This window comes from Limanda limanda, chromosome 14 (assembly GCF_963576545.1).
Source record: "Limanda limanda chromosome 14, fLimLim1.1, whole genome shotgun sequence".
In the NCBI taxonomy this organism is placed as follows: domain Eukaryota; kingdom Metazoa; phylum Chordata; class Actinopteri; order Pleuronectiformes; family Pleuronectidae; genus Limanda; species Limanda limanda.
Window position 1 is genome coordinate 24,544,136 of NC_083649.1, and position 121,896 is coordinate 24,666,031.

General features: G+C 42.4%; 2 protein-coding genes across 2 annotated transcripts; one reads left to right on the forward strand and one right to left on the reverse strand.

Annotated features, from left to right (window-relative positions):
* Positions 1–21,686: 21,686 nt before the first annotated feature.
* Positions 21,687–92,134, forward strand: robo3 (roundabout, axon guidance receptor, homolog 3 (Drosophila); the record flags this gene model as incomplete). Its single annotated transcript, XM_061085360.1, has 26 exons — positions 21,687–22,017; positions 45,647–45,804; positions 47,858–47,978; positions 49,591–49,729; positions 50,744–50,871; positions 61,324–61,448; positions 63,237–63,408; positions 67,318–67,523; positions 75,218–75,299; positions 76,233–76,401; positions 79,327–79,493; positions 79,605–79,726; positions 79,869–80,085; positions 80,586–80,710; positions 81,229–81,412; positions 82,239–82,487; positions 82,717–82,756; positions 82,936–83,075; positions 83,294–83,575; positions 84,580–84,727; positions 85,182–85,400; positions 86,219–86,418; positions 86,641–86,742; positions 87,536–87,703; positions 88,474–88,616; positions 91,284–92,134. Coding segments are annotated over 26 exons (4,149 nt in total), but the record flags the coding sequence as incomplete, so codon positions are not given.
* A 12,059-nt stretch (positions 92,135–104,193) lies between these two features.
* On the reverse strand, positions 104,194–120,601 carry robo4 (roundabout, axon guidance receptor, homolog 4 (Drosophila)). The gene is made up of 19 exons (XM_061085793.1): positions 120,383–120,601; positions 118,193–118,519; positions 117,207–117,364; positions 115,474–115,594; positions 115,173–115,311; positions 114,819–114,946; positions 114,361–114,476; positions 114,044–114,275; positions 113,813–113,934; positions 113,513–113,684; positions 113,209–113,400; positions 113,077–113,119; positions 112,535–112,647; positions 111,533–111,859; positions 111,221–111,325; positions 110,918–111,065; positions 108,184–108,411; positions 107,706–108,055; positions 104,194–105,175 (listed from the first exon to the last, which is right to left on the reverse strand). The coding sequence occupies exons 1-19, from the start codon at positions 120,429–120,431 to the stop codon at positions 104,988–104,990; spliced, it is 3,258 nt and encodes a 1,085-aa protein (XP_060941776.1). The 5' UTR covers positions 120,432–120,601; the 3' UTR covers positions 104,194–104,987.
* Positions 120,602–121,896: the final 1,295 nt, after the last annotated feature.

Consider the following 121,896-nt stretch of genomic DNA (forward strand, 5'->3'; position numbering starts at 1 on the left):
TACACAAACCCCAGCATCATGTGCTTATTAAGTCTTCATTGGAGACTCCTCCTCTTTCCTTTGCTTCAGATGACCCTCAGGCCTCATCCAGCCTGACAGTAGCCCTGTGTGAAACCACACAGCCCTCTCATTCATTTGAATGGAGCCAGTCTGTTGACACAAGTTAAACATGAACACATGTTGTTTTATGTGTGACAGACAAATCTATTGTTTTTGTAGTGATGGCAGCTTCCATCATAAGGGAAATAAATACGGTAAATGATTGTGTACAATCTTCTTCCACATATACAGTGACGATTTTTAAAAGCAAAGTGCTCTGACAGCTCCGTACCAATAGAAACGCATTCAGGACATCATCTCGCAGACTCAACAGACAGCCAAGTCATAAAAAGCTAAATTATGGCTAGTCATCCGAAATAACATTCTTTTTATCACCACTTGCAGTCTTCTGTTATTGCCGTTGTTCCATTATTGGCAACAAACTCAGCTGCTGTCTTCAGAGAGACAACCACAGAGCTTATGGCGTGCATGCCAAACCTAATCCCCACTCATTACAAAATACAATCAGTATATGAAACCGGTTGAATGTGTAAACCCCAATAGATAGACAAGAGGTTAATGTCGCCTTTGACACCCCAATCTGCCCCCCTCATCATGATGTGTGGTGGCAAACAGACGGGGACGCCCCGGCTCACTCTGTCTTCATACACCCATATCAATTTGTATACGTATGTGTGTGTGTGTGTGTGTGTGTGTGTGTGTATGTGTGTGTGTGTGAGGGGGAGCGTAGGGCACGTCTCGCTTCGCAGCCTCAAAATGAATAGGGGGGGCCCCTCATTATGGAGAAACAGGAAAGACAAAGAGGTCTTGGTGAAGACGGAGGAGCTAGAGAGGCGGATTCTGATATAATGAGATGAGAAGAGAGAGAGTGAAGGAGACCAGGAGAAATGAGATGATAAATGTGAGAGCCTCGTTGCTATTTCCCCGGCACCTGTTCTGTGGGACTGGATCCAGCTGAGGGGGGCCTACAAGAGAAACAGGAAATTAGTAGCCCCTAATAGCAGTCATGCTTTACCTTCTCCTTGCTATTTCTTTTTTTTCCCCCTCTTTTTCTCTCGCCATCCCTCAGGGAGGTTGGGTAACAGCCAATCTCATTGAAAGGCAGATCAATAAAGAGATATATTGTCACCTCAGAGCGCCACCCTCTTAATCAATTAATCTATAATAGAATCCATTCACGGGAGCGTCTTAAAGGGCCCGTCCTCCTATTACCAGCAGTGGGTCAGAAAAGGAGCAGTCACATAGGGGCTTCATTACTAGTAAAGAAGGATAATAGTGGAATAGGCTCCAATGCCTGGGTATATAGATACAGGTGATATGCATTTAACGGCATTTCAAGCAATTCAACTTATATTTTCACCAAGAAGCACTGGTCCTAATGAGTTATTATCCATGCTCTGCTGCATCATCAGATAAGGACATGCATTAGGCTGCATGTGGCTCTTAGACCATTCAGGGTCCTTCCTGTGCAGTGTGATGCTACAGATGCTTTGGAAAGATTCAGACCCCTTCGCTTTTTCCAGACTTTATTATGTTGTAGGTTTAATTGTAAATGGATAAAACCAGAAAGGTTCTCATGAGAAGTCCTGAGCTAAGGCGAGACATAAGATGTGTCTCAATTCAGGGGCTGCATTCTTCAGAGGCTGCATTTGAAAACCAGTTGTGTCACACCAGCCCGATAGGCTGTCCCCTTTCCAAAGCTCTTTTCGACAAATGTCTTCTTCCATCCCAGAGAATTGAAGGCTCGAAAGGGTGGCTCATTCCCCGCACAACTTATTCCAAGATTCAGTGGGCTTCAGTGACGAAGCATTTCTTAAAGAAGTAATGGTGCTGGCAAGCAACGACACTTAACACTCAATTCCCTAAATTCCCCTCAGGATCAATAAAGTGTCTATATATCTATCTAGCTAAAACATTATTTTCGTTTCAAAGTCAAAGTTACCTGAGACTGAAGCTGTTCATCTCTCAGCTTCACTGACGCTTCACATCCAGTCTGACAAAGCTTGAGAGGATCTACCAGATCAAATGAGATGAACTGCTCAAATCCATGTGTATAGAGTTCACAGAGACTTAACAAGGAAGACCTGCAGCTACCACTGCTGCTATAAGAGCTTCTACACTGCCTCAAGGGTCAAAACCCTTTTTAACTGATATAATCAAATATATAGATTTGTAATAAATTTGCAAAGATAAAAAAAACAAAAACATCTTTTCACTTTGTCAGTGTAGCTGCTTTCAGAAATGCACTGTGCACGGTTCCTCTGTATTTCGCCGGAGGAGGTGCATGTGTGAACGCAAATGTGATGGTTAGATGCTCCCTGTAGTTTGTACGGACTTTCTCCACCTGGCCCCCTATAAAGTCAGCATTAATCCGGGACAAGTCGGAGTGTGAACACATCGAGGGGCTCAATGCGAGTGTTGGGGTTAATGGCTCTTCTAATACACGACAGACACAAACATATTAAAAACTAAAAGAAAAATGCGGCGTAATACAAGAGTAAGACACCGCCGAAAATCTCAAGAGAGATTGTGGTGATAAAAGGTGTCAGGGCGCCGTAAACATGATCACATGATCTTCATCCTGAGTTAATACGTCACTTCCTGTCTCCGTCTGCTGCAGCCAGCTGCTCCACCCCTCCCCGGAATAATGGATTTGTTGCTGTTTGTCTGTGCAGAGAACCTCCCACTGTTTTATGCATGTGTGAAAGACAGACTACCGGCTAACCCTTGAACCAATTCTCCGGATTTTACCTGTAGGTCATGTCTGAAAACAACTTATGAGTCAATGACTACAGTGATAAAATGATAAAATGATAATTTCTTCCATTTAGAAGTAAATCTACAACACAATAATTTACATAAAATGTGAAGGGCTCTGAATGCCCTCTATTACAGTGCCTATAGTCATTCAATGCTCATCAGGCAAGTGACTCAGGAGCGAACAAGTAAATTCACAGAAAGCTTATCTTCGACATCAACATCTGCGACTTGTGTCCAACTTTATCAGCTGAAGTTGCAAGCATGCAAAATTACCTCTTGAATACTCCCAACGATAACAGAACTGCCATCGATGTTGTTTCACCAGGAATAATGGTGATTCATACCCAGGAAGGAAATGTTTCTGTTAAAGGATGTTGACCATTTCTTTATGGGCAGAACTCAATATAATTCCTCATGGTGGTGGATGGACAAAGCATCTTGTTCTTCTTTCTCCAGTGAACAAGACAACCTTTGTTTTTTTGGATCTATTTCACTGCCATGTAGCGATCCACATTCCCACTTTACACCATATATTTACAGCTAAGGGCGCTTGTCTGATTTATGTTAAAGGTTCCTCAGCAGTGCCTTCTTATAGCTAAAAGCAACATTGCTTGTTTCACGAAATTCAATTAAGAAAACACTCCTGATGCTTTTTATTTTTAACCCAGGATCACTTTATAATATTCAAGAGTTTTTAGTATGTTGGCCTTGGGTTATATGTATATGTATATGCAGAGACACCACATGGGTGCATAGCATACAAAATGAAAAGCTGAAAATGTGTTCAAAACAAATCAAAGCAATAAGTTTGAGTTTCTAGCTTTTGGTCCATGTGCTGAACGATCAGTGTTACGTCCTTCGGGAGAGAATCACCACCCATCTATTACAAAATTAGTCATTCTTAAACCACAAAGAAATAACATAAAAAAAAAATAAACTATGTGCTTATTTCTTTCTCTTAATGATCACCTCAAAGGTCATGTAATACTCAGACTAAAGAGGTGAGTCACCAGACAGAGCAAGATTTTCTGTAAAACGATGAGTCAAGTCGCAGAATGGCTGCTTACAAATTGACTATGCAGCAATATATAATTGGCTCATCTTAGGTAATAATGTTGATGTTTCTCAGTTTCTTTTTATTATATTTGGAGCTGCAATGCAAAGTGAGATGTGTGTGATGAGTCCAAATGTCATTCTGGGCTGCTCACTTTGTCTCCATAACAAGTGAACTTCGATGTCCGAGCCAACAGTGAAATCTTGGCTTTCCTCTTTCGTTTTTATGAAGCAATGTACTTAAGTCTAAGCAGTGTGGACGAATGAGACTGCTTGTAGTGGCAGCACAGCCTCAGCCAAATGAAATAAAGGTTCAGAGGTCAGGTATACATCGTAGTGGCAATTCACTTTAAGTCATTCATTTATTTATGATCTGAAACCCAGTTTCCTACTGCATTATGCAAAGAACACAACTGTGTACTGAAAACGATGATGCATATGTCTTTTTCTTTGTTCATTTTATAACAGTGTTAACAGAATACATGGTTAAAATATCCAATGGGTTTCTCAGGAAAAACATGTTCTCCTCCTGTTCCTGTTTTCACGAAAAAGGGTAATCCTCTGATGTTTTAGAAAAGCCAAATTTGACCTTGCATTTATAAATTCCAGCATTTTACTTCAAACAATCAGATGATTCCTGGGCTGAGGAAATGAAAACTCAGTGACCAGCCAAACCTTTCCGATTAATTAAAGTCTATCGATCATCTACGTTGCCTTTACATAACACTGCCAGGAAGGCTGACTCTGAAGGTCTTTATAATACATTCAAATGAACTGCAAAAATCACCCCATAAAAACAGGCCTTTGTGTGTGGAGAGGGCGTAATTCTATGATCTATGGCTCAGCTGCAAGTGTGCTGCACAGCAGCAAACCACACTCACGAGCTGTGCTTGTAATTCAGCACCTAATGTGGATAATTAGTCTAAATTCATGGAGTGCTTGATTCCTCTGACAGCTACGCCAAATGTTTGACGAAGGCACCGAAGTAGCGGCATCAGTCACAGACAAGCGGAAATGCATTTAGTGGAGGGCCTCATCATGTTTTATTCAATCACAGAGCGATGCTCAATTAATCAGTTTCTGCAATTAAATTAAACATGTACATGCATAAAACATGAAAGAAATATCAGGGGTGTTTAAGTGCTGCTCGGTTCTCAGAGCTCCTGTCACCCAAAGAGATGGGTTTTATTCTCAGGCCTCTGCAGCTGGCTCTGACTTTAGTGATGTGGAATTATTTCTTTTTCCTCCTTTACTGACAACAGAGTGTGACAGAATTTGTTAGGTTCCACCTTAGTATGCGCTGCTTGATGCAATCCCACCATCCAATGCATTTCTATAAATGTCAAGAGCTGTGTGTTTTCGAGGTCTGTCTGACCCTTAATATTTATTCAGCTCAACAGCGCTCTACCCAATCATTCCTTATTGCTTCATTGCAGAACTGTGGCTCTTGGTGTGTCAAGTCTCATTGGCTGCAGTTTGCCATATCTCCCGGCACATGTAATATTGCTTTTCGCTTTCCATCAAGTGCAGGCAGGGCCGGCGCTCAGATAAATAGTGACATTTTGCAGTGGTGTGTGAGGTTTGTTTGTGTGTCTTAGGGCCTGAGTCACTTCCATTGCCTGATTTGTATACATAGCACCACCGTCGGCACGATCAAAGGTCTTTCACATGTAAGACAAATTTGCATTTGGATTTCTACTCCTGCCAACATAATTTATGCCTCTGTGGTTAGATAACAGCTCTGAGATACATGTTGACATATCCCACATATCACATAGTGTGATTTCAGTAAAAAAGGTTATGTCTAATAGATTTAATCCAAGTAGAATCCAAAGGATTATAAAGGGCCCTGGAAGCCTTCACATATCACCCACACCTCCGGGGAACCTTGCTATGGTGCAAAGAAGGAGAATGTGTTATGTTGTGACAGTATGAAAATATTCATATTCACATTCTAAATGGTTCATGAACACCAGATGCTTATCTGTTATAACTTCTGATGAGGCGATGATTTTAATTATTTATCCTGTTAGAAGTTACAGCCTTTACATTGTTAATACTGTGGTGCAGATAAACAATTAATGTTGAAAAGCTTAAAGAATCCTCATGTTGGACATTTTTTTGGTGTGTATAAATATCTGCCTGTTTTCTCCATCCTGACCATATGGATTTCAAAATATACATCAAGACTCAGTATGAATCAGTATCTTAAGTCTGACTTTAAAGTAAGTGGACGATTAAATCACCACAGTGCTGTTGAAACGTTTTTACGCTCCTGTGAAGTACAGGATCATGTTTAATGCAACACTGGCTGTACTGGCCCTTTAATACTGCGCTGCTGGGATGGTGAAGGCAGGCAGTTTTAATACTGCGCAAACCGGAAGTCTGATGAGAGCATCTTCACATTACGACTACAGTAGCCAAGCCATTCAGCATAGCGTCGGCTACATCTACCAAAAACATTTTTAAAACAGCAAAAACAGTTAAAGCAAACTGCTTCACAGTCACTTCGATGATTAAATCTATACAACTGTTTAAGAATGGCAGACTTTAAATTACAGCTGAATTGACAACGATAAATAGACCCTTAATGCAGGATTATAAAATAACAATAAGTGGATATATGCAACAAAAAAGCGACATTGTTGGTTTGCTAACTTTTCATGTGATATAGAATAATGACTAACTTAGCCAATATTTTCCGAATATTCTCTGGCATCAGGGGACCACATAATTGAAAGAAGGGAAGGGACCCATAAGGATTTAGCAGTAAAAAAAACAAACAGGGTCTCCTGTCTTACAATAATCAATTGATAACCATCGTGCTGGTTAATACTTCTGCTACTTGTATGAGTAAAAAGTCAATGTGCTGTGAGAGTGACTCAGAAAAGACACATTTGTCTGTGTTGTTCACTTCATTAATTTGCGTGGTCACACAATCAATGGAAAACGCAGCAGCACGTTGGTTCCGTACACTTTTATTTTGAAATTGTCCCCGGATGATGCTCATGCTACAGCGTTGGCTTGACCTCAGCGTGTGGAGGCTCCGGGACCGTGTTGTTTAGCGCCGGGGCTGTGGTGAAGTGTAGGTGGGCAGAGGAGCAGAGGAGCAGCGGAGCATCGGAGCAGAGGAGCGCAGCCTGGAGCCTGGAGCCGCTCTGTTCCGGACCTGAGTGAACTTCTCCTCCCTGACATGACTTCTTGTGCTCCCGGACTAACTCACCGCGGGAGGACAACCCGCTGAGAGCACTTTCTCTCCTCTTATCAAACTGATGCGGGCAGCGGGAGAGCCCGGGACGCGCTGACCGGCCACCGCCTGCCACTCACGGCCGCCTCTCCCCTCATCACCCGCGGGGAGCGCTTCACGGATCTGCCGCGGGACCTGGACGTGAGGCTGCGGGACAAGAAGCAGGAAAGTGGGATGTGTGAACTTCTGGTGTGGGCTGAGATGCTGCCTGTGGAGTTTGATGCTGTTTGTGGAGCCTCCATCCCATAGACCGCGGATCTGTGCGGGAGGGGGACAGCCTGTCTCACTGACTGAGCTTTAGGTTGTGAACGCTGACCTCGGGTCGGAGGAGACACCTCAGTGGATGATGGAGTACCGCCCGGCGCTGCTGCTCTTATTTGCTCTCACAAGTTTGGCTCATGGTAAGTTGAAGCTGGCTGGTTGTTGTGGGTCGTGTTTGCACAGATGGATCCTCCGTGGTTCACCCCAGTGGCTCCTGAACCAGGTCCCACAGGCTGTAAACTGGTTTCCACTCACTACGTTCCTCACATAACGTGATTTATACCATGCCATCATGTTTATATATTTGAATGGATGTTTTGGAGGAAACACATGTGTGTAGTGGTGCATTTATGATCAGTGTAATCCTCCTGGATGATGTCATTTAAATGGCCACTTAAGCCAGAAGCCCATGTGCAGCAGTCACTGTGGGTCCTGCCCGAGGGACTGAGGATTCACACCAGCATCTGCCCCCCACAGAAATGTAACTGGTAATTCTACCTCCTCATTTATCTCTATTACTGGGCCCATTAGGGGAAGACGTACCCTCGGCACAATGTAAATGTGAGATAGAAACAGCACGATCCACTCACTTCCTCACTCACTGAAGCAGTGGGCTAAAGTAAAGTGAGCTGGGAGTTAAACAGCGATGTTACAAAATGTAGGATTTCTTCTTACTGTACTTTCTTTGGAGGAAAGCCTCGACCAGATGCTGCACGTTAAACTTCTATCCCCATCTGATTGCACTCTTGGGTTGTATTGTGCAGAGTGTGGGTCCATAGCTGCTCTGAACAGATAGAGAATGAATGTGAATGAAGGTGCTGGATGAAGATGGATTCTGCAGCACAAAGCTCAGTTTCCTTGGGTTGAGCCTCCACCAAAAATCCCCAGACACTCGTCCAACGCTGCAAATTGGCCTTTGTTTTTCCGCTGCTGTTTTAATGACTCTGTACTCCAATCATTTGCATACAGTGCCTTTTAATTCTAGTTACACTGGACTACGGGGAGGCACATCACAGAGTAGAGCAGGAGTCTCACTTGTGGACTGAGTCAGCTCTGGGATGATGAAAACCTGTTTAAATGAGACTGGAAGCTGCATCCTCGCGTCCTCCATCAATCACACACATGTCACTGCTAAACTGCTGCCAGCAGGACACAGGCTCTGGGTCAGCATGCCAATGTCCTTGTGCTCTATGCACACAAACAGCCCGACTATGACGTACAAAAGTCTTTTTTATCTTCAGTGCAAGTGGGATGTTATAGTGAGTGACAGCCTGGTGTCGTCGGGCCCGGCCCTGCTGCTGAGGCTCTCTTTTACAAGGCTGTAAACATTGGCTATGAACCTGAAGCATATGAACTCAGCATCTGTGCAAGGGCTCCTTCAGTGACTCCAGACGCTCCTCTGGGACGACAAAGGCTGGATTAAAGCTACTTATTTTTCACTTTAGAAAAACACACGGTGACGGCGAACAAAAAAGCCGACACCGTTTATACCCAGCAGACTTTTTTATGAGTTTGAATTTACATTTGTGGAGAGTATTTGTGTCACCCTCTGACAGATTCAGAGTTGGAACACACATGGTAAAATAAGCCTTGTACGGTGAGATGAACTGAAGAAGGATCTGCACACCTCTCGCTTCTCTCTCACATGTGAGGGCCCCTTCGTGTGGAGACAGGCTCGTGTTTCAGCGTCCTGTTTGGCTCCAGTGTTCTTGTCAGTCATCTCTGTCACCATCAGTCAACACAGCGGTCCGCGGCAGCAACAGTCTGCAGGGCCATGTGTTCACCATGCTCTTTTTTTTTAAAGTGACTGGAAGGCAGGCCTATGGAAGCAGCCACCTTGGTGTGTCATGAAAGTCCCAAGACAGACCAGTTACCAGATCAAATAGCCGGCAGCAAACCGTGATAACCACACTGTCATCGCTGTGAGCACACAACTCCACTTCCTTCAGGGGTGGGGGGGACATGGCTGAAATGGCACAGACGTGTCATTGTTCAAATCCCTTTCTTTTTGGTCACTGGCGGTTGTGAGTTTTCACATGAGGCGTTTAAGACGCGCTGTAATCCGCAGTGGAGGCTGGGAGGCTTTTAATGGATTGGTCAAGGACAGTTTGACAGGAGTTATAGCTGCTGCTTCGATTGAATCGGAGACATTTCAGTAAATACATAGTCTCGACAAATTTTACTTTTTATCCTAGAAAACGAAGAATCAGCCAGTTAAAGGGTCAGTTCACACCCTCACGCCTCCAAAAAACAAACCAAAAATAAAGACAACAGACTAAATCAATGTGACCCAACACAATGGAGCAGCCATTCTTTCCAGGAACACAGTGTACCTGTTACTCTGGATATTCAACAGGACGGTTGGCAGCTTTAATGGCGACTGTCTCAGGCACGTCCTGTAACAACAGTCGACAGGAAGTTGTCTGAAATTGGGCTGCAACTCATGTTTATTTTCACTTTAGATTCATCCGTCCGTTATTTTCCATGATTATAGCGACTACTCATATTCTCTATAAAGCGAAGTGAAAGAATCTTGACTAAAATTTGTTCCCAGAGCCGAGACGTCTTCAGATGTCTTGTTTTATAAGACTTATCCAAACAATCCATAGACAATCAGCTTGTCTGTGTATTAACCTTCATGTTGTAGAGGCTCGAATTGACATATCTCTGAAGTTAAATATCTGCTGATTGATTTCAGATTTTAATTTAGGTGGTGACAATAATCGGGAGACACATTTGTCAGAAATTAGACATATGAAACCAGTATTTGTTTTTTATAATTTCGGTGGATTGTCCATTAGATTTTTTAATTTTTTTATGATGTACTTCCATTTTGGAAAAACTAGCATATTGCAGTGAGAGTGATATTATGCATATTTTTAACTGGATCAATCCAGATCTAGTTTGCTGTTCATCTCAGTCTTAGTCATGACCACATTGTTGATGTGACCGGCTTGTATCAGTGTAACTGTGGATTACTCATAACAAGGCAACGTACAGTAGCTGAGGAGGGTTCTGCTATTGGCTTATTGACAACATGCCTCCTTTTTCCTACAGAGAGAAACAGAAGACAGAGAAAGCTTTGTCGCCATTTTTGGAAACAGACACACGCACACACCCTCTTCCTCCCCCACCTGCCTGCCCATCTGTTCTTAACAGATCAATTAGACTGTCAATAGCTCAGCAAGCTCCGGTATGATACATGGAAACGAGCTATAGCTCCTGAAAATCATTATGATACCCCAAATTAAGCAGATGGAACAATAACACTGTGGCAGGCAGGGCAAAGATCTAAACATCCTCTTCCTGTCATCACGGAATCGTCAGTGTTAATCATGAGCTTAAATTGCTGTTTGAAGTTGTCTATTTCCTGTGCTTTTTTTCACTCCTCCACACAGCTGCTGGTCTACTAAATTTAGAAATATGTTATCAGAAAGTGTGGGAGTTGAGTCGAAATCCTCTATGCTTGTCACTGAACTGCCACTCATGAATACCCGAGATAACAGAATTTCACAGCCCCGCATATTCATGATTAACAGGCTATATGAGCATGTGAGTGTGGTAATGGAGGAAAGAAAAACAAACAAACAAAAAACATGCCCCATATTTTGCCCTTTCACAATGTAACCACTGGGTGTTTTCACAGTGTACAGCTCCATCTGCAAACCACTTCCTCCCTTAATGGCAATACTTAATATGCCTGCACATTCCGACCGCTGAGGGCCAAAATAAACACACGCTGGGGCACCAGAGGCCTCTATCGGGCATCAAAGCAGACGGACTAAACTGAGCAGGATCTCTACTTAGCAGCGAGCGCTGACAGGACAAGTCAGCTAGCCCCTCTCCTTAAAGGTCTCAAGTGCGACCGCCGGAGGGGCCCGACACAATACTGCCCGAGCCCCCCACCTCAGGCTGCCGACAGATGGATGGCCCCCAACATTCGTTCCAGTGGGTATTAGGAGGGCTGACCTCTCCACTGCTGGTCTTAATATTGAAATAAGCGTTGGATGAGGCGAGTCACGGGCCGCTGCCACCTGATTATAATGAGATCTCAGTCCGAGCACAGTTGCACTGTGGAGACAATATTTGTACTGCATGATAATTTGTGATGCTACAGTTTCCGACTGGACAGTGCGGGTTGTCAAGGGGATGCTTTGCTTCCCTCTCCAAATTTAGGAACTGATTAAGTTCTCTGATTAAGGCAAGATTAAATAGATGAAAAATAGTGAATCCTAAAATTTACACTCTGTTTCACAATGACCTATCAAACATTGTCTGCAATCATCTGCCCAACTTCGTCGCCAGAGAGGCATTTTCCATCCCTGCATCCTCTCTGCCCACAAAAATGGGACACATCCTTCAAAGGGGCACTTTGTCTATTCACAGTATGAGTGGGTAAGAGAGGGATGTGGTTTAAATGTGTCGTGAGAGTGTGTGTGTGTGTGTGTGTGTGTGTGTGTGTGTGTGTGTGTGTGTGTGTGTGTGTGTGTGTGTGTGTGTGTGTGTGTGTGTGTGTGTGTGTGTGTGTGTGTGTGTGTGTGTGTGTGTGTGTGTGTGTGTGTGTGTGTGTGTGTGTGTGTGTGTGTGTGTGTGTGTGTGATGACATGGATAATATCCAGGAAGAGAGCTAACCCACACACACCATTCGCATGGTATAACATTATATATTCAGTGTATATGTTGATGTATGTGTTATTCCAGGCGGATGATTTTAAGCTGTATAATTCATAATGGCTAAATGTTTCAGCTCAACTGGACTAAAATACATCAGCAGATTCATAGCCGTCATTAAATAGTAAAACTCTCCAGATGTTTAACCAGATGGTTTTCTACACAGGTGTTGTTGTACAGTGTAAACACAATCTATAAGTCATCCTGCTCGTACTAAACATCCGAAGTGGGTTGCACAGCTACTTCAGGTACAGTAGGATCAACGTGCACTTTTCTCTTTAATAAGAGTCACCTAGTTATTCGCAGAGTGCACAGTTGCAACTGACTGTACACAAACATCCTGATGATTTAGTGGCAGGGTTTCTGCATTGTTTTCACACAGCGGCGTCTCCTCGGTGCACATGGTTCTCATCAACTTTCACTGGGGTGACAGTCGCTCGCATCTTCATGTTTACTCAGTTTTTATGATCCACAGACTTTTCCTGCGGTTGCAGTTTGAGGCAACAACAATACTCGGCTGCACAGTCCCATGGTCGCCATCCTTTCCTGTCTGCGGGTTGAATATATATATATATATTTATTTATTTGTGAGAGCCTGGCGCTTGAAAGCACAGTGTGAGAAGGAGCCAACTGAAAATGGATAATTTCCGTCACCGGCATATCAAGGTGACGCTGCAGTGTGGGGGTGGGGGTGGTTGGGGGATGGTGCTGACAGCCTCTGTGGACGATTTAATGGCTGGCATCAGAGCTGACAGGGGCTTTTTGAGAAGTGACAGGCGCTGGGTACCTGTTATTTTGTGACACGAGTGTTGATACACAAAAAGTGACTTGGGGATAGGAGGCAGTTTGAGCGTCTCTTCGGCCTATTAGTTGTCTGTAGCGGCTCAGTTTGATGACTGACAGCTCGGCACAATGCCCTAAAGGAACATGCTTATTAAACAAATGTGACCCGGGTGACAAGACAGAGTGCCACAGCGACACTGACGAGTGCAGCTCGCAAGAAGAAATCTGAAGTGTTCCTTTCATTTAGAGGAGTGATAGATCGCTGGATGATTGGAGACAATACTGATTCCAGATATTGATCTGATACGGACTGGCATAGCTGGACTGGATGACAATAAGCTTGATACATTAAATACAGTTCTGTGTTATTTTATGTTTACATCTGTGTGCATTTAGTCCGTCAGTGTTCTTCTACTCTGATGTTCATCTACTTCTCACAGTGCTGTTTTGACAGTTCTTTTTCCAATACAAGTACACGTCTGAGTGTGTCATATCTAATCACAGCACATTCTGATTCTGATTCTGATTCGTGTCATGGGATCACAATCTTGTCTTCATGCTTTGCCAGCAGTGTATCGTCATGAAAAAGGATCAATGAAACTTTATATTATTTAGTACAAGAACACTGCTGAATCACTCAGAATCATTCAGACCCTTCATCACACTGTTCATCACTGAAAATGGGGTCGCCTCGTCGATTATTTATCTTAAACTTCAAATCAGATGAAGTTTCAAACCACTATTTTCTTTGTAATCTCACCCGTACCCCTCTTCCCCTCTTTCCACAAAGTTCTGTATTCAGTAGCTCAGGAAGTCCCTGTCTCGAGCCTTTCCTCCCTCGGTGTGACATGTGATCTATGTGGTCAGACGGATGAAAGCAGATAGCTTTCCTGGCCTGTTTGTGTGTGTTTATAAGCGCGCACAGATCTAATAGGAGCTAATCTTGAAATATGGTGCTCTAGGACAGGAAATCGGTGGCATTTCCGCTCAGCTGTGATAGGAGGCCTTCCTCAGCCGGTGGCGTGCCTGTCCTGGAGCCCCTCGTGGGTATCCGCCCTCACATGAGTGGGAGAGCCAGTAGACTGCTGTGCTTTCAGCTGTGAACCCTCATGCACTGGTGATTAGTGATAAGAAATGATACAGCCATTAACATTTGTGACAAATCGTGATTAAAATAGACCCTTTTGTTTGTCTTGTGTTTGAGGAAAAATCGACTCTTATTTCCCTGCCTCCAGCATTTTCTCCTCTATTTCTTCTTGTCTCCTCTTGCTCTCATCACTTGCAGCAAAATCAAATGAAAAGTGAGTCTAGTCGCCACATATCACAGTTGCTGCTCTCTTGTTGTTACAAAGCCTATCCAAATCCCCCCCTTGGTGGAGTCGGTGGAGAAAATCGATGATTGTTACTGGCAGGTTACTGGAACTCAAACAGACAACTCTTGGCAGGATTTGTGACAACTCTGAGAATGTTAGGTCAGTTGTATATTGGTCCTCTCTGAGCTGCATACAACTTTCTCTGAATCTTTATGAGACTAGTTAAGTCGAACCATCCTCCACATTATCGATGTTGATCCTCAGAAACTTAAGGAAAAGTACATATCAAAGGCAAAGTTAAACAGTAGAAATCTCCATGTAAAGGGATGATCTGCCCCCTAAGACTTGTTTCTCTGCTTGGAACTAAATCAAAGCCTAATCAACTCTCATGTCTCTCAGCCATGTTTAACCATGAGGAACACTTTGTTTAAAAATTGGTCTTTAAGGCTCAGCTGTCTGTTCCTGTTGGACCAGAAAAGGCACCACTGTTTGCTTTCTATTTACAGTAAGCTGCTTCTGCCTTGTCAACGTGCCCAAACATCCAGCCAAAACTCATTTTGGCTGTTTCTCCGGTGCAAGAGGCCGTGCTCAGAGGGAGTGTGAAACAGAGTTGTTAGTCGGAAGGGCATTTTTCTTTTGGTGCTGCCTCGGGAGTTTGGATCTTTTCGCTCCCAATTTCCATGATCCCCACTTCTCAAAGGAGAGAGCAGAAAGAAGCAGCTGCAGCGGCTGCTCATGAAGCTGTTCACTGACACGAAGCAGACATGATAAAAACACCCAATTTCCTTTTTCAAAGTTCACCCTGCCCATTTAGATGCTTAGCAGCAGCATCAGCTCAATTAAGGAGGTTGTCTCTTTATGGCTGCCACTTTGAATTCTCATGCAAGTGCGTCATGTTGTTGTCCCCACAGGGTCAAAAAGTAGGAGGCTCCAGAGAAAGCATTCGAGCCTGCCTCCCTCACCGCTGCCAATTTAACTTTGAATGCACATTAGCAAATCAATTCCTGTGGCTTTGGTGAAAATCGAGAGAGGGTGGAGGAGGAGGAGGCAGCAAAGCTGTAAAACAACAAGTTCTATAAGAGGGGAGCCAGCCCACGAAAAGGAATTGCAGATGAGGGAGGAATAGGAATAGGAGAGTTGTTGAATTTTCTTTGATCGTCATCTTCCGTCCCCCCTCCCCCTCTCTCGCTCCTCTGTTTCTTCTTTAAGATTATAAATCTCCCTCGGTTCAACAGTGGCAGGTACTTTTATTGTGTCTGCGCTGGAACTTTGGCTTAAAAGAGGTTTTTCTGAGCCATTAACGGCTATGCCTTTTTAAGTAGAGCTGGGCGGGGAGAGCGTTTATCTTGGGCACAGTATGAGGGTTAGCTCAGCTTAGCCGAGGATGGTTTAATCTTTTCCCTACAACTCACCACAGAGTGATAAGGAGTACAGGCTTTTGATAAATTGCAGCATTCTGATTTATTTTCAAGTCCTCCACGCTGAAAAGAAAGACATTTCTCACTCTGTCTGCGTGGAAGAGTTGATGGGGCTGAGGTGCCAACCGTGTTTTATGTCCTTTTCCCTGCAGGGCTGTAGTGAAGTGAAAATTCTGATCCTATGTGTGATGACACATAAACCCTCTGAGACCTGGAACTGTTGGCACAGGGATGGGTAGCATGCTGGACCTTCAGCAGCAGGGCGGGTCAGGTTTAAAGGCGTGAGGATTTGTGTCGACCTCAAGACTGAGACTCGTATTATAAATATCAGACAAATGGCTTTCAAACTCTTAGTGTAATCTGAGCATTGTGCACATCTGTGTCTGTGAAATGCATTCTAGCAAAGGTGAAGGTTGAAGTGCATATTTGCATCCAGAGCTGTAGAAATGCAGAAAAAGGTTTAACAGCCTGTCATCCTAAGCAAACAGCTTGTCAAGTAAAATTCTGTTGAAATGAACTTTTCCGTGCTCTCTATCAGATCATCAGGATCAAAACATGCACTCAGTATATCCTTCTCTCTCCTCACCTTCCAACCTTTTCATTTATTGCTTCTTTTTTCTTCAGTTGTTCAGTTTTTTTTAGTGATTAACTGTCAAGTGTGTCTGCAGCAGCAGCATCACAAGGACATCTCCAATCACACGCTCAAAAAACCAGTTGACAGTCACTTATTTGACCCATGACTTTCTTGGGGATTATTTTTGGAAACTGGAGAGGAACTATTTCATGTCAGTACGATTTGCGAAATCATCACATCGTCAGTCAAAGTAACTTTTCGTGTGCTCGGAATATCAATCTCTATTTCATGGCTTTCAGTTACTTAAATGTTGAATTCAAGTTGTCTTCCACTCCACAACTACAGACGTCACTTTGCTTTGTGTCTCAACTGTTGTCAACAGTCGGACCCCCACATGCACATAAATCATAGACCCCATTATTGTAGCATCTCAGTGCAAGTCAGGAGAGCTGGAGCGATGTGACGTGTGTGAGTTACTGGCTGTTGTTCTGATGGTTTTGCCTTTTCAGGGAGGATGTAAATCTGCTTAGGGATGAAAGCCCACTTGTGTCGGTGTTGAAATAGGGCTGGGGGGTTGGCGGCGACAGCTTGGAATCCACTGTAGATCTTTGGCAGTTGTCCTCTGTACTTGTTTTATATTAGCAGTGCACACTGAGCCACTTGTTCTTGTAGTGGATGAGAAAAAGTTCTGCCTCAGCACTTTGCCACCCTCCATTACAGAAAGGACATTGCAGCAGGAGTTTGCGCTCCCTGTGGCTGCTTTGTTCCAATTTTTCACATTCGTCTTTGTGCACTTTTACCTCATGCACTATTTCTCTGTCACACTCTCGGGCTTTATTCTCTCCTCCTCCCATTTTCCTAGTTGAGACCACTTTGAAGTTTTCTGACAGTAATTCACGGTGTATATGCATATGTCTTGGTGTTATATGTAAACTAAATAGAGAGCGCCCCATGCAAGTCTTTGATTTTGAGTTTGTCGGTTTGAACTCACCAGGTAAGCTGGGAAAGTTCACGCAGAGTTGAATTGATTAAAATAAACAGTTTTCTCTGCTGGAATAATCACTCTTGTAATTGCATTACAATTTTCTATGAATGGATGTATTGTACAACTTTCAATGTAAAGCAAGGACCCATTGTTTGCTGGTTTGGCAGAATGTAATTAGCACAGGGTTATGGAGGCGACATCTAAAGGGCACTTTCTTAATGTTTACACTTGGGTTGAGTTTTTGTGCCCCAAAATCTGGCCCTACTTCTGTTTGACAGTTGTTTTTTAATCTAAACGTACAGAAACTGAGAAGTTTGTAAATGATGATGGCCACACTCCTTTCCTGGTTGGTTCTAATGCCTAGACTACCTTCAGCGTGTTGAAAGCATTGCCAACACTGTCATTTCCATCTTTTCATGGGTCCAAGAAAAGAAATCCCTGCCTTTTATTTCACCTTTGCTGTTCCTCATTCATTGCATTTTCTGCAACTAAGCAACCACCAGGAGACAATCCGCTTCCCGTTTACTCCGGCATGCGCCTGACCAGTGTATGTGAATGCTCGAGTGATTTGCGTTTTCAGGTGTTAGTATGGACATATTAGTGTGGATGTAGCCTATGGGATCTTTAGTTAATCTGAAGTAACCATAAACCTAGTAAAGCATGAAGACTGAAATTTAATTCCATTGTGACCATCCAGTGTAAGTGTAAGTGTAGTAAAGTAGTTAATTATGTGCGCGGTAGTAGCAGTCTGTACAGTTTCTCCCTTTGGTGTTAATATGGAATGAAATGTAGCTGGAAAAGCTGAAGCATGATACTCGTCCAATTTTCCAATTAAATTTGTTCATGGATCCCTCACCTCTTGTGTAAATTACCATTGACAAAAATTGACAACTGGGTTCTCAAAGGCAAAAGCTAAAATTATTTTTGCACTGCTGTTGATGACTGACGGCAGTCAGATCTACAAGGTAAATCCCTGACAAAAATCCCTCAAGTGCATGCCAATTTAGATATTAATTTGTCTCTTCTGCACACAACGTTCTTGTCAAACAGATTTCGGCTCTCACACCACGACTCCCACAGCCTCCCTATGGTTTCATTAGCTCACATGTAGCTTTGAGAGTTCCTGCCATCCTGCTGTAGTATACCATGGGCAGGAACTAATAGGTCCTTAGAGGGTCCAGGCATTCCTATTAGACACCTTTCTCAAGACAACCAGTCGTGCTCTGCTGTCTCCAGCTGATAACCCAATTTGAGTTTGTCTTTTTCCACCCTCGCCCCTTATCTTTCGCCAACCTCTAGGCTTACTTTGAGCAGTGTCTTCTAATCATAAGCTGCTTTTAGACATGTACTGAACACCGCAGTTCCTCCATATTTTCTCTGGAGGGGGTGCATGTGTGAACGCAAATATCCGAGTGAGACACTCCACAGTTTCTGCTCAATATCTTCACCTGGCCCCCTAGTATAAAGTCTGTAGACATCCAGGAGAATCTGATGTGTGAACACAGTGGGGGACCCCTGATTGCCAGTTGGGGGGGGGGGGGGTTGATGATGCAGTCACAGCAGAGATGTCAAGAGAGTTTGTGGTGATAAGAGCCGACACCAGCATCTTTATTTTGTCAAGAAAATAATGTGATCTCCACCGCGGAGTTGTTATGTCATTTCCTGCCTCTGTCTGCTGCACCCGGCGGCTCCACCTCTCACCACCTGAACATTGCTGAGGAGTTGTTGCTGTTGTGAATGCCACTGTGCAGTCCTTCTGTTGTGAATGTGTGAAAGCTGTACCTCTCTGTGACATCACAGGTCAAGGTGACAAAGCACTCCTGTGGACAGTTGCCTCAAGATCATTTCACCAAGTCTAAATTGGATGGTGGGGGTATCATCTTTAAGAGCTGGTGTTCAGCGGTTTTCACTTTGACGTTCTCCTCATGATATTTAGCTCAGTCTCACACAGTGGCCTCTTTCCTCACTTAAAAGCCTTCGCTTTACATTTCCACATGGCTTGTCCCAACCAGCACCGACTGTAAAATGTATGAGTCAGCTCTTAAAGGCTCTGTCCTGCTGAGCTCTCACCACAGACACCCCCCACCCACCCTCAAAAACCTCAAGCCAGACACACTCAGCACAGCCATGATACATATGCAGCCTTGAAGCTAATAGATGAATGGTCTCTATCTGCAGCTCAGAGGCCTTGAGGGAGGAGAGGCACTTTACAAGACAGTTTTGTGTTTTTGTGGCAGACGAGATCAATTATGTGGAAATACTGTTTTTTAATGAATTAATGTTGAAGCGTCTAAAGTATTTTAAAAGCACAGTTATTTCATATTTAAATTTTGTGTTATATGTAATGCAAATTTGTTTGTCAAAAGCACATCGCAACACACACCGAAGTTCATATTTTTTTAAATATATTTGAAGGTTTGAATTTTTGATACTGCAACCTATACATCCAGGACATTATAGTGCACTTGTTAGGTTTAGGGAAGAAAGAGAAAAAGGAAATGGCAGTAATGTGTTTTTGGCTTTAAAGGAGGTGAAACATAACCTTACAGCGTAGCTCTGGTTACATTCTGAGGTGCTATCAGTGTTTGAAAGTAGATGTCTGACAGCAGCCCATGCAGTCGCTATTTGACTCTAACTAGACGTAGCTTCAAAGCCTCAATACCATTTCCTCCCACTCTATTTCTGTGTTATTGCATTGAAAGCAGGACCATCACACTGCTCTTCATTCACGTCAGTAAATAAATCACTTCTTAATCTTCCAAAAACTTGCAGAGGCTTTGTCACTTTGAAGAGAGGACATTTTGACAGCTCTCTTTATCAGGTATTATCAGAAACTCTGAATTCCTTCTCATTCATGAACCATTACGACCCTTTCTCCTAAAGGTACCTGACACTGTATGGTAACAATATAGATATATATATATACACTCTGCAGACATTTCAATCTAAACAAAGCATTTTAGCCTTTAGCTAAACAATGAGTCACTTTACAAGAGCAGCAGCTTATGGGTTACAAAACCAAAGTGATGCTGATTTCCATGTAAAGCTGAAGCTACAGAAACTCCTTAACGCTGAACAAAAAAATTCATGGTTTCTGTCCTGTGTAGAGCCCAAGCGCTCCAACCACGCTCCTGCTGTGACTGTTCTGAAACACAAAGTTGCATAATACAGCCCTGTGTGAGATGGGTATACTGTGACAGTGAAACGTGGTTTTAGTTTAAAAACAGCAAAGCTTACTGGCTGAGTGGGAAGGCAAGACAAATCAGAAATACACTGCTGCCAAGTCATTAAAGCTGCAACAGTCGTTAATAGAACAAAACTAACAATCGCTGTTGAAACGCACCTCCTGTCGTCATTCTTTCATTTGCTCTCCAGGGGGGATTTTCACTTGTGCCTTGTGGTGCTTGAGTTTGTGTTATTGCTTTTCATACATAATTGTGCTCCCAACATGCTGTCATTCAAATTGATGGGGGTGGAGTAAAGATAGAGGGGCAAGAAAGCAATTTCAAAGCTTGGAAAAAAGAAAAAAAAACCTGTGGGAATTACCGACCCTCTATCTCTTGCTACTTCTTTCTCTACGTTTAATTGTGATGCCTAATGTCTGCAAAATACATAAACACTTACCAGAATCCCAACGCATTTGCACCTTGCAGAGCTATTCAAACTGTTCCATCCAAGAGAAAGCACATTTCCCTATGTTTTTACAATCTACAATCGTGTCACCCATATAGAAACAGGATGTATTTGAGTTGTTTGCTCATGTTTGATATCTGAATATTTCAGTTGTTCAGTCAACCTACTTTCCCATGAATTCTGATTAGAACAGTTCTACCACATTTCCTTCTCTCATGCTTCGCCTCCAATGCCGCAGAATTTGGTTTTGGTTTGATAAATGCAGAATTTAGAGCATGTAATTTCACACGTCCTCTTGATTTATACTTTGGATGTAACTGTTGAGCAATTACATTACATGCTCATTTCACGCAGCCGTGTTGTTAGTGATAAAGCTGTGTGTTTTTCTGCAGCCGTTTATAAGCACAGCTCAGGAGGTTTGGAGAGAGGGCAACTGGGGGTGTTTTTATAAGTTGTGCCGCCCACTTGCCTCTTGTGTGCAGAGGCCAGAATGTAAAAAAAGACTGAGGATTTGAATGTTCAGTGTTTATTATAGTCCTTCCCACAGTAGTGCTACCACTCTCTTTACATTCTGAGCCTTTGAGCAGTCTAAATTTATCTTGTCGTCACAGTTGAAAATCCAGTTTTAATAAAAAAAGGCCTAAAATTAATTTGTTTTCACTATTTAGAATTAACGATTGAGAAGTTATTGTGCTTTTTTAAAGTACTTTTAACAACTCTTCCATTTGCAGTCTATTGATTAAACTTTAAAACACCAAATGGTGTAGTTTGCTGTAATTATAACCCAAATTTCAGCCCTTTTGTTGCCAGTTAACCCTCAGATTCAGAACTCATGTAATTACCATTATATTAAAACAAAAATCCTGACATCCTGCCCTTTGATTAACAAAATCCTAACCCTTTACCTTTCTATGCTGTGGTCTTTTCTTCAGGATCCAGACCCCGGTTGGAGGATGCTCCTCCTCGGATTGTAGAACACCCGTCCGATCTCATCGTGTCGAAGGGCGAGCCGGCCACCCTCAACTGTAAGGCCGAAGGGCGGCCAGCTCCTGTGGTGGAATGGTACAAAGACGGTGAACGTGTTGAAACGGACAGAGAAGACCCTCGGTCCCACCGGATGCTCCTACCCAGTGGTTCCCTCTTTTTCCTGCGAATTGTGCACGGGAGGCGAAGCAAGCCTGACGAAGGAGTCTACGTGTGTGTGGCACGCAACCACCTGGGCGAGGCAGTCAGTCGCAATGCATCGCTGGAGGTGGCAAGTAAGTGACTTAGTGTGTGTGTGTGTGTGTGTGTGTGTGTGTGTGTGTGTGTGTGTGTCTGTGTGTGTGTGTGTGTGTGTGTCTGTGTGTGTGTGTGTTTCAATATTACTGAACCAAATGGAATTGTGTCCTGTACTAATATGGGGCAGCTAAATAGGAAATGGAGTGTGAGGGACAGATGATGTGACAGTACAATGATCCTGAAGACAAACGTACCAATAATTGCTATTTTCATGATAAAATGAACATATATATTGCAAATAACATTAGAGTGGATTTCACACTTTGTACCAGTTGTAGATAATGTATATCACACACAGAGAAAACAACATGGTGTGTGCTGCTATACAATAAGTCTGCATAAGAAAAGATAGTGGGGAATGCCAGTGCTTGTCCAGATATCAGGTGTCAAACATCATGTTATGTTTTATGTGGTTCCAATAATAAGAAGTGGATTAAATCTCAGATAGAGCTCACACGTAATGATGTTAGCCACACTATAAAAGCAGAGTGCAGAGGCAGCTTCAAAGGACTCTCTGGTCTCTTATCATCCCCATCACTCGGCTGAGTTAACATAAGACACCACCCCTGACCTTGGTGTCAGATCTCCTGGCAGCTTGCACCCTGAGGCCCACCCCCCCTCCAACCCTCCCACCCCCCCATCATGCTTCCCAGCCTCCAACATCACATCCTATCTTCTCCTGCTCTAGAGAGCCCGGCCTCTGTCGGGTTGTGATCTGTTCTCGGCGACCATGCTTGTTAATGTAGATAGATGACGGCTAGCGCCAGCGGAAAAGAGATAGCAGCTGTCGCCCCTGGACAGGATAGCTACGAAACTTTCTAGCAGGGAAGGGAGGAAGGGCCGCTGTTGGTTTGCACCCTCTCGCTAGAAGATGTTAGTTCCTTAAAATACAAAAAACTCATATGTTTTCAGCCATCACCCGAGTTTTTCTTTCTTTCTTTGTAGCAGAGCTGCTTGCGATTGGTGGCACCAATGACATGTGGTCAATTCAATCTTTGCTTTTAGTTTAGGTCATTACCTTTAGTGTAAGAGGATCACAAGAAATTGCAAGCTTGTTTTGACAGCAGTAGCAGATTTTTTATAGAAGCGTTTTCATGAATACAAATGTAGTTTTGAAATTTTTGTTATGTCACATGGTGAGAAGATAATGTGACTCAGTGCTCCAGTTCACTTAAGAGTTATTTATATAATGGACGAAAGCACTGGAAGTATATGTATTGATGATGTATTATATTGATATTGGCAGCCATGTCAGTAAACTTAAATACTAAACAGATAATGAAGTTTGCTTGGGTACTAATGAAGACATAAATGAGTCTTGGCATCATGCTGCCAGAAGCTTTTACAGAAACACCGGTGAAGATTAAACATGTTTTCTTTTTTTTCCTTCACTCTGAACTCTGCTAATATCGGCCACCTTTTAAAGGGAAAGCCGTTCCAGCACGTTTTTCATTGCATTAACACGAACCAGCTGAATGCACTAAAACCACCTCCACTCCCCGTAGAAATTGGTGAAACTCTAGACTCCTGTCAAACACTTCACGGCCGGGCATCATATTTTCCTAACTTAATAATCAGACAGAAATTCTTTTGACTGTCTCCACAGAGCAAAAAAACAGCCCACGAACCATTCGCTATCCTCTGCTAACAGCTTGGATCTGCGTGTGCAGTGTGTCCATCACCTTCCCTAAAAGCTTTTTTCTTGCAGCATGAAGAATTGCTTTCACCTGGTTCTCGCTCTGTTTAGTTATCAGCGTCAGAAGCTGCAGGGTGTTTGTGATAGAAGCTGTATATGGAAACCAGGTGAAAGAATAGTTGTAGGTGTTGAGAATCACTTGTCACAGAGATGCTCAAGAAAAAGTGTTAACGAATAGAGCCAGCGTTTTCTCACCCTCCCATTGATGTTTTTGCCTGGTGTTTCTTTGCAGTGTGCTTCTCTTGAGCTCCCCCTGTGAGTTTCAAAGAAGCTGCGTTTGCTTGTCTTGATTCATGACAGGAGAATCGTGCTCCACCTGTACTTATGTAATTAGCATAGATGTGGTATTTCTGGCAGTGTGCTGAAGATGACTAGGCAGTCTGATCCCTCTTGTGGGCATAAATTGACAGAATCTCAGACACGGCTCTGTGAGGTTGCACAGGGTTGTGTTTGCAGTCTAAAAGCCTCTGTGTGTTTTCTTGTGTCTCTCTTGTCTGTCAGTCTGCCAGGTCATCAGTCCATCAATGTTTGTGTTTGTCCGGCTTTCTCTTGCTTTCTCTCGCCCTTCGGGAGGTGACATTCTCAGCAACTGTCTGCAGAAAGACACAGGCACAGGGACACAACTGTCTGTGCAGCGTTTGCTCTCACAGATAAGAATCCCTCATCCACAGTGGTGAAGGGGAAACTATAAGTGTGTGTCTCGTTTGTGCGTCTGCCTCCACACAAAACGGCAAACACCGTTTTGGAGTATTGCCTTATGGAGAGAGAGTATGGGAGAAAGAGAGAGGTTATAGAGAACAAACAGTGGCCTGTGCCAAACCGGAGCCAGTGCCAGCTTCTGCAAGTCCACAGCACGGCACCAACGGGACCGGAGGTTAGGCCATGGGCAACACAAACCCGCCTGGTGCTGCCAGGGGGCTCAGTGTGGAACCAGAGAAAGCGCAAGATGGCTTTTTGTGGCACGATGTCATTTTGCTCCCCAGCCTCTGACTTGGAAGCACTGGGGGCAAATTGAGAGGGAGCTGCATTGTGTGTTGGTGTGTATATTTGGCATCAGGGCTGGAGCCAGCACAGTGAGAAGGGTGGTGGGTCCAGGAGATTTAACCCGTCACAGTCCATCTGGGGGAGGCTGAGAAGCATGGTGAAGTCCACTGAGTGTGAAGGTAAAGGGCAGATTTGTGGCGCGCTGACAAACATACCTGACCCGAGAGGTTTTCCAGGAGAGGGCCAAGAGAAAAAGCACAGATATTTGTAAAGTAGAGATACTGTCCCACTACAGATGGCTTGTCTTGACATTTTCTGAGCAGCATTTGATCAATGAGTCGGTCAAATAAACGGAACACTAGACACTTCGTAGCTGAGTTTGAACATGGTTAAGAATTTAATCTTTAAAGTGGTTCTCCAGCCAAAATGCATCTTTTAAACATAAAAAACTCTGTGCAGGCTTAAAACACAGCTGTGAAATGTTTGTGATTCCTCACTGACAGAGAACATCTATGCAAGTAGGTTTGAAATCAGTCCGTTGCGGTATATTCCACTGTTTCTAAAAAAAGGTATTTCACACAACTCCTGCTTAATATTCTTGGGCTTCCCTTTGGCATTGCTTGCGACATCAGTGCAATAGAATCTGTTCCTTGTACGTAAAATAGTTTTGTCAATGGGGAAAGTTTGACCTGTTGATGATGCTAGATAAAGATTCAAGACAAGTTGGATTAGGATCATGGGGATCATCTAGGTTTTCACAAAAATTCATGCTGGACAAATCACCATCACTATCCCTGGACCTCTGCCACTAGTACATCGGAGAATGAGTCCTGACAAAAAGATGTGTCAATTTAAGGAACATTTGAGATAACCCAAACTGTTTTTTCAAACCGAGTCCTGAGCATTGTTTGAAAACAACCTCCTCAAACCTGAGGGTTTTCTGACAAAATACTAAAACCTTTATTTCTCAATCACTAAAGCAAATGGAAACATGAACTAAATGGTTTTAGGGCATACCACTTTGGCTTAATATTATACTCATTGCTTTTTCTTTGGGAACTCCACATTATTACAAAATGGCCCATTTCCCAACATTTCCAGTTCTGTTCAATATTTGTATTGTTTACATTAAATGCCAAAGATTTTAACTCGCAGGTATTTTGTAATTTCATGGTGAGAAATAACGTTTTTTTTATCATCGGGTCAGTATTTACCTCTGGTTTGCCGTGACACTGGCTCTACTCTCCGAAATCCTCCTCCCTCCTCCCTCCAGCCCAAACACATCTCTCCCACTAAGCCCTTGCCCAGCAGGCACATTGAAGTCTGTCTCTGAATCTATTAAATCGTTGTCATTGAAGTTTCGTTCGAGTAACTTCAAGTACTCTGCTTCTGTCGCTCCCCTCAGCCAAGTCTGCTGCCATTGTCTGAACTGATAATTTGAAACCTTTTTTGGTGGATGAAGACCGTAATAATGATAATAATAGTAAGAAAAAAACATCCCTTAGTGAATTTTGACTTCCCAACATGAATTTCAGCAAATTAAAATGCATTTAATCAGTCACATGTATTAAAAACAACATGAGACATAATGTGTAAACTTGCATCCACCTATTAAGGGAGGAGCACAGAGACATAGCCCCCGGTCCTAAAGTGACCTACGCATATTTCATCTGGTCTAAATATTTACCCCTTAAGCCAATTCTGATCCCGCAATCCAGGTTTCCTATCCTATTCCAAGATTGATTTAAATAACATTTATAGGCTTATTAAGATATTCAAATATCCACTTGTTGTATTGACTGTTTATCGGTGTTAGTACAATAATTCTTAATCATTTTAGTGTGTCCATTTTCAGTCAGCAACTCAATAACTCATTAGGAAACGTTCTGCTTAGTAACCTCAGCAACAGTTTTCACTTATTAACGTCACATTGACAGTGATGAATGGATTTTTGATTCATGAACTGACTATCAGGCTTCGGTAGGTGTTTCACCTCAGATATCATAGCTGGCAGGTTAAATGTTTTAATAAGCATTACACAGAATACTTTGCATTGTAATAAAGATGAAAGTGAAACAGGTGGAGCATCTTATTGCATTAAGTTGGTGAGCTGTTAAAAATCAAATCCTCATCTTAGTGTAAGGTAAAATTTGAATAGATAATAAATTGACCTTCATGAGTTATTTACATAAATAAGATTTAAGTGTAGCTGCTGTCCAGCAATAAGGCATTAAAAATTCCTTTCTCTCTGCTTTGTCAGTCCGTACCTGCCTTTACTTTAAAGATCCATCACTGTACTGAACATTTCCACAGATAATTCGTATTTTTCTGCCCAATCCTATCTGATTTCACGCATTCAAAAAAACCTTTGATCCTAAAAATGTGGCCTCCCGAGTTTTTTTGCTGCGAGCAGAGACCGATTCATGTCAGATGCATAAAGGTCAGTCAAGCACAATAGACCTAACGGGCCAGACACCCCTGGGTGGGGATTTGGAATTCAGAGGGACTTGCCCAAGCTCCTGGCAGCTTTTCCTTTGAGTGTTTTATACCTCTGACGTTTTTATTATGCCTACTATGTTTCCTCCGCTTGGCTTTATGGGCCATGAATATTCATGCCAACAGGGGAGGGGATAGAGGTGCTTTTTCTAAGGTGCTGGGGGCGGAGTCGGATTGCAAATAAAACTGACTGGGGGTAACCTCTAAGGGTTTTATGTCCCCTTCCAAAACCAACCCCCGCAACCTCTTTTAAGGTTGTTTAGAGGTCAAGCCTTCAAGGTTCCAGATAGCAGCTGCCTCGTGGAATCTGGGGAATGAACAGGTGAAGATGTGACGAAAACCCTGTCTTCCTCTGTCTTTGTGAAAATTTGCTCGAGTGAGTGTGTGTTGGTTATTTTTGTAATTGGAGTCTGGACCAACTTTCTAACCAGGGTTAGTCCCGGACACAGTGTGGGAGAAACAGCTGAAACGCACTGTCACTACTAGTTGGATCCTCCTTTCTCTTTCACACACACACACACACACACACACACACACACACACACACACACACACACACACACACACACACACACACACACACACACACGCTCACATACACACCTGTCATGCTGTGTATTTTTTTTATTTTTATCAATGAGACCCCTGTGCAGTAAAAATGGATTTCAGGGTTTATGGAATTGGACATGTGGAAGGGATTTTGTGGGGTTAGGAAAGAGTTATGATCGGAGAGAAGCAGAGGAGTGCGGGTTGGGTAGCTCTGATAAAGGACATAAAGTGACCCCCCCACCTCATCCCCCCCACTCAATCCTACTCGCTCCTCTCCGCCACTCTCCTGCTGCCGTCCGTTCTCTCCACAAGCTGCCCTCTGTCCCCTGTTATTAACCCCAGTGGTCTGCAGCCATATGGGTTGTGATTGGAGCTCTGCGGTGAATGCTGTCAGACACAGCGGAGTGCATTCACAGTACATCCATGCAGCATAGATAAGTATCTGCAGGGTATGGAGCTCAGCGCCCTTGATCTGCCACCAGTCTCTGCTTACACCTCTTAACAACATATCTCGCTGCAGAATATGTCAGTGTTGCTCTTTCCACACTTTTAATTTTGTCAGAGTTGTCCTAATGCCATACATAGGTTTTAAAACGGAGGGAAAATGTCTCTTAATGGTTTAAAGTTTAAATGAATCTGTTGGCAGCCTTGTGCTCTCCAGGCTAAAAGGACATTCTGTGCATTGTAAACACAAACTGCTCCCGTGTTGAACCTGTTCTGAATGAGCTGTTAACAGCGGGTGTTATCTGCTAACTGATTCTGAACATTTTTAAGCCTACTTTGAATAAGCTGATATAATCTGTTAAGATGTAATGAGACAGCTGATTTTATCTGGTTTGTCTTTCGGCCTATTAAGGATAAGATGTTTTTAAGAGCTTGTCAGTCATTCGTTGGAGTAAAGAGAGGCTGTTGACCCGTCCTGGTGGATATTGAATTGTCAGGGTTCCTCTTTCTAATTGCTCTATTGTCAGTCGATTATAGACGGCATCAATGAGCAGTCTCCACATCGTTATTTCTATTTGCCGACCCAAGGATAGCTGGATAATCCTTCATTAAAAAGTTTCTTTGTGTAAGGTTTTCTTCCATTTGTTCAGTATAGTCTTTAAAATCAGGAATGACATTGCTGACAGGCTGATTATCCTTATTATTGTAGATATGAATCTGTGAGTGATGTATGAGTACATGTCGACTTCACATTCGGCCTGCTCTGTATCGTCCTACACATCCGCAGGAGCATGACAAGCTATTCCACCAGCTGTCGGCAGCACTTTTTCCATTCAGCTCTATTTATCAAGACAACTGCTGTCAAATCTTATTTTCCAATTATCTCCCACTCATCTCTGTCCAAATCTGCCTTTTTTAACTAGTTATGATATTAAATTACATTACATTACATTACATTACATTACATTACTTACATGTCATTTGGCTGACACTTTTATCCAGACCGACTTACAAGTAGTGCATTCAACATCTATGAGGGGCCATTTTTAGCGGAACCTTTGACCTTCTGGTTGTAGGATGAACACTCTACCCCTCAGCCACAGCCAGGGGTAGAGCGAGATACAGTATGTTCATTATAATCTTTCGAGCAATATTTCCTGAAGTCCTTTACATTCGTGAATGATCGCACTTTGCAACACACAAAATAACACTGGTAAAATAATAACTTATATTGAGTAGATTTGAACAATACTTTCTTGACTCTCCCATGAACATCTGACAGTGTAACAGCATGTGGCTGCATTTAATAATCTTTGCTCCAACCGACGTCTATAGACAGCTCACTTTCTGAGTCAGCTGACTGAGTTACTGTAGCGAGTCAATTCTTGTCCTAGTCTCAGGATTCAATTAAACTTCCTTGCAGACATGAACATAGACAGAGTAGACCAATTCTTTTTAATCTCTGTGGCAGCAGAACAGCCTTCAGAAACTCCTGCAGGTCCAACTGGACACATTTTGACTTTTAATGCTGATACACTCGAAAAGACTCGGGAGATGGGAAAAACACTCTCTAGCCTAGCAATGCAATAAGGCTACAAATAACCCATAATGCAACAGTGTGCAAAAACGCTACACTGGATCTTGTTTCAAGAAGAAAATATCTGTTGTAATGAACAAAGACGTAATGTCTGGTCCTCGTCTTAATAAGGTCGGGAAAACCCTGGTCATATCCGCATGCTGACCTTGAATCAGTGTCTCTGCATTCAGCACACTGATCCAACAGAGAGTGGTACAGCTTCACCAGCAGCTCCCTACTGAACCCTTCAGCAGTGACATTTTCAGGGGCTTGATGATAACAAGCCCTCCTCTCTGTGTTTGTGTTGTACACGTCCATCTATCTGAGCGAGCTCCGAGGTAAATTCATGCTTCACTAATGGGATTGCAGGTCCCGGCCTCGTGGAGGACAGCGCCGGTGGCCATTCTGATCTTAAAAGAGAGGGGATCAGATGGCCGCCTGGCCGGAGTGAGGCCACAAGTCTGCTGCTAAGCCCCCTCTGTATGATCCGACCGTCTGCCGGTCATTGAGCCAGACCCCACCAGCCAAACCCCCCTCCAGAGGATAGCCATGAATTAATTAGGCCATAGTAAAGGCGAGTATGACTGGTGAGCAGCGCGTGTGTGCCTGTGTGTTGCTGTGTGTCATAAAGGGTTTGTGGAACAAAAGCAGAAGGAGGGGATGAGGTTGGAGGGGGGTTGCAGAGGCTGACAACAGGTGGTGTGAGGATGAGCTTTAACCCCCCCGACACAGTGGCCAGGGGGGCTACGGAGAACAATAAAGGTCCCTTGCTCAAACTGTTGTGTCTAATCACACCCCATTATCTCCATGAGCCGCTCATCACAGGCACTGCCTCACGAACCAGACGCTCTGCTAAATGACCTTCATAGTTTGCTGCTTCCTTTTATGTTTCCCATGTACTATATTTGTAAATATATGTTTCTGTTTATATAAATTTGTACATCCAGTATGCCTGCCGCGAGTATGCGTATGAGTCATATCCGAGGTGGGAAAAAAGAGTTCATGTGGTCCGTTTTGGAATCATGTTATTTTTCAGGTGCCTCCTTTCCACACAAATAAGGGAGAGATTCAGAATTCATCACTGCACAACATGTCAAAAGCTTACACTCACCACAATAAGTCAGATTTAATAACATTGTAAGTAAATGGTCAGTATTTATATAACTCTTTTCAAGTCTTGGTGACCACTTTACAGCACAGTTTCACACGTTCATAGAGTGCATCTATGTGCTGCACTTCTCTATCATACTCACACAAAATGTTCAGTATCTTGCCCAAGGACATTGGCTTGTGGAATAGGGGACACTGGGATCGAACCACAGACATTCTGGATAGTGGACAATCTGCTCTTCCTCCTGAGCCATAACCACAGTGAATTACATTTTTGCTCATTTTATTTTAGGAAAAAGAAGAGAATCCAAATGTATTGTTGACTTTAGTGTTTCATGGATAGTTAGAATTTAAAAAAACCTGAATGTATTACATGAATGTCTTTTAACTGTCTTGATTAAGAATGCAATTAATTGAGATATATTAGTCGAGGTCCTACAGGATGCAAATGACCCCCTCTAAGGGCTCATTGAGGCCAGCAATAGCCCCCTGGTAAACTTACACATGGGTCGTGTGTGGCTCCAGGGCAGAGATTAAGGGGAAAAATGTGAGCATGGAAGTCCAGCTGGAAGCCTTATCAGCCACAGTAACACTGAACAGCAGTTTTCCTTCTTCAAGGCAGAGTTAAAACTGCAAAGTTATTACATCATCAGTGATAATATGCTCCTTTGTCTTTGTTTGACAGGTAAACAGTGAAATTGCTATGAGGTTCTCCACCGTTAATTTGCATTGCTGTATTTACTTTATTGTTGCACCCGACAAGGACAAATGTTAAACCAGGGTAACCTTTTCCTAGACTGCTATGCATGACTGTGACAGAGTCCTCTGCAAAAGCACCCCTGCTGCACCAATGCATCAGCCTCATGGAAATGAATGAGAAGCCAGTGTTTTTGATGTAGTGCTAATGTTGGTCTGAATGTGCCTGCAGGGGGCATGTGGGTAGAATCATGATAACACACAGTGGGTACTGACTCAGAAGAGAAAGTAGAACAAAAGACAACTATAATGAGATGCAACAGGGAAATAGAAAGAACATAGCACTGAAAACAGATACAACCCTGGTGCCAGTGGCAGAGAGCCGGGCACAGGCAGCATAAACACGCAGAATGGGTAACTCGAAACAAATCAAACAAATCCAGCAATTTCAAATAACACAAGAAGCAGAATGCATCTAGAGAGTTTCAGGCAGCATTTATGGCCGACGTTAAACACAAGAGGACAACATGATCAATACACGGTTCAAACGGAGCAATCGAACACAATCAGAGTGTGATTACAGAGTGGATCAAATGGGAGGACATTAAAGCAATAGAGGGAGAAGTATCTAGTTGCCAGGCTTGCTACTAAGCAGGAAAATCAGTGAACAAGTGAACAATTTGAAATAAAGTGGAGTCAAACCACCAGATGGAGGCTTACATCAAAATGATGTGCACACAGTTTGTGGTTATTTTTTGGCCGGCATGATATAATTACTGGATAATACATATTGCGGAGATCAGTCTCATTGTGGTCTTTTATGAGCTCATCCTGTTTATTGGCTGCAAGACATTGGACTGTGGCAACTGGACAAGTCATTCATTTCATTAATCACTGGACAACTTTATTTAGTTGACAATCCAGTGTCATTATTATGTGCCAGCTTATTGTGGTAATTGGAAAACTTTGTTGAGATTCAGACAACAAATTCCAATTGGTGGGAAACTTATTTTAAAATAGTGTGTAGCCCATTCTAGAATTTGCCAGCTCATTTATTGGAGTTATTAGATAACTAATTCTAGGAACCGGAAAAATCCTGAAGTAATTGGATTCTTCTCTCTGCTGCATCCCTCAAGCTAAATCTTAGTGGTGCGGTTCAATTTGATGCAGAATGAGGTGTCTGTCAAGAGAGAATTTAGGCAAAGAATTCTACTCTGATGCTGCAAGCATTTGGTGGAAAATTAATATTGGAGTGGATACAAATATGAGTCTACTTCAAATCCCAATGCACATTTTGTTTACTGACACAATTCCCTCTCTGCACATGCTGTAAATATTGGGTTTATTTTGTGCCCTTGTGTGTTGCTGCTGTCATATCAACATCTTCCTGAGAACACAATTAACTGCAGAGATTGCTTGATCTTTAATCTTAACTCTTTTGAATGGTCGGTTTTGTTTTTCTGACTTCTGTCAGACTCTCGCCTCTCTAATTCCCTCACTGCTCAAAGCAGAGAGAGACTCTTTCCAAGGTAGTTTTTATTATAAAATTAACCCTGGCAACTGTTTATTAACAAAAGCATTCCCCTTTCAGTATTTAGTATGGCTGAAGTAATCCCCGCTGCCAGCTGTGCGTGGTAAAAAGGCATTTCAGGGGGATTTAGGCATATTTGACCTGTCTGCGAATGGTAAATACGAGGGCGACCAGCAGTGGGAAAATGCTTATTGATTTCTACTCGTGTGTATTTGCACAAGATTCATTTCTTCTTGAGAGGCATAAGAAAAAGGTCAGCGAATGGGGGCTTAAGTCATTCGAGTGGAGCTAAATGGATTTCTGCTTCAAGATCCATCTGTTTTTGGAGTTTGTTGACAGGGTGGAAAATTGGAACTGTTGCTCTTCCCTCCCCCAGTCACACCACCTCTTCCCCCAGCCCCTTTCAAGTGCATGGGGTATGAACAGGCGTGGCACACTAACCGCGCAACAAAGTGGCATCTTCTCCAGCTAAGTGAGCACATTAGCTTCTGTTGCACAGGTGGGGTCTCAGCCATAAGTTGTGTTCATGGACAGAGACAGCTGACAGCAGGTCCGCTGACACAGTGTGACTGGCCAGCGTCCAGCATGAAAACGCTGATGTGAGACAGACGACTCACCTCCTTCACCTCCCAGGCACCGCTGTGAGCCAGGGAAAGTGGACAGTTTCAGAATCAGCAAGCCATCAGTGAGACCAGACACATGCAAAGAGTGACAGGGATATGTGTGTAGTACGCGTGTTCACACAACAAGACACGCTGCTGGGAAAACTGACAGGACTTACAAGATGGTGAGACAGCGTAGAAAAAAAAGCCACTGTCAGGGTTCTTCTGCTCCTGCTGAATATTTTGGCTCGTTGCCACACATCTCCCAGCAAAAATGTCAGGTGGATATGTTTCGCAAATGCTAGAGCAAGCTTTTAAGAACACTGACTGCACATTCTACTTCATACTTTGTGATTCCAGCCCCAAAATAGCACTGTCAGAGGCTGTGTTGTGTAGGTGTGTTGCTACTGGACAGGTATATGGGAATTGATTAAATGTGATCCATGAAGTATAGCCTTGTCACACAGACTCTGTAATTTTTCTCCATAAATGTTGCATGTGCAAATTAAATACCACCTCATGATGTGTCAATTATGTTTCACAGTGACTGCAAAACATTCTCCCCCTAAGATTTAAAGGGTGTAAATTTAACGTTTATTAATAGAATCACAAATGTATAAAACCCTTGGAGACGTGTTGTGCAGAGGTCTCAAGTGATTCATCCCTACATCTCAAATCTGTTTTGGTGACACTCATTTCTCTTCCATCTTGATTACTGCGAAACATAATGTTATGAAGTATTGTGATACTAAAATTAACTTGACTTTTTGTCATATTTCAAACCTGGTTCAACCACCATGTATTTTATTATTCCAGTGCAGTGTTCTCACTGAACTGAGCAGGCCACACTCCTGTGACCCAGCGCTATTGTTGGTCTGACCACAGGCCAAACCACAGTAGTAAAACTTAACTTGAATTACTCATTGTCCGAGCCGAATTCTTGAAAAAGTGCGTGTTGCCACCGCTCCACTGCAGTGGTCAATAATTAATAGGTTGTGTGTGACTGTGACGTTTTGGGTGGGGGAACCCATTGTCTATAGGCAGCTCCGTTCACCCCATTCCCCTTGAGGTCGAGTTAAAGGGTGTTTGTAGTTTTCCAGATGGATGAACTACAGTAGTCTTGATTGGGCTGGTGGGTCAGCAAAGGGCAGTCTGGGGTTTGGGGGGGGGGCGGGGTTTCAGTTGCCTTACAATGGGCTTCTCAGCAATTCCCTGTGACCCTCTTACCATGCTTCTATAGGCTGCACGACATCAGCCATTACTAGATTAAAGTAATCCTCTTTTCAGGGCCAGACAATTGCTTTATTAGCTGACCACACACATGAGCTTCGACCACCTCTGTAATGGTATTGTTGTGGGGGGCCCTAAGGGTCGTACGGGGGGGGGGGGGGGGGGGGGCTGTCGTTCGTGAAGTGTGGGCAGGGAGGGGTGGAGTGTTGTTGTTTTCGGCAGCTCTCCTTAGCGATGCCGTGCATACATTACTTCTAGTTTAACCCCCACACACAGGACGTGTTAGTCTGTGCACTATAGAAGAGGGTTCTTCCTTTTCATGGTGCAACTCACCCAATTGCATACCTCATATTTCATATCACATTTTTGTGCACATATTGCTTGAATTAAAATCGGATTATGTGTTTTTACGATTGGGCATGTTTGCACCATCCCCTACAACCACCAACACCACCAGCTCCCATCTCTTTTCCTCATCCCCCCCCCCCCCCCGTAGTATGCGGTCCAGATTATTTTTTCTCTGAAACTCTCCACTGGCTTGTTTTTGCCAAACAACTCCCATCAAAATGTTGTTTCATCTCCTCGTTTCCTCAGTTTCTACAGGCATGGCACATTTCCAGCTGAAGGAAGAAACATTTGCTTTAAAATCTACTCCAAACAGATTCATCTTTTGTAAAAAAAAAAAAAAAAAGGGACATTAGCTATTTTTGAAAGCCTGTCAATCAGGCGTGAATAGCTTCACCTGATAGTTTATTCAGCTTTGTGAGGAGCGGTGGGCAGCCACTCAAGCTGAAGTAAGTATTGTCAAACAGTAGTTGAATATTTCATGAATAGCCTGGGTAATTTGAAGAGACATGGCATGTGTCTATCTTTGTCATTTACATCCTAGTGTCCATGATGGACGCATGCATTCGCTTTTGGGACATATTTGCGGTGCCTCAGGGTGCATCTCTGCACGCTCTCTAAAGCACATATGCCACTTCCAATTAAAGAGACGTTCCAAGATGAGCCAATAAAGATGGAGCTTCATTAAGCCATGCACCGTCACTGTCCTCCATCCAACATATCTCTCCTCAGAGGTCATGAACCTGCACTCTTCATCATCCGTTCGCACTCACAGAGGAATAATTCTTAAATATGGCTTTTTGATAATGTGATATTATTGATCCATGCCAGCAAATTGTGTCTTCCTGCTCCTCACTGCAGGAGGTCAGAAGTCAGGGTGAGCCATATGACAGCACCCTGGAGTAGGAAACAAATCACTGACTTGCCCAAGGACACTTCGGCAGAGTAGATGATTCTGGGTTGTCTGAGTGAGGGATGTCTCTCGTTCCACCAGTCTTTCATGTGGAATTCGTACCCTTTCTGAGACAGAATTTCTAGAAGCCGACATTGTTACTTTAAATCCTAGGGAATTACAGAGTCCATACTCTGCTGAGTTTGGTCCGCAGGTTGTCTGGGGAGTCATGTGTGTGTGTCCCATCAGGGTTTGCAGAGATTAAAGGCATAGATGAGAAATTGGCAGAAAAACACATGTACCCGCACACACTCACACACACGGGACCAACGCGGCATGCCAGCGAAGGTTTGCGGTGGATTAACCTCAAGGTTGCTGGGTGGGTGAGCACAGCCGGAGCAGCAGCACAAGCTCACAATTGGGATGGGAACCTGCTGCTGAGACACACGTAGGTGAGCACTCCTCCTGCCAGGAGATTGGAAGGATTTGCACTGAAATGAGGAGAAGTTGGTCAGAGAGTGTGTGTATTGATGTACCGGCATGTCTGTGTTAACAGCAGACTGGCTTCATGTGTGTGTCTCTGCACAAACTTAGAGCATTTTCTGTAGTGCCAGGTTAATGAGAGGGGTAGGTGGCTCTGACATGAGATTAATATCTCCACCCCCCCTTGACTTGAAATATGGTGATTTCAATGAAATGGCCTTGGCATGCCTCAGGCCCGTTCTGCTCTGTTTGAGTGAGTGTTTGTATGTGTGTGATTGTGCGACTGTGCGTGCATGTGTGATGGCAAAATGATGGGGTGGCAAATACGGTGGGTGATGGGGGTGGGGGATCTAGCGGGAGGGATGGATGGTTAGACAAGGCCTTTAATAGACCTGTGCACTACAGAGGAGTTTTAGTGTCAACAAACAAAGGAGATATGCACAAAGCACAGTTTGAGGCTCATTTCTCAAAAAAATCATGGATATATCATTGATCATTAATCTCTTACTGGTAATGCTCCATTTTGAATTGAATTTTGAATCAATTTCTTTATCCTTCTCGTAATTGGACTACCATGTTGAACCTGTTAAAACTACAATCCCTTACGATAAGTGAAATACAATGACTATACGTTTGAGTGCAGTAGAAAGCTTTACGGAATTTTCCTGCTCTCATTGTTTTTGTACAACCAGAAGTGAAATACTTCCAGCATGAGAACACCTAGAGTGCAGCCCATCATCAATTGGAATTCCATTTTTATTGGACAATTCTTCAGGGTCTGAAATGCATTACATATAACATGCAGCCTATGCAGGCAGTAATGTGCCTTAAAGCTGGCAGGATTTATGCTTGGTGCAAGGGGTTAACATGACTACCATCATATACCTGTGGTGGATGATTTGATTTGCAGTTCAGTGTAGGATTTCACAAGCACCCCTGCAAAACTAGATGGATGTTTTGTACATAATCCAGCCACATGTTGCATTAAATTACTGCATATTCCCACATAAACATTCTTCCATCCACTTTATGATACTGGCAATAGTAGAAAGGCTTCATTGCTAGAAAGCTAAGATTCATTGTGGTAGTGGCGATCGTGTCGACTATAGGGTTTGCACTGATGACTTTGCTAGAGCTGTTATTGAAAAATTTCCACAACTATCGCAAGACTACCAATCAGGGTTACTGCAGTTAGCATGTGGTATGAAGAAGATGTGCACGATAGCTACAGAGTAGCCATTTGTGTTGCTGTAACCCCTTAAAGCAAAGCAATGAATCTGGCTTTAGAGTTGCAGGTCAGGGTTGAAATGAGACATGTAAGATAGCTGTGTTGATGTTTAACATTCAAATTTAGATATGGTTTCCTGGATAGGATACTGCAGGAGCAGATTTACAATTCAATTTGATGTTTAGTGGAAGAGACTGACAATTTTGAAATTCTATCAGTAAATACACAGTTACTCTTAGAGGAGGTACTTACTTTATAATAAGAAACGTTTTTGCAGCTATAAGCGCCCATACGGCAACTGAAAGTCTCTTATAACTATACCCTGTCTCTCCCTGGTTAAGTGCAATCACTGTTTGTAGCATATAATTGTTGCAAAATCTTGTTATTGTAATAGTTACATAATTTGTACCACATGCATGGTGTGGCATGTAAAGCCTGAACTGGCTGCAAAACATAATCTTGTTGTCACATGATTGCAGCTCCATGCTAAGAAGGTGCCTGCAAGTTGGCCCGATTATCCTTAACCCCTACCCCCTCAGTGTGTTTATTGGCCATGTGCGGCACTGTAACCCCCCCCCCCCCAAAAAAATCTCACACACACACACAGGCACACACACACATACACAGAACAATCCCTCCCTGTGATCACCACCCTTCTTTCCCTGGTGTCTGTGTGGCTGATAATGAGTGCCTCCTGTGCCGTCCCACCGCTGCATGTGGGGCCCACGGTCATATTGGCTGCAGACAGCACCGCTGCCAAGTATTACACCCCCTCACCCACCCACCTGCTCCTCATCCACCCCATCTACCCCCCCCTTCCAACATGTCTGGGTGTGACAAGACACTGTGGCGGGCCCAGGCATTTATGAGCGCTTAAGCGGTGAAACATTGCACCTTGACAGATAACCTCATTTATTTTCTCTGCATCACTTGGGAGGCGGGGCCGGGTTTGATCAGGGCTTTTTTTAATATTTTATCACTTAATTCAATTTGGGCAGGATTTTACATGTAGCGGGGCTGATAACACATTTGAAAGCATCGTAAACAGTATCAAAGAAGGACTTGAATAATGAATCGAATGTAATTGTCTTGGGTTTGCCGGATGGTTATGTTATAAGAGGTTTATCTATGCTGATAACAGGCTTATATTCAGCTTGTATTGCATCACAGTGACTTGTGGGTTTCATTCCAGTCTTATCTGAGCCCAGTGGCTAATAATTGGTTTTCCTGTGGTTTGCTGTGAGAAATACCAATGCTTTCACATCATTTTAATTTGAGCTGCAGAGATTTTCTGTCAACTGCTGGCCAAGATCAATGTTGCAAACACTCCAGTGATCTGTCAGACATGTCATTTTAATGCCTGATCTCCACACGAATCACACAGATCGAGAGATATATTTATATATATTTTTATCAGCCTCCACCTCAATCTGTAGGGGATTTATTTTGCAGTTATGCACAAAGAAGTACATTTTAATGCTCTTGTCTTTATGGCTCGAGGGACCATCAGCCCAGGTTTGGTAGTAGCACTGGTGTGAGGGCTGTATGTAAGAGTGCTGGGGATTGGGTGGGGTGTGGGCAGCTGTTGTGGCTGCTAAATGGAGTCAGCTGATGGTGCAAAACAGCAGCGGTGGTGGCCTAAGTGGCTAGGCCAGCTGACACGCTAAGGGACAAAAGAAAATAGAGGGAGGAAATTTGTGAGGAAAAATGCATCAGACATTGATTAACAGGTTTGTGGGTGTGCTTGCGTGTGTGTGTGATTGTGTTCCTGAAGGTTGGTCCCTTAGACCAAGAAGGTGACCCCTCTGGACTCATGGAAGCAGTAATTGAAATGCCCTGTCGCTGTAATTCCCATTCATTTAGCTTTAGATCCAGCTCAGTTGTCCATGTAGCATTCACTGAAGGGCACAAAGACTTTCAGATTACAGATATAAGAAAAAAATAGAACTGCAACAAACCATGTCAGTTTTAAGAGGAAAACGGACATTTCAGATCAGCTGTCAAAATGATTAATAAAGACTGTGTGGGTGTGTTGGTGTGTTCTGATGCACTGCAGGGGTTAGCAGTCTCCAGTCAGTCTGTATATTGGACTGAGCCGGTCATATTGGATGTAGGCAATGTTGTTCTGTATTTGCTGTTGCAGCTGCTGTGCAGCGTATCTGTGCGAATGCCTGTGTTTGTACTGGATGGGGTTGGGGGGGAATGGCTGCTTAGTGGCAGCATGGACATCTGTCTCCAACCGTGACACACACACACACACACACACACACACACACACACACACACACACACACACACACACACACACACACACACACACACACACACCAATATCCTGTGTGGGCCGTTTCATCATGGTGTAATGGTTGATAGGGATCTGAGGGGGTCCACTCTGGATAATGAGAGTGGCTGTTGGAAGATGGCTTCTGATGGGGGCCCCTGTTGAGCCGAAGGGCCTAGACAGATATTGCCTTGGGGAACTGGATACACTTATATAGAGAAGACATGTATATGTGTGTGTCTTATTGCGCTTGATAAAGGGATAAGGGGAAAGAGCAAAAACATCAGTGTGTTTATGAGTGTGTGTTCACAGCAGAGCAGATTGCTATGCCGGGACAAGTTGTAAGCTGAGGGATTGACAGATGACCATCTCAATCCCCCACAACAGAGCTTGAACTCTGTGACGCCTTTCTTGATTCCCCTCCCTCTTTTCAAGGGACGATCTGTCACTCTCTTTCTGCAGTGAATATTTATTCTTGGGAGAAATGAGACACAGGCACACACATACACACACACACACACACACACACACACACACACACACACACACACACACACACACACACACACACACACACACTCACACACACACACATACACACACATACACACAAACATACACAGTTCTGCATTGCTATCCTTGTATGGACATTGCACTGACTTTCATTCATTGCTGACAACCTAACTCCAACCCCAGCATTTATCTTAAGCATAACCAGTTGATGTTTTAATCTAACCTCAGTTCAACACCATGCCCCTAACCTTAACCAAGACCTCAAATGACTTTGCCTCATCGTGTAATCCAAAAAAGGTCCCAAAGAGGTTAAAATAAAAGCACACACACACCTTGCATATTAACAACAGCGATAAAGCCATTTAATTAAAAGTGAGCTTGAGCTCGCCCCAAAGGTGTTTTTTTATGTGCAATTAAATGCTCAAATGATGCCCTGATATACAACAGAGCCCATATACTTTCCACATGTGGTAAATCACAGAGTTTACACTCCCATTTGTTATGGACGTTCTCTGAAAGGAGAACTCAGGCAGCAGCTGATGTCTTATGCAGAACGTTTTAATGTAGACTTGATGCATGACCAGAAGGTGAAACAATATACAAACACTAACAGAGTAATGTGAGCAACTGTCATCCCCAAGTCTTCAGATGTCTTCCACAGCATCCCCATATATCTCCCTCTACTTGTGTCAACCATTCTAACAGCACATCCGTAAATGGCTAGAAGTGCTGTCACTCTCTTTGTAACATGTGTGTTCACATCCTATTGGATAGTTAAGTCTAAAGTATGCATTCCAAAATCACATTGTGTCCTTGAGTCTAGCCACTGGTAAAATACGCAAAAGAGCTGAAGTTGGGGAGAGTTGAAGCTGGTGCCTCTCTATGCTGGTGCATCTGGATTTGATAAGAAAGTCGTTACGCGTAGACGCTACAATGTACTGGTGGTTGGCCCTTTATCTATAACCTGACCTTGGTACTGCTTAGAGAGAGAAGGAAGTATCTGTGGAATTAGACAGGCGCTATTCTCCTGTAAAGATATCAATTGTAATATAAAATATACATAATATAAAGTGGTATATACAGTAATGTGTGAGGATGGTCAAAAATAATAAATCATCTTCTAATTTTTGTGACATTTCTGTACATCTACACACATAATGGGCAGCACTTTTTCTTTGAGGGGCAATTCAGGATTCAGTATCTTGCCCAAGGGCACTTTGGCATGCAGTTGCCCTACCTTCTGTTAATGGAGGTATGACTCTACCAACACCTCCTCACCTCTGCTGCGGCTGTGTCTCAGCTTGATGCACTTGAAATCTCCCCCATCATTCAAATATAGCCTTTGTAACACGTTTGAATCTAATTATAGAAACATGACACAAATAACCTATATTTCAAATTGAATATACATTTGAATAATTATTGCAAGATGATACAAAACATTTCTCATGCCTTATTGTAGATTGATACATATATATCATCTTACTATTTGTGTAAATCAGAGCAGGTGAAACATTTGTATTACAGTTTGCAGGCTTTCAGATCCAATCTATAGAAATCTATTCAGTTGTGTGTGTAGATGTGTGTCTGTCCTCTTATTAAAGCTTGCCGTTCAGGCCCAGTAGTGGGGATTATTCTGGCTTTGTTGAAGGGGTTTAAAGGAAGGGTCAAAGTGCACCCACTTAATATGGGCCCCAAAGGGCCTCATGGATAATTGCCAGTGCCTAATAAACTTTGAGACCCACTTTTCGTTCAGATTTGATGAGTTTGACGGGTAGAAAAGGGAAAGACCGCAGGCCCCTGGAGCCATGATCTCAGAATGGTGTGTGACAGGTCATCACGGCGGCCCTTTAACCCTGCTGCATGGTAATTCAGACCTGGGGTGCAGCAAACTGTCCTATTTCCATCTTCTCTGCATGACGGGACAGGTTCCTGAACAATTTGGTCAGGGTTTTCAAATCTGCTGCGAATAGTGATTGAGGAAAATGTCGGCAGCAGGTACCGATAAGGTCAGGGGTGTGGTTAAGAGGTGCATATCCTTTCAGGAGTGGATGGGCCAATGGGATTTGGAATGCCCCAAATGCTCGGTGGCTAAATAATTGGCCACCAGGATATGAGTCTGACTGCACCCATAAGCGGTAATTTCATCCCTCTAAGAGACACAGATAAAAAAGACAGTGACACAATGATTCAGGAGCCGACAATGAATCGTGTACACCTGCATTTTATCAAGGCAGAGCCAAGAACTGGCTCTGTTAGCTAATGCGGAAATGAAAAATATCCTTTTCGTTCCTTAAACACTGATGTGCCCGTCTCCCATGACCTTGATTACCAACAAAACAGGCAGATTTATCTCCTCACACACACACACCCCTTACTATCATTCAGGAAGGACGCAACGCTATCTTGACAAGAAGAGAAATTAGCCTTTGTGGCGTACAGCCTGACACATAGATACAATGCATTTTCCACACAAGGCCAGGTATTTGAGATAAAGAAATGTCCTTAGAAGTCTTGGGTGTAAGTGAGTTCATATGGATGGATGTACGGATAGATATATAGATGGTGATAGTAATGTTAATATCCTGGGGCATTGTTGGTCTGCCAGTGCTGTCATTAGGGGAGGTGTGCTATTAATCAGATGAGGCGGTGACCCTCCCCTGCTGGCCTGTGACATTATAGTGACATTGGTGCTGTGTCTTCACTGACACGACCACACACGCACACATCCTCGTGTATAAAGACACACATGCCTACATAACACACAGACACACACATATGTTCTGTACATGTTCCACAATCTATCAGTATTGATAAATTGTGACAACAGCCTGGAGCAAATAATTATCGCAAACAGTATCATGTGCAACTCTCTTTACATGGACATAAAACCATGTGGATGGGCTTAGGTAAAAAAATGTTGGGCCACTGGATTTACTGGAAGATCTGTTCCAGCAAAAGTTTTATACTTTCATATTCAAGTGTAATAACATACATCCTCCGTGGGCTTATTTAGCTCTCAACTCTTAATGTATCCAGTGAGTAGACTTAGGAGTTTTTCTGACCTAGCTTGGAAAACTTTCCTGGATTCAATGAAATCTCAGGGCAGATATAACCAGAACACAAGTTTATACAACTCAAGACTCCTTTTCAATGGAAAGCACATTGAATAAAATGTATGACTAATCGTAAATCAGCATTTACATAGAACTGCAGGCATGTTGTGTTGTCTTATTTAGTGCTGTGAACATTTAATTTCAAAGTGTGTCTTTTAAAGTACCAAAATGTCACCTTTACAATATGAAGGCACCCTTAATAAATGTTAAAGGAATCACCTTATAAATGGAACATAATCTCGAAACTGCAGGCTACTTTGTCATATTTGCCAAATTAAACTTCTTATTTAAGTGATTTGATAGAGTCCTTTTTTGAGATGTACTCAATGTATAAAAACCACAACAACCCTGAGAGCGGCTGAATTGCAAAAATCTGAGTACTTACATAATATATTAATACACCAGCTTGGTATTGAATGTAAATCCTGCTCCTGTTAATACATTTTATGTCACCCTGAAAGGTGAGAAATTATGACAAAGGCATTTGGTCAAATTACAAGATGAGTAGTTATTAAATTGTTATTTAATCTGTCAGTTGAGTTGTCTGTGTGATGTTCCACTTTACTTGATAAGCTTTAACTGACATGACTTGCAATTTAAAGTTGAGCTAACAGATTTCTCTCCACTCACCTTCATGACAGTCTCAACAGCCCTGCAGAAAACTGTATTATCAGGAGAGAAATGAGGCAGGGCATGAGTTGAATGTCCTAATATTTATACGACTGACTGACATCAACTAGATCACCATAATGCATGCAAGTCAGCCATGCTATCCTCAAGCATCAGTTAATCATCCACCAATTCCTTGATGTCCAGATCTCACATCTGCCCATAGCTTCAAAGATTGCTTTGTGGAATATTTCAGGGTAGAAATTGGATACCCCAAGTGCTATTTGGAGGTTGTGAAGAGAAAGTTGTGAGGATATGCTTTTCAGATCAGTCAGGGTGGGTTTTGTGGGGACGCTCAGGCCAGATAGGAATGCCACATGAACCTTCCCATTGGTTTATCCATTCCAAAAATCCCAAGAGTGGCTCAGACCAGACTTCTCGCCTGCAGGCCTGAATTCATTTCCCTTCTTCTTGGTAGACTGCTGTTGTCAGAGCATCATTCTAGTCTACAGAACCATCCACCACACCTGTAATCTGAGAGGTCACAGAGCTCTGGAGACTTGAGATAGAAAAATCCCAATGCCTTCAGGTAACAGGCACAGAGGTATTAATATGGAAGCAACAGAGGAGGGGGACTCTAATCTCTAATGTTTTATGAATAGACACCAAGAGAGAAGAGAGAGATATTTCCTGGAATTGGTATTCCGAGGGGCGTCTGGCAGTTTATATAGATTTCTATGATGTACTTTGTTTAAATGGTCACTTATTTTTCTTGACCGCATATCCAAGTGCCTTAATGCATGTGCATTTGCCAAGGGTGTGTGTCTGTTTGTGGATCAGATTGAATTATTCATCTGCTTTGTGTGTAACAGCTAAGAGTCTCCATTATTGATGTGCTGCATGCCGCACACTAAGTCACTGAAGATCCTTAGGGACCCATGCACATCAAGTTAAATTCAGTCTTATAATGTCAACGTCCCTTCACCCTTTGTGTTATTCCGTTCACACAGTAAGAGATGATCATGATATTTGGTTTGCGCCATTCATGTTGTTTCTTTTTAGGACCAAATGTCAGTAAAGAATTAATATGACTCGTATGCATAGTCATGCAAGGTAAAGGATCATCTGTAGGCAAAATAACAGCTTGATATCAGCAGAACTACATATATCCAAAGAGGTGTTCACTTATTCTTACCATCTCCCTGCATCTTTGCTCTTTTCTCCAGTTCTGAGAGATGACTTCCGTCAGACGCCCAGTGATGTGGTTGTGGCAGCTGGTGAACCAGCTGTCATGGAGTGTATCCCACCCAGAGGCCACCCTGAGCCCACCATCTCATGGAAGAGAAACAACATCCGGGTCAATGATCGAGATGAGAGGATCACTGTAAGTTGACTGGTGGTTCAGCAATTCACTGTAGAAAGTTAGAAACAGTAGCAACAGTTTGTAGCAGCAGTTTTCATTATTAATTGTTCATGAAATGTTGTCTAATCTTCATCCAAGTCACAAGTAAAGACAGACAAATTGTGCTTTAAACAGAAATCCAATAACAATTATTATCTTTTGGGTCTTAATTGAACACATGCATAACATAAATATTCACATTGCTGGTAGACAAAATACATGAACCCTTGAACTCAATCAGTTCAAGCTGTACCATGATCAGGAGGAATTTTAAGAATTGTTTGTATTCTTAGGACATCTGGTGTGAAGGACTTTCTGAGCTCATTCCTCAGCATCTCTATCGGTGTAGCTCTGACTGCATTAGGAGGATTTTCTTAGTATGAAGTCATTCTTTTGTAGATTTACCTTAATGTTGAGGGTCATTGTGCTGCTGCATAACCCAGCTTATACTGATCTTCAGCCAGTAGACAACCACCCTGACATTATCCTGTAAGATACACTGATAATTTAATTTCCCCTTCAAGATGACTAGACCCAAAGGCAGCAAGGCCCCAAATCATCATGCGCACTGTTGGAATTAGGATTTCAAGTTGGCATTTAGTGCCCTTTTATGCCATATTTAGTGCTGTGTTTCTTCACAAACAATTCAACCTAAAGTCATCAGCCCAAAGAATATTTTCATATTGACGTGGAAAGTTGAGGTGCGCTCTGCTAAACTTGTGGCACACTGTGATGTTTGTTTTAGAGAGCAGCATCTTCCCCTGTGGCATTCTGCCATGACACCAGGCTCCATGCACCATAATTTGACTCATAAACAGAGATGCCTCCCGCCCCAATTATTCCTCTAAGCCTGTAGCTATGACTCTGGGGTTGTTTTGTTTCCTCACTGATCATTTGGGGTTGTGAATTTGGAGTTACTTTAGCTGAATGCCCATTTCTAGGTAGGATAGCTTCTTGATCGTAATTCTTCTGAGATCTTATTTTGTTAAACATGATTCACATCAGCAGGTGCTTCTTGTGAATTGCAAACTCAAATTTAATTAATTGGAGTAGCTCTAAACCAGTCAGGTTTAATTTACACTTGCAATCTCCAGAATCTAGTTAGCTTTTTACTATGTTATTAACTGAGGGATTCTAATGCTTTTTCCAAACTACACTGAACATTTTTAATTATGTATCAGTATGGAACAACACCACAATCTTTGTGATATCGGTTATACAAGTTGTGTTTGCTCCTGATTGTAATGTAGATAAAGATCTGATTTTGGTTTGAAGATATATTAATGCATAAATGCAGGTGATTCCAAATAGTTCATCCACTCTTTCTTGCCACTGTATTGTGTTTTTCATCACAGTTTTTGGGTCATGCTCATATCCCTTTTTCAGTGAAATGTCCAAATAAAATTTTGGATGCCCTCTGACTAAGGATTTCTATTACCATTAATGGAAGGGACTGAGTTTTGATTATTGATGAGAAGACTATGATTAAAATAACTCCATCACACATGATTTGAAAATCAAATTGCTGAATAAATTGCTACTGCACTGATTGCTGTAATTTAGTCCTTTAAGGTTAACTAACCCACCTTCTAGAAAAAAAATACGTGGCACCACAACTTAAGAACACAATGAAAGCAATATGTAAACCTGCAGTTTGGAATCAAAGATGTCTGTACACAGTGTATGTCATCATCAAACAATGAATCATTGGCGCTACTTACTGTAGCATACATACAGCAGAAGAAGGTGTTTCTATGGCGATGGCCTGGAGCTAGACCCATTGTCAAACAGTGTAAGAACAAGCGGAGCCATCTGTCGTGACACACACTGAAAATTATTGAGTGGCTTCTCTCCTGACTAACGTGCTTCAATATCCTTTTCCCAACCTCTCTCCATTTGTCATTTTTCTTTCCCCCTCCACCACCACCAATTGCCCTTCTCCTCCCCATCCTCCTCCTCCTCATACCTGTTTATCTCTCTTCCTCTGCCTCTCCCTCCTCCCTCTTCTTTCCATCCCTGTGCCCTGCATTTTCAGATCCGCGGTGGCAAGCTGATGATTTCCAACACCAGGAAAAGCGATGCTGGCATGTATGTGTGTGTTGGTACCAACATGGTTGGAGAGAAAGACAGTGATCCTGCAGAACTAGTGGTTTTCGGTGAGTCGTTGTTACTGTATCTTATTAAATGATGGACAACATGGATATATTGGATATATTATTTTACTTTTTGATTACACAAACATGCTGAAGCATGCAGAATTTTATATGTTCAGATAACAATGGCCAGTTAATGTACAGGTAGCTGTACATAGGAAATGTACATAGGAAATTATATAAATCATCCTAATCTCTTGTCATCTATAGTAAAGACATTTACGATGCCTCCTGCAGAAGCTTCTCAAAACAAACATACACTCACACATACACACATATCCTGTTTTCTGCCGTTTCCTGAATTCATTTCTTCTTTGCTGCTCTTTCTTCTCTCGGCTCTTGGAACAGAAGATGAATGTTCCCCTCTCAATTGCCCTTTGCTTTGCTCTCTTGACCTCTCGTCTTCTTTCCTCGTCTCTGAATCTCTGCTTTGCTCTCAGCAGAGCAGCAGCATAAGCCCTCTCAAAGTTTGTATTGATCCCAGGAAACAGATAGAAAATTGATATTTTCTTAGCTCTTAGCAGTCCCACCAACCCCCTCATCCTCACCACCACCGCCCAGATGCTGTTCCATCTGCACACTGCAGTGCAACAGTAAACCTAGAGCAAGTGTGTAACGCTCAATTAATCAATTTATGGTTGAAAATTCCCTCTCGACACTTCCCCTTATATGTAATATTACTGCCATCTGTGAAATTTGTAAGATAATAGCCATCGCACATCTGCACTATTTTTAGGCTATCACAATTTATTATGATCATGATGAGAGCTTACAATTCCTATTTGTTTCTCTGGACAGCCTGTTTGACACCGGTGTATTGATTCTACCACCCATGTTACTGTGCTGCTTCAACAATCCAATTACCTGATTAATCACTCTAATGATAAATACTGCTAATAATAATTATAAGTCAGTAGAGACTCATCATCAGTTTCTGTGTGTGTTTGGGATCCTGGGTCTTTGTTGTCCTAGAAAGGGGTTGGATTAGGCTTGGAACACAGATTTAGACTCAAATGGGCTCTGGTGCAGTGCAGTTTTCCAGACCGTGCCTAAATTCCAGCATATACTTTTGGTGTTGAATTAATGAATGCTATAACCTACATCTTGACCTAATGAGTGTAGCTCCCTACGAATAGAACTACTGACTAGTCTGTCAGTGGTCGGACAAGCATAGGGAACTCACCCCTCTTCTTTCACAATCAGTTCAGTTGTCGCATGCATCATCTCCTACAACTTCTTCTCTCTTCTCTGTGTTGCATTCATTTCAGTGAATGTAACTGTTGTTCTATATTTATCTGCTCCAACCTCAACATGATTCACTCATATTAGTTTGTCGTTGTTTAAAGGAAACACACATTGGCATAGAAACCCCACCTCCAACAGACCCAGACACACAGGCTCTCTTTTATCCCCTATCTGTTATATTTTCTCTAATTTGAGATCTCCGGGATGTGATACATCAATAGCTGTGTCTGAATTCAGCCAAGTGGCTCCACATTTTTCCACACAAAGGCAATTTTTAATTCAATTGCTGACAAGCACAGGAAATCAAACCGCAATTAGGAAGTAGCACAACAAGCAAGTTTTGATCCTCTCCGTCTCTGTCTTACTCCAGAGAGGCCAATGTTCACCAAACAGCCGGTGAACCAGGTGGTGTTGGCAGACGACACGGTGGACTTCTTCTGTGAGGTGCATGGAGATCCGACTCCAAACGTACGCTGGCGGAGAGAGGAGGGAGAGTTGCCCCGTGGCAGGTATGATGGAAACAACAGTCATGTACTCCCTGTTGGTACTGCATGATGCATCAGCCAAACTCGGTATCATCACAGTAACAATAAAAATGCTTGGTGCCGGGATGTTATTGAGCAATATATTACATTTTGGCAACAAGTAGTTCAGTTATACAGATAAAACAGCCTTCTTATAGAGAGTGACTGTCTTCATGTTAGCAACTATAGGCTTAGTTCCCTGATAAGCAAGAAATAAAGTCATCCAATCCTTGATTTGCTCTGTAACTCATATAATTTACGATTTACATAATGTAAAGATCTAATCACTCAGGACTTATTAAAACAAATCACTGCTCCCATGAAGGTGTAAGGATTATTTGAAAGATGTGCTTTTAATACTGTAAGTCCATTGCTACTTAATATACATATGTGCAGTATCACTCCTGAGATAAAAAATACTACAGATAGAAAAATAATTGATAGAATCATGCAGGAAGAAGTTCAGACAGTCATATGTTAAACAAAATATTTGTTTAACAGCTGTCAAACTTGCCACGTGCCTTTAAGACAGTTTCTGTGCTTCCCGAGAGAGAAGTTCTGTAATACTGTGAGAGTCTCGCTCGCTGGATTTGATTGGATGAAACATTAATGATCCCTCGGGGGAACCAGGGGAAAATGTATCCTTGGTGTCGGCATGATTCAGTTCTGCACAGACACTCTGAGTTTCTGACGGAGGCCCCAAGCCATACAGGACAACGCACTCTGTGTCCACATGCATGAAATATTTCACTGTGTTCTGTTGATATCAGTATGCCAGTGATTAGATTTACCAAGCCACATGATAGCGGCATTGAATAACCTTCCAGATTGTAAGAATCTTACAATTTGTGTTAACTTAGTGGCATCTTCAGCGCTTTAATGATACAGATAAAATGAATCTTGAATCTTGGAGTTGTCATTAATGCGTGAAACTCACCCACAGCTCTATGGCAATACATTGCATTTTGTCTTAAATCTTGTCTTTCAATGTCTTTCCAGATTTGAGATCCGCAGTGACAACAGCCTGCGTCTGACGATGGTGCGAGCTGAGGACGAGGGCACTTACACGTGTGTGTCCGAGAACAGTGTGGGCAAGGCCGAGGCATCGGGCATCCTGCAAGTGCACGGTGAGACACGGGGCCGCTCCAACTCGCTCACCATCCACACAAATACATGCATCGCCAAATTTCTTCTGAAATCCCAGCTTGAGTTTAGTTCAGTCTGTGGTTGTGACGGCTGTTGAGATGGCAGCCGAAGGCATTATGTTAAAATGTGAGAATGAACCAGAAGGGAATGATTGGCAGCGTGTGTCAACCAGAAAAATATGTGATTCAATGTTAAGTGTCTTATAATAGAAAAATTAGCAAGTAAGTAAATAGAAAAGTTTTATCCTACTTTATTTTTAGAGATACAATCAAAGAAGTGAAATATGACTTGTATTCGAGTGCTGCACTGGCAGTAACTTTGGCTTGTGATTATTAAATAGATTTATACACAGGATTTATTGAGTAGTTTTGCTGTGATTCATCACGCAAGGCCCACAGCTCACCTGCCAGCATGCAGTGTCATTTAATTGTCTTTTTTGTGATCAATTACAATTGGTCGCTTTCGTGGAAAATGATCCATCGATTCAATATTCCCTCTGTTTCTTCAGGCTTTGAAAATACAGGCCTTCAAGAACCTTGAGAACGTGTTATCGTGAACTGTCCGAAATGTTTAGAATTGTAGATGTTGGTCCATTAGAAGACTGACAGTCTGGCAACATGCTGTTAGCTCAAACTATAAGAGAGAGAGAAAAGTGAAAAATTGACTTAAAGTTCCTTTCAAGCTTTGCCTTGTCATCCCTCTGGAGAGAGAGCCGAGATCAAAAAGCATTCAAATTGCATTAGAATAAAGTCCGTCCCTTGAAGAGAGGCACTGAGAAATAAGAAATCTGTCATTTGTGATGATAAAAGAGAATATTTAGAGTTACTCTTACTCTGCGTCAGTTGATTATGTGAGCGGGCCCTCCAGCCTGTACAGATTTTCCGACATCTGACAATACATGTATGCTCACAGCCTATATCTGCGTGCAGGCAGTGATAAACAGACACAGGGTGTTTGTTGGTGCAAGAGTAAACACACACATATGCACACACTTGCACATGTAAGTCACTTTACTAATAGAATTTTGTAGCAGATTGAAGAAGTAATTCCCAGCAGCAGCTGCCAGGCAAATGGAAATTGATTGTGGGGTTAGTGCATGCAGGTGCAGTATTAGGGTTAATAGGAATAACACACACACACACACACACAGGAAGTGGCCATGTATGGTGGAAAACCACAGATCAATCAAAATACCACCTCTTATCACCTGTATCCATGTTCAGTTCATCATCACGCCTCCCTCCCATCCCCTGCTCCTTTATTTACAGACCACTTCAGTGTCAGTTGCAGCCAATTTCACTTGGGTTTGTCCGCATTCAACAAATTAATCGTCAATTATTGTTCATTTAAAATAGAACTGGGTGGCTGCAGGGCTGAAGTGTTTCTCTTGTCTTGTTCAAATAGTTCATCCAATATCCACCATTCACCATGAGCTCCTCATCTCATTCTCATTCATCCTTCTGTTCCCTTTTTTCTTTTCCACCCCTTTTTCTGCATCACTCTGTCGCAGTCGGCCCATCAAGTAAGTATTCCTTTTCATCCCATCTTTGCATGCGTATGTGTGAGCGTGTGTGTGTCTGAGAGAAAGACTTAATCCACATGACAGAAAAATTCAGATACAAACACAGATTTTAAAGGTGTTAGACGTATGTTATGCTATTATTAGAGATGTTGCAAGATCAGTATAAAGCTTAATTTCTTTACCCATCAACATTAGTTTTAAAAATTGTTTTTGTTCTATTTCTTTTGCTCTACTCAAGTTAGCATGCTGAACACCAAACGCCTGCTCTTCCTGCCACTTTCCGATAGGGAGGCCCTTTAGCATCAGGAAGAAGTAGTCCTGCTTCAAGGACATATTATAACCTCTCGACTCTAAATGCAACAATGGCTCAATCTCTTGGCGACTGACCCTCACCTCCAAGAAACCATGTTTGGCAACAGAGAAATCATTCATATATCACCTTTATGCTAGTAATGTAGGAGGCATAACCGCCACTCCCACACTTGCTTTACTGGCTGTGAATGGAGAATTGTCATTTAGTATTAGTAAGTGCCTCTGGAAACGCTGGGAGCAGGCTTTGGATTTTCCATTACAGCCTTCCATTTATGTTTTAACTCATCTAGGCGGAGCTTCCATTACTACAAAGAGAAAGCTTCCATTAATACCAAGGATTTTTTAATTTAGTTGGCAAACACAGTTGAATACATAAAACAAAAACCTAGTGGAAAGGAAATACAGTGAATAAATCTCCAAATATTACCCACACTGTAAAACAAAGGAAAAAAACATAACAGTGCTGCAGTTATACACTGATTGATCACACATGCTCTGACAATTTAATTTTCTCTCTCCGCTTCTCTACTGTGAGAAATAGTCACAGTTTTATAGTGTTTCTTCTCTAGCAGAGCCCCCTTTGGCTAACAGAGCGACGCTGTTTGAGTTGTAGCGCCAAGCTGCTTGGGCTTGATATGGGTTCCTCATGTACTGGTCAACTTCTGGTGATTAAATGATGATGAAGGCACAGGATCCTCGTTTTGCCTGTCTCGAAATAGAAGAAAGCCACTAGATCAGACCTCTTACCATGAAAGTATTGTTTCTTCTCTGCTATGTGTTGTAGAAAAGCGTAAGACCATTGCATTGGCATTCCTTTAAGACAAATATGTCATTGGGAAAAAGAGTTTTCACAGGTGTCGGAGAAATGGGTGGTCAGACATTTTCTGTTTCTGAGAAAGCACAATCTTTGTTTTTTTGTCTTCATTGACAATTCTCTATAACTAGCTTGATGCTTCTGACGTTGGCATCATTTAAAAATACCTGTTTTTCCCCTCTCAGTCACTTATCGTGTGCGTAGGCAGGACAAATAAAGAGGAATGAAAACCCCCTTTTTAGCTATGACACACACTGATAGACGACATCACCAGATTAATGGATATTCCGGGAGGAACAATTCTGTGTTTTAGAGAATTCTCTCAGTTGTTCACACAACATAAAATCGGAAGTATGGAAAATCTGAAATGCAAACAAAACCACTGTTTTTCACTGTGTATTCACTTTGACACGAGCAATGGGATCTTTTGACAATCTCAAATAAGCGTTAGCTGAAAGTGTGAAATGGCCAATTACTGAAATTTATGGGCGAAACTTGGGTTGAAAAAATATTTTTTGATTCAAAGAAAAGTCAGATATCCGTTGATTGTACAGGAGGACCAACATGATAAACTTGACACTTACCTTATCATCCGATACAGCTTTTTTGTGGAACATACAGTTATAATGGTTGTGATCTACATTTGACATTGTTCAGACAAACAAATTGGGGTCGACAAGGGCGGAACCCAAGGAGGACAATTAAACTGGGGCACACTAATCTCTAATAGCAGGGGGGTTGGGGAGGGGGCTAACGTTACAATCCCAGAAACTCGGCTCAACTAGGTTGCACTTCCTGTAAATGAAGCCAATTGTTCCTTTATTATATTTTTCTTTTAGATTCTTGTCCCATTTTTCAAATGTCCTGTACACCTTGATGACACAGCAGTCAGCTCAGAGGGATTAAGAACATAGAAGTGCACATGCTTGTTAAAAGATTGTTTGGTTGAGCCTTTTTAACCCAAACTGGACCGAAGCAGTGACCTATTTATCAGAGTTTACCAGAGTAGTGTCTTGGGGTTAGTGAGCAAGAAAGTAAAACTAATCAGATAGTTGTTGTGTATTAAGTACACAGAAGGAAGACAAATACAAGTATTTGTTTTCCTACTGTATGTAGAGATAGCAGGCAAGATGGAGAACCTGGATTTTAAGAAATTACATTTTATTTTTCATTACAGTGTAGAGTCTATAAATAATTTGCAGTGTATTTAAAGCTGTACCACAGTTTTAATTAATATATTAGACTGAATTCCTGGGCCCAAACGTCCATCTTAAATAATAGCATAAATAAATTATGATCCAGCTGTAATACTTGCTTAGGAAATAAAATAACCTCCTCAATCATCATTTACAATTGAAACCGTTGAGGTGAGAGGGGGGTGTTATATGAGAGGAGCTGAAGACTCGTGCAGCAGCAGCAGCAGCAGAGTGAGAGTCTGTTTACTCAAGCGCATGTGTGTGGAAAAACGCTGTCTGCATCAGCGTGGGACTGTGACAGCTGCCTGTCACATCCAGGCCCCCGAGGAACTCCTGCTGGGACTGTGTGTGTGTATTTGTGTTCCCCTGTCTGTGATAGCTTCAGTATGTTGGTGCAAATCACATGTCAAGTGTGCGGGTGGGGGTGGGGGGTAGATACGGTTGTTTTGTTGTAAGCACTTTGTCTGTCTCTGCTGTGCGATTGAGCAGCACGCTGGTTCCGTACGGCAGCAGACTGTGATCTGTGTGAGTGGGAGCCCAGTGCGAGTCTGCCTGCAGTTGGTTGTTTGTCTGCTTTCATTTGCTTATGAAGATTATGCTCCTTCCTGACCCTGACCAGAGCAGCATCAGCAGGCAGTGACCAGTCAGGACTATTCAGTCCTTCCTGACCCTGGATTATGCTGTAATTACAACGCAATGCAAACGGTTATGGTCTGCATGAACTCTCTGCAAATCCAACCTCCACCCTGACCTCCACATTTTACATGTGGCCTCGCCGAAGGGCTCACTACTTCCTGCATTATCGTTCTGTGCAGCAGAAACACCAGATATAAAAACAAATCCTAAGATACTGGACAGGGATCAGGCTACATGATAAGATCTTGAAACGGACCCACTTCAACAAACTAGGGGCATCTGATTTTAAAATCAATGCCAGAAATTCCTGTGTTATTGGAGGAAATGTTCTGGGACAAAAGCATCTGATTTTAAATGAGAGTGGTCTGTGATGCCATTGGGTGTCTCCCTCTAGCCATTCCTCCCTGAACACCTATGCACAGAATGCACGTGGAGACAGACTGCAAGAGAATATTCTGTGTGTAGCCTAAAGCCTGCTTTATGCTTGTCATTCATATCTTTAAGATAGTGGGCCACCAGAAACAGTGTCATTTCCACTGGCATTCAGCATCGTTTTCCAAAACTTTTTTACCTGGGGCATGAAGCGTAGCTAGTGCTCAACATGACTGAGATGGACCTATCACTAAGGAGGAGAAAGGGAAGCCGTCGTGTCAATGTCACAGCTTGACTGCAGCTTAATGTTGAACTCAATATAACCCTGATCACCTAAAACTTTATTATAAATGTTGCACCAAACTGAAGATTTAGCTGTTGGCATTTGAAATGTCTTCACATTTGTGTATGGTTCTCATCACAGAGGCACACACAAATATTTAAAGAGACCAAGCACTTCACACTCCAACCAGACTTTCCTCCTTCAGCCTGACAGTTCTTATCATAGAAGCAGTGGAAATTTTACTTACAGTGCTTGTCTATTTTTGCCTCCCTCTTGGCATGTTAGCCGTGTATGCGTTTTCCAGCTCTGGCAAAATCCAGCATATAAAAGAAGTCTCTGGGCTCCTTCTGAATTCCGATCTCAAGTGTTTCATTCTCTATTAAGACGTTCCCCAATTTGCCTCCCTGTCACGGCCTCCTTAAGACTGCAGTTTATCTGCCATCATTTTTACAGACTTGGTTACACATTTCATAACCCTAGAAAATGTATGTCCGTTTGTGCTAAACATTTTTTTGAATTATACTGGTCAGTTTAACCAATAAAAGTTTTCAGACCTAAACACCAGAATCCCAGAAAACTGAATTATTGTACAAGCGACGTGCTGTGCAAGCTTCAAGCAGGCGTTATTTGCAGATTTTTGTCATGTATATTTCAGCGGTTTTGTTACAATCCATCTCCCTGCTTTCATCCCGTGTGAAGATGCTAATGTCTCTCACTGCCCCAAATCTAGAGCTCAGTGTTGCGCCGAGTGCACCTACTATTGCTAATTATTTATTACAGCCTCGGGCAACATGTCGGCTTGCCTCCTCAAATCAAAACACTGTTATTCTCTAGACAGGGCTGTGAAGCACACCAAGATGGCATTTTAATAGCCTGAATCTTTCTAGCTGTCACTGTATTTGGGTCAAAGTTATGACGTTGCATCAGGCGCGAGGGGGAACGCTCAAGTGCTGACAAATTTTTGTCATATGGCTTGTTTCACAGGATTTTGTGATACAGCATCTTTTCTCATGTGTGTTCATTACATGTGTATGTGCACTGGCCTGGAGTTGTATTACATAAGAAGAGAGTGTTACACTGCATTTCTTTAACATTTCAGGCCTTGCATCAGCCTTGACAGGAAGCCTGTCCTTGAGGTAGCTAGGGATTGATCGCCGGTGTTCAGTGCCTGTGGGCCATATCCTACTCTACAGTTCACATCCAAACATCACGGCACGCTTGGGCTCTTTATGTTGCTCAATTATGTTTTTTAATTCAATTTGTTTTAATGTTTATATTAGTAGTCAAAGTGCACATAAATACGTGGAATGCAGAGTGGATGTTTTTGACAAATTTTATTTACGTAATATACACTGATGCATAACCCCACCGTGTGCAATCCTTGTTCCAAGCTGGAATTCCATAAATAAAAGTGTACTTCATTCGTGAAGTACACCTGAAAGGTGCTGGAAGGTTTTGTTTTTAGAGATGAAAGAGAAGAGAAATGAACAGATAAATAAATAAAGAGACGAGATAAGAGAGGTTTAGAAGACTTTTACTGACTGAAAAGACTAAAAGGAGAGGGAGAAAGTACATCTTGAGTTTGATTGAAGTTTCTGGATGTATTTTTGGAAAGTTCCCAAACCTTTCAGAGCTCAGTTCGAAACTGAGGAGTGAATCTTTTTGAGGCTTGCACAGGACACAATGTCTCCAGCCACGGAGCAGGCAGGGCAGCATCCCTCCATCTTAATGACACAGCACGATGACTTGATTGCAGTCCAGAGTTTATTATTCTGGATACAGTTTGGAAAACTCCCATCTATTATCCTCTTAGGCGAGAGCATCTCCATAACATGTGGACAAGGGAAGCATCACCTATTTTACATTAATTACAATGGCGATTGATTGTGGATATTAAGCTTCCGCCCGACAGATGTTAACTAAGACACTCATCAATGGTGCTGGAATCAGTTCACAGACATATTTAATATCTGAGAAAGGAGAAAGTGTTGATACCTGGAAAAAATGGGTGTTTAGTAGAATAACTTTTTTTAGTTTTGGCCTTCTTGAAATGCAGGATGCAGTAAAAATAGTTGGAAAATATTGTTGAAAAGGGCTGAAAACAGAAAATATCCATGGAAACCAAAATGTTTCCTGAACTGTGCCATTATTCTCACAGTTTGCCAGACAACTGACTTTGACCTCTGGGGTTATTGGAGGACTGCCGCATTGATTCCAGGAAATGACCCTGCCCATCTCAGACAAGGCCCCCATTAGCTGGGACTCAACCCGCAGCTGACACATGGATTCACTCCTGCTGTGTGCAGATTTGAAGGAGCTTGTGTTGAAAGCATTCTTTAGGATAAGAAATGGTCGAGTCATTCCCAAAGGGAGGGGGGTTTAAATTCATGAAATTCAGTGTGCACGCACATCAGAGGTGAGCGATTACAAGACGCAGGCGAGTCAGTGCTGGAGTTTGGGCAGTCAGACTGCTCGGTCCCAGACCCTGCACCAGCATTTCATATCAGAGAAAATGTCAGTACTTCACATTCATCTGCTTAATGTTTTGCTGACCTGACCCTCCAACTTATTTATCTTGTTTCCAAGCTGTTTTCTCCTCAGTTGAATTGTAAGTCTCTTAAAACGTACAAGAGACAGGCCTCCTCTGAGGTGACTAATGTCAGGAAGCACTTCCCAAAGCGTAATTGTTTGCGGCTGACAAATTGAAACAACAACTATGATGTATTTGACCTCTGCAACAGAGTCATTGGTGGGTCAGAGTAATACACCATGTTATGACTGGAGTTGTGCTGCTTATTTCTTACATTTCTTATTCTCTTACAAGGTATTTTTCCATTGCAAATCTGTAAAAGAAAAGACCATCTCTGGCATTTACACTTTTATATTAAACAGTACTTTTAACAAAGCACTGGCACTTTTGCATATCAAGGTAAAATATAATGTTATACTTTAGAGATGTTGGGTTCTTCGGTCACGATTTTCTCTGTCCACATTCAAATTTCTTAAAAGAAAATAATGCTTGGAGATGTGCCTATTTATTCAGTTTTTCTCTTTGTCCCTCTTCTCTGAAGGACGCTTCTCCTCTTTCTCTCAGTCTCTGCTAATGCTAATTGAGACTGAGAATGAAAGGGAGGCAGGAGATCAGGTGGGAAGATGAGAAATCAATTAGGACTGGTGGAGGGCATCATTATGCATTCACACCCCCTCTCTGTGGAGGGAGGCCTGTTACTCACAACAGAATCAATAGAAATCAAAGAAGTGTGTGTGTCTGTGTGTGTGTCTGCCACACTCGCACACAGTGCTAAGGACTGACATGTTACAGCAGACAAAAAGTGAGATAGCCTTCCAGTTATTTTCAGCTCCTTTCCCCTAATGCCCTTCATCTGATGTTCACAGTCTCGATCTGATTAGCCCGGTACCTGGGATCAGAAAAGTGCCCCACAATTCTGGATTTAGGCTCCTCTTGGTTCTGTTCTCTGACCTTTTTGATTGGCTCCATCCCAAATATAGTATATTGATTGTCATGGGCCATGGCTTATCCAATAAGCATCTATAACTGGCTTAATCAGTCGCAGCCAAAGAAACCAAGGACACAGAGGATCTACTTTGTAACCCTGTGCTCTTTTCAATCAAATGCTTCCAGGTAATAAGGAGCTACGGGAATTAAACTCTACGCCAGAGCTTCCTTCTGTGCACGGTTTTCTTCTGAGTAAACATGAACATGGATAAAATGAGTCTGTTGATGGATTAAAATGTGACTGTGGGGATAGAATCACAATTGCTGCACACATGGACCAATAAAATCCATAGTGTTGTTGTTGTATTTACATGATTCATTAATTGAAGCAGCGGAGACGTGAAAAGGTGGAAAAGAAGAATGAAAAAACAATTTTCTTCACAATAGATGACTTGTTGAGTCTGAAACAAGTGAGACAATTCCGCTTTGTCTCTCTTGCTTCACTTATCGCTGCTCCCTCGCCCCCGCTCTCTCAGCCAGACTGCAAAACTCATACTTTCTCTCGCCTTTGTTTTAAAATCGTAGGGAAGCAGACAACATTGTTTTTTACCTTTCGGCCCACGTCCCAGTATTGGTGCTACTCATCATGCCCAGTACTTCCTTGTTTTGTGAATGAAGGGATACACAAGCTTAAGCTAAAGGAAGAAATACATCTAACCCCTGGGTCCAGCTAGTCAAAGACTGAAATCTCAATCATAGTGAACTGGATTTTGTTATCTGCTGGTTTTACTTTGGAGTTGTTCACCTTAGTCCAGATAAAGACATTCAATTTCACGAGGATTACTAGCGGTCTAAATAGAACTACATCTCACAATGTATGCTACTAAACATGGAAAAATATCACTTGTCAGTATTTGGTGAGGTATGCAGACTTTACTCTGAAGGGGAAGTTGAAAGTGTTTAACTCACAAATAATAGTTTTTAATGAGTAATCAGTAATCAGTCATGATATTTTTCCACAAATTATTTCTCTCTTAGTAACCTATAATAATGACTTCATTAACGCCTCTTGTATATAAATTAAAAATAAAAAGGGACTGCTACCTTGATAAGTAGAATGTCTAGAATTTGTTTCTTATTTTGCCTTGGCACTGCGTCATCAGTTGCAATTTTGACAAAACATCCCCTTATCATTTAATCAAGATTATAATTGATTCGCGACCTCGAGTTAATACTTGTAACCGAGGTTTGAAAGCACTTTGAAAGCTGCTAACAGAACAAGTTCTCAGCCTCCACAAGGCTGCTGACATACATTATCCTCTTTGAACTCCTCAGTGTTCACTAGCTGCATTAAGTGAGAAATGTTGATTCACTGAGGAAGGAAGAAGAACCTCTCTTGGCTCTATTGCCTCGAAATGAAAAATAATCTTTATGTTCATACTTCTTTTTAAACTTGTTCAATGTGTTTCAAGAGTAGCAGCAGTGAGATGAACACCGATGCCTCATGGTCTGAGTGAGAAATAGCAGCAGTGATGTGATGTGTACATGTGTTAGTGCTCCTCTGTGTTTGTACATTTATGTCCTTGTGTCGTTGTGTGTGTGTGTGTGCGTGTGTGTGAGTGCGTGCGTGGGAATGAGAGATAAAGAAACGGAGAGAACTTGAGTGAGAGAGTTATCACTTATGAGTCGCTGTCATCACTGTTGGCCTGTCATGGCTTAATGCTTTTATGCCCTCAGTGTCACATGCAGACACACACACACACACTCACACACACATTAAGAATAACATTTATTTCTGCTGTGACCATGCTCACAATCTCTCTTTGCTCTCTGTCTTGCAGTGTCCCCTCAAATTGTGGTTCGGCCGCGGGACCAGATCACAGCACCAGGTCGCACTGTAACCTTCCTCTGTAGCACCAAGGGAAACCCTCCTCCTGCCGTCTTCTGGCAAAAAGAAGGCAGCCAGGTAAGAAAACGTGTGCCCCATGTATTAGAATCAGCTCTGTAATGAGCACCCTCTTGCAATACTTGACTAATATACGTGAAAAAATCATGGTTACATTTGTTTGTCAGGTAACCTCAAGGATCCGCAATGCAACATAGATTAAAAAACACTGAACAGTCAATTTGTTATAACACAGTAGTCTGGTGTAACTTGTTTGCTCCCATGTGCAGTAAAGAGAGCCTGCATCTCTTGTCACTGTTATGGTCTTCATCGTCATCCTGTAGTTTAATGCCAGGGGGATTCAGACACACACACACACACACACACACACCTCATTTTCTCATAAACCTCACAAGATATTATTCTCCAAAGGTGTGTATGTGTGCGTGTGTGCACGTGTGCATGTGCGCGTGTGTGAGAAAGGCGAGTGTAAGATAAGCATGGAAGCCTGTTGGAATGCACTGAAAGGCCTGACGACAGTGCGTGGGTGCCTGTAGCATGGCTCCCAGGTACAGATTAGAGGGGGAAGAGAGAGATTGGAGGAGGCTGGGAGAATGTGTTGGAGAGGGAGAACAAGAGTGGAGGAGAGAGATAAAGAGGAGAAGGCATGGAGGAGTAGAGGACATATGTGGGTAGTATTTTGAGACTAGCAGCAGCCTTTCAGTCCAATGTACTGTTATATATATAGACAAATGGAGAAGCAAAGAAGAGAGGAGATCAAGAATTAAAAATATTTTTTCCAAGGCTGAGTGTGAGTTGCTTTCAGGCTGTAAATGAACAAATGTGTCTTCGCAGGCTTAGGTAAACTGCTGTTATAGTTCCAGTGCACTCAACAGGTAGATGGACCAGGCTGCCTGAAGGCTTTTGGTTTGCAGTAACATTAATGCACCATGTCGAAGTTCCCTTGGGCAAGGCCCTGAAAACATCCCCCCTTATTCAATAGATAACACACACAGCTGAGGGTCTTTAAACAGGAATCCACTGTCTGCTTCTGTTCCTCCATCTGCTACATTCTCTCTCTATGTTTTGTGCATACCTTTTTTTTGTTACATGTATTTCTATTGCTGTAGATTTTTCAGTTTGGTAACATGCATAGACATAAGGAGAGGGAGATGATGTTTCAACATTATCCTCCTTGTCTTCTGCATCTTCATTTTTGAAGATCTTGACTGAAGACATGCTCACAAAAGCTCTGATTCCTGAATCAAAGGAGTCACATCTATAATTTAATATTGGCAAAAGCTGCAAAATTCTTTGGGCATGTTCAAGTTTGTCAAATTTCATGTTTAGAGCCGGACAAAATCATTGGCAGGCATGAGTTTCAAGTCCACCATAAATAAATAAATGCAAATACCCTTATTTTGTATACTGGAGGAACACAAAAAAATGTTACCCAGACGGATTGAGTGATACCCTTTCTGATTAATCAGAATTAGTTCTTCAAACAAAATAAAAATAAAGAAGACTCCCCTGTGGTTGACCTTCAGTGTTCACATGACCTGAATTAACCAATGAGTGAAGGTTTCCCTGCATAGAAATTGTCTTTTTTCCTGTTTCTTTATAACAAACACAGGAGAGCACCACAATAACTATTATTAAAAAAATAAAACAATTCCGAGGACTACAAGGCCACCACAGAAGACTTTATACTGTTTGTAATGTTATGGAGAAGTCTGTCATCAAACTGATATTGATTACAGAACAAAGGAATGAATGTATGTTCATGTATAACATGAGTAAATAATGACAATAATAATAAAGACACTAAATCAAAAGACGGATCTTCACGATGTTTTCTTTCTCTTCCAGATCTTGCTGTTCCCGACCCAGGAGCCGTCAGACTCCGGTCGTTTCTCTGTGTCGCTGAGCGGGGAGCTGACCATCGTCGATGTCCAAGTCAAAGACTCTGGCTACTACATCTGCCAGGCCATCAACGTGGCCGGCAGCATCCTGACCAAAGCCCTGCTAGAGGTGGAGAGTGGTGAGTGTAAACACACACACACACACACAAACAGGGATTATATGATTAAAGTTAACTGATGACACAAAATCAAGAGTGACTGAAAGATTATTGTTCAGCAACATGGAGAGTAGAAATTGTTTTACTTAATCAGGTTTACTTTTAGACTGGATCGTATCAGTCACATAGTATCCTTCCCTGGTTTCTCAGGCAAATTACATCAACTACCAGTGTTGAATGCAACCTAGATAATCAATCTCAAGCATTGCTTATCATCTTTGCTGGCAGCTGTTGTGCAATTAAACTCTGCATTTTACAATGCTACAGCATGTGCATGAACGGAATGGTCATGTGTGCACAAAAGTGTGGACAAAATCCCATTGTAACATCCTAAAAGGGTTGTACCATGTCTGTCTAAGAATTGTATTGTTTCATGCACCTCTATTTGTTAGAATATTTGCAAGAGATGCTGATAAACTAAATTAAGCATTTTTGGTGTGTATCCAGTGTGTATCCTCCGAATGCAACTAGTTTTACCCACTAGTTTAATCCTAAATGCTAATAAAGGTAAAAGGAAACACTTGAACACATGAAAGAGTCATGAAATCTCTGCCACATATTTGTTTACAGTAAAAAATCCACTATAATTCCCCATTAAATGCAACACCTTTTATTGAAATCCATATATTTCCTTGCCAGTCTTTCGACAAAACATCCTACGCTTCATATTTGATTAATTATTCCCTACAATCTGCTGATTTATCCCCCTCCCCACCCCACAATGTGTGTGCCACTATAAATTCAAAATCCCTCCAAATCTGTCTCAAATTAAAATATCCTCCCTTCAAATGAGCAAACAGCAGGGGTCCTTATCTGATGTAATAAAAAGGGACAACTGGTGATCGTTCTATGCAAATAACCAGCCACAGCATATGCTCCCGTCCCTGCACCCCTCCCGCCCAGGGAGTAAACACGGATTCTGTTCAGGTCTGTCGACACTCACTCCCGTGTTGACTTTTCACATTTTCCATTAGCTTCAGTTATCGTGATGATATCACGGCTTTCGACAGCACAGAATACAAGTGAGGCAAATCTCTCACTTTGAGGTTGACTGAAACGCTCCCGTTTTGCTCAAAGATTGCGTGTCGAGGGCTTTGAAAGCTGTGGTTACTACTAAAGGCCGGTGCATGCTTCTGTGTCGTCAGGGGCCCGCAGGCACGCAGCTGTAACGCAGGACTCGTTCTCATTCATGGTTCTCCAACCGTTGCGCGTGTTGCCATGCAATTCCCCGCCAGAACACTAGGCGCAGTAATGTTTTTTGTCGAAGTCGGCTCTTCTTCGTGTGTTGCACGAAGAAGAGCGATTTATTTACATCGCCACGGCGGCTCCTCAGAGCCTTTTTCTGGCGGAAAAATCCGCCGGTTAGTGACGGGTTATACTAGTGGACATAGTGTCGGATCTCTTCTGCCAAGTGCTCTTCTATCTGGTCCATATTCGTTCTTCTAAATCCTCCGTGGTTTCCGGGCATGAACCGGAAATGCGACTCCGGAAATGATGTAGTCAGCAGACCAATCACAGCCCTCGCGGCCGGGTGACGCATGCGGGGCTTTGCCGTCTAGTTAGAAAAATTGGCCGACGCACGTAAGGACGTAGGAAGGGCCGTGAGGGGCCCGGAAGGGCTCCTGCGTCTCCGTTCCCGTGAAAACGCAGAAGCATGCGCCGGCCTTAAGGAGTGAAGTGAGGCGTTGATCTGAGCAGTCTTCAGCTCTTTCCACAACCATCTCTGAATGTGCAGGAATTGTTTTTGACTCGTCCAAACTGAGCATAACTCTGCGGGCTGGCAGCATTCATCCCATGGTGTTTACGTTGAAGACTGAACTTGCAGAGCACGGCCATATAAGTGCATGTGTGTCTTGGTGATGGCGATGGTCAAGTGACAGCATGCTAACTCTTTAGGACGTTTATTTATTGAGCACGTCTACGTTTGCAGGCTGCAGCTGCTGCCTCTAACGTGCATCTGTGTATAAAGTGTTCACTCGTCTCCTCGCTGCTCTGATGTGAAGCCCAGTGGTGCAGCAGATGTAAACAAAGCACACAACATGTATTCATCTTTTTTTTCCTTTTCATGAGCTGATGAAAGATTTTAAAACACTGTCATTACTTGTGCACAGTGTGAAACCAAGATTCAGCCAGTGTTTTTGCAGGGATGTGTCTAAATGTATTTATCAGATAACAAAATATATGTGATCTTCTACTCTGGCCTACACATTTACTGCAGTTCCATAAGGGAACTAATCAGGGAATTGAACTATTTAGCAGCTCATTGATATCCTGATACAGTGTCTGGTCCTGATTCCATAGAGTTTATGGGTTTAAGTCCCCAGACATGCACTAGAATGCTAACAAACATAATGCCAGAGTAGTTTATATAATTTTCTTTTTCACACAAGTCGTGAAGTTAACACAAAGAAGCTAATTAGCTCAACCAAAGAGGAGATGTTTTCATCTTTGTTTGCTTGTTTGTCTGTTAGCAGCATTTAAAAAAAAACTATTCAATGGACTGCCACAAAATTTGATTGAAGGAGGCAGTGTGGGTTAGCATTGCATTTAGCAAATTTCCTTTGACCTCTCTGGGAAAAATTCATGGATCTTGATGAAAACTGATATCTATGAGTGTGTGCAATTTGATGAAGCTCCAAATAAGGTGACTGTTAAGTGCCCTTCTGGTTCCAGTCAGTATTTAAACCCCGTCTTTAAAACAGCTCTGGGTACACACCACTGTGTCTATATGTGATCCCACAAAGTATTCATGATGTTGATGAGCGCTCTGACTACTTGTTGTTCTTGTTTCTGAAGAAAGTTCTTCATGATTTATGACTCTTGATTTGCTGCAGAGTTGATGTATAACTGATCGGAGTCCTTCCATATGGTGATGAGTGAAGAACCTAGATCCCAGGTGCCTAGAGGTTGAAATTAACAATTAGTTATCCAGGACTACATAGCACATTATTCCTAGTTATTTGTGGAAAAGACATTTTCAAGTGTAATAAAAAATACACATGGTATTAATCAAGACCAAATATCCTGCCAAGTGGTCGATCACTGACAGCAGGTAACCGCATCAACATATTGCTGCCTGAGAAAAATCTATGTCATCAATTTGCATGTTGAACTGGGGCAGGAGCCGAGAGGCGAAGACCTGGGGGCCTCTGGGAGTGGATGTTCTCTTCTGGTGACATTTTACATTTTACTTGGCAGGACACGCTGGGGTTTCACAGGCAAACATGTAGATTTGTAACCCAAAGACCAAGCGGCTGCTTACAGTGGGGTCTCTCTTCCTGTTATGTCTGCCCTCCAGGACAATGGTGCCAATGCAACATGTAATGGATTAAAGACAGAATGAGATGTAACATTTTCCACACGTCCTTTTGCTGTTTGGATAAATGGTCCGATTTCTGAAGTGTGTTGCGAGCTGTTTTAAGCCCTGCAGCGTTTGTTGTTGTGATGGATAATAAGATTTGAAACTACTGGACAGGATGTTGTGGATTTTGTGTAAGCCACAATGTTTGAACAGCCTTATAGTTTTCAACAAAACCATAACGAAAAAAGCGCTGAAAGGATTTCATCGACAGAGCTTTTGTTGAAGATATTTGTAGCTATTTTGTTTTTTAGTGGGGTTTTTCCAAAATACTTGCTACTTGCTTTCAAGTCATTTCCACCTATAGGTAATCTGATACTGGATGCATCTGTCATTTCAGTATCACTGTACTACTTTGTGCTTTTGATTTTCCACCTTTAGGGAAGCTTTACACACAGAATTTGATCAGAATATAAGAATCATAAGTTCTATGTTAAACTAAATTATCAGAGTGTCTTTAATGGATTTTATCTCAAAAGCTGAGTGTGACCTGACTTTTGTTCTTCATACAGCACCTTCGGACCGCGTGCCTCCCATCATCCGTCAGGGACCAGCCAATCACACTTTAGCCCCAGGATCCACCGCTCAGTTACACTGTCACATCATGGGCAACCCTATCCCCAGCATCCAGTGGGAGAAAGACGGCCAGAGGATCCTGGGAAACGACGGTCGGATCAGCTTGATGGAAAATGGCACCTTCCAAATCACCAACCTCCAGGTATTTGAATGAAATATGGTTAAATTAACGGAAACTCGTCGCCGAGGACAAAACTGTTTATTCGTTGATGAGTTTTCCACGGTAATGGAACAGGAAATGCAAAACTTCCTCACAGCTGTGTTACTTTGCCTTTTAAATTCAGATCTTCTCTGCAATGACCTTCAGCATGGTTTAATTTAGCGCATATTAATTCCTACTTTTCATTCCATCACTCCACACCGCTCCTCCCAGCGAACTCATTAAAATGTATCCATGATATTCATGTGTCACTATTTGCACATCAAACGTGACGCACTTCACACAAGATAAACATATTCCTCATGATAAAGCAGCGCTGTTTTAACGAACTGATGAGTACGATGAGGCACTTAAACAGAGGACAGGTTTACGGTTGACTCAAATAATGAGTTTTTATGAGAAGAGGAGAGGTGGGGATGTAGCAAAATGGCATTGGTGAGACGTGATGCCCATCATAATGAGCGTGTGAGGCCATTAGCAGTCGTTAGCACAGTCTTGCTCAATGCTAATGAAATCCACTCTGCCCACAATTCCCTGCTGGGTACGAAGCAGCACCTGAGGCCACCGCAGCCTCAGAGAGGCTCGAGGTGGCGCACACATTAACTGATTGTGGGTTCTCAATGATTAACGATCGCTGAGACTTGTAATTAAATCCTCAATACATCAATGTGGACTGGTTGAATGAGAGACAGAGAGATAGAGATAGAGAAGGAGGTGGAGGAGCAGACGGTGAGTGAGAGGGGAGGAAAGAAGCTGAAACCGTTGGCTGTCAGAAGCCTAAAGTACATTTTATGCTGCATTCATGTCATGTGGGAATAAAAAGGGAATGAGTTGACAGCTGAAAGCACCAACTTGGAAGTGCTCATGCTTTGGAACCCATTTGAAGCTGTCAAACACCATGTTGGAAGTTCTCTGTAGACTTTGGTTCAGTGTGAGTGGATTCCATTCAGGGAACTGACATACCCTTCTGATGGGTGTGTGTTCAAATTCTGTGTTTTACAGCAAAGAGCAAAATACAGAATGTTTATTGCTCTGGCTTTTAAAGCTCAGATCACAAACGTACTTGTCGAAATTGATTTTTTTATTTGATATGTTCTGAACATGTCGTGTCAGTGATGTCCCAAATGAGGCACCAGTTTTGCTATCAGTCAGTCAAAAGATAGTATCAGGGCTCCCAATTACATTGAGATACTGGGAAATACTGCATTTCTCTCTGTTCATGTCCATGAGCTGTAATGACTGTAGAGAACAAGATGGCTTAGTTTCTTAGCTTTGGATGAGATAATTAGTGAAATCAGGAAACACGGCTGAGAGGAATCCGGAACAGGATGAAAACAGGAGCTCTCAGACAATCACACAGGATATGAACACACTGTAGTGTTGGTTGAATTTTGTTTGTACAGCGTCTTAAGATAAAGTAGTTAAAATAATCTGATGCAACTTTTGGCTTGTTTAAAACTTCACTTGATTTCAGTCCCATCTTTTTACTGATTAAAAAAACAGAAATTCTAATTATTTATCAATTAATTAGGTTGCAAAGCTACAAAGCTCAGATGAGGGTGAGGGCACAAAATGCTGCAAGAATGATCCTTTGACCACCATTATGTCATCATCCACTTTTAGTGAGGACAGCAGTGACTCACAGGGCACTTTCATCACATGACCCCCTGATGATTATTAGCTGAAGAATAACCTTTGACTCTGTCCAGCGGCTGCGTCTGGCCTTGAGGTCAATGAACCACAACTCAGAGTCTTGATGTAACAGCTGAGGAGGGGCCACAGAATCCAGCTCAGGTCACTTCACTTTTCAAGACGTCTAAGCTGGACGAGAACATATCAACCAACCAATTGACCAATCGTGTAACAGGAGACTAAAGTCTTATTAGATATGTGACTACAAACATATATTTTACGTAGAGTTCTTCTTTAAAATACGAAACTTGATATGCGTCGATCAGCCACATCATCATAACCAGTTACAGGTGGACAACATGCTGTAATATTACCTCCTTTATCAAATAATACTGGTTTTATAAGTCAGTCTTTAACAAAACAACACTTACTCTCTTACCAATAACACTAAATAGTCAGTGACACACGGGATAGATTAATAAAAGCTCTAAACATTTCTTAATATTCTATGAATCAACTCTTGAATAAAAAATTGGAAGAAAGCATGAAACACATTCAATCAATTTTCCTTTGGCATGACAGGGGGAAAAAAATGAAATCAGCGTTCATAAATCACATTTAACCCCGAAATAATCAGTATAAATAAGTCAATCGCGTCTGGGCCCCTGGAGGGAGACAGATGGTCGGTTTGTTCCTCATACCCTGGCAATGAGGAGATGCCATTACCCTGGGATCTCTGCCAGACACACAGTACCGCTGTCCCTCACCGATGCCAAGACGTCCTGGACAGACGGGAAGTGTGTGGTGTTGGTGGGAGGGTTAAAGAGAGGCTCGGCTGCCATTCTGCTAAACGGCGATGTGGGTGTAGTAAGCAGGGGCTTTGTGTGGTAATGGCAAGGTAGAACAAAAAACACAAGAGGAACCCAAACAAAGCCTGAGGAGGGTGAGAAAGACTTCGTGCACACAAAAGAAAACAGATTACTGGACTAATCAGTTTAAGGCAGGAAATCGAGTTTATGTGTTGACTTTAAATCCCAGTGTACACGTGCTATAGTGGGTAATCGCATTCACCCTCCTGCACACACCCAAAAAAGCATCTGACATCATTATCACCATTCTGTGCCACTGTGCAGAAAGTTGGTAGACAGAGGAAAGCAAAAAGAAACCAAAGTTCACATCACTCTGCTTGATTGGCAGATGATGTCTGGGAAGTGCAGTGCAGACATAACCCAAATGTCAAAGATTTAATCAAGCTATGATACAAAAATAAATATTCGCACATTCCCTCTTTAGATTTGGAGCTCCTCTCTCCCACCTCTCCTCCTCTCCTCCTCTTCTCCGTTCGCCTCATCCATTTTTCAGCAATCTGTTTCGCACAGCGCCCAGAGCTGCTGGCCTTGATTAATAGTCAGGTGTCCCCGCTGTTTACCCCACCCGCCCTCCGTGCCGATTCCCCATGCGCCGATCAAACCGCACCATCTGGGGACCCCTCAGACAGACGCATCATCAGCAGGCCCACAGGTCAACTCAAGGTCAGGGCCTATAGAAAGAGAGGAGGAACCGCGCAGGGCGTTGTATAGGCTGGAGAGTCACCTGTCCCAAGTCCTGCAGGACACTCTGACAAGCCACTTAGGCTTGAGTAATTCCTCTGTCAGTGTTACTGATGAGCCGGACCACAGATGCAGGCGAGCAGAATGGCCGAGTGCGACAACGGCGCTCGACGAGGCATTAGTCATGATAAGCTCTGCCGTGCATATCCTCTGCATAATGTATAAGGTTTTCAATGGGAGTAATATGGGCTGTGCTCGCAGAATAAGTGAATAAGAGGTGGCTGATTGTGTTTGTGGCAAACTGGTTCTGCATGTAAATGGATGAACTACAGCAGACTGAAACATCTCGCAGGGAAACATAAAACTAATTAAAATTCCCCAAAAACACCCACACACACACACACACACACACACCTGTATAACCACATGCACAGTATGCAACAGAACTATATTTACAGAGCTAGCAGGTGAAGTTATCATCATAATTTAAACAGTATTATGAAAACAAATAGTTTTGTTTAAATAATTTCTCACTGAAACACATTATAAAGTCCTTATTTGTGAGTGTCCAATCTCCTGTGGTCTTTTTCTTCTTTGCTGCTTGTATTATTACATCACTGATATTTCTCCTGGTGCATTAAGGCCATCAATTATATGACCTTTGAACTTGGCTGAAATTTGTTAGTATGAGTTCATGCGTGCTCATATGTTGTGTTAATTGAATAACTGAACTAAATAATAAGGAACCCATCTATTTGAACATTGCTCTGCAATTGTAGAGTCTACAACTCCACTGGTGGTCTGAATTTCATTATGCTTCATTTAAGACTTCCAAGTAAACCCTGAATACGGTTAAAGGTACCCTGTGGAGCCCTACTTCATAAAACATTTACAGAGCCATGCTTTAGGGATATGTTCATATTTGGCTGTTGTATTGCTAAGTTATCAGACCAAACACAGCCCCCAGCCGTTCCACGCAGCAGTGAGATAATAAAATATGATCCAGAAAGTCCAGTTCAGCTGATAGATCTGTAAATCCAAAGGCTTTTAGGACGACCCTGCAGAGTCTCTTATTATCTAATAAACATGGGCATTTATAGGTTAGTGGTTGTTTCATAAACCAATCACATCGGGTGTTCTTTTTTGCCTTTTGTTTGTTACAAATACATTGTCACACATCTGGCTCCTGGAGTCCCCAGTGTGTTTGTGTATCATGTTGCCCACATACATGTAATATGTTGGACTAGCCACAAACAAAACAGGCACCTGCTTATTAAAACCTTGTCTCACAGTGCCACTAGTCTTCAAATACACACAACAGTGGACAAGACCTCCATGGTTACACCACGTTTTTCAACATGCTTCCTTCAGTTGCATGCCCACACTGCCAACCACTGAACAATGGACATTAATAGGCCCTGCTTAACACGTGTCTCAGGTGATGTGACCATAACTTCATCAGTTCGCCTCTGGCATTAGAATGTGTCTCCACATTTGTCTCCAGATGATCTTTTCTCCCTTCCCTGCTCTAAATGCAAATACAAACGTCATTTCTGTTTCCTTAGTGCAGTGTTGTTTTTAACTGGTGGAAGGCAGTGATGCACTTCCCCCTAATAAGCCATAAATGAAAAGATGAAGAAAAATATATAAAGTAAAGGTTTGTATGAGTTAGTACATATGCAGAGAACACCAGCTGAGGAGCAGGTTCTTCTGTGTGGCCCAGAGCACATTTGAGTATAAACTGCTAAAACACTGTGGCTGTGAGCTGGGTCCACACGAGACTCATGTTAATGGCAGGTCTGAAAAGGGTCGGAGTTCCAGAAAAAGCTGTTCTGATTCTGCACCTAAAATTGAGGATTAATTGATCAATTAAAATTGAATATAAAATTAAAAAGAGGAGCGATGAAGCATGTGCTGCGAGTTGTGACTTTCTCGATTTCACATTGCAAGATTCCCCCACTGTAGAGACCCCCAGCACCTCCTTCTGTTGTAAGCAATTTCACAGCCCGTCTAACTTTTGGCTTGTCTCCCCAAAAATGTAATTGCCAGCATTCACATGTACACACACACACACATGCAGAGGCCCATTTATCACACACCTCTTAATTACATCTGCTCATAGCCTGTCCAGAATGCTAAGTAGCTGTTGAGTATAAAGACTGGTGCCTCAGACATTTCTAGACCTCTAGCTGGTCATTAATATTCAGTCCTTTGATCCTCCCTTTAACTCTCCTCCTCTGCTGTGTAGGAATCAGACGAGCGGCGTAAAAGCCACCAGCTTGACTTCAGCTTTGACTTCAAATAAGTCCACTGAGAATTTATCATTTATGAAAAAAGTGAGTCGACTGCAGTTGACAAAACATCAAGAGTAGGAGCGGTTAATTAAATGAGACGTTCCGTCGAGGCTCACGCAGTGAAAATGCAATTATTGACATGAAATTTAAAAGTAATTGATTCCTAAATGAAGCACTTTTTAATATTATTATGGGAGAATAATTGCAAACAGATTTAGTTGAATACACCCATCGTTTTGGCTGAATGTTGCAATTTATTTAACAATTGTGCCTGAAACTGATATGGAATTAAATATTATTTCCAAGTTACTGATGTAGAAGAGGGAGATATATCAAACTAATTAAAATGCATGACTTCACAACCGAACCATGCAAATACAATTCCATCTGTATTGGCACGTGGCCACACATCCCTTTAGTGCACCTGTCCAAGGACTAAAAAATGTCATCTTTATGTTATTATATCTGTCCGTGCATCAGTGATTCTGCCCCTATTGTAAGTAATACGCTCCTAGGTTACATCTTAGAATCATACTTATATGAAGAGGTATATAAGTCTCATGCTCACTGAGGGAAGGATTTTCCATGAACCCACTGTGACGCTCTAAGGGAGGGGTGCCAAACCTTTTTCCTAACACATTTGCTAGAGTCAGTAATTCCTTTGTTCTATCACACCAAAAACAAAAAAGAGTGGCTGGTGTTCTGGTCTTTAATTGCATCAAAACCAGATAGAAATAAAGTGATGTGTCCTTCAGTGTTTTTTTATATATATGTCACGCTATATCAGTAATCTTCTTTGCAGTGGTGCTTCAAGACAGAAGTGACAGTTTGGAACAATTTGAGTTTGTCTGGTTTAGCAGCTTCACAGCAGCAACCAGGCTCCATCACTAATTCTACTTCTCTATGAGGTTTCAGCTTCTTAGCTCTTAGCTCACTTATCATAAAGCTTCTCTGCGTAACATTGTCCGTGTCAGAATCTGTCATGTGAAAGCTGCTTGTTGGACATCAAACTGCACTGAAGTGTTTTAACTTAATCCAAGAACATTTGTCCTTGTAACGCATCCGCTGCATTATTCCAGCTGCAATGATGATGAGATTTAACTTTGTCATTACTGGGATAATTTTACTACTAATTTTTGTCCATTTCTCTTGGAAAGCACAGCGTTCCACCTCAAACCTAAGCGTTCACACCTGGCATTAACATCCTTCCTGAGAGATCCCATCACAAGAGGCCAGCGTTAAGTGTTCACACCTTTAAAATGGCCCCTGATTGTGGCCACTTGTGATCGGATCTCAATTCCCCGCTCAACATGCAAATTAACACGTACATCATTTGTGTTAGTTAAGACCAATCAATGTTGTTTTGAGACATTTGTGTTTACAGATGTGTCTGATGTCACTGTGTGTGTTGGCATGAGCAAGCAAAAGAGACGTAGAGAGACAAGTCAGGAGAGTAAATTAATATTGTGCAGTGGTGAAGAAAGCTTGTTAGTTACTAAAGAGTTGCTTTTTTGTATTTCTGAGTCTTGTGGGCCAGAGGCCAGATGTGGGCGGCTGTGGCTGAGGGGTAGAGTGGTCATCCTCCAGCCGGCAGTTCGATCCCCAGTCTGACCCATCTGCATGCTGAAGTGTCCTTGGGCAAGATGCTGAACCCTGAATGGCCCACCCATAGGATAACAAAGTGCTGCAAATAGATGCATTGTATGAATGTGTGTGTGAATGGGTGAATGTAAAACTGTACTGTAAAGCGCTTGCAGTGGTCATCAAGACTAGAAAAGCGTTATATAAATACAAAACCATTTACCATGTTGCCCGCCCTGCTCTATGAAGACAGAAAGATAAAAGATTGTGACTCTTGAAAGCATTTTGGATGCATTTTTGAACGTATTGGCCCCGATGGGAGCCACAGCCTGGTATAAACTGATACTAAAAAGCCAAATCTCATTTGATATGAAAAACGATCTGTTTGGTGTAATTTGCAGCTCTGTTCTGCCAGCTTTTCCATCCACACCTACTTTCCTCTGCTCAGTATTCAAAGTACAAACATTCTGCTTTCAGAGATATGACATTTAGTCTCAGTCACTGGTAATGGATGCATTAACTTAGTATCACACACTTGCACACACAAACACACACACACACACACACACACACACTCACAGAGACACTAAACTAATGATTCACATTTCACTGTTGCCAGGAAACGGACTCTGGGGTTTACACCTGCCTGGCTTCCAGCTCCAGTGGAGAGACAAGTTGGAGTGGAGTGCTCACAGTCAAAGGTAAATTGTCTCTGTGTGATTTTAAATACATGCAAATGACAGCTCCATGGAGTGTAAATGAATAACAACATGGAAATATAGAATTTAATACCAACAAATTCAGGCAGCTGTAAAGCAGAAGTGTATAAAAGCTGTAATGATTATCACCACCTGTCTTTTTCGGCTCTGTCATTAATTTGGGTAAAGTGACTCTGTAACACTTTTACTGTTTTAAATAGCTGCAGTGAACTTATCAGTGACACATTAAAATATGACGGCAGATAAGAAGATTTCTTAAAGTGTAATTTTTACTCTGAGGAGATAGTGCTCTTTGTGACCATTTAATTGATGGCCAATTAAACAAGTGTAGTAAAGTCTAATGAAAGCACTTAAACTCCTGCTGGTCCCGATGCCGTTACCGGGCCGACTGTAAATACCAGTGTCTGTCGGCTGGTTGAGTGTGAAGCACGATGTTGTTGAAAGAAAAAAAGCAAACGCTTTCCTCCAGGTAATAAAGGTCAAAATGTGCTGTGTAGCTATAAGACATAGTGCTGCGGCTTCAAGCTCACCCTCAATCTACTGACAGCGCACTGTGAGGCTTTGCCCTTTTTAAACCCTCCACATCAGCCGTTAACACATAACATATTTGAAGAGATATCATTAGTGGCTTTAAATGAAGGAGTTATGACTTAACAAGCTGCTCTCTGACACCTAAGTTTGTTATTTGACTATTAGCTTCGTAATGGTTAGTTAAGATCTAATAGTTGTCGTGAAAAGCAAAATTGTGAAGGCTGCAGTGAGGAGCTCAGCCTGCGGCGAGGGTGATGCAAATGTTCAGTCAACATTAGTGGGATTAGAGAGAGTACATTATGAAGCGTTTCTGCTAAAGGCAAATGTCGCAGTGTAATCAAATTGGCACCCTCCTCCTCTCTCGTCCTCTCCACCACCACCCAGAGAGCGCAGATTCATCAACGGCTCAGGCCACAGAGCCCTTCCAGCTGCCGGGTCCACCACACAAACCCATCGTCACTGATGTGTCCAAGAACAGCGTCTCCCTGACTTGGCAGCCCAACGCCCACGAGGGAGGAGCTGCCGTCACCTCCTACATCATAGAGGCCTTCAGGTGAGTTTTGCAGATCTGAGCTACATCAAAAGCAGATGATATTTCTGTACATGTTAATGGTTGTCAAGGACAAATGAGACTTTGTAGTCAGGGACCCTTCAGTGCTCGCTACACAAGTGTGCTTTTGTTTCTTCGATTGATTTTGCCACAAATTCCTGTACTTCATTGAATAGCCAAGGCATTATTCTTCTTACATTCAGTCCGAAACTTGAAATTATTCAACAGCATTAGGTTTGTCAGGAGAGAAAAAGCATCTGAAAGTCCAGGATAATGAAATGCGCTCACAGTTTGCCGCTCTAGAAGTTGGCCAAGCTACCACAATAAATATTATTAGAGTGAGAGAGAAGATGCAATTCACAGAATAAATATTGAGTAAAATGTGCAAAGAATGTTATCTTTACACACAACAGTTTGGTCCAGTGATAGACATGTGGAAGTACTCTGTCTTTCCTGTCCTCCATGGCCGCTCTAGACACTCATGAACCTGAATGCACCTCAGCGGAAACCTTCATGTGCTATCAGTTGAGAGGAAGTTCACCTTGGAACAGGGAGGGGGGGGAAAGCAGATTTAGCAGAGCGGGATAGTTGGCTGTATGGGTGGGAGTGGGCCTCCAGATGAAGATAGGCAGCATTATGGGGAAATGGGTCCTTCCAATTTGATAAAGAGGGGAACACCGGCGGAGCCTAATCAGATCCAGACGCACACTGTGGCCCGTGGCTGCAGCTGAGCGTTTCCAAGTAACGCAAACGGATTCTTTATAAAGCAGCTGGAGGGGACCACTGGGATGTTTGCAATAACATTTCCTTGCCTGAGGTGTGAAGGTTTGTTTGTGGGAACACAAGGAAGAGAAGAGACAGGGTTGGCCTGTGTGAGTGTGTGTGTGTGTGTGTGTGTGTGTGTGTGTGTGTGTGTGTGTGTGTGTGTGTGTGTGTGTGTGTGTGTGTGTGTGTGTGTGTGTGTGTGTGTGTGTGTGTGTGTGTGTGTGTGTGTGTGTGTGTGTGTGTGTGTGTGTGTGTGTGTGTGTGTATACAAAAGCAGTGTGTATATTAGTTTATTTAACATGCAAAGGCAGCCTTCACTTTGTCTCTTTTGGAGGCCACAGCCTTGTGAGTGGATGTGTGAACTCCCTCTGAGCATCTCCTCTCTCAAAGTTACCTTGACAGCAGTGCTGGTGCACTGAACACACACACGGTTGTATATCTATCTTAGTGGGGACATTCATTGGCATAATGCTTTCCCTAGCCCCCTACCCTAACAACAACTTAATCCCTTACCCTAACCTAAACCCAATTCTAACCCTAGAACCAAGTCTTAGCCCTGAAACAGCCCATTAAAAGTGGGACAGAAAGGGAGGAAGGGCCAAAATGTTCTAACTTTGTAGGTTGCAGACTGGCGGATTAGTCCGCACAAAGATATCTGTACAAGTACACACACATGGACACACATGCACAATGAGTATTCATGAGTCGTTCTCATCTTCGGTCTAATTGTGCAGTTCAGTGCTGAAGCTGGTGCACCACAATCCATCTCAGTACCCTTGGGTAAAATCGAAAGTGTTGAACAAATGGTTGGGGAGGGTTTTGTCACTGCTGCTCTGTTTCATGGTGAAATTCTGAGAGAAAAGGGGAGACGGGAGGAAGAAGGGGTTCTGAGGGGTGGTGGGACAGTGCGTCAGGGGGAGGGCCACAAAGCCAAGAGCCCTCATAGCCTCACAGTGTTATTTATCAGGACAGCATCTTGTATCATTTGAAGGAAATCTTCCAGCGAGCACAAACTTCTATGGGCCGAGCAGCTTTGCTCACATCTGCTATTGTTTACCAGATTACAAATATTAGAGGGAGCCAAAAATAGATCCTGCCATCGCCTTGAGATTTCCCCATGCACTGGTTAATAATTGTGTAGCTGCACATCAAATGAGCAGCGCAGAGCAACTCCTCAATGCAGTATGAAAGTGGTGCAGAGCCACACAGCCTAACCAAGTACTCGACAGTGCACTTTGATAAGCATTGCTGCAATAGTGTGTGACTTAACCAAGAGACTATTTCTCAGAATATATATGTTTATATAAATTAGTCTGATTAAACCACAATAGAAGACATGGAATACGTGAAGGCAGAGGAAAACCGCAAAGGAAAAGTCAGCTCAGTCACTGAAGACACAGTTATGGTAAATGGTAAATGGATTTGTATTTATATAGCGCTTTTCTAGTCTGATGAAGACCACTCAAAGCGCTTTACAGTACAGTTTCACATTCACCCATTCATACAGTACATCTACTTGCAGCACTTTGTTATTCTATGGGGGGCCATTCAGGGTTCAGCATCTTGCCCAAGGACACTTCGGCATGCAGATGGTTCAGACTGGGGATCGAACCACCGACCTTCAGGTTGGAGGACGACCACTCTACCCCTCAGCCACAGCCGCCCCTCAGCCACAGCCGCCCTCGTGGCTGAGGGGTACAGTTGAGTTTTAGTTGTTTAAATGAGTTGTAAATGAACTTTATATGTGTCCAGTCTCCATCAGAGCTGTGCAACAAGCTGCAGGGATGCATTTCCATTCTTTCAGTTTTAACTGAGAACACAGAATGAGGTACTTCACTTTAGTGTTTTCCTTTTTTTCCCTGTCTCTTTCCACTACACAGCCTTTCACAGGGAGCCATTTAACAATGATTTGTCACATGCAGCTATCGGTTACTGTAAAACATATGAGGAGCTTCTAAAATGTGATGCTGTGTTATAGACTATCCAACAAACTCCCCAACAGTAAACACAATTAGAGCTCTAAGGAATACTCAAAGGTACATTTTCTATATGCTGTATTGTACATGGTGCATCGACCACGCCAAGACATAGAGGTGACACTAGTACCTGTGTTGTATTTAGAAACTGAACACTAGTTTTTTCTTTCTTTCTACCTTTTCACAGTCAATCAGCAGGCAGCACGTGGCAGACCGTAGCCGACATGGTCAAGATGGAAACGCACACAATCACTGGTCTTCTCCCAAACACCATCTACCTGTTCATTGTCCGAGCTGTCAACGCTTACGGCCTGAGCGACCCGAGCCCCATCTCTGAGCCCGTCAGAACACAAGGTCGGTCTGCGTACCTCCCACAGCAAACAAAAAAAACACAACTGTGCAGATCACCACAGTGTGTGCTCACCTGCTCAGCAGCACAGTGAATATGTGTGTGTTTCCACTCAGATGTGAGTCCTACAGGTCAGGGAGTGGACCACAGGCAGGTGCAGAGGGAGCTGGGAGAGGTGGCTGTTCAGCTTCAAGAGCCTGTCACGCTAACAACTGCCTCCATCAGAGTGTCCTGGACTGTGAGTTATTCAAAACCTCTGTTGTGTATGGAGATGGGGCATAAGAGGGCACTGTTAGCATTAGGTAAAGGATAAATGAACCATGCATCTCATTCTGTCTTTGTCATTTCCCCCCGGCGACTGCCACACTCTATACATCAAGGTGGACCGTCAGTCTCAGTACGTCCAAGGCTACCGTCTCTTCTACAGACCCAGCGGTGGATCCTGGCTCCTCCAGGACATCAACTCTCCCTCCGAGCGCAGCACCGTCCTCGCCAGCCTGCTCAAAGGAACCGAGTACGAGATAAAGATCCGCCCCTATTTCGACGAATTTCAGGGCAAGGACAGCCGAACGCTACTGGTCCGAACCACGGAAGAAGGTATGAAATCTGATCAAACCTGTGTCTGGGTCTGACAAAAATGTATTTAATAAGCTCGGCCAGGTTTTCTTTGACATTGTGGGGCCTTGAAAAATGGCTGCTCATTAGCCTGTATGGCACCGCATGAGTCTCAGTAATGTTATCTGATTTTAGGGTTAATTTTCTATCCTCATCTCCATCCTGACCCAGCCTGAGGTCCTCAGAGGATTTATATTGGTTGATGTAGATTAAAACAAAAGAGCAGATGTCTTTTTATTGCCTGAATAGCTTATTCTACCAAATAAAAACATTATCAACCTTTAAACACACTCACTAAAACTTTATTCCACACTGATACAGCTCATGTACATGTTTCCTGACTTGCATTTTACATGATGTCACTTCTATTGTCTGGAGTATTATAATTTTTGCAGTTTCCATTGTTAATATGTAATTTTTTTTTACAATTTGTAATTTTGTTACCACGTCTGAGTATGCTGATGACATGACACCTCTAACAGTCCCCAGTGCCCCGCCCAGAGCTGTCACAGTGGCAACGGTGAAGCTAAGCAACAGCTCCAGCATCAGCGTCTCCTGGGAGCCTCCGCCCAGCGAGATGCAGAACGGCATCATTCAGGAGTACAAGGTAAAATTCAAGTCCCACAAAGACACGTAACAAATAGAAAACACTGCATTTCAAGCAAAATATGCACTGTACTTAAAGATACAGATAAAGATATAAGAATTACATGCTTACAAATCACAAAAAGGGATGCAGAATTAGGAAGTAGGGCGTTGTTGGACGATAGTGGACAGTGTGATTCAACCTCTGGAATGTTTCGTTCAATTGTGGTACATTCACAAATAATACCTTGTCAAACGAAAAGTGAAATGTGTGCAGTGTTTTTTAAAACTTCAAAGGTAGGGCAGATCACACTGGTTAGTGGTCAGGTTGAAGGACTATTGTATATTTAACAATGGGAACATCTGACTCTGCTTTGATGTCCTTGAAAAGATCAGATTATTGCAGTCTATAATAAACTGTTTCATCAGGGAACAAAAATGGAAATACACCCTGAGCTTTGGAGTATAGATGGATATATAAAAGAGTTCCAAAAACCAATCTGAGACCGGAAGCAGCTTCAACTATGTGTATTCCAACAGGTTTGGTGTGTGGGCAGCGGTGGAGACAACCAGACACGCTACTCCATCAACAGGACGGTGGACGGACACACGTTGTCCACGGCACTGAGCGGCCTGATGCCGGGGGTGCTCTACCAGGTGGAGGTGGCAGCGGTGACCAGCGCCGGCGTCGGCACTCGCAGTCAACCCGTGTCTGTCCTCATCAGTGAGTCCACGATAAGTTAGACAATAAGAGTGTATCAAGATGCAGATGTACTAGAGACCAACGTCTCATGGTGACCAGAGGATGAACCTTATCGGCTTTGGTGTTCCTCTCATTTTCCTTTTTGTGCAACCATGAGGTTAACATGTTGGGTTATGAGTAAATGTCTTGGCTGCCAACTATTGGATGGATTTCTGTGAAATTTGATACAAAGTTTGTTTCTCGGAGGGTAACTCTTAATGACATCAGATCAAATGTAATCAAATACTAATAAAAGTTGTAGAGGTACACAACTTTCCAATGTCAAAGGTCCAGGAAGGTTAGATTTCAGTCCAATTTCAGTTATGAAAACTGCAGATTTCTCCATTTTTGTGGCATTACTCTGAGGACTAATTCAAAAAGATTGCTTCGGTGTTGGAGTGACCTTTTGCCTCTTCACGATGTCTTTCTGTTACACTGAAAATGATGCACGCAGCACTGCAGTGCAGAGGAGTATATCTCACACTACTCATCCTTTTGTGCACATTTTCAGCACAAATGGTGGATGGCTACTTTTAAACAAGCCGTTTTAGTTTGTTAAACTGATCTCCTGACCACTGGAGCTTTTCTAAATGTGGCTGAAAGAGTCACTTTTAATTAGTCCAGTTCTCATTGCCTTTTGGTCCAAGATTTCAAGCAGATCCTTCCTCAGGTCAAACTTTAATTTGTCCATCGTTTTTTGTTTATCTACAGTGGTGACTTGAGCTCAAAGCGTTTGCTGTGTTCTCCGTCAGTTCTTCCTTCTCATCTTGTTTTGCCCCCACCTCTCCTCCGGTCTCCTTCCCCCCAGAGCTGCCAGCTGAACAGCCCTCCATGCCAGGCGGCGGAAGCAGCGGTGGCACCAGCGACAGCGGCGAGGAGAGCAGCGTAAGTCTGGCCGAGCAGATTACCGACGTGGTCAAGCAGCCGGCGTTCATCGCGGGCATTGGCGGAGCCTGCTGGGTCATCCTCATGGGCTTCAGTGTCTGGATCTACTGCAGGCGCAAGAAGAGGAAGGAGCTGAGCCACTACGCCGCCTCCTTCGCCTACACACCAGCAGGTCAGACAGGATGATCATGATGTGGAATGATTTGTTGTCACTGACCTGAGGCTGTCCGCTGTCTGAAGTGATATTTCACACTTTCCACAGTCATGAGAATGACCCAAAGTGGAATTCAAATAGCTGCCAAAGGCATTTTATATTTACATACTTTTTTAAAGCCTGTAATTTTTATTTTACCGCATGAGTGAGTTTACTTCTCTTCATCACTCTCTTCTTCTCTTTGCAGTTGGTTTCCCTCATGGAGATGGTTCAGGACTCAACGGAAGGTAATGAAATAATATCCCACATTTAAATCCCTCTATATTTAAAATCATCATGTAGTGCCCTGATGACTGTCTCCACAAGCAGCTTTCCCTTTGCTGCTCCTTCTGTTTCCATCTGGACAGTCGCTAGTGTTGCACTGTTTCCCGCCATGTCCTAAATTAATGCCTGAATGTCTCTGTAGACCCGGCGTGCTGGGAGGCAACATGGGCAACTACCCGTGGTTGGCAGACTCTTGGCCGACCACCAACCTTGTCCACAGTGGTAAAGAGGCCGTCAACTGCTGCACCACCAACCACGACACGGCTGAGAGATACTACAACGGTAGGATGCTGCTTAGAGACACTTGTCTGGTAGAGACAGTACATGATTGTCTGTTTTCGTGTTGCTGTCCTGTGATCACTGTTGTGGCAGATTTTCTCACGAGATTAAAACATCATCGGGCATGGTGATAAATAGAATTATTCAGTGTGACCAAATAAGGTGAGACACTGAGAAAGCAAGAAAACAATGTGTTTAATATAAATTTCATCCCTGTGCAGAAGCTGGAATATCCAACTACTTGAATCAGACAGAGAAGTACAGCATGGGAGGCTCCACTGAAGGTCCCATCTACAGCACAATAGACGCAACCAACGAGGAACTGCACAACTTCACCTACGCCCAGCACACCTCCACAGCCCCATACGCCTCCACCTCCATCATGCCCTTCACCAACCAGACGCAGGCACCGGTCCTTGGTCCTGAGCAGCCGGATGAGGGACACTGGATCATCCAGCCGGGGACCTCTGGAGCTCAGTACGCCCAGCCGGACCGCTGCAACGGTGAGGAGGCACCGCAAACTCAACTGACCAATCCCTGCCCCTAGTACCAGCTTCTAAGTGAATTCCAGTAGTTTCGCATTTTCCAGCGTTGCATCAAAACTATGAAGATTATTTAAAAAAGATACATCTCTCGTCTTTAGCTTTTATTTTTTTGACTTCCTGCTCATATTCAGTATTTAACATTTTTTCTATCTTAACTTGAGCTGGAATTAGTCAAATAGTTAATCGATAGACAAGGCAACTGCTTTGATTATCAACTCATTAGATAAGTAAGTAAGATGTTCCAGTTTCTCAGTTGTGAGGACCTCCAGCTTTTCTTTTTAGTTTGTGATAGGAATCGTAATATTTAAAGGGGTTTTGAACTGATGATAGGAGTAAACAAATTAACCATGAATTGGAATATTTCTTTACTAGAAACTTTTGATGTGAAATTTAATGTCAATATTATTTTTATATAGGACATTTAAAACAACTTGACCAAAGTGCTTCACAAAGTAAGAGGTACATCAAATAATCAAAATACAATAGTAAAAGTAAATATGATAAAATAAAACAGAACAAAATCAAATCTGCTGGGATAAAAACGTTCTCAACTTGAAAAGAAGGCCAAAGAGAAGAGATGATTTGAAGTGTGCTAGAAAGAAGACCGGTCTGATATGGAGTGTAAAGCTGTTCACACAAGTTTGGGGCAATACTGCAAAAGCTCGATCGCCTCTGGTTATAAGTCCAGGAGTCACTGGGTGGCTGACCTCAGCTCTCTAGCTGGAGTGTGAACATGAAGGAGTTCAGCTAGGTAAGGCGGTGCCAGTCCATTCAGAGAGTTAAAAGTTAACATTCAAATTTTTTAAATGGATCCTTTGACGAACAGGAAGCCAGTGGAGGGAGTGCAACACAGGTGTTACATGGTCCCTCTTTTTCTTTCTTCTCAGGAGGCGAGACGCAAATAATAACAAATTGTCGTATTCAAGTGGATCATCGTGTTCCTCTCTCTGTCTGTGTTGTAGGTAAGCCCAGACAGAAGGCCATGGGGAAGGCAGTCAAAACCCCGTCACTGACCTGGATGGAGTCATTGCCCCCCCCGCCCCCAGTTGAGGAGTTGGAGCAGAGTGAGCAGGACGACCAGCTCCCAGAACACGAGGACATGGACTTAGGGTGAGTCAGACTCAATCTTTAGAAATGAGGATGTCATCATTCCGACTTACTGTCACTTCTGACTGGCACATTAAGTATCAGACCCATTGTACTCCTTTAGTTTTTTTTGCCGCCGGCTTTGACAACTCAATTATCTCGACCTTGGTCAACTGCTTTAGCGATTTAGATGTTTTTCTGCCTCTTAAAACACGTTTAGCTGTGTTCCTCTTTACCGGTCGCTAACTGCAACCTCGGGGCAAAACGATTCCTGGGTAGCACACTCATAGCAGTGATCCCACCCAAGTGCAGGTTTAGCATCCTGTAGTTCTGCCAACGGCAAGACCCTCAAACTTCAAGTCGAGTCTGAAAGAACAGCATTAAAAACAGGTTACCCTCAGCAGTATCACTTAAGAACCCATGAGGAGAGGAAGCTGTTGCATCATCAGGCTGTATCCCTCTGCTCTGTCGGTTGTAGCTCGGATGAGGAGTGGTGCCCCCCCCTCCCTGAGAGGACCTACCTGATAGAGGGCTGCGAGGAGGGACCCTCGCCACCGCAGAGAAACAACGCCTGCTCTCCGGCCACTTCCTACAGTCACCAGTCGACCGCCACTCTCACCCCGTCGCCCCATGAGGAGACCCGGACCCCCCATGACCTCCCTCGCCTCAACCAACTTGACGGCCAGCAGCTGTCACGGTATGTACATGGTCAGGGCTGTGGATGGGCACCTAATGGCTGTGCTTACGAATTTATCCATCGTATGACGATTTTTGTAAATCTCAGCAAATATAGGAAAGTCGGCTGTTTCCATTCGGTTGTATTAGCCACTGTTTACTGTCAGTTAATAGAGGGACAGTGTGAAGGTCCATATGATGTGATGTGTCTAGCAGGTTATGTTATTTGGTTCAAATAAAAAATTTTAATACAGAGAAATTCCTCTGTGAAATTTTGTATTTGCTACTCCTGATCTTTATTATAGCATCGTCTCATGAAATGAAGCACAGATTCTGTTACTATGAGGCTTCACCTTTGACTTTAAAGTGAGACTGGGGAACTTTTGAGAGACAAAAGTGACAAAATCACTCTCAAGTGAACGGTGGCATTCACAGTTCAACGCACTCTTGCTCCGCTTGAATACACTCTGGGGTTTTGTTGCTACAGGCTTACATAGTCTAACACTGTAGCTGCAAATGTTCACAACCATCACAACCATTTCTTTAGGAAAAACATCATCATCGCATCCAATTGGTTTATTTTGTGTCATTTTTACATAAATCATATCCATGGATCTACATGCACCATATTCCAGGGCCAGATGGGCTAGATGTTAAATAACCATTTAAATAGGAATGGAGCAGAAAGCATTGAAACTCGTTGTAGGAGAAGGCAGGAAAACTCTTCCACCACCAAACACACATGCTGCACTTTCTCCTGTGACATCGACCTCACTCTGAAGCAAAGATTTCACTTCTAATTTGCTCTCCCCAGTAACACGTTGCCCTTATTTCCCATAGCAGAAGGTTACCCTGCGGTCCAGTGCCAGTTCCCCAGGCGCCAAGCCCGTCATGCACCCAGTCCAACCCCAACCTCCCTGGCCAACAGCATCACGGCTCATCAGAGGTTGGCACGCTGCAGTGCCAAAGTCCTGCCCATCGCTGCCTCCACAGCCAGGGGCCGGCTCTGAATGGAGACACCGGCAGCGCCACTACACCCGGTAACGTGACTGGCGGCGCCTTGTCCATCACACACGCAGACACAAGCCTGCACGCAACACACAGACTCAGCGAGCAAGGTCATTTATGAACATAGCAAGGTCATGTATGAACATACACATATGCATTCAGTTTGTCATTTCAATAATCCACATGCATTAAACACATCAAGGCACTGCCGTCTGTTCAAACACTGCCTGATGCTTTCCCTCTTTGTCCCACAGTGCACGGCCGCTCGTCCCCAGCAGACACTCCTCCCAGTCAGAAATCACGAGTGAAAAAAAAGGTGTCGAAGAGTTCAGCATTCAGAAGAGACATACAAGGAGGTGAGTGGGTTTGAGTTTGGATTCAAAGAAGTTCACTCCAGGGACAGGGGGACATTAATGTTATTTCAGTATTGACATTTTCTCAAATTCAGAATGTGTTATCAAACCCACAGGGAACAGCCCATAATTACAATATTATTTGCATGACCATGACAGTGACACTGCTGGAGGACAGCCGTATATCAAATGTTCTCAGTAGCTGAGTACGCAGCTCAACTGCAAAAGAGAAAATCCTGTCCATAGTATTTTTCTAATAATATTTATTGTTCTGTCAGAGATTGAAGAAAAATGCAGTTTACTAATCTAACACACACACACACACACACACGCAGCAACACCATCTGTGACCGAATATTTACGATTCTGATTCAAAGATGTGTGGCTCATCTCCCTGATTATCGACATAAATCTGATTTGTAATCTTAGTTTGCACACTCTGATTTTCTCCACACACCATATGTTGAGCAGATAACTACCGCTCTGTGATGGATAAGATGATAATCTAAGGTTGCTTTGGTGATGCATTAACCTTGAACCAAATGAAACCGCGCGTGGCTGAATGTGACCCGCATGTCCATAACTGTAATTTGAACAATCAGACACAATCAGAAACTGCAGTTCTTTTTTGTAAAAGCATAAAACTCACTCAAACAAATCTCTTCAATTTTCTCAATTATACAGTAAAATATAAAGCTATTAAATTCTCCAGCTGAAATTTCTTCTTCTTATTATTATTATCCTGAACTCAGACATTCTTTTTGTATAATTTTTCCCTCCAACTTTGTGCGTTTAGACCTGCCCCCCCCTCCGGAGCCACCCCCAGCGGAGGACAGGTTGAAGGGTCTCCAGGGATGCTCGGAGCCCACCAGTGTGGGGAACGGCGCGGCCTCGTCCCTGGAGAGGAGTGAAGGCAGCAGCGGGAGCCACCAACGGAAAGGCTCGGCTCAAAGACACGCGGACAGTAAGACATCGTTCTGCACTTCTGTTGTATTTCAGGCCCAATTCAGTTTATGAGCCAGTGTACAGTTTGGGGTTAGGCCAGAGACGGTGGTCCTGCTGAAATATGTCCATGTGACCAGAAGTGGAACCAGCTATACAGCTGCAGGCTGCATAAAGCCAAAACAAGAGAGTTGGCCAATAAGAATTACTCCCTGAGCCCCTCTAAAAAGCTGTTTTTAGACATGAGCTGCGGAGGATGTCCGTAGAATTGGGTCCAGTCTTTCTCCAGAGGTTTTCTTTTAACACATGAACACTGCAGCAGGAGGTTCTACGCTCAGACGCTGTCACAACAACACATAGATCTCCTGATTGTTCAGCTGAGGGATGGTGTAGCTCTAGAGACAGGACATCTTCCAATGTGTGTGGCACCACTTTGTCATCCTGAGATATTTGGATTCTTTTTGCGTCTGTAGCGTGTTGGAAACATCATCAACACACCCGTTCGCTCGTGGTGAATCCTGCAGAGAATCTCCTGCTGTGTTGTCACATCGGCCTCTTTGGACATTCTGCTGACTGTTTACCAGCTTACGTTCACACACACAGCCCCTCCTGAGAATGTTTGATGGATCTCCGGAGTTCAGTACTTGTCTGAAAGCAGCTATAGTTTTTTTCTCCCCCAGACACGTCTCTATAATTAACCTTTCCCCAAAGGACACTGTGCTGCCTGGTAGACAACAGACTCAAGGCCTTTCCTTTAACCCCATCCTCTGTCCTCCATCCTTCCCTCCTCAGATGACGAGATGATGCAGTATGGCGGGAAGGCCGGTTACCTCTCCAGGAGTCAAATATCCAGTAACTGCTCGACCACAGGAAGCTCCTCGTCCAGAGGCTCCACAGGCTCCCGGGGGCTCAACTCTGCCCGCAAACACAACGAGGTAGGGGGAAAAAAGCATTTTATTATTTAGGTGATTTTCTGCAGGAAAACGTGTTTCTTGTTCACTTCAGGGGTTTTTACAAATTGCTGCTCTCTGATATTCTTGAGCCTTGGGGAACCAAGTCTTTAATTGCCATGGTTTACTTTTATCTACATAGCATTACCTACGCTCCATAAATCACACATCATCTTACACAATATGTGTGGGTTCATGAAAAGATCAAAACTTTAGCTTGTTACCCACACACACACACACCAACATGCCCTCATACAGATCTACCATTACCATCCACTCAGGGTAGACTTTCCAGGGAGAAACAGTGTTAAGCGTGCACGCCCACTGCTCTCTCTGGAGTGCACTTCTGAGGCCTCACTTCACTGTGGGAGCGCTTCTTTAAATGCCCCCCCTGCAGACTCCCTCGCGACCAGCCACTGTCTTTAATGGAGGAACAAGCTGTGCCAGGTGAATGGAAAGCTGTGTTTTTTATGCCAGAGAGGCAACACTTACAGTATTAGACATCTTACACAACTTTACCACAGGTACACACAGTTAGTAACATGGAAAGTGGCTTAAAGTCAGTATTGCAACCAACTTTAAACTGTATCACGGAAAGTGAATCACTGACTCGCTGTGAATGTTTGTTTAACAAAATGGTTTATTACAGAGTTTAAACATAAATAAAATGCAAAGGATCAATGGAAAATTAAGACAAATATGATTTTCTTCTGTGTTCCGAAGAATAATCGGGCCTTTAACAAAATGTGAAAAAACTAAAATTAAACTGGAAAATTACCTTAACCTTGATTTAAATGTTCCTATTTAAGCTTTTTCACTTTTTATTTGAATTTTTCAAATTTGCACAACCTGTATTTCACAAGAGTTGTCATATATTTCGATTACAAATTCACACACATGGAATGTATGACAATTTCAATGTATGTTTTTGAAAAGAAATGTATAAGGACTACAAAACTTCTACTTAATGTAGAAGTATAAAGTAAAAGTGCAAATACTCAAAATTAAGTAGTGCTGTCTTTAAGTTAACATACTTAATTCCTCTCCACCACTGCTTTTTAAGTCCTTTTTAGCAAAGTGATCCTCTGAAGGTTTAGATCTAAATGTCCTGTGACGCAGGAGTGAAGTGATGATGGTTACGAGTAAACCAGCAGAACTGACACTGAGAGGAAATTACAATGTAGAAGGTCAGTCAGCGTACGTGCGTACACGACACAGACGTGGATTTATGAGACGTTAGACGTGCAGCAGCTCGGACGCTCTGTTCTTGCGCTGCAGTTGTTAAGTTAACCGCTGTAACCTGAGGCGTCATAAAGCTGCCTGTGTCCAGAGGAAGAGAAAGGACGGCCCTGTCACAGGTCAGCCCACAGCGACCTCAACACACATCTGACACGGGAGCAACTTGTAAAATTGGCACATACAGACCCACAACTGCTCTCTTCATTTCCTCGTTCACAGAGGTCCCTTGTATCTTGTGCCTCTCAGGTCGCCCCCCTACACCCCTCTATGGGGCAGTAAGGAACTCCTCACCCCCCCTCGCTGCCCCCGACTGACCCTCGCTGGCCTTTTCACGCCTTGTCGAGGACATGAAAGCACAAGCTCCTCAATGATAAAGCTGGTGGTGTTTCCACAGGAAGCCTGGATTACGTTACCCCCACCCCCCTTTCCTGTGGTGCTGCCTGTTATCTTTGCCCTTTGACCCAGCTGGTCAGTTGGACAGATGTGCATTGTGCCCTCTCTGAGGATGGGCTCACAATGCACATCTGTACTGATAAGGGACATAGAATATGCAGTTACTCATATAGGTCCTGCATGACACTCTCGTCCTATTGACCTCACCTTGTTCATGCAATATGCACCTCTGAACAACTTGTGCTTGATGACAAATTAGTACATAATTTTCAGGTTTTTCAATATTTTCAATAAAGACATCCAGTTTAGATTCAGGAGAACATGTTACTGTTGAGCTGCTTTCAGACGTGTGCACTGATCTCTGCTGTTCCTGCGAATTTTCTCTGGAGGAAGGGCAATGTGTGAAAGCAAATGTCTGAGTAAGACACTCAGCAGTCTCTGCTGACTTTCTCCGCCTGGACTCCTTGTGTAATGTTCGTAAAAATCTAGAATTATCCAGGAGATGTGTGAACACAGCAGGGGAGACCACAAGAGAGTGGGGAGGTTGATGACGCTTCTAAAAAGAAAACAAATATCTCCTGGTGAAAAAACGGTGACACTGATGAAGAAAGTGCTTGGCAGCCTCATGGAAAGCTGATGTCAAGATGTGAATAAGAGCTCTGAACTGCTGCTTTCTGGAAATGTGTCTAAAACTGTAAAATATCAGTCATTGTTAGGAGATAGGACAGATTGTGATACCACTCCTCCATTTTCATTTTGCCTCTGTACAATTACAAAATCCCGATCAGCTGGACTGACGCTTGGAGGAGTAGCTTTATGATCAGAGGAGGACGTAAAAGTCTAAGAAGAGAAAGCGATAATTTTCCCTGTCCTTCAGCAACCACTGGCCATGAGCGGCTGAGCAGGCAATCAGCTGTCCAATCACTGTGCAGAGAAGAGCGATGTGGAAACAACCTCTGCCTTGATTTATATGTCATTGTTTGCAATTTTAATGATGTCATTTTTTTTTTCTCTTTCCAGGAAATGAGATAAGGACACAGATGAGTTTTATCAGTGTAGCATCGATGCCTCCATCATCCGCCATCTTTCCACTGTGGCCCCAATAAGCTGAACTAGAGGAAACGTTTAGGCCGTCAGGATCCCAGACTCTGCCATTGCTGTGAAAGAAAGACCAACGGACTTGACATCTTGTTTGTTTGGTATTACCATGATTATTTATAAGCTAACCACTTCTTTCTTCTCCGTTGATTTGTAAATACCTGTGTCTGTACTGTTCTTTTGTGGGATACAGGGAAAGAGACGTATATATTGTATTTATGAGGATAAAAAAAACAAATGTTAAAACAAACAAAAAAAATCTGTTATTATAAAAGAAAAAAAAGCTCATGTCTTCTTGAATGTGCCAACTTTTTTTGTCAAGATGTATCCTTTTTTTGGAAAAGCATTAACTACTGTTGCACTCTCTTGTTGTGATGGCAAAACAACAGAAAATATGAAGCACAAAGTGTGTCGGCTGGTCGAGAGGGGCGGCTGGAAAAGCCAAAACGAGCGGGTTCTCGCTCCTGGAAGGATGCGTCTGTCTGAGCGCTTCCCCCGCCGGGATCCCTGCACCTATAGTCCGCTAAGAATGTCATACTTTTCTATGTCTCCTTGGGTTTCTCTGCAGCAGCAGCAGCAGCAAACCGTTCCGGTGTGCCAGCAGACAGACAGGCTTTATGAAAGTTTGATTGTAACCCCTCCCACTCCTCTCTGCTCCCCTCCCTGAACATGTTCAACTGAGGGAACGTTCGCTGCAGCTGTGAGAAGAAATTTGCAAATACTCCCTCCAAAACAAACAAAAAAAATGTATGTGGGCTGACTTTTTTTGTACTCTTGTCGTTTTGTAAATGTACAATAAAATACATTTGCTGATCTGAGCCTTTATGTATTTCTGTGGAGCAGCTTTCAGGAAGTGTACCATGGTCAGTTAACTCCATGTTGTTTTAGGCTAACTTTAACAACAAACTGACCTGGAATCTAATCTGGGATTTTTATTAAGTGTCATATCAGAATCAGAATTCTTTTATTGGCCAAGTATATTTTCACATACAGGAAATTGACTTGGTGTGATTGGTTTATAGGACATAAAACAAAAATATATAGAAGTGGACAAAGCATTAACTGAAAATTGGCAAAAGAGCAAATATTAACAAATAGCAAAAAATAAAAATACACCAATGTTTTATGAAGTAGAACAATAAGTTATTTGGGCACGTGCGGTATTTTGGTGCAGTGATTGGAATTAGGATAGTGCCATTAATATATAAATTACACTGTAGTGCATATTCCCTCTAGTGTTATAGTAATGATGAAAAGCATATCGTTATTATGCCATTTTATAATGATGTCCTCAGAAGATTATTTATCCCATTTCCTGTCAAATAACTGGTTCATCTAAATATGTAGTTGTAGATTTAGTCTCTATTCTTACTGGCAGCAAAAGTTAATGGTAAATGGATTTGTATTTATATAGCGCTTTTCTAGTCTGATGATGACCACTCAAAGCGCTTTACAGTTCACATTCACCCATTCATACACACAGTGCATCTATTCGCAGCACTTAGTTATTCTACGGGGGGCCATTCAGGGTTCAGCGTCTTGCCCAAGGACCCTTCGGCATGCAGATGGTTCAGACTGGGGATCGAACCGCCGACCTTCAGGTTGGAGGACGACCACTCTACCCCTCAGCCACAGCCGCCCTAGTGATGCTTTACTTTAATATATGATGTCACTTACTGACTAAATAGTGACGACATGATGATGTAATTCCTACCATATGATCATAAATTGTTTGATCTGTATAAACTACAGGTCTATAGTCTATGAAGGATGCAGAAATACCTTGCACCTGCACACCACTCAGGACCACTTAAGTCTGAATGATTTATTTTCAATTCTTCCAGTAAGATATATGTGGCGGTGTGACAGTGATGTGGTCGGATACAGCATGAGATTGAAGAGCTGGATTTTTCATTGCGTCTGACATTCTATTCTATAATGGAGAATCATTTCCTGAGCAATATAAGCTTCAGATTATGTCTATTATTTGTGGAGATATTTTAAATATGTTTTAAGATATCAGCTCCCAAAGCAAATCTTCAGGAGATACCATCCCAAGTGATAATCTCACTTAGTTCTGTACACAGTTATTTTGTGTACACACACACACAAACAAAGAGAGAGAGAGGGGCAGAAACAATTCCTGGCTTCCGGTTACACCAATAATAAAGATTATACCCGAATTATAACCGAAATTGAAATAAAAATGTATTCAAAAAGTCTAAGGAACCACAGGCAGTCTAATAAGAAGAATGTGTACAGAGAGCAACAAAATGACCATATGGAAAATCAGGATTATAATATTGCGCCGTAAATAGAGCCTACACATGGAGGAGGAGTATGGATGATGTCAAGCAACGTTGAGGCGCTGCCAAACAGACCTGAGCCACACAGCCTCCTCTCCACCACAGAGACAGGGAAAGGGGACAGATTGCACATAACACTCACACAGACAGGAGGGAGGTAACAAACACCCAGAGGGAGGGAGGAAGGGGGGGGGAGAGGAAGTAGAGGCGAGGACATTATTCACACAAAGTCTTGTTCAGTCGAAGCTCTGTGTTAGTAGTTGTCTCCCTGGAAACAGGATAGAAGCACAGAGAGGGCTTGTTGTGCTAAAATGTTCTGTATCCCACTTGATTTGGCAGACTGCTGAAACCTCATGTTACCTTCAGCTGAACGTAAGGATGCATCGCACAGAAGGAGAACAGTGGGTATGTGCCCCACCACGTACATTAGATTCACATTACAGAGGATTCTACAAAGTAAGAAGAATTACAGTGACCCAAAAAAATTCATCTAGCATACTGTTCAGCATGTGTGTGTCATTTTGATAAAGACTCAATCTGTCCTTTAAACCAAGAGCAAACTGATGATATGGCCCATGTGAGGCACATGAAAACATAGTCATATGAAGCTTTGTGTAGTTCAATCAGGTAAAATATGTCTCATTCATTCACAATTCTCTTTGTAATCAGCTGACTGTTAGATGTTTACAGTAAACCAATTAGATTTTGGTATGATTTCCGTCAGCCAATCATGTTGTTGCTGTCCAATTTAAGATCCCCTGAGTCAGCTCCAGTTTCCATATCCAGTGCCCCGGTCAGATGTTGATTTTTCCAAATAAGTTTCTACCGATTGAAATGCTAAATCATGGTGTTTATACAAGTGCTTTAGAAAATCAATTATCAATCAATCAACATTTATTTGTAAAGCCCATATTCCCAATTTACAATTTGTATCTTCTGCCCATAAAAAATGCCCAAAAGAAACTGAGGTTTCTGCATAGAAAAAATGTAGAAACGTCAGCAGGAGCAACATGTGGAGGATCACACCAGGATGGACAGAAGTCAAATAGATGCCCCATGCAACAGAGCATGTCCAGTGACTACTGGGGCCCCTTAAGGTTATGTCCTGGGTCCCCTCCTCTTTTCTCTGTACACTAACTCAGCCCTGTTGTTCACTCACATGGTTTTTCCTACCACAGCTGCACTGATAACACCCAACTAATCCTCTTTTCTCCCCAGTCTGAAACACAGGTATGTCTGATTGACATCGCTCAGTGGATGTCCACACACCTGAAAATCAATATTTACCAGACGGAGGTACCTTTCTTTCCAGGGAAAGGCTCTCCCACCCATGACCTTACTATCACAATCGATAACTCTGTGGTAGCCCCGTCAACAAAATAACAATATTTACAACGATCATAAGAAAAGATTATGCCTAACAAATGTGGGGATATCATTGTTTAAAGGATTTATACATAAGTCTGACAGAGATGCAGAGAGCAGCAATGACAGTTGTAATGATAGAGGTTTTGTTTATAATAAAGTTGTAGGCATATTGTATGTAAGCAATCTATTTTAGTCAGTAATCATAATCCACAACCACCATCCTCAATCCATGATCCATCATCACAATCCATAATCCACACTGTAAATACTGTTTCACAAATTAAAGATGAATTCCAAGTGTGCTTGAAGATGAATGACTCTTTTCCATGAGTTAGCCCTGGCTAGTGAACCCCAGCAAAGAGCGATGTTACAGACTAAACCAACTCACCTGCAATGTTTTTAGTCTTTCATCCATCCCTTTATGTTCTCCTCATATGTTCTAATGGGACACTCTGCAGTGCATGTCTGAGATTCTTGTTGACATGAGTCATAAAGTGGAGGCTGTGTACACTTCTGCGTTAGTGCAAACTTCTAAAATTTCCTGAAGCAAACCTAATACTTTCCCAGTCTCCTCAAAGCCTTCAACTCCAGTCAGACCTAAATAAGAAGAAAAAATATTGCTGCAGCTCTGTTTGCTTCTCATTCTCCTAATGCTTCATTCCTCCACCAACTTCACAGCGCATTGCGCCTGGGTGAGTGCTGTACGCACCGAGGAGCATGAAATTGCCAAGCTCCGTGCTCTGAGAGTGCCTCGCACACTCCCTCCCGCTGTCCACCTGAGACAAGGCATGCATTACCCTGCAGTGCTCCACAGATGCTCGCCGTGCCTTGGCATACACAAGCTCTCTAACTCGCAGGCTCAGAAGCTCCCCCAGCTACACTCTTACATGAAGGGCCTAGGGTGTTGTTGCTCTCTCTCTGTGATCAGCCCAAAGGGACATGGTTTTTCATCACAGCTCTGTTGTAGGACACTGATAGAGACGAAGGAGGCGGCTGCAGAGGGTCACTTTAAAGGTTCAGTGTGTATAATGTAGTGTCATCTAGTGGTTAAGTTTCATGCAGCTGAATACCCCTCAACTCGCCCTCCCCCTCAAAACGTGAAAGAGAACCTGTGGCAACCTTCAGTGTGTCTAGTTTGGACAAATGGTGTGACGCCTGCGAGCTAGTTCAGGCATTCGACTCGAGCTACGCTGCTCCAATCATGTGACATACATCATGTGACATACCTCACTCTCCACAACCATCTATAATACACACCCACCTTATCAGGTGGTCTATATGAGCAGAGAGAAATTGCATCCCCTTTGCTCGCACTGCTGCTGCAGTATTGCTACCAGCTGCTTCAGCCCCTCCACCACCCAAGCATCCACCTGTAGGCTCCGACGGGGGGTTACAAGTATTTGCTCATCACTCCCATCATTCCTGCGTAATCATATGGGGGAGGGATTAAGTTGGAGCCTAGAGGCCAAACACTAAATCTGTTGTAATGCTGCAATAAATGTTTGAACGTGAGTTGTCTGACTGAATTGTGAAAAAACATGGCAGCCTCCGTTGAGAGGACCCTTCTGATGTAAAAATAAAGTATTTAAATATAAAGGGCCCATTCTAGGGTTAACAAAACAACAATTTTTACTATATAGATGATTATACTTGTGAAAACATAACTAGGATTATTTTATATTCAATTTCTGCCAATGTTCCTAAATCTTACACACTGAACCTTTAAAACAGAAAATCTTACCTAATACATCTTTTATATCTTTAATATCATGTATGACGGTATGGTTTTGGAATAAGAAGTGCCTTAAGACAGCGATCAGCGACCAGAAGGTAATAACAATCCTGACATGATTTATAGTGTCCTCCATTTCAATTCAATTCAGTTTTCTTTGTACAGCGTCAAATCACATTACGCATTATCTCAAGGCTCTTTACATAGTAAGGTCAAGACCCTACAATATTATAGAGAAACCCAACAGTTCCCACTACGAGCAAACAGACTCTGTGTGGGCGGCCATCTGCCTCGACCGCTTGTGACGAGATGAATGGGGAAGAGAGGAGAGGTAAAGAGGAGATTTGGAAAGAGAAGAGAGAGAGAGCAGGAAAAGTCGTGGTAGCATCATATTTAAGCTCCAACAGACTGGTTGCTAAAATGAAAATAATAACAGTGATAAACTTGTTATCTGCTCCCTCCCATAGGATTCAACACTGAGATGTCTCTGCACTTCTGTGGCTGGTGAGCTGAAGCAAGAAACTTCTGTGTTAAAATAACTGAAGCTATTTAATGTGACCCTTGTATTCACCACTGTGAGTGACACTAAGAAGATAAGCCATTCTCATCAGATACCACAGTAGCCAACACATCAGACACATTTACCCTAGTAAATTCACAGGTTCACAACAGGAGGAGAGAGTTATTCTATTAATTTACTTCATTTATTTACAATTGATTCAAATGGTTTCTCCTCAAAAAGTTACAGAGAGGACAGCACAGCTTTTCTTTTTTAGGTGACTCCCTGATCAGCAGCTCAGGTGTGATTTCAAATAGCAGCATCAGAGAATCACAGCAGATGGAGAAACATTTGATCCAATACGACTGGATTTTCAATCTCTCACCTCTGAAGACAATCACGTTACACATCCTCTGGCTGTACGTTTATTAAAGAGAAATAACATTCTCAGTGGATTGTCAATTTTATGATTTTCTCACCATGTTTCTCCAAAGATAAAGCCCCGGCCTGTTGCACAATGTGATCTGGGCTCGGCTCCATACGCCCCCAACGTGCTCAGGATACGTGGGTATAGAAAATGCATAAAATATGGTGTATCATTTTAGTTTAACGCCTTTCAACATGAGCATTTAGACCATGGGACAAAATCCTTGAATCCAGAATAACTGATCCTAATGTGTGTTAATTAATTCCCAGTAGAATTCCCCATAAAGTGACCAAGTTTTTTTTGTCTTATCCTATTGTGATAGAAGCGATGTGACCATTTTTAAGAAAACGATTACAGGACCCAATACTAGGGAAAAAGCTAAATTTTGTCCTGGACACCTTTAAAAATTGTCACCATACTGTTCCTATGCTGTTTATGGTAAAACAACGCCCCTGGAGAATTTTTAACCTCCTTATTCTTGTTACTTGACCCTGATTAAGTAGCCGCTGCTATGACAGGAAGTCAGATAAGAAATTATAATCCAGACAATGTAAGCAGGTTGTTCAATTTCAGTAGTTCCGCCAATGGGCCTGTGGAATAAAAAATGAATATAATCAAATTCTAACAATTAAAAGAGAACAAACAAGAGCAAAGGACAACAGATAAGACAGTGAGAAGATTTACGTTACTGACCTTCTACATCGTGACCCGACACCTCTTACCCTTTCCGTGCCCCCCTCAGCTTCCCTCCATCCCTCCCTCCCTTTCTCTCTCAACCAGCTATAAATCACGGCACTCAGTCATTAAGCCGGTGTCAGGGCTGAGACGCCCACCGGGGTCTGAAGGAAGAGGGCCGGCGGCCTGGGAGCATGAGGGAAGAGGCAGAGACAGAGAGGAAGGGTGAGAGGGAGGGGTCGCCATCATTTAAAGTCCCGTTCTCTCGTTTCAAAATGCAACACACCAATTTCCATGTTAATTTGCCACGTGACAGCATTGATAGATGTGTGTGACTTTTTGGTGGATGTGATGCATACACAAAGAAGTTCAAATTAAGCCATTATGTCGGCAGCAGTGCTGTGTATAAGCTATTCAACATTTAAGTGATCTTTTGTAAGTATTTCACCCTTTTGTTTTTATCAACACCTACTTTTCAAAAATCCACCAGACATTATATTCTACACTACATTCAGTATAGACAGATGATGGAGCAGCATGAACATGGATCCATGTTTTGACCTTCAACATGATCATTGACAGTGTGACTCAAAGTACGCGGGCCGAGAGGTCTCCCACAGGCTTTAATGGAAAACCCGAATGCAAAAGTGACAAAGCATCTGTAATAGCCACAACACAACTGCAAAAGCAACAATGCGAATTTAAAAGCTACAGCACAACTGCTAGAGCCACACAACGTAAACACAATCACGACGCAAGTGAGCGATAACTGATTTTAGCTAAAGGAGCAGACTTCGGAACTTTTTCTCTCTGTGATTCTTCTGCATTTTTGCTTTTTCGAAGCGCTCCCAGCAACTGTACCGTAACACCTCAAATAGACTGGCATCACATTTTAACCCTTTGATACACAAGCTATGCAAACCCCCTCTAAGGCACAACATGGGTCAAAAATGACCCGTATTGACTTACAATGTTATTTCATGCACGGCTGAGTGTTTCTTTGCTATATTTTTGGAAATCTAATTATTTCATAATTTAATATTCAAAGTATTCATTAAATATCTTGTTTTTAATATCATTTTATCTTTCATAATTTATGAACTAAAATAGTTTTTGTATTTTTAAATCAAGTTTACACACATGGGTCAAAAATGACCCGATTGAGTTTAAATTGTAAATATCTTTGCAATAAATTTATTTCATCATTCAGAATTTCAGGAATTCCTCAATTAACTTGTTTTTGATCATCACAAATTCTTATTTTCATTTGTCCTTTTCTCCTTTTTTAAGCATTAACTGGCGAGTCCAGGTTTATATAAATGATGGCTCACTTGACCCCCACATCTGTGACTTGACCCCAGAAAGAAACCACTGCCAACTTCTTTTATTGTCAACATCCAGGGACGTGGGAAGAGGCTGTAAGTTGGGGGTGCTGTAGTGGGAGTGGAATTATTTGCTTTGTTCAGCCTGGGGTTAAGAATAGGCTAAAGGCATCTTCATATTTTCATACACATCATTTGTATTTAACGAGTTTATGTGAAAACTCTTTTAGTGAAAATTCCATTCATGTCACATTCTAAAACAACAGGCTAGTAGAAAGCATATTGAACAGGTCCATGGCCTCATTGCACACAGCGGACGAGAACATATCCAAATATCCACAATCCTTTAACTGCTCCAACCGCACCATTTAAACACCGAACAACAACACAGCCAAATACATTTGTACTGACAAAGTATCAGGGTGAAATTAATGGTTAATGATAATGTTAAACTGCTCGGTCATAATAAACCAAACACTTGAGCTGGGTGCTTAAGTTATACTACTCCAAATGTGGCTTGGCGCTCAGTGGTTGTGAAGATAAAGTCCCTCAATCCGAAATGTGTTTCAGTGCCATTACTAGCTACTTTTAATGATGAAGCATTGCTGGCCAGGTACTGAATGTGACTTCCGTTCAACATGATACATTTCATTACTTTAATAATTATTCAGTATTTAAATATTTCACAAAACTTCTCTAGGCAATCATTTGTTATGTAAATAAGATCAGGGAAATTATTCTGAATAGTTTAAATACTATTATTTTGTATACATCTGTTTTTATACATCTTCTGTGATGTCTGCCTTTTCCAACAGGGGGTGCAAGCAGCACCCCTTCTTCCCACGGCCCTGTCAATATCAGTTGTCGCTAAATTCCGTTGTGTATGTTTGAGACGTCTCTGCCACCATATTCACACACACTGTTCTATCACCATATTGATCATTACTGATTAATTCAATTGAACATGCCGGTTCTAGTTCTCACATAAACTCAACTTGAGAAGTGACACATCCCTTCCACTTCCTTTGAAAGAAAAGTAGTCCCAGCTAGTTGACGCTATGCTGATTTAAACTGCTGGTTGCTTGGTCACTTTGAGTACCACTGTTACTCTGCCATCAGTCAACACACCGTTGCTGTCAAGTGAAGACAATCCCGGGTTTGGTGATTTGGGAATTTACAGACAAACTGAAAAAAAAATCTCTTCGGGGTTGAGAAACGTCTCTTGTGTTTTTTAAGATTACAAAAATAAACAATAAGTCAGAGAGAAGGAAACATTTAAAACCCATCACATCATCTCAAGGACCAGCTGTCACAAAACTGATAGACGGTTTGTTTTGAGGTTCGTGCTTCTCTCAAGACGGCAACAATGGGATTAAACAGAAATGCAAACCAACATGGACACATGGATGAATGTGTTGTCCAGAGTCCAGTCTTCCAATAAATGTGCTAATGTGCAACACACCTATGTATGCGTGTTTGTGTGTGTGTGTGTGTGTGCGTGTGGGCGTGTGTGTGTGTGTGTGTGTGTGTGTGTTGAGGTGGTCAACTGGTCCTGAGTGAGTGACAGGGCAATAATGAAACAGATCACCCATACGGGCGCCATTGATTCCCAGTTAATTGAATGATTACCACTTTAGCATGCAACACCACAGCTAGCTGTGCTGTCAGTCACTGTGTGAGCTGCGGCCTGTGTGACGGAGGGAGAGATAGCTGCTGTAATCACACTAACTGGAGTGCCACTGCTTTCTATTAGCATATACCATTTCTAACAAGGTATCAAATCAATTTGCTGTGAATGCACCGTGCACATGTTAAACCAATATTGTCTCTGTATCTATTTCCTCCTCACGTTATAATCCATTTGTGTTCTTCTATTCTATTTGCTTTGATCCCATGAAGAATCCTGTTACGTTAGTGGCTGTGAAACCAACCTCAATTCCCCAAAGATCAATAAAGTGCCATCGTATTGTGGACATATTGGTGCCAGTAAAGTCAGTCGACTGAAATGAACAACTGCGTCTTTTAACCATGACAACCTGAGGATTCAAATGTCAGCCAACAGAACTGCTAAACGGTTTCACATAGACACACTATAAACACGGACTGTCGGAGGAAGTGCTAAAGAGGGTCGAGTATCATGAGCAGGGTCGAAGCCCGTGATGTTGGACAGGCTGAGGTATAATAAGGCTGGAGGCTTAGATCACACACACACACACACAATGCTGCCCATGGCTTTATGTCTGGTCTAAGAATGGTAATTATCTATTTAGTAAAATCACAGACTAGAAAAGACATGCAGTAAATCTGTTTCAGTGTGTGTGTGTGTGTGTGTGTGTGTGTGTGTGTGTGTGTGTGTGTGTGTGTGTGTGTGTGTGTGTGTGAGGTTACAGTCCATGTCTAATATGGGTCATTGTTTTGCTGACATGCTATATAAAGAAGCTATTTTGGCAAAGACCAAAATCAGTGATGCACAAATTCCAAGGGCAAGCGTGTGTGTATATGTGTGTATGTGTGTGTATATGTGTGTGTGTGTGTATTAACTAATAAGACAAGCAGAAATACACTAGTGCTTGTTTCATTAGTGTGAGCCTCTATAGTGTGTGGTCTGGTTGGTCAGTGTGTGTGTGTGGTTGTGCGTGTGTGTGTGTGTGTTTGTGTGTGTGTGTGTGTGTGTGTGTGTGTGTGTGTGTGTGTGTGTGTGTGTGTGTGTGTGTGTGTGTGTGTGTGTGTGTGTGTGTGTGTGTGTGTGTTTGTGTGTGCGTGTGTGTGTGTGTGTGCGTGTGTGTGTGTGTGTGTGCTGTCCAGCGGAGCCAGGGGCTTCTTCATGTGGAAACATATGGCCTTTAGTGAAAAGAGACAGATGAAGGATAATCCCTTTGGCAGTCCACTTTACACACACACACACACACACACACACACACACACACACACACACACACACACACACACACACACATAATCCAGTGTTTGCACTGCTGCATATAGATTGTAAATAAAACACAGTGTGATAGCTCAGCAGTTCAAAGCTTGTGCTACACAGTCAGTTCTGTGTGATGTCCTCATGTGTTTACTCCTAATAACAGGGCTGCTAGACTAAACTGCAAATCACACAGGCTGATTAATAATAATAATAATAATAATAAGAAGAACTTTATTTGTATATAATCAAAATGTTGTGTAAAAAAGGGAACGTACAGGAAAAACTTCTCCAACATCTTTCATGAACTGAAGTAAATCCTGCTCCTCTCTTGAAAAGGAAAAATAAGTGACCCCTGCACCTCACATTCCCGCATGTATTTTTTCAGCTCCAGTAATTATGGACCATTTTGGGGTTTTTATTTCTCCACACATAAATTTTGATTCTGGCTTGGCTGCTCCCGTGCAGCTTATACATAGCACAGACAGCAAAGCACTTCTTAGCCCAACACTCCCACTCTCCGTTTGACCCGAGTAACCCAGATAAAAGACATGGATTACTTTGGAAAAGGAGCATGTTGTGCTTTGCAGATGACAAACACTCATCCTGGACACAAAGTCATTGAGGAAATCACATTAGGTTTACTGTAAGAGCATCTGCTGCTGCTGCTGCTGTAGCTTTTCCCCTTAATACTCATACAAGTCAGGCCATGTTTGATTATAACATCAGAACAAGTGTAGACAAATAATCTGCTTTAATCAGGGAGAAACATGAGGAAGTCTTAGCTTTTACTTTAGAGAAATATTAGTTACACTGCGAGTTTAAAATTACACTCACCCCGCCTTTGTAATAACAAACCATTGATTAAGGTTTAATTATTCTCTCCAATGGGTTTGTAATTAGAATCCATTATCAGTCACTGCAGCATTGTTTGCCTTGGCTAGTCAAGCCAAACAGATGAGGTCTAAACATCACCTTCATGCTCTACATAGCCATTAAGAACAGCAGGGTCAATTAAAACCCAGCCCACAGGACGCAGAGGGACAGTGTGGAATTTGAAGATACTTCTCTTCCTCCGGCAGCAAAGTGGAAAATCCCCCCGCGAGAAACTGCAAATACATCCTGAAAGGTGGACGTGTCAAAGCTCCTTAAATCATCTGAAGAGAGTCTGAAGGTTTTTTTACAACGCAGTCACCGTGTGGAGAGGTATTTTTCTTTTAAACTTTAAATGACACAAGGGAAACATAGAATAATGTTGCCTTCAGTTGAATTTTGTTTCTAACTCTATCAGCAGGAGCTTTTATTTTACAGCTTAACTCGGACACATCCACATATCCTTAAGGTTCCTGCAAATTGTGCAACTGACTTCAAGTGATACAAAGATTTTATTCAAAACTATAAAACACATCTGTAATGTAATGTGTGCAAAAACAAATACAAATTCTTACAAAATGTAAAACTTTTACGCTACAACCATAAGTGAATTTATATTTTTATAAATATAAAAAACGAGCAAGCATGCAAAGACTAAGCTAAACTTTTATTTTATATATATATATATATATATATATCAAATTAAACTTGGTTAAAGGTTAGACTTATGTCAGTTCAAATAAATGTGAACAAAGTGACTCTGAACTACAGAACGTTATGTTGCAAATATGAAACAGTGGACAGGGTGCATAAAGACAAACAATATTCTCATAATATAAAAAAGAGTTCTCAGAATGTGAAACAGAATGACATTATATGATTTGGAAAGTGTTTATAATTCTTTAAATAACATCTGTTGAATAAGCTGCATATTTACATTTGGTCAGTAAATCAAATCTGTACATAATCACTGAGCTGCAGTGTGTTTGGAACAGATACAAAAAGTGTTTAGTGCTGTATTTCTTTTTGCCTAATGACTGCTGTCTCCCTGTCTTGCATCCTGTCTTTGTGTCTGTCTGGCCTTTTCAAAATACACTGGCTGAGAGCGTCCTGAGGGAAGTGGCTCATTATCCGTTCTTCTAATGAGAGGAAAACACAAGCAACTCAGTGAAAGTCATTTAAAGGATGCAAAATAGTAGGCGGACTGTCCTGAGGTAAACTGGGAAAGGTTTTACAGGCAAATAACAGCAGATGTGCATCTCCTGGCACAGGTGTTCCAAACATCAAGGAGTGAGCTGCAATTATACTTCAATTCTTTCTTTGCGTGTGAGATACCACAACACGCCTGACTGACTCAGACTTCAATGATGTTTCCTGCACTTCCATTAAAGTTAATCAATAAACGTTGCAGCATCATGTCTGAGCCCTGTCCTCGTCCTGCACTCCTGGCGTTGCTGTGGGGTGTTTCTGACGTTCTCACTGGTGTCGTTTCCATGACGCAGGGTCCCTAAGCATTAAAGGGTTTGGTGCTTCTGCTGGGATATCGGGCTCTGTACCTAGCCTCCATTTCCTCCACCCAGGCCATGCTCCAGTCCCACGCAGGAACAGGCTCCGGCTCCGGCTCTCCGAACGAGTCGCCTTCTGCATGAAACGACGGGTACAAGGCGCTGAGGGGGGAGGCCGGCGGAGAAAAGTCTAAACACAGAAGAGGATGACATGTTGGCCTGCATTCCAATAACAAGCATAATTATATTAAAACAAGAACCTTTTTGCCTTTGGAGAAGCAGAAGGAGTAAACACTTCCAGACCTCAGAGGAGCACCTTTCACGCTGATTCTCTTAGGAAAAGCAAATTTAGAAGCTGCTTTGAAGCAGCTGTCTGTCTCTGAAAAAAAAACTATTCTAATATCCTTGAGGCAGCAGAACTAACAGAGCCATCTCACATCAGCCACTCTCTGGATTATGAAGGTAGTGGCACATTTCGAAGACCTCAGACAACATAGCTGTGCACTAATGATAATAGTCTGTTCTCTACAGTGGCCCTGGTAGAGAACTACACTGAGGCCCAGTCTAAAACAAGCTAGTCTACTGTTTACATCCTTCAAGTCAGCTTTAAGGTGAACTTCTCTCCTTGGTGTGGAGAGTTCATGAATATTTGGTGAATTGTAAAGCTGAATATTTTCTTAGCCTAGCTCAATAAGAATATAGACAGACAGTATTTTGTATGGTCTATCAAAAAAAGAAAATGCACAAGTCACATTTAACATGTACTCTTACGACCAAGTGACCTAATTCCTTTTGAAATACAACTGGTAACAGCTCCGGATCAGCAAGATGTCAATACCAGATAAGGAGATCAGTGGAGTGATCCAAGGTTTGGGACTCAAACTCTTCTGTCAGGCCTTGTGGACGACTTTACACCCATTTGACACCAAAACTCGTCATACTGACTATTATGACCTGTGAACTAATCACATGAAAAATGTCCCCACTGTGTAAAGACCTTTAGACTGAATAAGAAGCTATAAAGAAAACGCACAGGGGCTTTTTTTGTGACGGTGCTTTGCTATATGGGTGAAAAATTGCAGAGGCAGACAACAGACAAAAGTGAAAAGTTTGGCAAATGGAAAAAGCTGAATGGTGCCCGCAGGGAGAACAGAGTGACTGATGAAGTGACACAGGGGGAAGGATGACTCATCTGGAGGTTCAATTTACTGAAAGGCCCAAAGTAATTGCCTGGTTGCACCTAAGATATTAGATTCAATGTCTGTGTTTCTTGAAGCAACAGACAAATGAACAACCACAGAAATCCACACACTCTTAGGTGCACACGCACACGCACACGCACACACACACACACACACACACACAGACCAGCTGGAAAGGAATTTGCAGCCTCCAAACTAATTCAAACTTATATTTTCTTTATGATCTTGAACGTGACAAGAAACACATATCAGGAACCTGTGTTTTGAATTTTATGGTTGTGTTTGACAGTTTTAGTGTCGTCAGTCTGTCTTCAAGGCTAAGTGTTACCAGTCTTCTTTGACAGAGAGCTCCATCTAGTGGAAGAAAGCATTAAACACAACAGGACAGGATCCTCTCATCTTCCAGGCCTCACTCTAAAATATGAACCGGTCATTCCTTTTTGACACTAAATAAAACAAATTTATGAAGAGAAGCAGCACAAAACAGAAAAATATTTATGATGTTTTTTTTAGATGTTCCTCTTTTCTTTTCTTTTTATCCTGTGAGCTAAACATCATACCTCCAAAAGGGTTTGGATGATATGTGAATTTTTTTTGAAAATCATTAATTGAACGAGTCATAACTGGTAAGATAGAGTCTGTAACTGGTGACAAGAGCTCACTTACTTTACTGCCTTAAATGAGAAGTCTATAGTTTTCTTCTTTCTTTAAAATATCCCACGTTTAGACCAACCACGAATGTATCCTAATAATAAGTGAGTGTGTTTGCTTGTGTGTGTGCTTGTGTGTGTGTGTGTGTGTGTGTGTGTGTGTGTGTGTGTGTGTGTGTGTGTGTGTGTGTGTGTGTGTGTGTGTGTGTGTGTGTGTGTGTTGGTGTCATGTCCAATTAGCCACACTATCTCTAGGACCACCAATTTGTAATTTTTATCAGTAGACCTTCTCAAATACCCCCCAAAAAACCTCTCCTCCACTCCTCTCTTCTGTCTCTCTCGTATTATACAATCTCTAATTAATATTATTTGTTGTACTTTCTTTTTATAATAATTATCCAGTTTCTTTGTTGGAGTTGTTTGTAAATTTCCTAGTTTAGATCAGGAGAGAGTATGCAAATTTGAATTTGTGATTTTGAAAGATACTTTACGATCAGTCATCCTGAGATTTAAGGTGAGATTTAGGGCTAGAGTCTGACTTTAGTACTGGTTCAATATTTTATGTTGATAATAATAATTGTGTGTGTCCATGTCTATCTCCACTTCTGCTGTGGCAGATCTGCAAATTAGTGTCCTCAACCCTGTGCTAGGGTTGTCAAGCAAGGCAGCCATTTTTCATGACTTTTCTCAATGAGATCATCTTACTACATGTCAGCTCTAAGATGATTTACTCAAATCAAATTCGTACCATTACAAAACAGCAAATCGGATCCAAACAGCATTTTTCTAGTTTTTGATTCCATTTCCTAATTTATAAAGATATGACAGTTATCACTCCGATTCCAGCAGATATTCCTCCTGTGCTTACCTGACAAAGAGGCTCCACTCATAGAGTCTGCTGCCACAGCCAGCAGGTGGGCAAAATGTGCACTGTCAGACGTGTAACAGCTATCCACAGAGCTGATGAGGCTGGTGCGGGCGCTGGCCATGTCGCTGTCCATGACTGAGCTCCAGGTGTTCCACAGGGAGCTGTCCCACTCGCTGTAGCAGGAGGAAGGCGAGCTCTGGAGGCGGGCACGTCGCAGGCCGATTGGTGGCACTTCAAGCTCATCAGTGGAAGGGTCATCCTCCAGCTGAGTGTCGCGGACCGGCCCACACATGTAGCTCAGGTTCGGGGAGAAGGTGTGGGACAGGAGGGAGCGCTGTTCAGGCAGAGCACTGTTTACAGAGAGTGATTACATGGTCAGCTTATATGATGTGCTCTAAACTGAACTATACAAAAGTGTAGCTGTCAACATTGACTATTTCTTCTAAAACACAAGATCATTTCGACAAAGTTGTGTCACCTGCATCTCTCTGGTTTAGGACTGAGCTCTAGGTACTGGGTGGCTTCATGAGCTGTCAGTGTGCCTCCATGGTCATCATCCAGTGACATAGTGTATGAGGCAGTAGACAGGTGGCTGTGGGAGGGGCAGCTGTTGGCTGTGAGTCCTGGGTGCCAATGCTGGCCTGATTCCTCACACACTGACTGGAGAGAGCCCATGTCCACTGTAAGCTTTGTGGAACGACTGGAGCTGAGGAGGTTGCAAGAGACACATGTTTTCCTTTGTCGTTACTTTCTTCATCAGTAACGACTGGTGATATCAAACAGGTAATATTATCCAGAGGTAGATTTTAATATGAAGCTCAAGCCAGCAGCAGTTTAGCTTATCTTAGCATAAAGACTGGAAATGGGAAACACAGGTAGCCTGGCTCCGTCCAAAGGAAACACTCTCCAGTCACAAAATGGCAGACTTCCTCTTGGCTGGACTCAGTGAGTTTACCTTAGGCTTTGTTGATGGACGACCAAAGCAAAACGTCAGCTTTGTGGAATTATGTCTGTTCTGCATAACTGTCAATGTCCTGCCACTTTGTAACTAATCTGTATTATTGTAACTTGTGTTACTTTGTTTTTTCTGGGCTTGTGCAAAGACCTTGTTAGTTTCCCCTTGGGTGTGATGTGTCATGTTTCTTCATTAGAAGATTCATACAACAACACTGCTTTTGTCTTCTCTCTTAGCAAAGAGAATGAAAATACATTTGTGTGATCTGTTGCAGTTCTATGTGGAATGAAATCGTAATTTACTAAAGCTTAATTAGGACGTATGTAACACAAGTGTGAACTGTTATCAGGCAGTATTGAGTTAGACTATAGACTAAAATTAGTGGACGTCATATGTGTACACGTTTTAACAGAGATCATGAGTTACACATTGTGTTTGTAAAAATGTTAGCAGGGATCTCATGGAAGCCGCAACGTAATTCCTGGGGTTCAGCTTCATCATCAACATCTAAATGAAGATCAGATGAGATCCAAATGAAGGCAGAGTTGGTCAATGGATGCGGCCCTAACAGTTAGTTACTGAGTATTCATGGATCAGAATGTGAACATGTGGATGGGTGCTGAGCTGGTCCAATGTTTAACTCCCTGTGGAGGAGGCTCAGTGAACCTGAAGAAGGCGACAGTCTTGGGCCTTTGGCTCCTTATACTCACTCCACTGTAAAGAGTCTTGGTGTTCTTTTTGACAGGGCCTATATTTTGAAAATAAAATTTCCTCAGTATTCGGAGGTAGCTTTTTTCAACTACAACATTTTGCCAAGGTAAAGGCCTACCTCCCACTAAAAGACCTAGAGAGAGTTATCCATGCAGTCATAACGTCCCGTCTTGAATATTGTAATTCCCTATATGTAGGCTTAGACAAATCCTCCATAAAACGCATACAACTAGTCCAAAATGCTGCAGCTCGCCTGCTGACAAGGAAAAAAAAGAGAGACCATATCACAGCCATGTTGCGCCTCCTACACTGACTTCCTGTCTGTCACAGCCTCGTTTTTTTAAATCTTACTTTTAAATTTTAAATCTCTTAACGGACTGGCATCATCTTACTCATCCAAACTTCTCTTTATGCACACTTCAGTTAGGGAACTGAGATTTGCCACTCAACTGCTCCTTGACAAACCTCAGACAAGGCTTGTAACCAGAGGTGCTCGGGCCTTCGCAGTAGCCGCCCCCAAACCAGTGGAACAACCTACCACTTCACATTAGATCTGCCCCGTTTTTAACACATTTTAAATCACTACTAAAAACACACCTGTTCTCCCAGGCTTTCTCCTCGAGTTGAGTACGTTTCATCGCAGCTGATTTTATTTATCTTATCGTATATCTTATATTTAATTTTATTTATTTATTTATTTTACGTTAATAATTGTATTTTATTTGTAATACTTGCATGATGTATTACTTTTTTACTGTCCTTTTAACGATACACCTGTAAAGCACTTTGCTCACATCCAGGTGAACCAGGGAGGAGGGAGTGGCACAGCTCAGACTAGTTGGCCAATCAACTCCCCCTGGATTTAAAAGGCAGCAGCTGATCTGCCAGAGGGAGAGACAGGGACTGAGACACGAGAGACTGAGCTCAAAACCTGGATGCCACAAGACAGTGCTGGCAATTTAACCCAAGAGTTTTTGTAGTTATGTTTGCGTTAATAAAGTACGCTGGAAAGCTACTGTTTTGTTTTTCAAATAAAATAATTAAAGATTCAGTCAGCTGCAGAGCAACATAACACTACATACAAGATGGAGTCCTTAAATGGTAAATGGTTTGTATTTACACAAAAGCATTTTACAGTACTATGTTATCTGAGGGCAGCCCCTTTCTATGAGGGCCATTCGGGGTTCAGTATCTTGCCAAAGGACACTTTGGTATGCATATGGGGAAGACTGATCGAACCACATACATACAAGTAGGAGATGTAAAGCACCTTGCAGGCCTGTAGGAGACGCTCATCTCTTTAGGAACAGTCTTCAAAGAGCTAACAACACATCTGAAAGTCCAAATTGTCCCTCTCCACTAAAGTGAATATGAAAGAGCCAAATCAATTCAGCACTGCTAAATCTTATCTGCCCTGGTTCCTGTGAGCTACACTCTCATTATACTTCTTCTTTATCTGACCCAAAGGAAGTCGCAGAGAAATTAGTAGTGCAGCCAGGACATCTCTTTTCTGCTCTCCCCAGTCTGGTCTGTGTGTTTGTCTCACCCTTCATCAGAGGTCAGGCTGTGTGTGTCCATGGTGCTGTCTATGGGCATCGGTGGTGGTAGGGGCAGCATGTCCACTAGTTGGACTGACGCAGAGTAATGCAGCAGGCGAGGACAGCCAGCAGCGTCACTGCACTCTGGACATCCACCTGGAGAGTCAAATGAAATAAAGGATAGATTATTACTATTTAATTCATACTGTGTGTCGCTGAACATGTTCGAGCTCAACTACATGTTTAAAACACCACTGGTGAGATAGGAGTTGGTGTGTGGACATAAAGTCAGTGTGTAGATTCAGTTGTACCATGTCGGCCTGGTGGTATGTGACTGAGTCTCTGCTTGTAGACACTGGAGGGCCAAGCCTGCTTTCTGGTTGGCACTATGGGGACACTGTTTACTGCATGCAGCTCTGGGGGGGAATGAAATGAACAAATGTTTTCCATGTTGAATTTATATTGAACAAAAGCAGTCTGCAGCCACCATAAGCTGAAATAATGTTTTACAAGTTGAGGTAACATGGTCGGGCAGAATCAAGCAGAAAAGGAGGAAGATGAAAATATTGTTAACAAACTCTAACAGTGGTATGTACTGACGTTACATTCACAAAACCATTTACCTTGCTTGCTGTTGTTTTTTTCCCATGACTCTCTCAGCACACCCATCTTGGGCTGGGGACGTATGGCTTGTTTCCATGGCAGCAAGTCACGGCTGCCAAGGGACAAGGTCTTTGCGACAGGCTGAGGGAATATCCGGATGGTCTCCGCTCCCTGCTGATGTTGCAGGCCGTGAGGCATTTTAGAGCGTTGCCCAGGACTGTTGAAGGTCTTGAGGCCGTTTCCCATCAGGTCCACGTAAAAAGTGCCATAAACTCCGCAGCTGTCTGTCACGATGGGGACAACTGAGTCCAGACGGCCGGGGTCCTTCTTGGATGAGACTGGGAGACCTAATGAAATACAGAGGAGTAAGTACAGACACTGTTCAGTCCCAGCACATATTTATGGTAATGCTTTTGTCATCTTCAAGTTGTAAATACACTATGATGTTCAGAACAAGCAACAGTGGCTTTTCACTTTCAGTTCTCTTGACGTTCACATTGACTTATTCCAAATAAACCGAGAGCTGTGATTAAAGTTATTGGATTGACAGATGATTGGACAGTTTTGTCGATGTCATCCTGCATGAGCAGCTCCAAAATCCAAGAAACGATTTTTGTAGTGTAATATTACAAAGATATTTGTTTTGCTGTCCTGGATTCAACTCAATTCTTATTAGACTAGGAAAATATGTTACCATGGTTACCAAAAACGTTGCGTAAATATGGACAGTATTTCATATTATCCACATCAGGTGAGAGAGAGTTTGGTTCGTCTGTTCACGCCACAAACCAACCACATCGCCATGGCAGCAGACCAAGATCACCTGAAAATAAGTTTGATTGACAGCTTTCACACCAGCCTGAACACACTGAATGAAACTGTAGAACAGGATAAGTGTGAAAACCCCCAATGAGCCTCTTACTAATGACTTACAATCAGTTATATAGATTAGAATTAAAGTTTACCACGTATATCAAGCATTACAACATGAGCTTACCTAAACATCTGTCATTGTAACTTACTAGTGCTCCTGATTCCTGGATGTTTTTGACCTTGGGCCCATAAGTCCTGATACTGCTGGCTGAAGGCAGGTCTCCAGCCTCCAGAAATCCATGGGGAGTCTGGAGTCGCCATGCTATAAGAGAGGATGCACATATTGAACAAAAATGAACCATAAGGCACTCTTCTTTTACAGTGTAATACTCACTGATGTGAAGTGTGGATTTTAAAATCTATGAATTATTCAATCTGAACTAAAACTCTATCACGTTGGTTTAAGAGAATCTGAGGTAAACTCAAGACAAAAATAACTTGATTTCATATCTGATCTCAGTGTTAGTTTTAACATATTATATAAAAACGATCGTGATTCAGATTCAGCCAAGAATCTGAACGTTTTACTTGTCCAATAAAGCAGTAATGTTTGAAAATGTATCTTTGACTGGTATGACAAACAAAAAAAATACAATACAGTACCTAAAAAGACACAATATTACAACTGAAATGTCTTTGCTTTTTACATTACACCTCATGTATTAACCCCTGACTTTTGTCTACACTGTACCTGTGTTTAATAATGAGATCTTCACAGGCCAGTCTGCGTAAACCTAAGGAGAAACAAAATACAACAGCCAATTAAAGCATTTTTTTAGTTATTTTTTAGAATGAGCATGTTTTAAAATGATATAACATGCACCTTTCACTTTGCCATGTCCTGGTATGAGGTGGCCTGTCCTGCTGTGGCGTCTGATAAGGTAGACAACTGCAACCATCAGAACACACCACAGGAGGGCGCCAATAATGCCTATGAACACTGGGTCCTGAAGCAGGATCTGAGACAGATGTCGTCTTTGGCTGTCCAAGTCAGGGGGGGCCCCTATCTGTGTGTCTGAGAAGCAAACAGGAAACAGAGGAAATCAGTTTGGCGTCACACTGCGAACACAGACTCCACTATCAGCGCACTAGCCGGATGTGGAGATTAACAGGGCTCTTTTGCTCACTTATGACAAATCCATGGGGGTCACTCAGTGTTCCAACTCCGGCTCCATTGACAGCTGCCATGGTGAGCCAGTATCGTTTCCCTGCTTTGACAGTAGAGATATCGAGGCTGTGTTCTCCACTGTCCACTGTCCAGTTCTGATACTGCAGCTCCTCAGACTCCACACACCACACCTGAGCAAAGAGACAGTTTGTATCCTTAACATGATCCAGGATTATTCATGTTGTTATCTAATGTTTAAACTGTCTGTATTCATGGTTTAAAATACAAATCACACAGAAATTGAGGAAATTATTAGGACCTGGTATCCCTGGATGACACCGTTGTGGGTTTCATGAGGAGGAGGCTCCCAGCTCAGGTGGATGGTGTTATTCAGTTTGTGATTCACGGTGATGGACACAGCCAGCGGAGAGGCACTGGGAACTGTGTAATTAAGTCAGACTTTACTATTATCTCACCATGGCTGTAATATGCACTCGTGTATGTAGTAGGAAAAAAATAAGAAATAATCTCAAATCAAACCATTTCTCACCCGTCTCTGGAACTCTGAAGTGTCGGGTGTTGCTCTCCCTTCCATACAGGTTACTTCCATAGGGACGAACTTTGAACTCGTACTTGTAGCCTCTCTTTAAAGGGCCCACCTGAGTCTGGAAGCTGGGCAGTGTCACCTTCTTGGCTGCCCAGTCCGAGCCGGCAGGCAGCAGGCAGCGATAGAGAACCTCGAAGCCATCAAGGTAATGTGGCTGTGCCGGGAGGAACTGGAGCTGGTCAGAAGGAAAGAACAGGGTGGCTCGCACAGCTGAAATATTCATGCTCTCTCTGAAACCCTGTGCAAAAGCTTTTCCATACCTTCCATTGTACTTGGGAAATGTTGGACCCAGGGGCCACGATGGTGACATTTTCCAGAGCCACTCGCAGGGTGGACAGCTCTTTGTGAAGGTCTTTCTGTATAGTGATGGTAGCCTCTGGAAAAAAAGAGTTTTATTTCAATGTATCTAATATAATCTATTTCAAACTGAAACACTATTTTTGCTTGAATCACCTTGAGTCAGTGTGTTCTGTTTCATCACGCCTTCTAACGCTACCAACATCAATATACTGATCTACACTTTCTTATCTTGAGCATCCCATGAGTTTCAGTTCCCATTCAAAATAAGCTGAGTATATTAACCAGTCTGTCTTTGCAGCCCTTGTCAGTTCAATCTGAGTGATAGTGAAATGTCTGGTATTCCCAGAGTATTAACAATGAAAAACAGACTTTTTTTTTGTGCTTTTATTGTATTTTAAAGCTTCAGATTTCATCTTACCTTCAACTTGTAGCTGTGCGCTGGCAGTGACCACACCTACATCATTTACAGCAGTGCAGATGTACTTCCCAGCATCTTGGGCTGTCACATAATGGATCTGGAGAGTCTGGTCTGGGTTTACAAGGTACCTGTATTTGCACACAGGACAGTAAGTATCAAATTTACTGCTCAGTGGCAAGCTAAAATAAAATACATATGGCAACATGACATGGTGATTTTCAAGGACATTTTTAAGTGTGTGTTCAAGCAGTTAAAATTGGTCATACCAAAAGATAAAATTTAATTTATTTGAGTGTCGAGATAAGCAATAGTCAGGTGTTAAGAGACCGTATTTCTTTGTTTTGTCACATGTACCTGCCGTTAGGAAGTGGCCCCTGCTCTCTGCTCCAGACCACAGAGGGTGGAGGGTCACCTTTAGCTTGGCAGTAGAACTGGGCAGGCTCCCCCATCCTCACTGACACATTTTCTGGCTTCAGCACCAGAACAGGCTTGGCTGCAGTAGAAGAGAAGAGGAAGTCAGTACTTTCCTTTACCGTACGGTGCCTGAGTGATTTGTCTGTAGAGGGAGATCTTTTCTTATCACAATAAAAAGAAAAATATTGAAAATACACTGGTAGAGAAGTGGTAATGCTGAAGTGGTAATAAAGTGTCTCACCCATCACAGAGAGCCGAGCCGCTCTGCTCTCTCTCACTCCCACAGTGTTACTGGCCACACACACATAAGCACCAGAGTGTTTCTTCTCTGCAGGAGCGATGATGAGCTTTCCACTCAGCTCCTACAGCACAGGAGCAGAAAACACACAGGGCCCTTTCACAATGCGTCAGCTTCACATGTCATGTGTGTTGGTCAGTTTAAGATAAGATTTAAAACAAAATATTACATGTGATCTTCAGCTGCTTTATACAGTTGATGGATTTTAAAGAGTCCATTTATTATGTCTTTATCACTATAGGCCACTTAACCAGGAACAATGTTTAATGAGTGGACATATTTAGTAAGTTCCATCACTCTGCCATTTTGGCTGCTCCTCTGTCATTTAAATCATGAGCACATCTTTGTCTTTTAAAGTAAATCTCTTTTTTCATTCCTCCGCAGGATGAGTTACCTTCCTTTTACTTTTTTCCAACATGCAACAACCAATGTATATTCCTGTTTTCTACACTGAAAACTGAATATTTGAAGCCATCAGGTTAGAAAGGTGCAATAAATGATGGTCAGTCATCACTAAAGTATGGCAAAGAGAGTTAAAGGGTGGATTTGGTGGGGAGTAAAACACCGGTGCTGGGTCTGGTTTCAGTGCAAACCCCTGGATCATCAGGCAGGTTTCACTGTCCATGGAGCTGCAACTTCCAGGTCCGCATTGCCTGAATGTTGAGCCCACTGCCCCTGCAGTACCTGTGTGCGTCAAAGCCAGCCAGGGAAGTGCGCACGTGACCATAGAATATGAGATCCTCAGGGAGGTGGGGGACTGGGCCGCTGGGACAGAAAGAGTGGAACCACTGCATGTACAAAATATGTTTGTCTTGCTCGGGCAGCAGCCACGGACACAAAGATGTCAAAAAGGCTTTTTTCAAAGCTCTGTGTCCAGGTGGTGGACTCCATGCATTATAGTGAGTAAGCAAGTTAGCAGTCCTCACACACACACACACGCCATCATCCAGTCTTCTATGTCTACATTATGAGTGTAATTATGGTGTCATAAGGTGCACTAATGATTTAATTGTCTTTAATTTTGTATTTATCTTTTTTTGTCTCTATTTTCTTTGTAACCATTTTAGGATGCTGGGGAGGGTTGTGTGTTGGATGGGGATTTGTTTTGTTGTGTAGTTGTTAAATACCAATTAAAAGAATGATTTAAAAAAACACAGCAAAAAACTAGGGGCCTTTAACATTTTTTTACTGTAGTGATTCTCAGTTGTGCATCTTTCCTCTCATATTTTTATGTGGATTTAAAGGATGTGTATTTGCGATGGTCATCCTATAATGATATACTCAGAATCGGAGAGTCACATTGAATCTAAAGAACTTTCACACATGAATGAGTTCAAAATCGGAAAATACAACTTCTGAATCTAATATGACTCAAACCGTATCATGGCCTTCCCTTTAAACTGTGGAGACGTTTTATTTTGTCTTTGTCCTGCTTGATGTCCATGTCTATTACAGATTGTTTTCTGTTAAGATGCATTCTGGGACATTGAATTTAATTAGGGCTGTCGTCCCTTTTTAAACTCATCATCATCACCTTAACAAAAATGCTTGCAAACTTGGTGAATGTCTAAAAGGTGTTTGCTAAATTTCATATGAGAGAGAGAGAGAAAGAGAGAGAGAGAGAGAGAGAGAGAGAGAGAGAGAGAGAGAGAGAGAGAGAGAGAGAGATGCCTTACAGTGTAGTGGATGTCACTGATGTTAATCGGCAAGCCATCCTTCTTCCAGACGACGTTAGGTTGAGGGTGTCCTGCTGGGGGGCCACAGTTTAAGACAGCCACATCCCCCTCTGCCACCTCCACATCACCAGGCTCCACGCTGAACTCCTCCTGCAACACTGGAACAACACAGTTGTCTCAGCCGGGTCAGAATTACAGGCCTCTGTCACATCCAGAGCCATGAATACTCTGAAAACAGTTCTGATTAGTTGTCTGTATCATCATCAGCCGGAGGAAGTGAAAGGAAATAAATTAGTTTCAATGTTTATCCAACACAGATAAAACGATAACAGCGGTTTACTGTCACTGTGCTACCCCATGTCAAATCAATAACTCTTTTTTCCAGACCACAACAGTAGAAATCCCTGTTTGCACAGTGGTTTACACAATTCTAACAATACACTCGTAATCATGCAACCAGCAGCACCAACTGTATCGTCACCAAAAAAACATCACTGTGAACCAGCCTTTAAAGACTATTTACCATTAAAGTCATCTGTTTTTATCATTAATCATTACTAAATGATTATCATTATTAAAGCTCACAGCAAATCCTGCTTTAATTAAGAGCTGCAACTAATGATTATATATAGTATCCTATATTTTATTCAACTGTTTTGTCTATAAATTGTAGTGTGTCATGTTTCCAGAACCAAAGATAACATCAGGAAATGTCTTCCTTTAAGTTTTCGTCCATCAACAACAGATCATTCGATTGTTTTGGGTTCAACTTAAAATCCTCATCACAAAACATTCATATGATATAAAATGTTTCTAAACATCATCAGTGACAGAAACTGTATTTATGGTGTTTCGGTCTCTTTCTGTCTATCTTCTCTAATTTGTAAATGTGTAAAAAATGTGTGAATGTTTAGTTTGATAATTGATAATTTAAATATATACATATGTTGAAAGGTAGAAGACACTTCAGCAGTGCCTGATCTTACCTGCGATATACAGTGATGCATTTCGACTGGTGGCCTTCCCTGCGCTGTTCCTGGCCACGCAGGTGTAGACCCCTTCCTGTGTCTGACCTCGCCTGCCCCCTCCGACACTCAGGAAGAAGAGGCTGCCCTCTGACAGAACCATGGACTGCCAGTGCCCATCTCCATTCACTGTCTCCAGGGGTTGACCGTTGTACAGCCACTCGATGGTCGGCTTGGGGTTGCCATCGGCGCGGCAGGAGAGGGAAGCGGGATTCCCAACTTTCACTACCACGTCAGAGGGGTTGAGGACGATACGGGGCAGGGTCTCTTCCATATGAACTCTGGAACCTGAGAAGGATAGAGATGGAGTGAGCTACTGTATGTTGTGGTTCTATTTAATCAGATGTAGAAAAGCAGAAAGAGCTTCAGCTGCTCAGTAAGCTGTCCGAAAATGTAGCTTTAATTCCACTTGATCCTTACACTTTGCCATAAGAGTATGATTATTTTGGGATCAAAACACGTATTATGAATGCAAGTATCTCATAAAACCACCCCAGAGTTTATTTAACTGGCAACAGAACACCCATTACAAACTAGTTTAAACCCTGCCACCAACAAACAATCTCTATTTGCAGCCAGCAGCAGTTGAATGCCATTGTTTAAACTTCCCTTGGAGTTGGATGACCTGGGTGAAGGAAACAGGGAAAATGTGATCAGCTTCCTGACAGGGGAGGAGGCTCCAACGTCTCAGGGACATCAACCACAACAAAGGCAAACTGGAACTTCCCCATCAACTGTACAGTATATCCGCATAGAACAAAAGACCCACTTCACGTAGAAGTTTACTCCCAAATGTTTACAAAGGGAAATATTTCCAAAACTGATTACGTTCCAATCATATTGTGTCAAAAAGCGGTTCAGTCTAACAAGATTAACTTTTAATTGCTGCTTCTTTTCTCATTCACACTTTCTTTACAAGTGTTCAAGTGTTGCATGCTGCCTGGTCCATTCAAAATAAAACAGTGCCAAAAGGAAAGAAAAGACAAAACCAAAAGATTGCCAGAATATCAATGGTCTGGAGATGTCCATGGGCTACAAACATTAAGAATCGTGTGAAACAAAATGCGGTGTTATTTCACATTTAAATTGAATATCATGCTAATCTGGCCAAATAGTTTTGGCTGCCTTGAATTGGCTGGGACAGAGAAAGAGGCTTGGCTGGTCATTGATTCACTATAGCTGGAAATGCCTTCAAATTAGGGCCGACAACAGCCTGTTTAACCTCATTGTCACTTTGTCTCTTCACATTCTGAGGGGAAGAAAAGAGGATGCAGCCAAAACATCAGTGCGTCATGGTCAACATATGTTCTCAGGAGGGAGGATAAGGATGCTTCTCACTCACTCATGGAAAAACAATTATCAATGTGTTCCAAAGGATTTAGGAACACAATGTATTTAAAACAAAAAGAAGTACGGGAAAGCGAGGTGGGCCGCATCCAAACCACGGACCTCAACATCTCCTGCCCCGCTTATTTGAAAGGGCCACACCTCTTGAAAGGATTGTAATTGATTTAGATCAACAGAAAATTAATTGGCAATAGATATTAAATAAAATAACATAGAATTCATTCAGTCAGAGATTCTGGTAAGTCGATGCAAGGAAAGTGAAGTCAGATTTATCCGAAAGAGAAAATGAATGATCACAATATTGTAAGTGGACTTTCAAACTGCAACACACTCAGTTGTTTTACTGAGCAATATACTGATATCTAAAGTTTAACATTTCATATTGGTTTGTACCGTGAACGTGTACAATATATTCAAAATTGTGTCATGAGAATTGGTTTTGTGAGCAATTTACACTTGATGCTGCTTTTAAAATAATTTTATTGTTCAAAGTCATTTTTTATTATTTATCTGTCTCCTTTATTGTGAGTCAGATGAAGCAAAATATCATTCAAATGTGAAATTGTCTGGTTCTTTGCATGACGATAAATATCTTTTGAATCTGAAGTCTGATGACTAACTTTTGAGGTCAAACACTGTATATACACAATATACAATATGCACTGTTTGTTATACCTGAAGTAAAGACGAAGAGCAGGGAACTGTCCTTCCAGCTTGATTAAACATGATACTTAATATTATACTTACAGTGAATATTTATTATATTTTCAAATGAGTCAACACATGAATACTCAATGTACTCACCGGACAGAAAGACCCCCAACACCGACCACAATATTCTCATCGTTAACATGAACACAAACTTTCCAAGCCAACGTGATGAATAACTTCTACCAGCCTAACAACAAAGCTAGATGTAAATTACGTAGTTTATTTTTCTTCCTCCGTCAAACTGTTTTTAAGTTCCAATAACATGTTTCTCTAAATTTACGGACAGCATGTATTTCTGTCCCATAATGTGACTCAATGTTTCTCTTCTGTCCCGTGAACACACAGCGTGAAGCTGGTGTAGTGACGGACGGATACCTTTTTCAAAATAAGATACATCCTGAGCAAAAAAATAAATCCACTTCCCTGCACTCTACACATATAACACTATAACCTCAATACTTATTTTTCAACCAGTATTTTGTATGGTTTTTGCACTGTTTAATTTTTTTATTTTACTCTTTTATTTACAAAAACGAATTTCAGACTTTTAATTTGAAGGCAGCGCACAAGCTTCCTGTATTTTTCCATCTGTCTGACAAAAGCTTGACAACCTGAACCTGTCCGGGGTTTTTGTCACAAGTCAGTGTGGAACACTTTAAAGTTCATAAAAGCTCTTATACACATATACACATACACTGAACATACATATTAGATTACCACTGGGAAAGTTAATAAGGAAAGTGTCGGGTAAAATTAATTAATAATTGATTAATGACTCTAATTGGATGAACAGGATGATTTATCAATACAACACTATCGCAATATGTTTTCAGTTTTTTGAACCTAGAGAGAAGTCATGTTTAACGTTTCAGCTGCTGAGCACTGAGGACTCTGGTTATCTCTGCTCACTTTAATAGGTATCCATTGTTTTGATAAAAACACTAGAAAAGACCATAAGAGTTTAAAGGTCCAGTGGGTAGGATTTAGGTGAAAGGGATATATTGTCAGAAATTGAACATCTATAATTGAACATCTATACATCAATTAATCCTAGTCAAGCTTTTACTACAGTGTAATCATCTAAATTGTACGAAATTGTTGATTTCTTTACACTTGAATATTGAAATACTTTATATTTAAGTCAGGAGCGGGTCCTCTGTCTACGGAGGCCACCAGTATTTAACAGTTGTCCAAACTGGACAAACTAAAGACCTTCAGAGTTTTTATGACAACTGAAGGCTTCTACATATTCTCTTTCATGTTTGGAAGGGGAGGGTGAGGTGAGGGGTATTCAGCTGCAACATGCAACTTTACCACTAGATGTCCCTAAATCCTACACACTGAACCTTTAAAAATATAAGCATTTTCTTCAACATCATCACATACCATCAAACTCTGCTCCCGGTGAAATGAGGAGAACTCCCAGTTTTTGTAGAATCAAAGTCAATATAAATGGTTGAGGTGGTTGTATAATTGTTCTGCCGTCTAAATATGCTGGCCCAACTTGGAGGTTTGTTTTTGACGATTTCTGGCAGCAGATCTTTCAACACTTTCATGAGGCAGGAAGTTTAGAATCTCCCATGTTTCTAAACAATAGAAGGAAATGA

Coding starts and splice junctions, on each gene's coding strand:
- robo4 (XM_061085793.1), bottom strand. CDS start 120,431: ATGTTAACGATGAGAATATTGTGGTCGGTGTTGGGGGTCTTTCTGTCC. Junction 118,520..120,382: donor GTTGGGGGTCTTTCTGTCCG/GTGAGTACATTG, acceptor TATCCTTCTCAG/GTTCCAGAGTTCATATGGAA. Junction 113,401..113,512: donor CCCCCATGGATTTGTCATAA/GTGAGCAAAAGA, acceptor TTTGCTTCTCAG/ACACACAGATAGGGGCCCCC.